The sequence below is a fragment of the Prosopis cineraria genome, unplaced genomic scaffold, assembly GCF_029017545.1.
Source record: "Prosopis cineraria cultivar Desert tree isolate PC_DT_omini unplaced genomic scaffold, ASM2901754v1 PC4, whole genome shotgun sequence".
Lineage (NCBI taxonomy): Eukaryota > Viridiplantae > Streptophyta > Magnoliopsida > Fabales > Fabaceae > Prosopis > Prosopis cineraria.
The window spans coordinates 3199719-3333277 of record NW_026555335.1 but is presented as its reverse complement, the minus strand read 5'-3'; the positions used below and the strand labels follow the sequence as shown (position 1 = coordinate 3333277).

General features: G+C 33.1%; 11 protein-coding genes and 1 pseudogene across 15 annotated transcripts; 8 read left to right on the top strand and 4 right to left on the bottom strand.

The window, feature by feature from the left end:
• Nucleotides 1–3930: 3930 nt before the first annotated feature.
• Nucleotides 3931–4770, top strand: LOC129308351 (sugar transport protein 13-like; the record flags this gene model as incomplete). Its single annotated transcript, XM_054949428.1, has 2 exons — nucleotides 3931–3961; nucleotides 4340–4770. Coding segments are annotated over exons 1-2 (462 nt in total), but the record flags the coding sequence as incomplete, so codon positions are not given.
• Nucleotides 4639–6149, top strand: LOC129310005 (sugar transport protein MST4-like; annotated as a pseudogene).
• Nucleotides 6150–28277: 22128 nt separating this feature from the next.
• On the top strand, nucleotides 28278–32395 carry LOC129307935 (sugar transport protein 13-like). The gene is made up of 5 exons (XM_054948889.1): nucleotides 28278–28501; nucleotides 29015–29340; nucleotides 30782–30906; nucleotides 31004–31295; nucleotides 31409–32395. Exons 1-5 carry the CDS (start codon nucleotides 28369–28371, stop codon nucleotides 32117–32119), a joined length of 1587 nt encoding a protein of 528 aa, XP_054804864.1. The 5' UTR covers nucleotides 28278–28368; the 3' UTR covers nucleotides 32120–32395.
• A 2127-nt stretch (nucleotides 32396–34522) lies between these two features.
• On the top strand, nucleotides 34523–37617 carry LOC129309783 (sugar transport protein 13-like). Its single transcript, XM_054951495.1, has 5 exons — nucleotides 34523–34688; nucleotides 34965–35290; nucleotides 36146–36270; nucleotides 36379–36670; nucleotides 36780–37617. Exons 1-5 carry the CDS (start codon nucleotides 34556–34558, stop codon nucleotides 37482–37484), a joined length of 1581 nt encoding a protein of 526 aa, XP_054807470.1. The 5' UTR covers nucleotides 34523–34555; the 3' UTR covers nucleotides 37485–37617.
• Nucleotides 37618–38645: 1028 nt separating this feature from the next.
• Nucleotides 38646–40587, top strand: LOC129308650 (mavicyanin). Its single transcript, XM_054949914.1, has 2 exons — nucleotides 38646–39001; nucleotides 39865–40587. Exons 1-2 carry the CDS (start codon nucleotides 38824–38826, stop codon nucleotides 40242–40244), a joined length of 558 nt encoding a protein of 185 aa, XP_054805889.1. The 5' UTR covers nucleotides 38646–38823; the 3' UTR covers nucleotides 40245–40587.
• A 1007-nt stretch (nucleotides 40588–41594) lies between these two features.
• On the bottom strand, nucleotides 41595–51704 carry LOC129308649 (chloride channel protein CLC-d-like). The gene is made up of 23 exons (XM_054949912.1): nucleotides 51206–51704; nucleotides 51032–51104; nucleotides 50245–50466; nucleotides 50113–50159; nucleotides 49929–50027; nucleotides 48619–48693; nucleotides 48340–48428; nucleotides 47968–48108; nucleotides 47804–47874; nucleotides 47642–47721; nucleotides 47290–47427; nucleotides 46173–46232; nucleotides 46011–46085; nucleotides 45187–45338; nucleotides 44197–44332; nucleotides 43988–44119; nucleotides 43384–43461; nucleotides 43236–43291; nucleotides 43042–43128; nucleotides 42815–42971; nucleotides 42623–42724; nucleotides 42457–42503; nucleotides 41595–41981 (listed from the first exon to the last, which is right to left on the bottom strand). The coding sequence occupies exons 1-23, from the start codon at nucleotides 51386–51388 to the stop codon at nucleotides 41885–41887; spliced, it is 2397 nt and encodes a 798-aa protein (XP_054805887.1). The 5' UTR covers nucleotides 51389–51704; the 3' UTR covers nucleotides 41595–41884.
• A 5829-nt stretch (nucleotides 51705–57533) lies between these two features.
• On the bottom strand, nucleotides 57534–70444 carry LOC129309047 (long chain acyl-CoA synthetase 6, peroxisomal-like). Its single transcript, XM_054950389.1, has 23 exons — nucleotides 70195–70444; nucleotides 68859–68919; nucleotides 68694–68771; nucleotides 68478–68549; nucleotides 68284–68365; nucleotides 68081–68186; nucleotides 67909–67985; nucleotides 66638–66682; nucleotides 66476–66562; nucleotides 65668–65757; nucleotides 65463–65542; nucleotides 64495–64588; nucleotides 63754–63842; nucleotides 63576–63664; nucleotides 62542–62671; nucleotides 62319–62437; nucleotides 61387–61510; nucleotides 61213–61299; nucleotides 60126–60229; nucleotides 59942–60027; nucleotides 58187–58273; nucleotides 58008–58094; nucleotides 57534–57780 (listed from the first exon to the last, which is right to left on the bottom strand). The coding sequence occupies exons 1-23, from the start codon at nucleotides 70307–70309 to the stop codon at nucleotides 57697–57699; spliced, it is 2073 nt and encodes a 690-aa protein (XP_054806364.1). The 5' UTR covers nucleotides 70310–70444; the 3' UTR covers nucleotides 57534–57696.
• Nucleotides 70445–74202: 3758 nt separating this feature from the next.
• On the bottom strand, nucleotides 74203–80878 carry LOC129308527 (cyclin-T1-4-like). 2 transcript variants are annotated; one of them, XM_054949684.1, is made up of 7 exons: nucleotides 80657–80873; nucleotides 79530–80085; nucleotides 79303–79384; nucleotides 78973–79107; nucleotides 78169–78344; nucleotides 74731–74876; nucleotides 74203–74541 (listed from the first exon to the last, which is right to left on the bottom strand). In XM_054949684.1, the coding sequence occupies exons 2-7, from the start codon at nucleotides 80078–80080 to the stop codon at nucleotides 74510–74512; spliced, it is 1122 nt and encodes a 373-aa protein (XP_054805659.1). In that variant the 5' UTR covers nucleotides 80081–80085; nucleotides 80657–80873; the 3' UTR covers nucleotides 74203–74509. The 2 variants fall into 2 exon arrangements, with proteins under 2 accessions (XP_054805659.1, XP_054805660.1); XM_054949685.1 differs by lacking the exons at nucleotides 74203–74541; nucleotides 74731–74876 and adding an exon at nucleotides 75424–77698 and having other exon boundaries at nucleotides 80657–80878.
• Nucleotides 80879–96450: 15572 nt separating this feature from the next.
• Nucleotides 96451–98244, top strand: LOC129309488 (probable membrane-associated kinase regulator 1). The gene has a single exon (XM_054951086.1). The coding sequence runs from the start codon at nucleotides 96706–96708 to the stop codon at nucleotides 97801–97803; it is 1098 nt and encodes a 365-aa protein (XP_054807061.1). The 5' UTR covers nucleotides 96451–96705; the 3' UTR covers nucleotides 97804–98244.
• A 15207-nt stretch (nucleotides 98245–113451) lies between these two features.
• On the top strand, nucleotides 113452–114441 carry LOC129309475 (uncharacterized). Its single transcript, XM_054951065.1, has one exon. The coding sequence runs from the start codon at nucleotides 113528–113530 to the stop codon at nucleotides 114299–114301; it is 774 nt and encodes a 257-aa protein (XP_054807040.1). The 5' UTR covers nucleotides 113452–113527; the 3' UTR covers nucleotides 114302–114441.
• Nucleotides 114442–114988: 547 nt separating this feature from the next.
• On the bottom strand, nucleotides 114989–119673 carry LOC129309474 (putative leucine-rich repeat receptor-like serine/threonine-protein kinase At2g14440). Of its 2 annotated transcripts, XM_054951063.1 has the most exons (9): nucleotides 119334–119663; nucleotides 118711–119254; nucleotides 117750–118213; nucleotides 117247–117382; nucleotides 117063–117134; nucleotides 116914–116982; nucleotides 116662–116733; nucleotides 115452–115523; nucleotides 114989–115358 (listed from the first exon to the last, which is right to left on the bottom strand). In XM_054951063.1, exons 1-9 carry the CDS (start codon nucleotides 119434–119436, stop codon nucleotides 115319–115321), a joined length of 1572 nt encoding a protein of 523 aa, XP_054807038.1. In that variant the 5' UTR covers nucleotides 119437–119663; the 3' UTR covers nucleotides 114989–115318. The 2 variants fall into 2 exon arrangements, with proteins under 2 accessions (XP_054807038.1, XP_054807039.1); XM_054951064.1 differs by lacking the exons at nucleotides 114989–115358; nucleotides 115452–115523 and adding an exon at nucleotides 115547–116562 and having other exon boundaries at nucleotides 119334–119673.
• A 4634-nt stretch (nucleotides 119674–124307) lies between these two features.
• LOC129308685 (ARM REPEAT PROTEIN INTERACTING WITH ABF2) lies at nucleotides 124308–132594 on the top strand. 3 transcript variants are annotated; one of them, XM_054949991.1, is made up of 19 exons: nucleotides 124310–124925; nucleotides 125093–125250; nucleotides 126123–126295; nucleotides 126380–126500; nucleotides 126583–126657; nucleotides 126772–126866; nucleotides 127074–127149; nucleotides 127493–127600; nucleotides 127903–128031; nucleotides 128155–128223; nucleotides 128409–128468; nucleotides 128587–128710; nucleotides 128783–128922; nucleotides 129812–129875; nucleotides 130004–130083; nucleotides 130393–130457; nucleotides 130558–130675; nucleotides 130769–130893; nucleotides 131874–132594. In XM_054949991.1, the coding sequence occupies exons 1-19, from the start codon at nucleotides 124682–124684 to the stop codon at nucleotides 131881–131883; spliced, it is 2034 nt and encodes a 677-aa protein (XP_054805966.1). In that variant the 5' UTR covers nucleotides 124310–124681; the 3' UTR covers nucleotides 131884–132594. The 3 variants fall into 3 exon arrangements, with proteins under 3 accessions (XP_054805964.1, XP_054805966.1, XP_054805965.1); XM_054949990.1 differs by having other exon boundaries at nucleotides 124315–124925; nucleotides 131733–132594; XM_054949989.1 differs by having other exon boundaries at nucleotides 124308–124925; nucleotides 128587–128922; nucleotides 131733–132594.
• Nucleotides 132595–133559: the final 965 nt, after the last annotated feature.

The window sequence follows — 133559 nt, the reverse complement described above, 5'->3', positions numbered from 1 at the left end:
CTAGGACACTAAATACAACCAAAAAGACACATATATACCATTAATCGGTGTAAGTACCAAAAAAGATTATCCTAGTTGGCAATTTTTCATCATCAATTACATATATAAAATCAAAAGAAAGAAGCATACTATAGGAATCACAAATTCCTATACCTCAATGCTTTTCCCTTATTCTTTTTTTTGGAATTAGTGCTTGTAAAATATAGAATAGAGTAAGTACATTCACTTAGAAAACAACATAACTTTAAATCATCTACATGCAAGTCAAATTAATTAAGGCATACAAATATGCATTTAAAGTTTGTTCAAGCATATAGCTCAATGTCATGTCACATGATATCATCGATGCATAATCAAACACTCAAACACTCCTTATCTTATCCATATATAGCCAAATGAATTTATAGGCTGACAATTTAATAGGATCGAGTTTGTATGAATAGATGAACCCAAACTTACAATCATGAGGAGCTACCTAGCCAAAGGGCTGTAGTTATTATCTCAAACCATAAATTCTCCCATTCTTAAAATCATTAGGGTGTTACAAGTCTTACCATTCACCCAGCAATGGGGAGGTTAAGGGCAAGGATCTAGGCAACCTATGTTCACATATATTTCTAGGCAAGATTTAGGAAGACCCAACCTTAAAACTATGTCACCAAGGCCACACATGATATTGGTTATATTCCACATGGAAATTAAATACTAACTTGTCTTAAAGTAACCTCCTACCCAAAATATGATCATGCAACATCAATTAAATCATTACCATACATACTAATAATCCTTAGCATAATCAAGCTAGCACAAGCATGTATGTATTATCCCAATTTTTCATATCCAATCATTATTTAAGAATATAATAGCATTTCCAAAATCATTTGTCTTAATTGATGCAAAAAGGCCACACTTGTAATTCATTTTTAAAATAATAAATGAGTTTTATTTGAATAGAAAGCAAAGCATATTCTTCATATTTATAATACCATAACTAATCTAACATGCAATAATACGACATAAAATTACCCAAGTTACCTCTAACATTTGAGAACTCAAAGGTTACCTTTGAAAATTTGCTTCTTGAGCATGCAATGAGCTTAAACAATGTGCCACAATATTAATCTACAAGTAATAATGATCATAATCACTAATCAACTACATAATTACCATTTCCAACTCCTAAACTCATACTTTAACAACCAATTCCTAACAACAAATCCAAACTCACATTCAATGAGTTTATTAACTTTATTTAACTCCTATTAGCTTAAGTAACAACTTATGTGTCATCCAACAATGCAAAATCTTACTAAAAGTGGTTAGGGTTCGTCAAAAACTTTAGATCTAAACTCACAACTTCTTAGATCCTCAAAACTAGGTTTGAAATGTTAAAGAACTCCTATTAGTCCCCGTAGAACTAATGAGTTTGGACTCTTAGCCTTAGGTCCAAATATCTTGCTCTTCCAACTCTATAACCCAGCTAAAATTATGTAGAGGGGAGAGGGAGGGATGAGGAAGACATATCTAGGTGAGAACTGATCTTAAATCACCTTCAAAGTGCCCACAAAGTGATGCCCTTGGGTAGAGACTCAACTCCTCTTATCGCCCTCTCGCTATTTCAGTATTTCTCTATTACTTGACAATGTTTCTTTTGTCATATGCAAAACTTTTTTGTTATATGCAAAAAACTTTCATAGGTACACATTAGGTACAGACACATTGTTACTGGAGGGCCTTATGTGACATATTAACATTAAAGGAACTTGTACTTTAGTTCACAATAAATCATCACTGAAAGACTTTGTGTAACATATTGACAGCGAAGGACCTTGTTCTTTTTTTTTTTAACCATTAAGGGCATTTAAGTCATTTATCTACTATGGCCTTTTTGGCAATAGATGTGTTGGTTAGGTGTTTTTGAGCAATTTTTCCTAAAAACTATTGCCTTGGCCTCGAATGATATTAAACATAACCAAATCTTAGTTACAAGTTTACAACTTCATTCTCCATTTACCAAAATTTGGCATTATAGGCTCTATGCACATTTGGGCCCATTCGTTCTTCTTCTTGGATCACCAACCCCTTTAATTCATCATCAGTTCTTGGAATACGAAGGCAACATCAAGCTTGAAGAAAAGGGTGTAAGGGAAGGGCTATGCTATTACCGTGTCTCGTTGATCCACGAGAAGGTCTCTCATTTTCTGGGTGCAGCTATTCCCAGTGATCCCCGGATAGGGTGCATCAACCTTGTGCTTTCCGATATTACGTAATTTTGTTTTTGTTGTTAGTTGCATCGTGCTCGTGGTCTTTTTATTCAAAACAAAACACAGAGAATGATTTTTTTAGGACTTTTCTGTTTTTTTTTTCATTTTTAAGGTAAAAAAAAAAAAAAAAAATTGTTTGGATGAATAACTTAATTTTAATTGTTTTTAAATCTGTTTTATTTTTAAAATAAAAGATAGAAACATATTAAAGCTATTTTTATTTTATTTTTTATTTTTAAAATACATTATATATTAGTTACTGAAAAATATAGTTGCGTTCGTTATATAAATCATTATTATAAGCCATTACTATTAACCTTTGGGAACTATTGCTATCAAGTAACTTCTTAACTTTAAAATTGTTTTTAGATTAATATAATTAAATAGATTTTTTGTTTTTTTTAAAATAATTTAAAGCTTTACTATAAAACAATTTTTAAATAAAAAAAAATGGACACCAAACATTCAGGCCCTTAGAATCAACTATTGTTTCAGTTCATATTAGCGATAGTTTTGAAAGGCAAATTCCGAGAATAGAATGAATGCAGTAGTAACAGTAGCTCATGGGAACTATTATTTTGTTTCAAGATGTTTCTATTCTATTATTTTAAAAATAAAAATGAGAAAATTTTTAAGAATAATTAAATTTAAAATATTTATTCAGATGAATTTTAATTTTTTCAAAAAAAAAAACCAGAAACCAAACAATCTATTGGATCCTTGAGCACACAGCGTATGGCCTCCTCCAAGAATAGGCTAGGTGGCTGATGGGCCTTTGCGACAAGCCCAATCACGAGCTTTTCACAAAATGTTGTTTTCTTTGTTTTTAGAACGTACAAAAAAAAGAATATGTTATTTTTTGTTATAAAAATATCTTATTATTTTTTTTATAGAAATTTTTTAGAATATTTTAAATATAAAGATAAGGACATGTTATATTTTTTAGTTTAATGTTTGAAATAAAATGATAATTTTATGATAAGAATGTTTTTATTATATCACATTGTCATTAATCATTTAAAGAATTACCAGGTATCTAATTTATACTTTATAAAATACTGTGAATTATATATAACAGATAAAGTCATGAAACACGTACGTCTCGACCATTTTCTCAGCTTTTGACAACAAAACCACTGAAGAATATCATTACACACCATTTTATCTTTTTTAACATAACTCTTGATATTTTCAGGGACTCACTTGTAGGTTCACGGAATAGTTTTCTGGACAAAAAATTTCAACTTGCTGCATGAAGCCATTACGGGAACTGATGCCTTATTTATTCTTTAGCAGTTACAACTATTCCATATATTAAATTTGTGAAAGTAGATTCAAGCTTCTGATTAAACACGAGATGTTTAAATTTTATATAGGAGCACTAGTTTTCTGCTGTGTCAATTTTGATTTCACCTTGTTTTATTTGAATCATTGTGCGCGCACGCGCGCACATATCACAGATTCGCAATCCTTAGTTGGATAAAGAGGCGAGAGTTTCTGATATATGGTTGCTTAGCTTATTTGTAATTTGCTCGGTGAGAATAAATGATATATATCCAGATGGACCAAGCTCGCAAGAGAATAAGTCAAATTCATGAAATAAAAACATGAGTCGTCGAAGAAGAAGTGGTTTGTGCTTGCAAAGGATTGAGTTGTTGATCCAAAAATGCGGGATGACAGGGAATTAATTTGCTGCAGTGAGTCAAAGGAAAAACGTCAGCCATTGATTCCCAAAACAAGATTCCATGCATATCTCAACTAATTAAATAAATCCAAACCATATTTTATCATATTTATACACTCCTCACTTAGCTTCTCACTTCCACTTCTTCACTTCGCTCTCCCCGTCGCCGTCGGCGGTTACCATCTCCCAGAACCCGCTCTCCGGGCTTTCTCGCATTTGTTATAACCAGTCTCTGCTGAACCACACGGGCAAAACCGAAAACAACAACCTCGTACAAGCACCATCATTATTTAGTACCTTCCCTTAGCTTGGCAGAAGGGGGGGGAGAGAGCGAGAGCGAGAGAAGAAAGTCTGGACAGAGCACGCATTTGATAATCAATTCCATTCTCAGTGAACACAGTTCAGCAGCAAGTAAAGCAATATGGTGGCCGGGGATTCTCAGGCGCGCCGGGGGGTGAATTTGAGGCAAAGATCACCTCATCGGTGATCATTTCATGCGTGATGGCGGCGACCGGCGGGCTCATGTTCGGTTACGACGTAGGCATATCGGGTGGTGTGACATCGATGCCGAGTTTTCTGAAAAAGTTTTTTCATGCCGTATACGAAAGAACCATCGCAGAAAAGACGGGCCAAAACAGCAACTACTGCAAATACGACAACCAATACCTCCAGCTCTTCACGTCTTCTCTCTACCTTGCGGCCTTGGTGGCCACCATGTTCGCCGGCAGCATCAACCGTAAGGTCGGCCGCAAGCTCACCATGTTTATGGCGGCGTCATCTTCATCGTGGGAGCAGTCATCAACGCTGCCGCCATCAACATCGAAATGCTCATCGTCGGCAGGATCCTTCTTGGGATTGGAGTCGGCTTCGGCAACCAAGCCGTCCCTGTCTTCCTCTCCGAGATCGCACCCACCAGAATTCGGGGAGCCCTCAACATCCTTTTCCAGCTCAACGTCACCATTGGCATTCTCATTGCAAATCTTATCAATTGGTTCACCGCCAAGTATGCCCTGTCTATATTCATGTTACTCACACGCAGAGTGATATAATAAGCCAATCAATCACACACACGTACACATTGATAATGAAGGGAGGGAATTTACGGGTGTTATGATGCAGGATCAAAGGAGGATACGGGTGGAGGATATCGTTGGGCTTGGCGGCAGTACCCGCACTGATGCTAACTCTGGGAGCGATGATGGTGGATGACACACCAAACAGTCTGATAGAGAGGGGAAAGCTGGAAAAAGGGAAGGCGGTGCTGAAAAAAATTCGCGGGGTGGAGAACGTGGATCCGGAGTACAACGAGCTGGTGGAGGCTAGCAATAAAGCTAAACAGATAAAGAACCCCTGGAGCAAACTCTTGAAGCGTAAGAACCGCCCCATGCCGGTCATTTCCCTCTTATTGCAGGTGTTCCAACAGTTCACGGGGATCAACGCCATCATGTTCTACGCACCCGTGCTGTTCAGCACCTTGGGATTCGAGAGCGACGCTTCTCTGTACTCGGCTGTCATCACGGGGTTGGTGAACGTGCTGTGTACCCTAGTGTCTGTGTCCTGGTGGACAAGCTCGGACGTAGAGTGTTACTTCTGGAGGCCTGCGCCCAGATGTTGCTATCTCAGGTGGCCGTGGCCATACTGCTCGGTCTGAAGGTTTCGGATCACTCCGACAAGTTATCAAGTGGGTTGGCCATACTGGTGGTGGTGCTCTTGTGCGCCTTCGTCGGAGCCTTCGCCTGGTCGTGGGGCCCGCTGGGGTGGCTCATTCCCAGCGAGATATTCCCTCTGGAGACCAGGTCAGCCGGGCAGAGCGTCACGGTGTTCGCTAACATGCTCTTCACTTTCATAATAGCGCAGTCCTTCTTATCCATGCTCTGCACCATGAAGTTCGCCATCTTCTTGTTCTTCTCGGCCTGGATCGTGGTCATGACGCTGTTCACCATATTCTTCATCCCGGAGACTAAGAACATACCCATCGAAGAGATGACTGAAAGGGTGTGGAGCCAGCACTGGTTCTGGAAGTCGTATGAGGACGGCGACTGATCCTGCACCAGTCAATAATTACCTTCCTCCTGCTTTCAGATGATAATTAATTAGTTTCTGCTAGGTGTTTTCATGCATAGAGGTTTTATTTGTGATCGACTTTCGTTATGAGTTTACCCGAAATTTAAAAAAAAAAAAACAAAAGGAATCGTTTTGTCGCGTTCTTTTTCTTCGTCACATTTCGCATTTCTGCTCTCCTCTTGCGTGTTTCGCTGTTCATGGAAACCAGACAAGTTTGGTACCTTTCTTTTAGTTTGTTTATTTTGACTCACTGGATAATTCCATTTCATCATGCGAAGTCAAGATATCCAATTCAAATAATGAATGAAAAATATGGTGAATTTAAACCCTAAACCCTAAACTATAGTAATAAATAATAAATAAATGAAACATATAATAAGGTGTCGCGCGAACTTTTTTCTGTGAAGCGTAATAAACAATTTGTAAAAATAATACAATATTTGTTGTTATGTCAAATCTCATCGTCTGGTTGTAGACCCGTAGCGTGTCTAATTGATGTTGTTCCAGAAAATAGTTTAACGTAGAATATGTAACATACGCAATCACCTGTATGTGCATCTCTGACCCTTTAATTTTTTGTTTTCAGCCGCTTATTTGGGAACGTGATTTGTCGTTTGAATTGCTTTTCTCATTGCTTTTGCCTTTTGGCGATTGATGTTCGAAGATGGATGGAGGGGCACCTCATATTCATTGGATGTTTGCCATCCATCGCATTCACTATTGTTAAATTATATGGCGGGATCCATTTATTAATATATCTATGTGTGTATGCATATATAACATCCAAGTGACATTATATTTATTATTATCAACATAGACCAACGACCTTTTATCAATTTATTGAATATATAAATTTTATAATGCTACCAATCTGATCTCTTTAAGCTTATTTAATCTATGTATAGTAAATTGCATCATGGCACTGTTTATCTATGGTTGAATGAACAGTGATGTTCATGTGAAACCCACAATAAAATTGGAAAAATAGGTATGGGATCTACAGTAAAGATGCTTTTAGGTATGAGACTCGTGAAAAAAATAATATGTATGAGATTTTTTTTTTTTTTTGTAAATGTAAGAGACTTATCATTTGTTGCTTGTATTTCATTAACGTATAAAATAATTAATTAAATATAACCTATAAATTTTAAAATAAATTATAAAATAAAATATTTTATTATTTAAGTCAATCAACTTTTTCAGTTTGCTTTTATATATGAGCAAATTTTGATCAATTTTTACAGTTTAAAAAAATAATTAATCATAATAATTATATATATAATTTAAAAATTTGAATTAAAATGTATTTGTGATTACTATTTTATTAAAAATATAAATAGAGAATTTATAATAAAATTATAAATTTAATTTTCACATATTATAAAAATTTAACTCTACAAATTAAATTTAAAATGGGTTATCCGACAATTACTTTAAATAATAGATGTTTCAATCACCATTTAAATAAAAAAATATTTAAATTGTCAACAAAAACATTTGATGTGAGTTTAAAAAAAGAAGCATTGGTTCTATAAATATAGTTGTTGAATGAGTAGATTTAAATCATGTAGCAAATTCAAATTCGAGATAAATCACAATAGTTTTATAGTGATCCAACTATTTAAAAAATTAAATTTTATTTTAAAATATTAAAGTTGCTTTACATTCATTTTTGACATTGATATTGACAATTAATATAGTATTGACGTACATGATATATAAAATATTATATATAAAAAAACTAAATCACTGAATCCAACTAATTTTATATATACAATATAATTTATCACCATGAACAAAATGAATATAGCATTCTAAAAGCACCATAGCCCGTGTGAAAATCTAGTCATATATATTGTAAAGTGCATATCATAGATCGTTCATCTATAATTGGACGAACAGTATTATGGTTTTTTCTTTTTTCTTTTCTTTTATTTTTGTATAATAAGAGTTTACACAAAACTTATAATAAGAATTGAAAAAAATGAGTGTGAAACCTATAGTAAAAAATGCTTGCAAATATAAGACTCATAAAAAAATAATATGTATGAAATCAATTTTTTTTTGGGTAAGTGTAGGAGATTTATTATTTGTTACTTGTATTTTGTATATGGATAAGATAATTAATTGTATATAATATACAAATTTAAATAATAAATTATAAAATGGAATATTTTATTATTTAAATCAATCAATTTATTCCCGTTTGCTTTTATATATAAGTAAATTTTAATCAATTTACATGGTTTAAAAAATTAGTTAATCCTAGTGATAATGTCTGAAACTAAAAAGTTTAGATTAAGACTTGCTTGTGATTAACCTTTTACTTTTTTTTTCTAATTTAGTGATACTATCAGTAATTAAGAAAAGATGTCATAAATCCATTTTGAAAATTATTTTTTTGCTTAGAAAAATAACAACAAACGATATGAAAAAATTTTTATATCTCAAAATCGATGAAATATATAGTAAAATTTGTTCATAAATTATGATAGAACTATAGTTCTTTTGTGAGATACATCAGATTTGGATTTAATAATTAAAATAAATCTTATCACTTAATGAGTGTCACATACAGTATGATAATAATTGTTCAATTTAACTGAATGGTTGTAAGATATTTTCATATAAGACTATCTAATTTTTTTTATCATAAAAGTAGTTGTAAATGATAAATATCAAAACATGTAATAAAAATGTAAATTGAAAACTTATAATAAAATTATTAATTAATGTTCACAAATTATAAAAAGTCAAGTCTACTTAAGAGGCTAAATTATTATTGAAGTAAATTTTATCATTCCTTTTTAAATATGCATTAGGTAATAAATTATAAAGTAGAATGAGTTATAATCTACATTGAGTGATAGTATTTTAACATAATTTTTGTTTATATATATTATAATTTAATTTTTAAATTTTAAATTTTAATAACAAAATGTAAGGGGAATAAATTTTGTTTATAAAATATGTCACCCATGTTTTTAATATATACAAAATGACAAGTTATATAATAAAAATAAGTTGATGAAAAGGTGAACAATTATATAATAAAAAAATGTGTGAATGTAAAAATTATTTTCAGAAAAACTATTTTAAATTGTGCTCAATAATACTCCAATTTGAGTTAGTTAAATAACCATATAAAAAATTGTGTTATTTTCATTTTTTATATGCACAAGGATAAGAAATATTTAAATAAAATAAGTGATCATTTATATTTACAAGCAATAAATTTTTAAATAGAATTTTTTGTTAGATTTTAATTTATGTAAGGTCACATATAAAAAATGTTTATATTTTTTAAAGAAAACATAACTTTGAGTCCCTGCAATAGGGACCTAAAATATAAAAAAAATACAGAGATATAAAGTTATATTTTTTTCTTTTTTTATATGCACATGATGTCATACAATTTAAAAAATATATATAAAATAAGATATATGTTCTAGAATGTTTTTTATTATTATCTGTTTTAAAATTTTAATTTTCATGGATATAACAATTCATAGGTTAAAATAAATTTTTATCTATATTTGATTATCTATGGGATAATAAATTTTATGATAAAACAAATTATTGTTTATTTATATTTTTTAATCACAAATATGCTAAGGAAATAAAAGTATGTAATTAAATTTTATTATTATAGTTATTAATCTATAACTACGTGTACAATTTTATTTCACACTTTCAATAAACTATTATTTTTATAAAATTAAAAAATTAATATTTACTCATAATTTAGCTTCTATTAATTTTTTATGATTTATTTTGATCAAAGAAAATAATTGGGAGGTGAGATTTTAAATTTTAATGACTTCAATTTTAGAAAAATAGAGAATTGTGGTTAGAAATTTTTTAATTACTTTTTTTATTTTTTTACATCTCTCAAATAAAATTTTATAGATATTTATCCATTTTTTAAAAATAAACCCATTAAAATATTATTTTTATTCACCTTAAACAAAATGAGAATTAATATGATGTGCATCATACGACTAATAAAATCTAGTTTAGGATAAAAGAATAAAGGTTAAGAATCATTTTTGTCCCTCAATTATATATAAAAAGTTACAAATGCCCCTAAACTCAATTATGAATTAATTTTGTCCCTTAATTTTGAAGATTCCCCTCTATCAGCACCCTGACATTAAAAATACTTAACATTCGTTATCATCAATGGATCTCACTATTTTTTAATATTTTTTATCAAGTTACGGGTTATTTCTGTCCCTCAACTTTTATTTGAACGGTCATTTTTACTCCTCAACTCAAAATTTTATAATAAAAAAATAATATGAGGCCTACTAATGGTGAGAAAAATGGCAAGATGGTGAGAAGGAAAATCTTTAAAGTTGAGGAATAAAATTGACTCATTATTGAGTTTGGAAATATTTGTGAACTTTTATATATAGTTTAAAAATAAAAATGACCCTTAGCCTGAGAAAATAAGTCTTTAAATTATAGGTTTAACGTTTATGAGGATACGAGACTTTAAACTTATTTTTGCATTCTTTTTAACTTTTAAAAATGGTGTAATCTAATCCCTATTTTTAATAAAAGTTAGTTTTGACCATTAATTAGCCAAAAAATAACAGTAATTGACCTTAAAAGTTATAAAAAGTGACTAATAAAATTTTCTTGGTTTTTTCTGTAATTTTTGAGTCCTTATTTGTATTTTTTGAGTCATTTACTATATTTTTTGGTACTTTTCTATAATTTTTAATATCTTTTTTGATCAAATAACAATCAAAATTAACTTTTATCAATAATAAGAGTCAGATTATACTATTTTTAAAAGTTAAAAGAGAATATTGTACTAGAAATAATTTTGACACCCTAGATATTCTTAAGTTAAAAGTTTAAGGGAGTCAATTTACTATTTTACCCTTTAATTTATCCAAAACACAAGGGTAGTGTTTAGAAATTATAGTATTTTAAATGAAAATACTGGAAAATAATTAGTATAATATCTTGTTGACTGATCCATTTCTCAAATAATTTTTTAGGTTTATGAGTTGTGAAGTTATTTGGCGAAGTTTTACAAATAAGTACTTCTAAGTTCTAACAATCCACTAATAGGATAATTTATCTCGCAAGGTGAGATTTAAGTAATTAATTTGAATTTTTGACAATGCCTATTGTTAAGAATCAATATTAAAAATAAAGACTTACAAGAGATTTCTTTTTTAGTTTACAAGAACATTTTTAAAATATTTTGTACACAAGCACCCTCGTATATATAAGATTGTTTTCATAGGTTGAGGATATGAAGTACTCTTATAATTTTATTTATAAGTCATTTTTAATATATTTTATTGATATCAAGAAAAACTTTAAATCTCATTAAACTTATATAAAAATTTAATAAATTCTTGACTTTACTTTTATTAAATATATATACTTTAATAACATATTTTTTATAACATTTAATAGAGGATAAAAAAATTTATGATAAAAATATAATGATGCAACTTATAAATGAGATTAAAAAAATTTCTCGTTACCCCATAAATAAGACCAAAGGTAGTATGTTATATTAGGGAGAATGACAAATAAGGACCTTGTAAGAATAGTAATGTCAGATTATGACTTTTCAACGCTGGTTTTCCTAAATTTTAATACTCCTTTTATCATCTTTCAGTACTGAAGTTTTTAACTTAGCATTAATATTCTTATAAAGTCCTTACTTGTCATTCTCCCATTATATTACATATAAAATGCTTATAGTTGGGAAAAAATCTAATCACTTGAATGCTTATAGTGATTACTAATTAATTCTTTCTATTAATATTTCTCTTAATAATTTTAATTTTAAAAACATATTTAGACTAGTGTTCACTAAAATTTAAAAACTTTGTAAAATGAATGCAATGTATGTTTTCGCACTTTGCTTAATCTATCATCTAAAGTTTTGAGCTCGTGTTTGCGATTTCTAATTTCACTATGCCTGCAGTATGCAAAGTGGTTGTTGTTTCGGGAATAAACCCTTGTGTTTGCACCCAAATTGTGAATTTAGATGCCTAAACTTAACTTAATTTAATTGACATTAAAATAATTAAAGAAAATATTTATGAAGTCTTAGCCATTAAGTTAAGACTATCCGCACTCCACTCATATCGAGTGGCCATGATAGAGAAAGTGCTTCCTAAATTCAAGAAAACTGACAATCATGAGGCTCGAGCATCAAGTCAGGATCATCTATAAATGGAGAAGCCCTCTCTCAACAATCATCATTACCATCAACAACCTACCAATCTTAGACTTTGCATCTGCTACTTTCTATTTTATTTTTTCTTTTATCATATAGTTTTAGTCTTTATTTTTTTTTGTATGATCGGCATAGCTCGCCTCCTCTTTCTTTAATTAATGTATCTTTGCTTTTTTATATCTACATTAATTTTTTTCACTTCTTATTCTCACATTTGGGTGAACTGTGGTAAGAGAGCATAGGTTCCCCATGTTTGAATAGAAGTCAAGTTCTTCTATCCTTTTGATACCTTGCGTTTTTGACACACTTTGTGACACCACGCCTAATTGTTTTTTACAAACACCTTGTTCATACAGGAGTCAACGTGATGTCATTACATGAACACACATCTCACTGTGCATTATTTAATTTCTAATCAATTGGTAGATAAATGAATTGGCCACTAGAATCCTCCCGGCTCATAGTGACTCAATATTCAATAAAATTAAATTTTCATACCTCAAATGAAAAAAGTTTGACCATGAATAATTATGTCCTTCATGAATTCTATAATGTAGTACCCATAATCATTATTATAAGGTTGGAAAAGGCATTAAAAAATCTCTAAAATGTCATGTAAATTTATGAATCAAATAAATTTATTTTCAATAATTCAATAATTTTTTTAAGTATAAATATACAATGATCTTTGTTAATTGATAACTCTTATATAAGTCTTTATTTTTGAAAAAAGTCGAGCTCTTTGTAACCTTAAAAACCATTTAATGCCGTTACCAAAAATGAGCAAATTAATCAATAATAATTTATGCATGCACGCATGCGTGTGAATATGTAAAATAATTTTTATAAATATAAGTACTTACTTATTTAATAATATCAATATATTAGGTTAATCTGTTGACGTACCTCTAGATAAATGATCTAGATAATAAATTAAAGGTGAAAGAATATCCATAAATTTGATAACAATCAAAATTCAATGTTTTTTAAAAATCTAAACTTTGATTATGTCTTAATAAAATTGAGATAACTAACACATGAAGGAAAAATAATTAATAAATACTTACCACGCATGGTAAAGTATTAAGAATAATATATCTTGTTTAACTTCTACCTTTTCTATGAACATTTCTTTTACATAATTTACTTGTTCAAATTGGCGCAATGTCGACCCATAACTAATATCAAAAGACTAATAAATTAAATGCAAATATATTTTTTTCTCCATGTCTTCAAAAAAATGCACAAATACCTTGATAAAGAGAAAAAAAAATTATATTAGAACCAATTACAACAAGTGATAAAAATGATCAATATCAAAGGAGGTTACGAAACAAGTACTTTATTCACATGTTGATAGCAAAAGCACACGCCCATTCTGGATTAAGTATTTTCATCATGATATTTCTATTAGAACATCCCTAACTATCTTTACAATAGATTTCTTCTTCAAATTCCATTTCAATTGTCTAGCCATTAACAGTAAACTTTGGCAAATGCGATCAAAGAGCTTTATGACAATTAACAATCCTTTTTATTTTTTAAGCTCCATTAGATACACTTTTTTATTTATGCATGGTATTAGATTCATTGAAGATATTATCATGTGCTTCAATTATTTTCTTACTCTTTGATTTTGATTGAATCTAAAAAAAAATTCATATAATTATAATTACCTTGACAAATGACTCGATAAGATATAAAAGCCATGTAACAAAAGTCTCCCCAACATCTTTAACTAATACAATATCAGCATTACAAGGTATTAGTAACTTAACATTATCATTAGAACAAATGTCAAATCCCCTTTCATCCACAAGTTGCAAGCGGACTCCAATAAGACGTTGCAACTACTCAAATTATATAAGAGTCGATGATTTGATGCAACCTGTAATATAACTGTAACATCTTGATTTCTAATTCTGAAACTAATTGTTAATTGATGATAAATTAGTAATTAGTGAGTGATTAGCAGTTTGGGTGACAATTTGGTATTTTAATTATTTGAAATGTTGGATGAGCAGATACGGGCAGAAGGATTGCATTTTAAAGTGAAGCGGATGCACATGGTGAAGATTTTTTTCATTGTGTCACACTCCGTGGCTAGTTTTGCTAATGCCACGGCACACAGCATAAAAAAGTGATTGATAAATATGTGGAAGCTCATTAGTTTCAGAGAGAAAAGGAAAAGAAACACGATGAAGAGAGGAGAAGAGGCCAGATGTCTGCTAGGGCAAGGGTTTTTGGAGTCAAGGGAGACGTTTTCGACCATTATTACAAATAAATGTAATGCATTTAAAGACCATACTTAGTTAAAAAAATTAATATCATTTCATGTTATTGATTTCAAATACATAATATGTAACAACAATGATACTCTATGATATAATTTATTATACAAGAAAATAATTTTGAAAATGCACGTAAATTAATTTCATTAAATGTCTCGCTCGTGCATCGCACAAGGCAGGACATTAGTTGTAATAATTTTAAGAGCACCCTAAAAAACTTTGCTCCACTCAAGGGTTGATATATATATATATATATATTTGGTTTGACTAGCTACGGTTGAAAATTAAAACCTCTAATTTATACTAAATTTGCTATTATAAATGTTTTTAATGGTGAGCATTTATCTTTTTATACTATTTTCCCGTCAGACTCGAGCAAAGAAAGAGTGTAAAATTAAAAAAATGATAATCTTCACATTTTTTAAATCTTCACATGACATCTACAAGTGCATATAGCATTCACTTGATTTGTTGCCCTAGTATTTTCTCACATGGAGGCAGTAAAATGAGTATTAGAAGTGTTCACAAGACGGGACGAGACCAAGACACTCCTGCCTTGTGTTCCGTCCTGAAAAAATGACCAGGACTGAATTTTAGTGTCATGTCCTATCCCGTCCCGAAAGTCATCATATCTCGTTAGGAATCGAGATAGGACCAGGACAAGATCGTGACATCCCACCGTCTCGATAAATCAAACAATGTCACAAAAATATCTAAATAATAACATTCATTAATATTTTAAATCATATAATTTATTAAGTTTAAACTTAAAATAACATAAGTACGTAAATAATAATAATTTAAAGTCAATTATTAAATTACATTAATTACAACTACATATCATAATAGCAATTACAAGTGATCTCTAGGTTATAAGAGCAGCAATAATAGGCAAGTCAAGCACAACATCAAATCATTATTCTTATACGTTAGTTGAGAAATGCTAAACTAATTACTCTTTCAAAAATAAAACAAAAAATACAATTTAAATAAAGGTTATTAAATAGATAAATATAAAAATAAATTGTATTAATATAATTAATATACTATAAAGAAAGATATCGCTATGTTTACTTTATGTTATTAAAATTATCATATAAAAAATTTAATTTTATACAAGAATTGCAAGTATTAAAATTATAATTGATATAATTAATATAAGTATAAATTATATTAATATAATTAATGTATATTTTTAAAATAAAAAAATAAATATAATATTCGGGACGGGACGTCCCAATAGTATTTCCATATCCCGTCCCGTCCCAAACTCCTTTTCTATCTTGTCTCGATTGTTTTCGGGCTGAGATGAGACCCGTTTCGATATGAGTGAAATAATATCGGGCCAATCAAAATAGGCATAAGCTGAATACTCCTAATGCGTATATGAGAAACATTGAACCTAGCGCAGCATATGTTGAAGATAACTGGATTGGCTCCTTACAACAGATTATACATGAGACAATTAAATAAAGTATCTTAGATATCAGCATTTAAAATATATTTAAACAAAAATATTAATGTTCTTCTGTTAAATAAACTCATGAAAGTTAAGATTAATTTAAAAAATTTGATGCGAGAAATGAGAATAGTGTACTTTTTAGTATTTATAATATGTTCAATATAATTATATTTGTTATTTCAAATTCATTATTATCACGTATTTTCAGAAAAATCTTCAGGAAAATTTCTTTCATCAAAATTGTATATAATTATATGTCATATAATTTAAATGTCAGAGAATTAAGCTGTTTAAGTTACTAATCTGAGTATAATAATTGTTATTAAGACATAATATATTAATTGCGCATTATTGTAATGGAACCATGATTGTCTTTAAAATGTAAGTTTGATGTGAAATAAAAAATAATCTTTAATTCAATTGTCCGAATTCTGGAGAAAGGGCAATGGAATTAAACGTGGTAACAATATCCAGCAGGGTTTATGGTGACAATGGAGTCAAGCAGGAAGAAGAAATATGGTAACAATGTCAGTTATTGTAAATTCTGCGAAAAGAAGACTTGACATGGCTGTTAACATCCAGTCTTTCAGTACATCGGCCACCTAGATGGTCACCGTGCCAGTTCTGCCAATTCATTGTTATCACAATGTATTTGAAAAGAAGATCCAAAAAATGAACTAAACCATGGTACAGACAGAAACATGAAGGTGCATATAATAAATACATGCAATTTAGAAGCTCTAATGGCAAACAGTATGCACTGGTATGCATGAAATAAGTGTGATATGATCACATTTAGTCTTCATGAAGAAAAAAAAGATAATGGTAATATTCACGAGGAACGAGACATGATAATTCTAAAAGGGAAGATATGAAATTAAAACATACTTATATCGGTGAGTAAATTAAATATAGTATCATTTGTAAAAATAAAATAATCACCTTTGCGGGGACATAAAAAATATTGTCATGCGTAGAAAATAAGAAATTAAAGGTTTGAGGGAAGATGGTGGGCCGCGCGTGAGTTGTTGTTTGGGTTGTTATTGGGAGGAGTAGGCAATTGGGGATATGGACAAGAGGGGAATTCAATTTCCAAGAATCAAGAGCAGGTGGGGTGCCGGAAATGGAAGCTCCCCTGTGGTTTGTTTGGCCTTATCCAAAATGTCATCCACGTAACTCTGACTTTGGTTTTAATTGAGACTACTCGTACTTTTCTTCTTTCCCCTGAAAATTCGTCGGGTTCCCATTTATAACTATGGCTCCTGAAAACCAAAATCCATGTAGTTGACTTTTTGTATGCCAGTTTTTGACCATATATTGCTTTTTCCTTATTATCATCATCCTGCCTTTAAAGGCATGTCGCCTCGTCCCAATTTCAAAGTTCGCTTCCCCTGTTTTGGGCATCCCGTCAATTTCTATTTCCCTACATCCCGGACTCTTTTTCATCCATATCTCCTCAATGTTGCCATTTATTGTCATCCTTCTCTCTCTTCCCCTGCGTGGTTCAATACTGTACATTCATTCGCACTCATCTGATTTCCCTCCTCAAATTAAATCGCGTCCTCTTCTAGAAGCTATTGCTAATTATATCCAGTCATTGCTCGTTATCCGATTTGTTAATTTGTAAACACTTTATTTACAAATTTAATATGGATAACATTGATACGCAAATAAGTTACTGTGTGTGTGTGTGTGTAATTCGCCAAGAATTAATTTACTGTTCATAAATGCTTGACAATACATCTACTCCTTCCTAGAGAGTTCATCATATAGTAATGGGAAAAAAGAAGACTAATTAAATGTGATATGGATCAGTACATGGTGTTATGCCAAGCTACAAATGTTGACCGATGACCATTGTTATTTCTGAATCCTTTTTAAAAATAACCGTTTGCATTTTAAGTAAAGTGCAATTTCCAGATTTACAGAACTCGCTAGCGGTGTTCCGTAATAGGGGCCTATTTTTTAGGAAAAATATCAATCAAGATCACTAAAGTAAATTTGCAACAAAAAGAACCCAAAAAAAAAAATGAATTATTACTACAAGATCAGGGGACTAAAAAAAAAATATATTGAGCATGAAAGGACCATAATACCCTTGCTTTAAAAATAAAAAGTTACCCTACTGTTATTGTCACCTATGACCGAACCATTGAAAACAAGGTCGCTAGCAGCTGGTTACTTGAGCTCCAACATTGGTGACAATTTTTTGAATAATTGGTAAAAATGGCTAAATAAATTTTGATTCCATAGCCCTTTTACCATTTAAAAAGCTTGGTCGCTGATGAGCCACCGAGGCCATTTAATTGTATATGATAAAAAAGAATATATATAATAGTCAAAGCTTTTAACTCAAGCTTCTACAAGTGTTAGGCCTTCAACAGCAAGTTTTCATTTAGGTTTTAACAATAATTCATTTAAAATTAATAACAATCCATTCAAGCCTTAACAAATTAAAAAAAATGATACGATGAGCTTAACTATACAAATATTAATTTTTCATTAATAAGTATCCACTCAATTTGACAACAATCTATTTGAACTTTAACAAGTTAGAAAATTGACATCACAAATCTAATGGAATGCATTCAACTCGCATAAACAACAAGCCATTTAAATTTTGACAACAATCCATTTATGATTAAGAATAATTCATTTGAACTTTAGCAAGATAGTAAAATTGACAGTACATGTCTAATAGAACAAACCACTTGTTGATCACAAATGACTTGTTCTCAAAACCAGAAGTGCTTGTTGTTTATAAAGAGTGAACGCTTATTCTATTAGACCTGTGTTGTCATTTTTTTTAACTTGTTAAAGCTTAAATGGATTGTTTTAAATTTTAAATGAATTTTTGTCAAAACCTAAATGAATACTTATTGATAAAGGATTAACACTTGCTCAATTAAGCTCATCCTATTAATTTTTTTAATTTATTAAAGTCTGAATAAATTGTTGTTAATGAATGACTAATACCTATAAAAGCTTGAGTTAAAGGCTTGAACTACTACACATATTCCCTTTTTTATATATGTCTAAATGGGCTTGGTGGCCACTAACCTTGTTATGCAATTAACAGGTTTTGGGATCAAACTCCCCTAGCCACTTTTACTGATTATTCAAGAAAATTGTCACCAACATCAAAGCTCGAGCAATCAACTACTCGTGACTTCATTGGTGGCAGGGGCTTTTGCACTAGCAGAGGTTCGATGGCTAGCTTTGGTGATAATAGGGGTAATTCTTTTTTTTTCAAAAGCAAGGTGCTGGATTGCCTTAGTCGTATTGACACTCAATTAAATTAAAATTGACTCAATATAATATAGGTCAACCCTATGTCATTCTTTCAAGGAGCAAGTTAAGGATTATCTTAAATTTTTTAGGTTTTTAAAAACTAATGTAAAAAGATCTAAAACTAAATGCTAGATTTTTATGCTAAAATGCAAGCGAAAAAATGCAATTTATGCCACTAAAATTACCTAAATGGATGTTGATGCTAAAATCTAACAACTAAATTTTATTATGCAATGCATGAATTTTAAATTATGATTGGGGGTTTTGTGACAAGAAAAAATAAAATGTAAAATTAACCAAAAATTTAAAAAAGTTGGATTCAATTTTGGTAAAGGGGACTTATGAAATAGGCATGAAGTTAACTTTTCTAACCCAACTCAATTAGTTATGTCAAAGGGAAACGATAGGAGAGTGTAATTAATAAATTCAATTACTTAAGTAAAATAAAGCGAACCCACAAACACGAAGTCTAACACTTAATTCATTAGAGAACTTATAGTGAACCAAATATTATAACTATAAAATAGGCAAATTAAATCCATTAAAATCAATAATAATTAATTCAAAATAAATCTAAAAAATATATTTAAATTATCTAATTGAACAATTGGATAAATTACCCACTCAATTGAACAATCAAGAGGTAAAAGGAACAATTCAAATTTGCAATAAATAACATAATGACAATTAAATCAACAATAAAAACTCAATTATTAATTTAATCGGCAAAGTAAGTGTATATAAATATAAATTCTAGAAATTCATTAAACACAATCAATTAAATTCAAGATTCTAAAACCTAAAATTAGATTGTATTCAAGCATTACAACTTAAAATTGTTTAAAACTAAATAATCTTAAGTTTTTGAATCAAAAAAATAAATAAATAATCATTCTGTAATGTTCTTCAAATGTAAATTAATGGGAGATGATGATATCCTAATGGCTATTGTAATATGGGTTGGTGGCAAGGGAATGGTGGAGGATGCCGGACGCAGAAAGAAAAGAAGAAAAATTGAGAGAGACCTCCTGATTAGTTGGAGGCGGCGGCTAGTGTGTGTGAGAGGAAGGGTTGGGAGAAAATGATTTAATGGCTAAAAAAAATGGGTAGATGATTTATGAAAAATTTCAATAATTGAATTCAAAAAGAATCAATAAAAAAATAAAAAGAAAATTGTAAATTTTTTGTAATTTTTTTTAGTTGAAAATGCCCATTATGACCTTAATGAATCTTGATAATTTTTTCTTTGTCTTTTAAAATCTTGACTGTTCGATATCTCTTAAAGCTCAAGAATTAATCTTTATTATTGAATTTTATTAATTGTGGTTTCATAGTCTAAAAAGTTAACATGAACCTATTAGTATAAATTATGTCCAAAATGAATTGCATGTCTCATAAGATATTTTTAAATTAATTTTTTTTGACAATTCTAATTTTTCACAAAATGACCAAAAACTCAAATAATATATAATAATTAAAATTAAACTCAGTTAAAGATTAGAAAAATTAAACAATGTTAAAAATTAAAAAAATTAACAATTTAAGCTCAATTTTTCTATAATCAATCCAAAAAAAAATTATTCCTAATAAGCTAAAAATTCAAATAATATTTAATAAATTTAAATTAGCCCAAAATTATTATTGAAATGTATAGAAAATATGAGATAAAATATGTAAACATTATGATTTATCATAAGAGTATTATAGTCATTTCACACTCACACTTGTTTTCATTGTATTCTCTGATCTTACAATGATAATGCAAATTCTTTTGATTTTTTTTTTCCGGCTATAAACTTGCTTTAGTCGTTGTTGGTTGATATTTTTCCTATTCTTTCATGGCATAAAATTTATGAATAGAAATTTGATAATAGAAGAACAAGGTCATCATTTTTGAAAGTGTGTCTGGAAAATATTATTTGAAAGAGGATAATTCTTTAAATAATGTTTAATTTTTTTGAGCAGCTAATCTCACGACTATCAGTTATAGGGATATCTTAAATAATTCAAAAAAGAAGGACAAGGTTTATGAAAAAAATGAACAAGGATAAGGATGCATGGAGATCCATGGAGGGGAATTGTTGAATGGTCGTGGGGAAAAGGCCTGAAATTCAAAATTGGGGGAGAAAATAATTAAAAAGAAAAATGAGCGGTTGCCACATGGGGACTTGGAATCGAGTCTTAAGCAGATCGTGATCGCATCGTTTTAGTGCAAGGCTCACGTGGCAGGGGAAGGTGGGAAACCAATCAGGTTGAGCTCACCTGCCACATCATCCTAGTCTCTTGATCTCCCCTTCTTGCCTCCCCTTCTCGTGGTGACTGACAACAGCCGACAGGTGAGGGCGATGAGCAATTGAGCATGGAGAGGGGCAGAGTTCGCGCGGGAGAGCGCGGCAATCCGAATTTTTTTTAGATAAAACGGGTGTATAATGTCATATGTGATCTGTGTAATTAAAATATTTTAAGTTATTTAAATAAAATTTTATATAATATTATTTCTATCACAAAATATATGTTTAATATTTAATTTATTATTATCATCATTAATATTAAAACTAATTTATATTTAATATTATTTAAATATTATATTTTTATTAGATAGGTTATAAATAACATGATTTTTTTATTGTTTGGTCTAGCTAATCATTACTCAAACACATGTGGGACGGTTCGCATTTTGACTGCTTTCGGTTTTGGTGCTCATCATCTTGAGCATCGCACAGTCTAAATTTTTAATTTAAAAGATTTAAATTTTATAAAATTTATTTTTTAATTTTATTTTATATTTATTATAAAAAATTATAAAATTTTAAGAAATTTATTTTATTATTAATTTGAATAATACATATTTAATCTGAACGATTTAATTTAATATTAATATTTTAAATTTTTATAAATTAATTATTTAAATGTACTACAAACAGAATGAATGTAAAGTGCATCTGGATAATCAATTCATAAAAAATTTAATATTAAATTAAATAATTTAAATTAAATTTATATTACCCAAATTAATAATAAAGTATATTCATTTAAATTTTATATTTTATAATATATAAAAATATAAAATAAAATTGATAAATTTTAACTGTTTAGATTAAAAATCTGAATAATTCTGATTGCTCATCGTGCCACCAAAACCAAACGCCATTTTGATTGCAGTGTTTCTCTTCTTCTTGGGCGTTTAATTTTCTTACGCGCCTTCGTTGCCACTGCCACTTTCGTTGTCTTGACCAGTCAATTCTGCACACCCTTCGCACCTCAAATTCAAAATGTCCTACTACTCTGACTCTGACTACCCCCCAAATGGAATCACAGTCAAACTTCATTATCTCAAGGGAGAATCATACGGAAGATCTGAATAAAATCAATTAATTTAAATTACATTTAAAGTATTAAGTTTTAAAAATTTATAATTTTATCTCTTAATTTTATAATTTTATTATTTTTCCTTCCTTTAAAAATATAAAATATTTTTAATTAAAATTTATCTCTGATAAAATAATTATTTATTTTTTAATTAAATTTATTTTTTTATATTTATTTTTATTAAATATCTTATAATAAATATAAAGTTATTTATTAATATGAATATTTTTGAAAAAAAAAGCAATGATTATACTTTACAAGACTAAAAATATCTTATATTTTTTAACATACAACTTATCAAAAAATATTTTATATTTTTTAACGGAGTGAGTAATAAATTTACAACTTATTTTTAAAATTTTAACATAATATTAATATTTAAGACTTAATTTAAAGTAATTAGTTTCCTTGAAACTTACCTTTCATTTTCGCTTATCTTAACTCAATCTCTCCGCCCCCTTTTTTTTAAAAAAGAAAAAATCGTTTGAAGCTCGAAAACTCCCTGTCACTATCTTTTTTGTTTTCTTTTTCATTGATCTAAAACACCATCACTATAATATATATATATATATATATATATATTCAATTCAGGCCACGCGCTGCTAAAAGTCCAAACAGGTGCTGTGGTTTATGTACGATTTTTTAATAAAAAAATTGCCGAAAATTCGCAACAAAAACTTAAAAGTCAGGATAGTTTCTTATTATAATGACGTGCACGGACGTGCTTTTCAATGGCGAGTTTTTTAAGGGAATCTTTAAAATATAGGATGTCATTGTTATCATTTTTTTCTTCTATGTTTGACATTCATGTGGGATAGTAAAACTTTATAAAAGATATACTTCTCTTGTTTTTTTTATGAATCAATTTTATCAACTTTCTCAATATCAATAAAAAAATAAAATGAATAAAAATATATAAAATTTTAAATATATTCTTATATAATAAATATAAAAATTAATGTTATGTTATTTTTATCTCTCACTGAGGGTAATTTTAAAAAATTTTTGAAATTTATTATCTCAAAAGTCACACCATAAATTATAAATGAAATCAGATAGATTTTTTTAAAATGTGTCTTGTTAGTGAAACTAGAGGGAGTATTTAATATGAATAAAAAAACTCATTTAATTTGTAATAAAATTAATAAATTTTCAGGCTTTTTCTTTATTTTTTTAAAAAATATTGAGATTGACTTGTAAATGAGATCAGGGGCTGTGATCCTGCCTTTTTTTGTCTTCTGTCCTTCACATAGCAATACATCCAGGTCGTGCCAAATTTTAATTATATCCGCGATGATTAATGAATTCAATATACCTTTTTATTTCATCGCGAGGCAAGACAATTTGAAACCTATTGTGTATTGTCAAAGTCTTGGATACTATAGAATTCAATGTTAGCTGTTTTAACGCGCCATTAACAAGTGTACAGTATCAAACTACTTAATCCGTTTTTTTATATATAAAAAAAATTATATCACATAATATAAAAAACTAATTAACTATAATAATTATACCTAAAAATAAAAAAAAACTAGACTAAAATATCATAGATTATCAACACAAGTATGCATTAATAAATTTGTAATAAATATGTAATTTAAAAAATTTATAATAAATGTTCATTGAAATATATGTTTTTGTTTATAAAATAAAAAATGACAATTTCTCTAACAAATAAAAATGAAAAGAGTATGCGCTATATGCTATTCTATCAAGAAGGATAGAAGTATATAACATTTACCATTCCTAGAAATACTCCTCAGCAATGCAAATGCCTCTTGGGTTGTAACTCCATTAACCTTTCTATTTATATTTTGCGTGATTGCAAGGAAGTTTAAAATGTTTGAAAAATATTAATGAATCCTACAAAACTTAATATCTTTTTCTTTTTTGGAGTGCAATAATGGATAATTTGAAATGTTAAAAATGAAGCAAGTAATTCGGTAACAAGAACTCCTAGGTAGAAACTTTTTGTCCAACCATGTTGGAACATGTGAAAAGCCAAATGCAGGAAAATCTAATTTAAAGATGATATACTAGACAGTGACATTGCTTTTCCCCGCATCCAATAGATAATCAACAACTTGAAGCTGTTTTTTTTTTGTTAGAACAACCTGAAGCTTTAATTTAAAATCAACCAAATGAGCAAAAGAGACAATAAATATGAGGCTAAGTGGAGCCGTTTGGAACTTGGTTGAAATAGACTCAACATTGATAGTTTGATTAATCCTAATGGTTCTACTACATGTGGAGATATCATTAAACATGACAAGAGAAATTGGATTAAAGGATTTTGCAAGAATTTTATGCACTAAATCAGTATAGCAGTCAACCTCTTGGGAGTTTGGAAGGTCTCAGTCATTGTTGGAATGAAAAATTATTCAAAATTAATGTTTATTTAGATTATATGGAAGCTTTATCACTTATTGATAATAGCTAGAGTTGTGCAAGAAGCCCAAAATGCCCACATTGGCTCAATGGTTTTTTGCCTTGCCCATGACCGAAAACAATTTCCTAAAAACAAATAGGCATGGTTGGGTTAAGCGCAAACCTCAAGTTGGGTAGGGCTTGGGGTTGAGATGTCCAATTAGTTAGTCATACCTGACCCGATGTTATATATTATTTTTTTAAAAAAATTAAACCGATGTCATTTTGTTCGTTGGAAGTGACAAGCTAAGATAAAACCCTATCTTCTCCTCACTCAAGTTTTGACTCTTCTTTTTAGTGCTCAGCCATCTCGCTTGCCTCTTTTCTCCTCTCCTCTCCTTGCTCAATCTCGCACAGTCGCACCACTACTCACTCATTCACCACTCTGGAGACAGGACTCACTAATGTTGTTCCTCCCTTATTCTTGGCACCTCTCTCTGTCTCCATCTCCTCTTAAGAGTCATCGTTCCTCCCTTCATCTCGGCACCTCTCATCGTCTCCATCTCCCATCGCAAGTGACATCGAGAAATTCTCCCATTCCAATGAATTCATATTGCGATCTTAGCTCCTCACCTCCTTCTTATTATTGGCCGCCTATTAGCTCGTATTTGTCATCATCCAAGAAGGTCTTATGTTGACTGTGTCTACCTTCGGTCCATTGCTCGCCTTCAATCACTATCAAGATTACTTCATCACTTCTTTTTCTTGCATCGAGATTGTGTTGTTCTGATCTTTGATTTAGCAAGCTCTAGTCTTTGATTGCTTTATTAATCATGTTCTCTTACTCTTCAATGCTCTAGCAATCCGAAGATGCACAAAGAACCTAAAAGGGATCAGATTGCTTCAAAAACTAAGCATCAAACCCCATGTTGTAGATCATTGTGATAGTCAATGAATTTGAAAATCTCTTTATATATATATATATATATATATTTTATGTCATTTGTAGGTTTATTGATTTTTTTCATTTCCAATTATTTTGCTGCAATAATTTTTCTTTAGTCTATGATTTATTCAGCTACTTTGAACTCATGATTTTGTTACTAGTAATGGTTTTTTAAGGCCTACTTCAAGCCCAATTTTAATATATTTTGGTCCAATTAAAAACCTGTAAGTAACAAAAAAAAAGATATTGAATTGAACATCTGGCTCGATATGCCAGACCTTACCTGCTCGAACCCTCCATAAAAGGGCATCTTTCTGGTAGGCTCGAGTTTTGGGCAAGTTTTTTTTGCCCAAATACATTTAAGGCAAGGCATTGGGTTAAGGGCCTGCCCTACCTCACACTACCCATGCACAATCCTAATAATAGTTACTATGATAAGCATCCTTTCTACATGATTATGAAGAATATTAAAGATTTCATTATAAGAGATTAAGTAGTTACGTTTGACCATATCTATAGAAAAGCCAATAAATATGTTTATTTGCTAGCCAAAAGGACATTGTGCGATAGTTTTGATATTTTTATATGTGACAACCCACCATCCCTTGCTATAAAAGCCTCATGATTTTAGACATGATTTTAGTCTCTTTATGTATGAAAAAACAAATTAGTAAATTATCATTCTTTTCCCCTACACACACGATTGTCAAATTCAGCTACTGATCGTTAATATTATATAAACATGCATGTTCAAAGCATTTTGGATATTCTATGTGTACGTACGCATTACCATTGTGGAGAGTTTTGTTCCAACATAAAACATCTGTTGACAATAACCACCTCTGAAAATATCAGTTATTCCAGGGCACATAATAAAAATAACGCTGTTAATTGTTTTTTTTTTGAAACTAAAGAAATGACAAAAATTTAATCATCATATATTTTAAGATACAGTCATCCAAATTATCCATACAATTCGATTCAACGCTCTAAATTATATTATATTTTTGGGTCAAAAAATTATATTATTTTTGAAATATTATTTTATTATTCACTACTCTATGATAATAGTATTTTTATGCATTATAGTATAATAGTAAAAAGTAATAACAATATATAATAGTTTAATCTATTTGAGAATCAGACACTTATGTGATGTGGGGGTGAACATATAGGGACTTATAGTCTGGCCTATTTTAGATCCAGTTTAATTTATTTATTAAATAAGCTTAGACTATGTTTATATTTTTAATTAAGCCTATTTAATTAAATAGATCAAGTTTATTTTTTGAAGCCTAGTTTATGAGCCAAGAGGCTGGCCTATTTATACATACATATATACATACAATGTAATATATTACAAACATATCAATTTCATTATTTAATTTTTAATCAATCTATTTTTTATTTCTAGTTATATTTTTAATTATATTGAATTTATATATTAATTTTAAACATTGTTACTTTGTTGTTATATTATATTGTAGTTGGTAAGTCCTTTCAATTATTATATATTATCCTTTCAATTATTATATATTGTAATTGATGAATTAGATTATATATTGTATACTATAATAGTCTTAAAGTATATTTAAGAAAACTAAAATATGTGTCTATTTAAAAAACTTACTTTTTAAGTAGGCTTCAGGTTAGGCCCGACTTTAAGTAGACTCAGGCTTTAGCCGTGAAAAAAATTTTATACAAGCTTCAGATCAAGCTCAAACTTTTAATTTATTATACAAATTTGACCTATTTAATTAAACTTAGCTCGACCTAACCTTATTTTACCCCTACTCACCCCCTTCTGGATTGACAATATATATATATATATATATATATATATAGGACAAGATTGACAATAAATATTAGGTAGAATGATAGTTAGGTTCTAAAACAGTAAATTAATATCAGTTAAATTTTTAACAAATTTTTTTAAAAAACAAGTTGAAAATATTGATCTAAATTGTTATAAATTTAAGAGTTTCAATTATAGTAAGTATTTAAACATTAAATATAATTTTTAAATTAAAATAGAAATTTTTGTTTGCAACTATTGAAATTGATATTTATAATTTATATTTAAAAAATTATTTAAACCTTAATTGATATTAATCACTGTTTTAAAATTTAACTGCCATTCTTATTTAGTGATGGTTACGGACCAAAAAGAGAGAGAGAGAGATATAAAGTAGAGAACGGGGTTTGCCACGTGGGACGATCTCGAGGTGGCTCCCACTTTACGTCGTCCAATTTGCTTTGGCCCTTGCTCGCTTATAAATGCATCCTCCCCTCTCACATAATCCCCATTCTCGTTTCTCATAAAAACTGATCTCCTGTACTTCTCTTCCTTATTTTTCTTTAAACTGCTCTCACAGACTCTTAGATTTCTTGAGCTGAGTGTGGATCTGAAGCAGCCATGGCTGGCGGAGGTATCGTCAGTGGGGGTGGCGGTGGCGATTTCGAAGCCAAGATCACTCCGCTCGTCATTATTTCATGCATCATGGCCGCCACCGGAGGCCTTATGTTTGGATACGACGTCGGCGTGTCAGGTCTTTCTTAAACTCCTTCCTTCCTTCTCTGCAACCTATCACTTCTGTTTCTTTTCCACCAATATGATCACAAATTCCTTTTTTGGGTCCATACGGAGTCCCTTTATTCCTTCCTGTAAAAGCTAACTTTATAGGTTTGTTCGAATATTCATACTTTATATATTATTTTCCTCTTGTTTTGACTGAATTTTTCGAGTTTTTTTAATAAAACCCAGCTGAGAAAGCAAAAAACAAATTTATTTTTCTATCTAATACTTTCCGTTATCAACGTTTTGTGAAGATTTTGGTTAAAAAAGAGTCCAACTCGGTGAAGGTTATTTTGTGAATTTGATATTTTTGACGAAAATATTGGGAAACTCCAACTGCTAAGGCCATCGGGAACTTGTTGAATCGACCCCCCAAAAAAAGCACCCGAACAGAGAGAACTGAATAAAATTACAATCGCAGCCATGGCCTAAATATTTTATTTCTTGTAAACTAATGTATGTTATTTGTCATCCTGGAATGGACCAGGTGGAGTGACGTCGATGAAGCCATTCCTGAAGAAATTCTTTCCGGTAGTATACAAACGGACGGTGGAGGAGGAAGGGCTGGACAGTAATTACTGCAAGTACGACAACCAAGGGTTGCAATTGTTCACGTCGTCTCTGTACCTGGCGGGTTTGACAGCGACCTTCTTTGCTTCCTACACGACCAGAAAGTTGGGAAGGAGGCTAACCATGTTGATTGCCGGCCTCTTCTTCATCGTCGGAACCGTCTTCAATGCCGCCGCTCAAAACCTTGCCATGCTCATCGTCGGCAGACTCCTACTCGGTTGCGGCGTTGGTTTCGCTAACCAGGTCCGTCCCCCATTAAACATATATTCAGTCCTATCTTGTGAGAAGATTAATTTTATTTTGGCGTACTTCACTGTTTTTAATTTATGTTCATTTTTATTAAATATTAATTTTTTGTCTTGAGAGACGAGTAAAAATTTATTAAATTTTAAAATAAAATTAATAAAATATAAGATTTTTCTCGGTTATGCTAAATCATGCCAAAAGTGGGAAGTGATTAATAGATAGGGCAGGAGGGAATCCCTTTATATTTAATTACCATATTACCCTCCTCGATTCAAGAACTCCATTTTAACAGGAGAAGAATAAATTAATGTACAACGAAGAAACTGGCGCTGTTTTACCATAGCTCATCACATCCATTTTGTCAATTATAATTATAATTCCATATTTGTTTAGCATGTAGGAAAGAAGACTTGGAAAATAGAACGTTTTAGTATTTTTTTTCCCCTTAAAAAATTTGGGGCTCTAATAGTAGATCAACGTGGAAAACAAAGGTGATGCTAAAACTGAAATGATTTGATTTGAGGTCGTTGTTGGTGTCCAAAGTGTGGGATAATATATGGGGGCGTCATTTTCACGGATCCAAAGACGTAAAGAAGATTGCAGTTTTGGGTTGGTGGACATGACTCGGGGGAGCATGCATAGTCATGGGCGACGTTTCTGACCTGCCCAAACAAAAAGCCAAAAGGCTTCGCAATAAAAAATAATTTAAAATTGATTATAATGATAGAAAAAGGCTGGAGGGGCAGACACGGTTTCCCGGAGATGCAGCTACAAAAGAGAAACGGGGAGCGTGCGTTGTGCCTTTCTCTGGAGCGGCATCGTCATGGTGGGGACAAATGCCCCGCAATAATGTTGATATTGCATTCCGCTAACTCCACTAGGCCGTCGAGAGGACTTTTGTGGCCATTTTTATCTGCTTTCTCTGGTACACCTCAGTTCATTACGCCTCTTGGCCTTCACCACGTTCTCCCACCTGACGTTGTTGAACCTGAGGGGGACCTCTTTTGTCTTGCGTTTTATATTTATTAGCTTCTTTGTGTGAGCGTCATTTTTATTTAATGAAAATCGGACAATCTTTTGATTGTGTGCTCAATTTCTTCTGATCTTGCAAAATTAATTTCTGCCTAACTGTGACGTATTACATGACCCTGATTCTACAATACTCTAGTCATAGATTGGTTGCACCTTTCAGCATATTCTTTAAATAAAAATTCCGAAATCAAGTTGAAATTAAGTTCCTCGGTTAGCCAATTATAGGTACACAGGTTTTTAAATGATTTAACAATTAATTAATTGACTTTGTGATAGGATGAATTTGACTTAGGAAGGTGTGAATAGGATTAAAAAAAATATCAAGTTCACATTATTAGTGGAATCATGCATGGACCTACCTACTGCAGACTGTTCCGGCTAATCACTCACTCTAATTTGAAATCAGGCTGTTCCGGTTTTCCTCTCGGAGATCGCACCGACGAGAATACGTGGAGGATTGAATATCCTGTTCCAGCTCAATGTCACCATCGGCATTCTCTTCGCTAGCCTTGTCAACTACGGCACCAACAAGTAAGTCCTCCTTGTTCGCTCATGTTAGTTGAAATTGCCTATTTTCTTACGCCAGTTTGATTGAACACTAATGCTGACCTCCGTTGTGCAACGGCAGAATCAAAGGCGGATGGGGTTGGAGGCTATCTCTGGGGCTGGCTGGCATCCCGGCCGGACTCCTAACCGTAGGAGCTCTCTTGGTGGTCGACACTCCGAACAGTCTCATCGAGCGAGGTCGATTGGATGAAGGCAAAGCCGTGCTTAAAAAGATAAGGGGCACCGACAACGTCGAACCTGAGTTCTTAGAACTGGTCGAGGCGAGCCGTATTGCCCAGGAGGTGAAGCACCCTTTCAGGAATCTTCTCAAGCGCCGCAATCGTCCCCAGCTGGTCATTGCCATCGCCTTGCAGGTCTCTGCCTTTTTTAATATTTCCCCGCTCTTTGTTGCTTTGTTTTGCAATTGCTTGCCGTTCGATTCTTCTCCATCCATTTTCTTACATTTGGATGCTCAAATTAAACACAGATCTTCCAGCAATTCACCGGTATAAACGCCATCATGTTCTACGCCCCAGTGCTGTTCAACACATTGGGATTTAAAAACGATGCTTCCCTCTACTCTGCCGCGATCACTGGGGCTGTTAACGTCCTCTCCACTATTGTTTCCATCTACTCGGTGGACAAAGTTGGGCGTCGCATGCTCCTCCTGGAAGCCGGTGTCCAGATGTTCTTGTCCCAGGTGGTGATTTCTATTATCCTAGGAATCAAAGTGAAGGACCACTCGGATGACCTCTCGAAAGGGTTTGCGATCCTTGTCGTTGTTATGGTGTGCACTTTTGTGTCTTCCTTCGCTTGGTCCTGGGGGCCTCTTGGGTGGCTCATCCCCAGCGAGACGTTCCCACTGGAGACCCGATCGGCGGGGCAGAGTGTGACTGTTTGTGTCAACTTGCTCTTCACCTTCGTCATCGCGCAGGCGTTCCTCTCCATGCTGTGTCACTTCAAGTTCGGGATCTTCCTGTTCTTCTCTGGTTGGGTCTTGATCATGTCCTGCTTCGTCCTCTTCTTGCTCCCGGAGACCAAGAACATCCCGATTGAAGAAATGACAGAGAGAGTGTGGAAGCAGCACTGGTTCTGGAAGAGGTTCATGGAAGATGATTATGGTGATGTCGTGGATGGTAAAGCAGCCAATGGTAAAAATGGGCGAGTTAATGGATTTAATCCCTCTTCCCAATTGTAAATAAGAATATCGCCATAAAATTGGGTTTGCCATACCAGTAATTCAGGCTCCCCCTCCCCCTCCCCCTCCCCCTCTCCCTCCATCCCTCCCTCTGAATATAGTAAATGCCCGAACATAGTATCATCACGCGCATGAATTAACCATCTTTCCCAAAGCAGTTAATATATTTCAGAATTTTGTGACCCCCTTGGGTTTCCCTTCTTCTTCTTTTCTTCTTTGTATTATGAGAGATGATGTTATTCAAATCAGATATTTCAATTTTTCTCATGGTTGAAACAGGTGCTGTAATTTGGATTGCAAATTAGTTGCTGGAACACCCCCCCTCTTTTATCTTCTTTTCCTTTAATTTCTTTCTCATGTTTTCTCGTCAGAGTACAGTCTCTCTTCAAACGAGGGAGTTGTGATTACCAGGGAACGAATAATAAGTCTTAAAAAAATAATTAATATTTGTTGGAAGCAAAATTAAATAATAGCGGGTGGAATATAAAGCATGACCATGGCATTCCTTCTAAAGCAGCAGGGGCAAAAAACTTCCCTCGTTTTTCCCCCCCTTTTCAGGTGGAATCCACTGCACGTCAGCACCTTAAAAAAACCAAATATAATGCCAATCGATATTTGGTGACAATGGATATACGAACCAATCATTCATTGCATGAATTACAAGTAATAACTCTGTTTTTTTCGGCCAAAGAATCATCTTCATTGATTTTTCAAATAAACTGCAAGTAATCAAGAAATGTAATCTCATCAATCGATATATTACTGCGATTAAGAAGAAAAAAATCACACATTTTGATGCTGATATTAAATGCAAACAACTTCCTCTATTCATAATAAATTCTCTCGCCCACCTTTGCCTAGTGGATATTATACCAAATTCTTCAACCCGCGCGAGGCTTAAAATTTGAAACAAATGTTGATTGAGTGGAAGTGATTAAAACTATTTGAGGCCCAAGGATTCATCTTACGGAAAGTATCTGATATAAAATAAAATGGATACATCAAAGAAAAAAAAAAAAATTACACGCCATGTGGTCCTATTCTCTTTGTGCATGGCTGTCTCAAATTCATAAATTGTTGGAATGCATACATCTGCATCTATGTCTATATTATATTATATTTAAAGAAATACTTTGAATATTGGAGCATTAAGTCTTGATCATATAAGATACATGCATTAGTTTTTTCCATGTAAGATTTTTTTTCAAATTAAACATGAGATCTGATGATTCGATGAACCGAATCATTGAAAATATCAACAATCGTAGTCCATTACATAATTACCATTTACCGTGAGTGTCATGGGTTGCATCAGGGCCGAGTATCCGATGCCAGGCCAGACCCAACTGTCTCTGATTCGATTTATTGCCAAGTCAGTCTATGCTGATTGGACCATTAAAAATTGTGAAAAATTATAAAATTTTTATATTATATCCTAAAATAATTTTTTAAAATAATAACCCAGTATGTTCAGCGCTTTCCTTGCTCAAACTCAATTAATGCTGTTAACAAAAAAAAAAAAACAAAAACAAAAGAATTCTCATCTCGATGGAATTGGGTTGGCAATAGTGTCAACCGTGCCAAAGCGAACCAGGCTCAACCCAATTTGATGCCATTCTTTTTTACTTTAACAAGGACTTATGTTGACAGACAAAAAAAAAAAAAGGACTTGTGTGGTTTTAACTTTTTTAATTAGTAAGATAAAAATTTACAAGTATTTAAAATAAAAAATATAATACATATATATTTTTATTCATGTTTTAAAATTTTCTTTTAAACCATAAAAACATTACAAATAAGTTTAGATAACTGCATTTTTTTTTCCGAATAGAATATTTCTGTTTAAATTACTAACTAATTTTTATTTTATTTCTGTTTTACCTTTTTTTATTTCTGTTTAAATTTTAGATAGCATTTTCTTTATCTTATGTTAAACTTTATAATACTAGCTAGTATTTATCAATTCTTACGGTCTTGTATCATATTTTATCATACAAAAAATATATAACTGTGACTTGATTTAATTTTCAAATGTTTTAAGATAGTTATCCAAAGTCCTTGCAACTAATGGATTAGAAATTTAAATTTAAATTTAAATATTTACGTATATCTTGATTTTTTTTAAAATTTTAAAACACGAAGTGTTTGACTCGATCAATTAATAGTTTTTTTTTTTAACAGGATAGTATAAATTAGACAATTACTTCAATCTCCCGGTAAGAAAAGATAATTGCTGTAATCTATTAGATAATTATGGATAGTCCTTACCATTGAAGGGTGTAAAACATTACCAGTTTGATGGTGCCTTATAAACACGCCCTCCCCACCCATTGCTCTTCACTCGCAGTATTGCATTGCTTCTCTTTCTCCCCCTCTGCACACTACCCTCATTGACTTGTAGATTCTTTCGGAGCTGTGTGTCCGAAGAAAGCATCCATGGCTGGCGGAGGTTTCGTTAGAGGGGGCGCCGCCGGCGATTTCGAAGCCAAGATCACTCCGCTCGTCATTATTTCATGCATAATGGCCGCAACTGGAGGCCTTATGTTTGGATACGACGTCGGCGTTTCTGGTCTCTACTTTCTCTCTTCAACTCTACCTTTCCTATTCACTACCCTATTGATTCTCTCTCCTTTCACGCTGAACACAAGACTGATTACCTTTCATTCCTGCGGATGCTAGCTAATCGTTATTATACAAATTTAAAACAGAAAAAACCTTTTACATTCATCTTTATTCTTTCCATTAAAAATAAAACCTCTCTTAGGGTTTACTCATCATATCATATTCCCGTCCGTTCTTCGCTTGTAAACTAATGTATGTTATTTGTTATGATGGAATGGATCAGGTGGAGTGACGTCGATGCCTCCGTTCTTGAAGAAATTCTTTCCGGTAGTATACAGACGGACCGTGGAGGAGAAAGGGCTGGACAGTAATTACTGCAAGTACGACAACCAAGGGCTGCAATTGTTCACGTCGTCTCTGTACCTGGCGGGTTTGACAGCGACCTTCTTCGCTTCCTACACGACCAGAAAGTTGGGAAGGAGGCTAACCATGTTGATCGCCGGCCTCTTCTTCATCGCCGGAACTGTCTTCAATGCCGCCGCTCAAAACCTAGCCATGCTCATCGTCGGCAGACTCCTACTCGGTTGCGGCGTTGGTTTCGCTAACCAGGTCCAACTATCCAGCATATATCTTTCCTTCTTTCTTTTTTACAACTATATCTCGAGTTGCATAGAGCCCAAAAAATCTATATATTGCTGCTGATGATAACTATTTTATCCTGATAATAATATTAATATAAACAAATATTAACATCTATCTGAGTTGTTTACCACAAAAAAAAAAAAAATCGGGTTAGCCTTAGACTTACGTGTCTTATGCCAAAAGAAAGTCTTAGACTTCCTGGACCACCTAAAAGTGTTTTTTTTTTTTTGGGTGTCATCTATGACCTAAACCATCCATTAATCAATGTTTCTGTGCCCATTATAGTATTCATTTTACCCGAAAAAAATTTGACGTCGACAAACTTGATAGGGATCTCTTCTGATCTGTGTTTTTTTCGGTTTAATTATGTGAAGTTGTGAGCGCACAATATTATGGTAATCGGATTTTTTTCTTGAAACCCAAAAAGAGCAAACTGAACTCAATGATTTTCGGACCTTTTTAAAAAACAAGGTTTCTTTGGAAATTAATGTCATTGCCTCGTTGGCCTAATGTCAAACAATGACGCCTGGCATGACCTATATATTCGTTCAATTTAAGTATGGCAGACTATTCTATGTATTCTTCAGTCTCAGATTGTACCTCTTGATTCTTTAATTATGTTGCTTCAGGTCTAAGTTAACAAGAGGCACGAAGACACAGAATGTTCTTAAATTGTTTAACAATTATCTAATTGGCTAGTAGTGGGGGGAGCGGGGCTCTGACTAAGATATATCAAGTTCCCATTAGTGGAGCAATATTTTAAACCTACTGAAACAGGCGGCTAACTCATATTGTTGCAATGTTGCGTGAATTTGAATGCAGGCTGTGCCGGTTTTCCTTTCTGAGATCGCACCTACAAGAATACGTGGAGGATTGAATATACTGTTCCAGCTCAATGTCACTATTGGCATTCTCTTCGCTAATCTTGTCAATTATGGCACCAACAAGTAAATCACCTCCTCTTGTTTACTTCACTAGTTGAAATTTCCTTTAAAAAAAAAAAAAAACGCCAGATTGATTGAATACTGATGCTGACATCGATTGTGCAACGACAGAATCAAAGGAGGATGGGGTTGGAGGCTATCTCTGGGGTTGGCTGGCATCCCAGCGGGACTCCTAACCTTAGGGGCTCTTTTGGTGGTCGACACTCCCAACAGTCTCATCGAGCGTGGTCACCTGGAAGAAGGCAAAGCTGTTCTTAAAAAGATAAGAGGCACCGAAAACGTCGAACCTGAGTTCCTAGAACTGGTTGAGGCAAGCCGTATCGCTCAGGAGGTGAAGCACCCTTTCAGGAATCTTCTCAAGCGCAGCAATCGTCCCCAACTGGTCATTGCCATCGCCTTGCAGGTCTGTGCCTTTTTTAAACTTTTCCCCCTTGGTGCTCTGCTTTTCTGAAGCTTGCTGCTCAATTTCTTTTGTTCATTGTCTTACACTTGAATGCTCAAATTATATACAGGTCTTCCAGCAATTCACCGGCATAAACGCAATCATGTTCTACGCTCCAGTGCTGTTCGACACGTTGGGATTTAAAAATGACGCTTCCCTCTACTCTGCTGTTATCACCGGGGCTGTTAATGTCCTCTCCACTATAGTATCCGTCTATTCAGTGGACAAAGTTGGACGGCGTGTGCTCTTACTGGAAGCTGGTGTTCAGATGCTTTTGTCTCAAGTGGTGATTGCTGTGATCCTAGGAATCAAAGTGACGGACCGCTCTGATGACCTTTCAAAAGGGCTGGCTGTCTTAGTGGTGGTTATGGTGTGCACTTTTGTATCTTCCTTCGCTTGGTCCTGGGGGCCTCTTGGGTGGCTCATCCCCAGCGAGACGTTCCCTCTGGAGACTCGCTCGGCGGGGCAGAGTGTGACTGTTTGTGTCAACTTGTTCTTCACCTTTGTCATTGCACAGGCTTTCCTTTCAATGCTGTGTCACTTCAAGTTCGGGATCTTCCTGTTCTTCTCTGGATGGGTCTTGATCATGACCTTCTTCGTCCTTTTCTTGCTCCCCGAGACCAAGAATGTTCCCATTGAAGAGATGTCGCAGAGAGTATGGAAACAGCATTGGTTCTGGAAGAGGTTTATGGAAGATGGTGATGATGTGGATGACAAAGCAGCCAAAGGAAAAGATGGGCATACCATAAGATTTGATCCCGCTTCTCAATTGTAAAAAGTATTGTCGTTGAACAATGAACACAGTACTAGTAATTTAGCCTCAGGCATTAGTTTAAATGATTTAAATACGTTGAACAGAGTGTTATCGTTCGCATGGATTAAACTGTTTCAGAAGGCAATATAATATATTTCAGATGATTTTCTTCTGTTTTATTTTGTCTTTTCTTCTTTGTATTCCGTGATATAATGTTATTCCAATAGATATTCCAACATTCACTCATGGGTGAACATAGGTTTATGGCTCGGATTACAAATTATCTGCAAACCAAATTGCCTTCTTATACCACCTTCCCACCGCACTGGTAGTCGCCTAGTATGTGTGAAGCAACCAACAATCTGGCATAACAGCATATAACATTATCTGCTTTTTGTTAGCTATCACTGTTCAGGCATATAATTTGTGCGTAATTTAATGGGTTTCTATTTCTAAGCTTTCTGTCCATTTATTTGCTTATAAGACAGATTTTTTTTTTTTGGTGGTTAAACTTGACGGCAATATCTTTAACCACTTGCACGCAATATCTTTAGACTGAAGTTAGTTGGGTTTAGGCCAAATTTCTGAGTTGTTTCAGCTCTCAAGACTCTTTGAAAATTGATGGCACACCTTAAATGAGGACAGACATAAAATCGAACAAACCTTTATTGGATTGATTTGATACGCGTATGCTTCATGGCGGTATTTAATTGTAGTTTTGAAGTAGAGGTTGAATGTAGCACTTAAGTGTTGTGCACTTGTGCTTAATGCTTGTGTTTCATGTAACCTCCAAATGGGAACAGCCTACGGTGGTTGTCCATAATGATGAAGCTCACCATTACATTACAATTTCCCATAGTAAATAGCAAAGATGAAGTGCAGTAGCAGCACGCACAACCACGCCACGTTCCTAACATTCTTTCCTTCCAAGTCTCACAATTCACCAGAATAGCATACTTTGGTACCGAATTACATCACGCAACTAATATATCTAATCTAATTATCAATACAAATTTGACTGAAGATTAAGTTCAACTTCACGCAAGTCCTCTCCCTTAATTTTATTTAACAGAAAGGTTGAACTTGGTCGTTTATCTCATTCATGTGATTGTAATTTTATATAGAAGATCAAGGACCCACAGAACCCATCCAATCTGCCGATGCAATGAGAACAAGGGACCCACATGTTCTCTGTTCTTACTAGGAAAAGGGGCCAAACGATTTAACTTTTCCTACCTCAACCTTCAAAAGCTATATAAAACTCCCTAGAGGAAATAAAAGCCCACACATATCCCACAACTGAGTTGAATGAGCTGAAGAAGACAGAGAAATAAGTAAATCAGAGCTTAGAGGTACAGAGATGGGTATGGTGGAGAGAGGTGTGGTTGCTTTGTTGATGGTGGTGGCTATGGCGGCTCTGGAGGTGTCATATGGTGCAGTCTACAAGGTCGGGGACTCCGCTGGTTGGACCACCATTGGCAATATAAACTACAAGAAATGGTCTGCTACCAAGAACTTCCAAGTTGGTGACACTATCAGTAAGTACTCACTCTCATTCCATTTCTACATTACAATTTTGTCTTTAGTTTATCATAGATGAGATCAAAGTTTCCCACAGTCCAACAAGAATATCAATCACACCACTATTTTACAATTCTAAATCTTAGTTTCTAAGAATAAGAATGCCCTGTTTTGTGGAGAAAAATTGATTAGCTGCTACACTCTGTTTGAAGTTCCCTTCCTGTTTTACGAGAAGGAAGCTTCTGGAGTAAATTTCTCTGTTAAGCAAGCAAAACAAGTCTGGTTTAAATTATAATCCTTCTTGTTATTAGAAAATATGTGCCAAGGGCCCTACGCGAGTTTAATTACACTTTCTCCCCAAAAGTTTTTGTTCTTTTAGAACCAACATGATGATATGATAGCGTTCACTCGCGTGACCTACCCACTTTCATTGGCATTCATTCATTTTCCCAGAACTGTCTTTAGTGCAGCTGCTCTTTCTGGGTGGGAAGAAACTTATCAACATGCAATGAGAATGTCTCACAAACATTATATCCCGCCAAATCATTTTAGATACATCCCATTTTAATTAATAAATAATTAACTTGAATTAATGAAAAATTATGACTAAAGAGCATACTAATCCATATTTAATTTTATCATTTTCAATATTTTACATTCTGAATCCACTCAACACCCTACGATATTTCATAAATATATATAATGCCCCAGAATAACCAAAGAGCATAATCTCTGAAATATTGAATCAGAAAAACTTGCATCTCTCTTCCTCCCCCTCACTTATTTCGCAGTAATATTTAACTCCATTATACATGAACATGGATCATTAATGAGAGCAAAAAGACGTGTAATTAATGTCGTGGCTATATGTCATCATCAGTTTTCGAATACAACTCGCAATTCCATAATGTGATGAGAGTGACGCATGAGATGTACAAGTCATGCAATGCTTCGTCACCGTTGGCGACCTTCAGCACAGGGAAGGATTCCATAGTGATACAGAATCACGGCCACCACTTCTTCTTCTGTGGCGTCCCTGGTCACTGCCAAGCTGGTCAGAAGGTTGACATCAACGTCCCCAAGGTCTCTGCAACTTCAGAAGCTCCCACTCCTTCGGCTTTGGCCTCTCCCACAGTTTCAGTTCCAAACAACGAGCCAGCACCTTCTCCTAATCAAGCTGCTTCAATAATGGTGTTTGCTTTCAAGGAACGTTTTGCGTTTCTGGGCTTGTCCATTGCATTGCTCTTTGCTTGTCCTTAAATATTGCCATCTTTCTTGATGGGTATGCTCAATGAGCATGTGCTTTTGTAACCAGTTAGTCATGCTTAATAAAAATCCATTGAGAATGAGTGTTTTAGATGATAAAATGTATCATTAAGTTCATTGTAATTTGTTGGAAATGGTCAGGCAAAGCTTCTCCAAAGGGTCAATGTCTGGATCATTTGCCGAGATCATTAGGGGCATGTTTGTAAACCTTTTTGCTTAACAAGATTATGGGCATGCACATGAAGGTCATTATCCATAGAAAAAACAGGTGTATATATATAGATATATATGAAAGAGAAGGTTTTCAATCTGAAATAAAATGAAGAGTCATTATATATTTCTCTACGCTATAATTTCATCCTTCCAACTTGAGTCAATCATCTTGCCTGTGTCAATACCCAATATATGTCAGATATATTCAAATAAAGAAAATAAAAGGCATGATGGATGATGCAGAGTTTTTTTGCCTGTAAAAAGAGGGGAATAAGAAATAAATTGGTGGATAAACTTTGATATAGAAACATAAAATCCTTACAAAACAAAAAAGCACGATGATAAGTTCATAGATTCTCTCCCATCGGCCTCCATAAGTAATGAGGTAGCAAAAAGGCTCGTAATATTACTTGTTTAAAATTGGACTTGGAAATTTTGGGTGAAAAAAGGAAATATAATTTTGAAATGCGTAGATTCTCCCTTGTCACAGTAAAAATCTAGAAAGGCAAAATGAGAAAGGAGACACTTTTTTTCTTTTTTGATACAATAGGAAACAAATTTTATAAGATCTAATTATATACAAGTCAAGCCTATTTTATGAATGAACCAATAAGACAAAGCTAAATGCCTATGTGGCATGAACTCACTCTCTTTCCACTTACTGAAGTTGATGAATATGGTCGAGAAATTGAATGAAATTATCTAAAACTTGGGACATTTGAATTTTCGTTGGCTTCCTGCGACTTTATATTTTTAAGATTCTGCAAAAAATCCACAACAGAGGCCGCAGTCCCTTATACTATATTTTATTTTTAACAGAAATGAACAATGCGTGACGTGATATGCTAGTAAAAGCTAGTACAAGAGTAGGTTTTCTAATTTATATCGCTGAAATAGACCGGGGAAAAAAAATGAAAACCAGTTAGTTAAGCATGTAAACATTCATTTCGCCTCTATTCTAAGTCGATTTTCATAATACCTGCATCCCTTCCAAAGCCACCTATACAATGCAAACAAGCATCTAATGAAAAAGAATTTAATGATGTAACAAAATTTGAACAAGGATATACGAACCCATCAATCATCATAATGTAACTTTGAGCTTGCCACTAATTTAAGAAAATGTAAATCTCAACAATAAATACGCCACCATGATTGAAAAGAATTCACACATTCCCATTCCAATGCTAAATGCTGGTTACCTCATCTTATCCATAATCTATTAACAAATTCCTAAACCACTTTTGCCTAGTGAATTAATATACAAAATTATAGGGCATTGTTTGCAATCCCTCCCCTAAAAAGTAATCCAGACCAACCATGGGGGCCTCTATCATATTTAAACATGAATTTAAAAAAATATAATGAAGAATGAACTTGAAATAAAATTGAATGTAGAAAGGCCTAATCTACAGGCTGCACTAGCCAGAAATTTGATCCTGAACCAGTAGGCCATTTAACAAAGGCCGCTCAGCATCTGCATTCCTGGTCATCAATTTTTTATCACGATTCTGCATTCTGTAATGGAAAAAAAAAATCGTAAACAGAATATTCAAAAGTCAATTTATTGCAACTAGATACCCACTAAAGGATTTAATGATAATCCCGTCTTAGAAGAGAGAATTGCAGCAAATACACTGGGAATTCACAATGACACAAGCCACAGTCATTAAAAGCCTACCCGGTCCTATTCAACCAATACACATTTCCTATTTAGGCTCTAACGCGCTATTTTGGAAAGAAAATCATTGTTCATTAGGTAACTGAACCTTGGAGAAAAGACAGGTTCCAATGGAGCACAAAACTTGACAGAAAATTACATGACCCTACAAAATATCAGAGCAACAATTGCAAAGAGGCGCCAAAACATAATTCCATGGCATGGCAATCCACAACCACCAAAAACTGAAATTGCGTTAGAATCGTTGCTTAGCATAATTACTTGAATTCACTTTCACTAAAATAGATGTAACATAAGTGAAGCATCAGAGACCTTACTCTAGTTGATTGGAGCTCTACCGCATTCACAGTTTCAGCGTCCTGGTCAAACATTAATTACATAGTAAGAAAATATTAAATATTCTGCAGTTCCAACAAACTTAAAATTCAATAGCCGCTATGGCAAAAAATAAAAAATCAACAGCCGCTGAGAAGATTACCTCAATCAACAAGTCTTTTCTGGTTATCAAGCCAAGTACACGAGATGGACGTGGAACAACAAATAAATGCCTCAACCCTAATTGGCGGAAAAGATTGTAAACCTGCAACATCAGCAAAATATAATAATTATTTGACATAAAAGGATAATGTAAATGAAAGAGTTTTCAAGGAAAGGATGAAAAAAAATACACCTTTGTCAACGACATATCTTCAGGCACAATGTATGGCGATGGATTCAAAAAAGGGGCAAGATCTATGTACATTTCCAAGTCATCTGAACTTAAAAATATATCATCTATAGATATTCCCTTACTAGAAACAGGCTTTGCAAATTCGCCAAAGTCATGCCTGGAAGTTCAAAAAAGCCATGAGAATAGAGAAGAAAAGGACAAATCTAAAAAGCTCCATGAAGCTTTACCTTATTGGCCTTGCTTCACCTCTGGGATCAGAGGGTAAAGGACTATACTGGAAATCAACTTTTGTTTGCAGAATTACCAATAAATGACTGCACAAAGAGACAGATTACGGAAACTTAAGGTTTCCAGCAATGCAAGCTTTTGCCTACAAAACCAAATAAATAAAGACAGATGCAGGATAATGAAACATCCTCACCTTCGAAGTACTAATCCAATAACAAGTGGTTCTCCACTTCTTGTGTGATCAATAACCTGCGCATAGTAAATATTGAAAAATTTAGAAAATGGAAGGCATTAAATTATTAAATGAAAAAACATAGATCATATATGAGCTAGAAACATACAGGAAAACCATTGTGTTTGTTGCTCCGAAGAATAGAAACTACATCTGCAACCTTAACAACACGGGGGAAGGAGACCACCTGCAATGTACAGTCGATATTACAATCTGTTGCCAAAAAAAAAAAAAGCAAGTGTGCGGAGCATATTCCAATTAGGGGGGGAGGTCGTATTTCATAAATGTTGGGCATTCAATAATATAATTTAATTGTTACATGAAGATAGGTGGCATTTTGTTGAGCAGCACCTTTTCTTGATGTGACAGCACAGTGACAGCTGTTGAAAGTAATGCATACAGAAGAGGCCAAACAAAAAACTTTTCTTTCTCCCTCTTTACACTCCCATGACCCCAAAACTAAAACAATACACATATCTCAGTTTTCCTTGATAATAACCCCCTCCTGTAACTTTACAAGCTGGTGATGTTTGAATGATATGGAATGGACCCATATTTCAATTAGGCATTCAAATTGTGGTGGTCCAAAAATATTTTCCATGTTCTAAATGGTTTCATGGTCGGCAACACTAACAGCCAAAAAACTTTGACTAGTTGACATTTAACACCAGCTAACAATAAATTAGCAATTTCTTAATAGAAATTATAATCACCATTCCACTGCCACATGCCTCCCTTGCTGTCATGTTCCGCATCACATATTTGGGCCTTGGTTCCAGTAATGGAATACCCCTCAGTCGTGCCTGCTCTTCATAGAGACCCTCATTAAAAGCATCACCAACAGCCTGTAGTGTCACAAATTTAATGTATTCAAAATGACATTCTGAACTTTTGGTCATGAAGTAAATTTTCACGCACATACCTTTGATATAAGAAGAACAAGCATGATAAGGGGTAAAAGTTTTAAGTTATTTGTGATTTCAACCATAATGACACATAGAGACACTGTCATCCGCATTGAACCTCCAAGAAAAGATGCAGCTCCCAGCAGAGCATACCTGGGGACAAGTATCACATGTACATTTCAGGGATGATAAAAGGTTTAGTAATGGAGCACATCATTCTAATAAGTAGAGGTATCAACAACCAAAGGTTATTTGCATTTTTCACATAAAAAGTATAAATAGCAGAAGTACAAGGGAAATATTTTTGACAGGTAACATTCTGCTTGTTTAAACATCAACTGACACTAAATCCAAGACATCCAGAACATACAATCATAAGAAAAGTCATCCCAATGGTTTCCTGAAACCTCCATGCTTCTATTTCTCCTCATAAAAGAGCATAAACCTCAAAGCATAGGCTAGTTCATACTAGAGATGCTTGAATGGTCAACTGCAGCACCAATTTTTTTTCCCATTAGCAACACTGACTAGCATAAAAACAATTTCTTAGCTACTGAGGTCTCTTGTTAAAATATCTCCCCAACTCCTCCAGGGCTGTTTTGCATAAGGACATAAAATTCTTAGCAAGAGGCCCTTGATTTGTTGAACTGTCAAGCACTGTTACAAAGATTAGGAATACAAAATAGCCATTTTCTTAAAAACCCTCTCATGTGGTGCTGCGCAGTCAAACACATCTCGTGTGCTTTGGTAGGAGAATTGATAGCAAAGAACTCTAAGCATTTCCGTGAAGTTTTCTCCAGAATTTCGTTCAGAACAGAGTTCAGAATAGGAGAATAAAGCCTCTTCCAAACCGAACTCAGAAAGCATGATAATACAGAGGATTCATCGGATTCATCAGTTGATTAACAATGGATTCTATGAACAAACCTACATGCCTGTATATGTATGATGGAAAAAGATATAGTTAATCATGATTTCAAAGAATAGCAAATAAGAAATACACTCACGTTCCCTCTTCAATGTTGAGCTTTCTGTAATATCTTACAACAAACATGCCAACTAGACGCCCATATGTTGAACCTATCATGATTCCAGGAACAAACTGACCAGCAGGAACAGCAGTACCAAATGTCACCACAGCTAAAGTATAAAACATAACCTGCCACATGATGGAGAAAATGATCAAAATAGGGGGAAAATGAAGAGTCAAAACTCACAAGTTCTTACTCCCTATATCATACAAAAACATAAAGATAAAGCATCTATTGGAAGTCTTGGTCAGAAACTTGGTCGACAAGGCCTGCATATTTATTCATGTCTTGCAAGATAACATGCTCCCTTGAAAAATGAAACAAAATTGCTCCATTCGTGATATTAGTATCATCAGAAAGTGCAGTCAGGCAATTTAGAAAAATATAACTCCAACTATACTTAATTTTTTTGTCTTGATTTCAACCTTCTTCCCTCCCCCTCAAGCCCTCCACCCCCAACGCAACATTTTTATCTTCTTTGTGGACAAATATGTTCCAAGCAAGATGGGAAACATAAGTTTAGTTAGTTAATGCATTTATTTATATATTGCAATTTGCAAATAAAAGGGAAGGGTTGTGAGTAGTGGAACATATATTATATCATTTGAAGCTTCCAACTTACAAACTAAGGGCAAAATTTGAGAGTTGATATCTATATTCTAGCCAAATATTTACCTAAAACTCAGACATGACTCCAATGAGAGTAACTACCACAAAACAGTTTAATTTAACTACAATATGAAGAAACATTAAAGGTGAAAAATCCAATGTACAAAAAATTCAAGTAAAGCATGCAGTACCAAAAAGGTTAATAAGCTTTGGGCACTGAACTCATGTATCGTTTTTGCGCTGAACAAGTTCCTTATGGCATCATCCTGAAACAATAGAAAAGTAAATCAACATATTAAAGGAACTATAAATGAATAATAAGTAACAAAGGTCTCTAGATATTCATTTCAAACCTGCGTATTAAAGAAAATAGTAGCAAGATCATTGTATTCCTTTTCTTTGCCACAAAAGAACTGCAACAAGAACAAAATATAACTGAATACACAAGGACCAATTAAATTCAAATGAAATATAACCAAACAACTCCTATTGATACCCTTTCCATCTCAAATTATTAGACACTTTTGGGGGAGATTCGATGTTATAAAATAGTAGATACTTTGACAAAAATAAAGTTTTCACTAATGATGCTTTTCCAATATTACCTTTTTCCATTATATTCGCTCTTTAATATTTTTTCATAAATGGAGTATTAAATAAAAGGCATTTTTGGAAGCTTATATTTTTTTTTTGAAAAAATGAAGTTGTAAAGTGTATTCAATGACCTTTACTGGTATATGTGATTATGTCTAAAAATGTCTTATAATTGGGAACGGAGGGAGTATTATTTACACCATTGTTATTTACTAATTTTTAGTATATAATTTATTTTTCATCTTCAAATTGGGAGTGAATGCTGCTATTTTTTTATCATCATGCTTTTTCATTATTTGATTTTCTTTCTTGTTGATTCTTCCCCTCCTTCCTAAGTGGGAAAGTGAGGAGATCGTGCACTGGCTCTAAGATATTCCTTTTCCATTTTGCTGCTCCAAGTAAAGAAGCTGAATTCATTATTGGAGTATCCTCAGGCAACTAGCCTGAGCATGCTCTCTAACATCACATACAATATTTGGTTGAAGGTTGTTGCAAAGAGAAGAATTAGATAAAGAGAACAGAGAATATTTTCTAATATAGGATATGAACAACTTGAAATGCAAATTGGCTTTCAGGAAAAAATGCTTGTATGCTTCAAACTGAAGGGCTTTCACATAAGTGGGTGTTCCAAGAGATAAAGCCTAACACTATATCTAATGGTTTAAGAATTTAGGATAGTTGGTTTCTTATGACTATGAATAACAAGTATACCATTTAATTCTTACATTTTACATCATCTTAGTTTAAAGTACGTAATCAAAACTCATCATAAACACAAGTTTAGAAAGGAAACTTACTATTAAAAAAACCAAGCACATCATAAAATTATATAGAACCAATCAAAACAATCAAGCGAAGGGATCCAACTGGTCTTACATTGACATAATTCCCATACATTCCAGGAGGCCGAGGACAATCAGGATCAGATTCAGGGCAAGGACTACATTTTCTGAGAAGCGGTAAGCAAAATGAAATAACTGATGTTAACACTGAGACAAGGCATGCTTCAACAATCTGTACATAAGAAAAATGTAAGGGGAAAAAGGTAAGAAATCAATTGTGAGAGAAACTGTGCTACTTGTAGAATAAATAATAACATATTAAAATAACCACTTTCATTCCCTTTACTTCTTTTTCTCCCTCTTTTTCTCTCTCTTCCTTTTATTTTATCCATATTGAAGAAGGGGCAGATGGCAACATTACAATCAATCAGAATTTAACAGTATACCTTGACACGGATCCCCTTTTTGTGCAGATAATTTCTGCGCCAAGAGGTAATATAAAGAGTAAGCTGGTTAAACAAGGCTCCTGCAGATCATTGGCACTGGGTAAATCAACCAACTGAAGTTCAATATAAGATTCAGCACAAAATCAAGGCATACAAAATTACCTAGCAAACCTCCAATAACCCCAATAATAGCCATTGGTAATAACTCCACAAAGGAATAATCCTCTTGACCACTAGAAAAATAAAATCAGTCAAGGGTGTAAAGAAAAAGGCAAAATCTTAAATACTGAATTGACAGTAAAGAAGGACAAAGCATAGATCTTAACTCTGATACATCCCATATTATGAATCCACCTGAGCCAAAATGTCCACACCTCTCATTCTTACACCACCCCATTGCAGTACGCACCACAACAGCCACAATAGCAGATGTGAAGAAGACCCGCCACATCAGTTGACTCCTCCACCTACAAGAGCACAAGAAACCAACTAATGCACAAAATGACCAATAAAATTCTAACACATGCAAATGCATATATTAACTCAATATCTTCTTCCAAAGAGAAAATATTTGTACAAACACGACCTATGAAGTATGCATAAATCCACAAATGTTAAATATGTAATAATACAGATACACTATCTCTACAGAACATGCTCTCAGAAAATACAGTTGTGCGAACATATTAAATCCCTACCAAGATGTAACCTCTTCCAATGCAAACAATACACCACCAACTGGAGCTCTAAATGCAGCTGCAACTCCAGCTGCACACCCACAGGTTACCTTTTCAAAAATTTAAAAAATGGAAATGAGAACTTTCTTTGTCCTTGTCCTTGTCCTTTTTTAAGAGATTGGAGCAGGATTAATAAAGAGTGCTCAAAAGAGGTAAAACATAGAACCCAAAAAATGTGCATTCTGTGCTTTACTCGGTTATTATTGCTGATGTATAGACTAAAAGGAACAAGAAAGTTACAAGATCACGGCGGTCTCGATCACTTTTGAATACTTGAAACCACCTTGAACTTAGATGATATTTGGTGGATCCACCCTGCTCAAGACATGACATCAAAAGATGATTTCAATTGGTTGCATGTAGGCAAAAATGTACATACATATCATTGGAAGTTCATCTTCACAAGTTACAAGTCCTTCATGATGATGGATAAAGGATTTTAATACAGCAGCTCACATCAGAGTGTGGATGCTTTATCGAAATATCTACATGCAAACAGCACAGACCTCAGTACCCCAATTTTTTAGTGTGTTTTTACTAAAATTGACGATAAATGCAGCCATGGGCCATGACAGTACAGCCATGCACCCTGACTGCTCAAGAGACAATAGAATGAAACTGGTATAGTTGCATTCCGGTGTAACAAGAGACTAAAAGTGGAAGTAGACAATACAGTTCATATGCATCTTATGAGCAACCAAGAAGGGAAGAAAGGAAGCCAAAAACACAAACGGAAAATTCACAATATTTGATTATCTGAAATTATTGTATTGAGTAATATTTATTCTTATTAGCTTATTCTTATAGGCTTATAGCTACAATTGAATAGCTTTGATTAACTGATTTTTTTTTAAAAAAATGACATATATACTCCATCTAACATTTAGCTTCAAAAACCAAATACAACATGCAAGAAATTTCTATTTTGAACGGATAGTTTATAGGTATATAGTTATATATTTATTCAATTTTGTTCACTTCTCTTTTGATAATAAAACAATGAATATTAGCCAGATACCAAAAATTCAAAGCCAAATTACTATAAACTCATTTATAAGCATTTTAGGAATTCTGGACAAACCCTACCTTGTTATAGACGCTAAAAAGAGTTGACACTTAGTTCTTGAGTGAGGATAAAAGTAGATATATGAATGATGTCACTTAAGACAAAATACAAAAGAGACAGTAACAATGAATAATTTTCACTTTTGTCAAAATTTATGAAGTTTCATTAATTATATAAAAATCATGTCTCCATAAATCTGTTCTCTTTTCAATACTTCCATATTTTCTCTCCTGTTTTAGAGGGTGCATTAGTTTACTAACAATTAACAGCACCACAAAACAACAAAAAATCATGCTCCAATCATTCAGGGATTGAAAAAATATATGCAACATATCATGTGTTCAATAGCTGAATACCCAACCTTTGATGTATGATGGATACTAACATCACTGGACTCCTTAACCCACTCAAGCCAGTAGGATGAAAAAAAGAAAGGTTAAAAATTAAGATAACAAAAATACAACACTTAGTTGTATATGCTTACTTGTCCAAGTAAAGAAGCAATACATGCACCAATATGAACAAGAGGACCTTCTTTACCCAAAGCAAGGCCACCTCCCACTGAACCAACGCTACCAAAAATCTGTAAAAGCAAGAAGAAACTAGAAATTAAGAGACAGGCACAAAATACTAACTGAAAAAAGAAAGGACATTACAATCCATCAAACCTTTCCAATCAAGGTTCTGAAAAGAAGGATGCCATGAACATCAATTCCTGCACATAAATCACAATCGGTTCTCATTACATACGAGACTTGTTGAAACTGAATGATCACATGTCCAGAAACACTTGAGCTTACCATTCAAGTAACCCTTGATTTCAGGAATACCCGATCCAGCTGCCGCTGGTGCAAATTGTGTGACAATATATACAGAGGAATAGACCAAAACCAAGTTGATGAGGACATATACAATGAAACCAGCCACATATGATTTTTGAATTATATTAAATGTCAACGAGTACTTCCAGCCAGCAAAGTTCTCAACAGAAATATTAATGAAAACAGCAGCAAGTCCAGTACCTGCCAGAAACCAGAGAAAAATGTAATGTGATGAAAAATGATTAAGTTATGAAAGAGCTCATCTTTAGTATAAAAAAAGTATGAAGTGCAATTTTGAGCGAAGCTTTTCATGCAGACTACTTTTTCCTGCAATGAAGAACTGACATATATTAATTGCTAGTTTCAAGCATAGCCCTTCCTATTTGTGTGTCACCAATTGAGGAAGAGTAATGAATTTAAAAAATACTTGACACGTAACATTAACGGAATAAACGTATCAATCATCAAATGATCAAGTGCTGAGAAGTAATTCAGCCTCCAATTCATTTTCACGTTCTTGTTGAGTTCAGCAGCCGAACGGCTACCAAAAATGATACAGATCCAAAAATCTCAAGGATGTGGGAAGTAAAGAATTACACTTTATATGCATCACTATTATGAAAAAAATGTACAGGACTTTGACGGGAAATTTTCAAAGACAAATGGTTATCCTTAATCAGAATTAATGCAGATAAAAGTGAAACGAAATGTGCGTTGAAATTCAAACGACGTTCGCATGTAAGTGGAATGAAAATCAGGAAGGTACCGATGCCGATTAGCAAAGCAAAGAACCATTTCACCACCAGTAAGTAGCTCACGTATAGCTTCCCTCTTTGCGCCTAAAAATCTCAAAGCCAAGCTCAAAATCGTTAAATTAAGCCCCCAAATAAAAAATAATACATCCGATAAATCTAAGCATAATTTATAACCAAGGGAAAACCTGTTCTTCTCGGTAAGCACAATTCTCTATGACTTCGTAGTCAAGACTCTCAACCCCGCTTCCATCGCTCTTCTTCAAGAGGCTAACGGCATCATCGAGGTACTGCAAATCTTCCGAGTTCGGAATCCGCGACCAAACAAGCTTCGCCGTTTCGATGCCGTTTTGAAAATGATTAGACAACATCGTCAAAAATTGAACTCTTAACACCCCTAGAACCCCAAATCCCGCATCACAGAGTTCCAAGTTCCAGATATGGCACAAAATTGGAGATTCAATATCGTGTAACCATATATCACGTAGATCAACTATTGCTTCCAAATTCTCACAGTAATTGGAATTTTCATCCACAAAAAGAAGGGGAGAATTAACAAAATCAGCTGAGTGCGTAGAATCGCAAGCGGCTGTGTCTCTCCTTTTTCTAATTTCGTCGTTTCGACGTTTCCCCTTGTGGTGTTTTGTTACTGTCAATTCCAGGTTCCTGAACGAGCAGCAAGGAGACAGAGTGCTGGGAAGGAAACGAGAGAAGATAGAAAATTGGGGTTAAGCACTTGAAAAGAGAAATAATTTCAAAAATGATTTCGATCAAAACTAAGATACATTTATGAAGAATCATTAATTATTAATTTTTTTATTATATTTATTAATTTATTAATATTATTTATCAATTATATTTATTTCTTAAGTAATCAATAATATTAATTGTTTATTTATTAATTTTATTTATTAATTTATTAATATTAATTATAAATTATAAAACTTATTAATAATTCACAATTAATATTAATAAATTACAAGATCTATCAAGAATTTGTTATAGATATTGATATATTAATCAGTAAATTTAATAATTTAATAATTAATATTGCTGCTTATAATTAAAAAATTAATGCTGTAAGTTTTATATAATTATTAACATGCTAACTCACGTAATCTGTAACTTAAATTTATAAATTAATAAATAAAATAAAAAATTAATAATTAATGATTTTGCATGTGAAGGGTGTTTTAATTTTTTTATAGTCAAAATTTTTTTAATCTTTTCTCTTAAATAAAAATAAAATTATAAAATATTTTAAGCTCACTTAAAATTAAATATTTTTTTCAAGTCTTTAATTAAAATTTTTTTTAAAAAATTTGTTTAGGGTAATGCCTTCAAACGGCGAGACTACGACAAGACTTTCAAGTTTGCAAACCCACCTTGATGTCAAAGATAGCTAGTATTTACGATCAATGGCCAGATATTCTTCTGCGTTATAAATAGACATTTTTTCACAAGAAATTACGACATGCCAATGCAAGGAATCGTAACTTCTGGGTTTTTCTGATGTCGACTTACCGCCGAGTCTAGTTACGCAAAGAATAACATTTACAAGTTTTTAGAGCTTAATAACTTATGAAGCTTCCCTTCTTAATCACCACCCTCTATATATGCTCCACTACTTAATGACCTATAATGATCCTAAATTTTTAAATAAATAATTCTCTTAATTAATATTTTATTTAAATCAATTTTATAGGAAAGGGTGGTGGTTTATTATAACTTATTCTAATATCCTATTTGAAGGACCAAAGTTCAAATTCTCTTAAGTATTAGGTTAATTTTATTTTTTTAATAATGATAAAATTACAAAAGTACTCTTGTCTTTTGTATTATAAAAGGAAAAAAGTTGGGGGTCTTTCTTATAATTTTCGCAATTAGTCTCGATTCAGATTTTTTTCCCTCTTCTTATGCGAAGAACAGAGCACTATAAGCATCATATTTTTTTCCTTCTCTCCACCGACAATGAGCTCCTTTGAGTCCTTCACTATCGACTTGCTCCCTCCAAGTCGTCGGTCTGCTTCTTCCTTTATTGTTGTCATTCCGCAACTGGAAGTGGTGAGGCTTGGTTTATTTTCTCCTCTCCTCCCCTATTTTGGCTGTCGCACAAGTTCAGCGGTGCATGTGGGAATTTGAATTGTCGAAGATGAGAAATCCTTGCCTTTCCTCTGTCCTTCATGTCTCCTCCTCTGTTTGTGCTTCTACTGAGGTCGCCGCCATTTTGGTGGCTGTGGGGTGCATCAGTTTCTTTCTCTCCTCTTTCTCCCTCGATCTAGCTTTGCTCGTTTCTCTTTTGGGTTTCCGTTCATACATATGGCAATATATTATTGACTTGCAAAATTTTCTTTCTTCTCCCTTATTTATGTTGTTTATTGGTGTTGGAAGGAATTTCAGTTTTCTCATTCTTCCTCTGCTACGTTTTAGTGTTGATTGCTTTTGTGTTGTGTGTTGAAATTATGAGTTGATTATTGCTTCTTTTTTTTTTTTAGTTGCTGTGCATGATGTATGGGAGAAATTAATAAGATTGAGCAAGCTAGAATTTAAACATAGAGAGCATGTTTGATAGATAATTTCACTAAAATTGTTACGATTACTTGAGGAAGATGAGAATGGGTTGAATTTTAATCGAGCTTAAATTGATTCTTGAAAGAAAATTTGATTGGAAAAGCAGGATGGATTTAAGTATGAATATTTGGGGACTTGTTGGGAAAGGGGTTGAAGGTTAAAAAGTTTAGTTGAATGAATTGGAAACTAATGCACACGGTTGTTTGTTAAAAGGTCCAATAAAAAATCAAATCTCACTTAAATTATTAATTATGGCTAAGTATCATAGAGAAACTATGATAGAAATTATGATGTTGGGAAAATTTTAAATTATTTAAATTGATATTGGTGGTATTGATGTTGGAAGGGAGTCTATTAAATTTGTAAAAAGCCTTTTAAAACCTTATTATTATATTTCATAAGGTATTTAGAAGAACATAAATTTGAAGGATTATATTTTCAAATTTGGAGAACCCTCAAGTGAGTGAATAACGTCCCAATAGTTCATTATCAAACTTGTTTTATTAAAAATATTGGTTGACCATACTATATGTTACATCCTCTTTTTATAGAAACCTCTTGATTCCTTAAAATTAAATGGTAAATTATTTTTAATTTAGTCTTACTTAATAGTTTATTATTTTAATTTTATTGTCGATGGTTGAATTTGAAGATGTTTTCTACATAAATGAATTTTTAGAAATATTTGAAATTATTTTCTTCAAAGGAATCTCTAAAGGCAATGGCTATGTTGACCTTTATGTGAGAGAAATTATGTTGATTTTATATCCACGCATGTTTGATTTGAAATGTAAGATTTAATCAAAACACTAATTGCTAATAACAACTTCTATTAGTTCTTGACATGCTATGGTACATCCAACTAACAGGGTGCATTGGAAGTGCTAGCCTCGTGTGTTAGCCAACACACATGGAATGGAGGATATAGTTTCGTGGATATAATCCACGCTTGTTATTCATGAGCTTTGTGCTCGCGTCTGTTTTGCGTGGCTTCTTGCCACGCCGGATATGTTATTTACCCTATAGACTATGTGTCCATGCTTGTTAATTGTTTTGATCTAGTCCTGCTAAAGAAAGAGTTTTGATGCTTATTTTCTTTAAGTTCGATTTTAAAAAAAATAAATGATTATTATTTTTATGGTGTATGGATTTTGTATTGAAAAACATAAGTTCCAAGGCGTTTAAGCATATGAGGAAACAAAAGGTGGAACTTGAATTTCTAATAATTTTAATTTAATTCATATCTTCATACTTTACACATTTACATAGTTGTTAGTCCTTGTATTTACGAAGATACGTTTATATTATCACAATTGATTATTTTAATAAGTTTATAATTGACTTGTTGATTTTACTTTCTATTATTTATTTCAATTGTAAATTGAGACGTTATTCACTGAAAATATTTTTGGTCTCAAATAACATAGTTGGTGATATACCTTCTGCTGACCTTTGATGGGGCTCGTTGCTGAATTAAGTAAAGGATCATTTGAGGACATCTTTTTTTTTATGTAAATGTTTAATTATATGTTATATTTTGAAATTTATGATTAGATGCTCCATGTCAATTGTAGATAGGATCATGACCTGTGACATATTTATCTATCTGTTGTGAAGGAGTAGAACTCCGCATTCTTGACTTGGATTGTATATTACCATTGTAAAGATTTCAAGAGATCTTATTTACAAGAAAGGTTTTGTTAAAATTTTTACAAAAAGATTTAAAAATCTTATGTGCATATGAAAAATATTATAATGACTTCATATCCTATTTTAAATGAATTAAAATATTATATTAAAGTTTCTTTGATTAAGGTTTAAGGGATATATGTTTGTGCATATATCCTGTGTCGATCGTATCCAAATTTTGAGGCGTGACATGACCATTTTTTTGATATTACTCTAGTTTGGATTTGGAGTAGTATCAAAAAATGAAGATTTAGAAATCTAGTTAGGAGTATATTTTAATTTAGCATTCAAGTAAAAAAAACAAGTTAAAATATTTTATAGACATATCTCATTTTATAGTCAGTGCTAGAAGATTTAGAAGTCTCTAATTTTAATTGTTTATTAATTGTTTGACAATCTGATAACTACTAAAGCTAAAAAAATTGAATGCTTTTGTGTTATTTAAAGCACCTTTAATTCTGAGATCTAAAATTTTAGAATGAATACTGGTTTATAAATTAGAGTTTGCAAAATGAAGTTGAACAAAAGTTAATTTAAGTTGTCTTTAACCGTGAATCCGTTGCACTAAATTAATCACGTGACAGCTTCTGAAAATTAAATAGACTCATTTGGCAAAATGAATAAAGGCACATAACAACAAAAACAAGAAAAATATACTCAAACAACACAACATAATATAAAGAAAAGAAGGGACTCAAAAGCTCAAGAGTCAAGCACCAAGCATATTGTACACCCCAAAATATTTAGGCATGGGTCTCAACTGAACATTGGCAACCATTAACTCTAGTTAAATCACCAATTTTAGAAAATCAAAACCCATAAAACCTCAATTACTAAAGGTTGGCAGGATAAAAGCCTTCAAGGAAAAATAATTCCAATAAAAAATGCTAATACCACATTAACTTAGGCACGGGGCAAATCAATTGTTTTTTTTTTTTTTAACTATAATTGCCCCGCATTGGCCTATTATTGTGCATGCGGACCCACATATGCTTCAAGTTTATTTACTAGTTCACTGTCACCACATATATATTTGGAGTTCTCTTCAAGTGAACAACATAAAACTTTTCCTTTTAACATATCCACGCAAAATTTCAACATACAAAAAGTCCATAGCCATTAAAGTCCCACAATGATTGTAAGACCTTTTAAATTTATTGTAATGAAGTTAGTATCAAATTAGTTGCTATTATTGTATGATTTTCTTCCTATCGACTTGCTAAAACAAGTTTAAGATTATTAGAACACCATAAATCTGATTAACAGCAAGAAGCATAACTTCATAAATTGAAAAAATCATTTTCATTTTGAAATTTTATATAACTGAAGGGTAAAATTAGATTTTAGACAACCATGTGCAAATTATTGAAATGACAATAATTCATACATTCTACTTTGTGCGCACACATTCCATTCTCAGTGGAATTCAGTTTTAATGGGTAGAAAGCATTGTGTTTAAGATATTGCCCGCTGGGCATTCCGTGATGTGGGTTGACTTGAATATGCCAACACTCACCCAGCCTACAGAAAGATTTTGAGGATAATCTTTTCACCACGTCATTCATAATTTAGAAGAAAAAGAAAAAGGATTTGAAACTTAAAAAAGAATCTTCATATCATCACACTCTAAAAACTATTGATGCCCCACAGATCAAAGAAACTCTAATAATTAGACTTGATAACACAAGTCAACCCCATTGTAGATCGAGCTACAATCGGCCTGTTCCGGGTGAGTTAGGAAAATACATTAAAACTAAGGCTATATCTACGTTATATATAGTGGTAACAAAATTAAGATTTCTTTTTCATATTTGATGGCATGTACGTCAAGACTCCTATAAAAAAATTGTCACTTAAAGGTTAGATTTATTTTTCATTTGCCTCAATTTCTTCCACCATCCTTACTTATTGCATTTTCATTTTCAAGTACTACACATTAACCAAATATTTCATAAAGTTGAAATAAAGTGATGATTTCACATAGCTTTTATTGCAATAAACAATCTCGTATTCACTATTGTCAAATAATTAAAATTTGAATGGGGTTAAGCTCTAATCAGGGAAATCTCTTTCAATGTAATTTATTTTCCCAATTGCAAATTTAAAACTTAAAAAAATGTCGAATAACCAGTCACTTATCCCAACTTTCGTTATTGACGATTTTGAATGGTTAGTTGAGTAGTTATGTGATCAAACAAATAACACATAATGATGATTCTTGATAGAAATTAATCAAATAATCGAGGCCTTGCCAAATGAAATCTGAATTCCTTCTATTGTTAAAAAAAGAAAAAACACTTTCAAAGAACTGTCATCGAGAGAATCAATATGATAACAGGATTCCAGCATTATTTTTGTGAGACAATACAATAACGTACAACAATCAGTTACGTAATGCTCCTGCTCCAAGATGGGGCCGTTACAACGATGAATCTCTGGAGAGTTCACTATACATATTAGATATTGCTTCTGAAAAGTGTTCTTTCGCTTGAGGCCTCTTAATCTGAAAGGATGAATGCACACATTTATTCATATACATATACACATATATTTTCATATTCTCCAGAGGATCTAATTTACAAAAGAATCCCAAATCAATTATGAATCAACAAAATAAGCATGTTATATTAATACCTGCTAGTGTCTATTAACAATTAATTTGGATTACCACGATTGAAGATCCCTTTATTGAAAACTCCTATCAAGTCTTGCAGATACTAAACAATATACCTTGAATGTTGGAGTCAACAAGCCGTTTTCCATAGTAAATGGTTCCGGTGTCAAACTGATAGCTTTAACATATTCGAAACCTCTAAGCTGAAGGGCATTAAGCAGTTGAAGATATTTAGATATTAAATACTGAGATTTATAAAAGGGATAACCACAACTGCATGATTTTATAAACTTGCCTGAGCTTCTCTTCCTGCAGCATCCATCTCAGCCAAGACAGCAGCCCTTGCTCTTGGATCATTGCAAAGTTGCGCCAAATCATTATACTGCATCCATGCCCACGAATAAGGGAATAAGCACCCAGTTGAGAGTTGCGACTGCTCATTTAATCAGAACTTGCAATCTCAGCAAAATAAAACTAAAGGATACCACCTACCTGGAAGTTTGATGAAACTAGAAGGTTTTTCTCCCTTGTAATTAAAATTAAACAGACCTACCTTGTTTTAAGATTTGGCATAAAATATATTCCTTGACCTTGTATCTTAAGTCTTAACACAGACCGTCTCCTATTTTCATTTAACTTCGGGGTCTATAATGCAATACAGTACTCTAAACGAAACTCCCGGAACAACCAAGTTGGAAATGTAAATTCAATCCAAGGCAGTGTTTGGTTGAGGTTTTTCAGGGGAGGGGAGGGGGGTAAGGTAGTTTGGTTGCGGAAGTTGGAGGGGAGGGAAGACAAATTTTATTTTCTCTCTCTGCACTCCGAAATTGGGGGATTTTTGTTTGGAGGCGAGGGATATAACTTTTTTGCTTTCCAAAACTGCCCCTCACTGAAAATTGTTATTTGTTCTGATATTTTATTTTTCATAATGAAAAAATTATCAAGGGTGCAAGAATATATTTATTCTTCTAAAATAGAATTGATTTTTATATAATATGAAAATAAAATGTTTGTATTGTTGTAGTAAAAAAAAATTCTAATGAGATAATATGTTAAAACTTATCAAATCATCTTTCAAAAACATATTAAAAAAATTATCATATACAACCATATAAGTGAGGTAAGAGAATTTTGGGATAAAAATTTAAAAAAAAATCATAATATAAAAAACTTCCATTCTAAAAGAGAAAATAACAGTGAGGGTTGAAATAATATAAGGGCCTGTTTGTCAATTCATAATTAGCCCCCTCCCTTTCCCTCTTGAATCTAACAAGAATACCTACGCTCCCCTCCCTTTCATCCCAACTAAACAAGAGGTCACTAATAAAACCTTTCCCCACCCCTCCATTGAACGAAACAACATCTAGAAACGAGCAAGGACACACAAAAGTTCTACATTCACTTGGCTAAATAATTTCTCACCAATAAGTCTTCACAGAATCCAATGTAATTCCAAATCATGCTTTTTTCCAAACAAGGTTTTGAGTTGATTGGCTAAAAACTGTCTGATTAAAAAACGACACATCCCTTTTGAACAATTCAGATAATAAAATGCTCTGAAGCTTCTGTTTTAGTAGAATATCAACAAGACACACACACAGATATGAGCAAAGCAAGGGCCGGGCAGCTTCACCCTCGAGGAGAGGAAACCCAAAAAGGGGGAAAAAAAGGAAACAAAAGGGGCAAAAAGCCTTTAACCTAATAAAAGCAGCAGCTGAAAATTCAGATCTGGAGGGTATAAATTCCTGATTTTATGCATGACATTACAACATCTTTGCTTTATTTTCGAACACAAAACTAAGGCTTAGGTTTGCAAAATTCAAAATCCTTAGAAATTCATTAAAGGATCCTTCAACCTTATAAAAGCAAGTTCTCGATTTAAATTGTGCTGGGTTCCCTAAACAACTATGACAGTCGACTCGTACATAAGCCAATGGCACAGTTAAGAGGCAAGATTATAACTTTTCTTTCTTGGCAGATATGATAACAGCACTGAGCAAACATGTATGAGAATTGAACAGATTTTTTAAGGGAAAAATAGTTAAATTACCACAATGCCTTCAGAATTAGCCCACGCTTTTAAGGAATCAGGATCCACGGAGACAATAGCAACCAAAGAAGAATTTAAGCTATCACCTACGAAAGGAAAATTATGCATTAGCAACTAGGAGAGGGAAGAGGAGATAGAAGAGCACAAGTGCACATATCAAAATTGTAAAACCTTAATTGCTTACCATATACAAAGCATTGTGCCACAAATTTGCACTTGACATACACGTTTTCAATCTTCTCCGGAGCAATGTACTCTCCTTGTGCCAACTTAAAGATATTCTTTTTCCTATATTGGAAATACAAAGCTTTTGTTCATATGCTTGATAAATGCAATTATAATTGTGATAGCCATGCTGAGAAGATCTGCAATATTCACAAATACTGGGAAACAGAACCAGGAATAATACAGACACCAACTCTAGAAGAAATCACACATATGAAATGATTGAAATCTGCATTTGGTAGTCAAGTTTGCTACAGTAAAGCACAGCATGTATATTGGAGGATGATGAAAAAAATTAAATTAAATATTCTCCTTTCACCCACTTATCATATTTTGCACAAGTAATGGTTAACAATGATAACAAACCTTATCCTGCTAAATAATGTCAGTTATATGAATCACACAATGCTATTGGAGTCTATCAACAACCGATTTATCAGATATATCATTCACCAAAAGATCATGTTTGATAACTTTCTTAAGCTCCATCAACATCTTTCTAGGGCTAAATACCATTTAAACAAACTTTTCTCACTGCATCCTTTAGCGGCCTTTTTGCACATATCACCACCTTAATCAATTTTCTACTATTTTCTCTTCAATAGATGCCACAGAAACTTTTCCTCATACATTATTATGGATCTTGTCTTTTCTTGTATGACCTCCTATCCATAGTGTAACCAAGAAACAGATCCTATAAATTAGTGAATCTAAAATCAAGCTATTGTGTATTTGTTCAAAAAAAATAAAAATCAAGCTATTGTGTAATCAAGGGAAAGAAAGTAAAATGAGTTTGATTTTTTTTTTCCCAGACCAATTTATGAAGATAATCTGTAAGCTAGAGGTATTATTCAACTTTTATGTCGTTAAAAATAGCACCCATCAAACAAAGCAATGACCGATAACAATTTTGCTTGAGTCATTTAAGTCGACTCAATGAACACAGCATGCTCGCAGCCACAGGATTAAGGAGGGAGCTAGCATTTATAAATGATAATTTTAAGTATCCATGTTTTATTTTAAAATACAGTCCATAGTTTTCTCACCTATCAATAATTTTGAGACGACCACCAGGTAACCACATCCCAATATCTCCAGTATGGAGCCATCCATCTATGTCAATCACCTCTCTCCTGCTCAATTGATTCAATACTCAGGTAATTTTAAAAGAACGAGCTAAAATTAGCTTAGAAGAACCACAGAAAAAGCAAGCTGATTACGTTTGAGCTTCATCATTGTAATAACCCAGGAAGACAATGGGACCCCTGACACAAATTTCACCACGGGGATTGGGCCAATCTTCAGATGTATAGCTCATTTCTGGAACATCAACAAGTTTTATCTCTGAAACAGGGAAGAAAAATTGTTAGCAACGGACACAAAAATACACTACTAAAACAAACCGGATAGGACCTAACTTTAAAATCCTTTAAATTACATGCGAAACAATGAATAAGTGTTTAAACATTTTCATTTTTGGTTAGATGACAAAGATTATTATCAACTTTAGCCAAAAAATTTCCTTTAAAAAGTAAAAACAAGGATGCACTAAGTGGATAATCTAAGTACAAGACTATCATAAGCAAAACTTCAGCAACAACCAATTAGTATTCACACTAAAGGCTCATTAATTTAGTTGATGCATAAATACTTGAACCAGGAATTGAAATAACACTTATTCTCACCCACTAGAATAAGCCAATATAATCTTTTATCAGAAACTGACAAGATCGCCAGTGTTTTTATTCCTGATCAACCCAGTGAAAGAGATTAGAAAAAAATAATAGTAATCCACTTTTGTTTCATTCTTATCCCTATTATTCAAATAAACACTCTCTCCCCAATCTACACTTGTAATTCTACTGAAACAATCTCCTTTGTTCATTTCACATACATAGCCAAGATATAAATTAATAACGACTACAAGATCAATAAAATACTGTAGTTCTAAAACTCAAAAGAAAAAATCAAAGGAGAGATGAAAACCTCTTTAGACCACTTATGGTGGAATTTTACAACTCGGAAGAAGGAAGAAAGGAGAGAAGTAATTAAAGTTTAATCTTTTCATGATCAAGTTAGTTGCAACAAAGCATTATCTCATATCATCGGTCCAGAGTCATTTATGAATCTGAAACTCACATCAATTACTCACCACATGCCGCATTAGGAGAGCCAACATGCCCAGAAAGCTTGTCACCCTCATCCATACAGCTTATTACACAAGTAGTCTCGGTCATTCCATACCCTTCAGAAACTCGACCACCAAAGCAACTGTTGAGTAGTTGTAAGTTGTAACACATGAATGGACCAGGACAATAGTTTTTGTTAAAAAAATAAAATCCTCTTTAGCAATTAATACACCAATATAAGCTTACATCTTCAAAAAATCCATTATATCAGGCGATAAAGGTGAAGCGCCTGACACCATCAAGCGAACTCGTCCTCCAAGTTTTTCCTTAATCTTATTGAAAACTAATCTATCCCACATGGGAGATGGGTTCTTTCCTGAAATAATGAAAAATATGGGAGTTATGCGGTTTTGTTTCTATGTGAAACCAAAGTGCACAAAGACAGCACTATGCTACCAGCATTATGATAGTTGAATCCCTGCCCCATGTCCCATTTACAGACAAGCCACTTTATCGCAGATGAGAGTCAGGTTCTTAGAGGAATGCTATTTTACCTTATCATCTACCAAGGTAATTTGATAAGTTTTATGCTACAGACACCAGAGCCTGACTCAAACAACCAACCTCTTAATTTGTCATCATTGTGGATGTTTTAAAAGCAATCTTCTGAGAAAAATATACGTCTTCCAGACAGAATGTAGGAAAGTAGAAAATTATGAATTTAAGTTTATGTTATGACTTGTTAAGATTCAGGGTTTTTAAGTCTTTTGACCTTCCAATTGCCCTTTGCAAAGGTAAATGCAATCAAATTCATTCTGATTTGCCCAATATGATAGTCTTTCTTCCTCTCAGTATTTTGTATCATCACTTGTTTCCGTGATAACTGAGAGCTATTAAATCAGTTGCACAGGCTTAGTCTTGCACTAGGCCTTAAAAATTAAATGGCATTTCAACTATTTTCCCTGATGAAATTTGGGTTCAATCGTTTAAGATGATCATATTATAAAATCTGCAATTCTTATCTAGTCAACACCCACTCCCTTAAAATATATATAAAAAAACAAAAGCCATAAAAATGGCAATTGGCCCATCAACAGCACAAGATGTAACTATTTATGAGGAGGGAGTTTAAATACAATATTGACAACGCACAACACCTGTCAAAGTATCAACAGGATCAATCTGAAGCACACGAGGAATCAAATAGCATAGCAAATATGTTGGCAAGATATATGAATGTCATGGCATGCAATGTGTAAGTCATAGTGAAAGCACTTTACCGTGCAATATTGCTTGCTTTTTAGCATTGTAAGCAGCATTAAAAAGCCTCTCCCTCAGACCACCAGACGTTTTGGCAGCACTGAGAATGCTGCAAAAGAAGACCATTCAATTATTTGACACAACAAGGAACAAGCCCATCAAATGCTAATTCTGAAAAGCATAGAATTATCATTGTACCCAGCATATATTCTATTGTAAAGCCGAGGAACGCTGCAAAAGATAGTAGGTCTTAGGACAGCAAGATCATCCATCAATTTCATATTGTCCTGCATATAAACGTTTCAAACAAGCATGTCAAGCTTACCAGAAATTAACACGTCATAATGTGAAAACAAAGCTAATTATTCAAAGATCACATAAAAAGTCAAGATAAGGCATGGACTGTACAAGTAATCAACAAGTATTGAACAGTAAAATAAGTTAGACAATTACATTAATTTATTTCACATTACATAGATAGTTATTATTCAGAAGAATTTTGCAAGCTTGATTCCATTCACAATTTGCAGAAATAAATAAGAACGTGCAAAATCCATAGAAAATAATAGAAATAGAAGTCCCACGTACACGATCTTTTCAAAGAATAGAGTGTCATTTCAAAGAATGCAAAGTGGCAAGATATTAAAATGTGGCCAGTACAAAAGTCCGTCATCCTGCCCGTTTAAATTTTTGTACGTAAGTATTTGATGATTATTACATGGGTTCCTTGTGCTACATTAAATTATCAGATAATTCAGTATTTCTAGCTTCTATATAAACTAAGCAGTTGTAAGCACCAAATCCATGATATAAAAATAAAATCAGCAAATAAAATGAACTAATAATATACTAATTTGGAGATAGCATGATCTTATTTGTAACAAATTAAGCCTAAAAAGTGAAAGGAAGAAAGAAGCTTAAATGATCCATTATACTCACTCCCTGATAGAATCCAACTGCAATTCCAAAATGTACTGTCATGACCTGGTTTGCTCTTTCATAAATATGTGCTAATGGAAGATAGGATATATAACTGAAAATGAAAAAAAGCTCATGTAAACACTGAAGAGTGAGTTTGTGGTTCTTGGAATTCGTATAATTGATCTGAAGAAAGGAAATCCATGTGTATAGAGGGTTGGCTACAGAAAACAACCACACACTCCAGCCAGAGACAAAAAAAAAAAAAAATCAGGGTCTTTTTTTTTGTGGGGGGGGGGACTACGAATATAAAAGGAAAAAAGGTGACAACATTTGTACAGCAAATGCAAATTCAGTAACTATGAGAGCATATTTTGAAGATAGTTTTACTAAAGATAGCAGCCACTTGGGACTGAGTTGGAAAGTATGGCAACTCAGTGACAAAGATGCCATCTTTTCCTTAACAAAATGTCAGCCAAACTCACATGTTTAATGCTGCCATGATACACAGGTTTTTTTGCATTGCTAATAGTTCAAATAATTCATGGCAACAAAAATGTAATCAGTGTCCTTCTGCAGGTGTGCCACGCATTAAGACAAAGCTTTTGATGATGTTTGGCCATCTTGGGCTTTTATATTGAAAGCCAATCCCCAGCCAAATTGTTTGAAAACATGTCAAGCTTTATGTAGCTCTAATACCATGAAGAACTTCAAAGCTATTGAATCTCTAACTTCATATTATTCAAAGGCAACATATATATATATTGACAGTTGGCGACAAAAAAGAGCCGCTCATTCCAAACAAACAAAGACCAGAAAATCAGAAAAATGGAAGGAGCAATAAAGATGAATAAAACAGCAAATAGTCAGTAACTAGAGATATGAGGAATTAAGGAGCATAAATTGTGGGATTCCAATGAAGAACAATACAAATAATAAGCTACTAAAGCAAAAAGTGGCAACAACTTTAGACATAAAAAAGGACTCACACATCAGAAGGATAGAATTTTTCATTTAAAGTGGCTCCAGCAACACTTGCAATAAAGTTTCCATGGGTCAACACAGCTCCCTGGCCAGAATTTATTCGGCAAAAATATCAAGAGATGTTTATAACTGCTATATGAAAAGAAAGCAATATGGGAGAATAGATACCATTTTCAACAATCAGCTATAATTTTGAAGGAACTTACACACCTTTGGGGTTCCAGTTGTACCACTTGTATAACAGATGGTTGCAACATCATCAGGTTTTGGTGGGTGAAAAGGCATATGATTGCTGCTTCCCTAGATAAAAACAGCAGAAATAAATGCAGCAGATCAAATCAATCACAGACCATTTTTATGAAGCTTTAAAACCAATGTGCTACAATATATGCATGTTCTTATCATTTCAAAACCATTTTTATTCCAACTTACCACAATTTAAAATAAAAAATAATAACTGAAAAAATAGAGATTATGTTTAAACAGTTTAATAGGCATTGAAAAAGAAAAGGAAATGTATGTGCAGAGACAATTCTTAAAAGCGATACTTCAAAAAGTAGTCAAGACAGAATGCAATACGTGAGGATTTTATATGCAAGCAGGAGCCATCATGTTACATATATCTGCCTAAATGAAAAAGATGGACTAATGATATACTACATTTGCATACTTAGAGCATGACAGAAGCAGAAATAACAGTTGACCTTTGGAGCAAAGAATAATTTAGATGCAGAAGATTATTTGGGTACGATTTATGTCAACAGTCAACTACATAGTTCTTTTCAGACAAATTGAGTAAATATGCATGATCTTATATTTTCTCTTTGGGAATTTCTAGTATACATTATGGAACTACGGCAAAAGAGAGAGAGAGAGAGGGAGAGGAAACAGAGAATTAGAGGGTAGAACTTAAGTAACATTTCCTCGCTAAATCAAGGGAGGCATAAAGTAAAATATGAACACACTATATAATACTTCAGAAGATCAACAATCTTCAACAGCAGCAGAAAATAAGTACCAGATTAAGTAGTTTTGAATAAGTCATGATCTCAACTCCAGCTGAGGATGGAAGAGACGGAATTTGGTCATCTATACCTCCAACTACCTGTACAAGAACTATAACTTAGCAAATAATTACATTATGCATTAAGATTTAATGGCACCAGGCATAAATACATACCACTATTAGACGTACAGTTGGAATATCTGACAAGTAGCTTAACAGCTGCAAGCTCAAGCAACAAGATAAATAAATTTCACAGAAGAAAAGTCAAATTCATAAACAATATGAAAAATAGTGGAGAATAACATCTGAAGTATCTTCTTTTTCATCTCAGTACAACCAGTTAATTGGTGCTAAGCACGTTCTAAATAACAAAATTCTTCCCCTGCTCACTAAAAAAAGTGTAATTGTCCTCAAAATATAATCAATGCTTTTTGTATAATGTGGTGACCAAGCATAATATGAAATCATGAACCTTTAACCGCAACTCTCAATTTATTATCAGCCATACATGATGCTAATGTGTCCCAAGCCAGTAACACAGCAGAAAACAATAAATAAGACAGCAACAGCAATAAATATGAGAGGAAAATGCTGAGGTTTTTATATCAATAAGCTGAATGAACTGAATCAAAGTTACAAGGATACTCTCATATTCTGGCCAAAACCCTATTTCCTCTCAAAGATCAAAATAATACCAGCAACACAGATTACAAGCTTCAAAAAAGAGTCCCACTCCCACTAGCATTCGAGAGGCCAGTCTCTCCTCACAATTCCATTACCAAAGACGTAATCCCCCCAAGCAAAAGACTACTAATGCCTTCAGCATGGCTTACAGACAGCCCATACTACCCAAAAGATCATAATCATGACAAAAGATCACAAATTACTGTTACTTACAACTAGGGACCAAAGGATAAGCCTCTAGACTAGTTAAAGTATTTCCACTAGAGTTATTCTTCCCTTTTGACTTCCTCTTATATGTCTTAGGAAAATAACGGGCTCTATCCAATTCCTAGGGCAGCAGGAATTTTGGATTAAAATTCTGTAGTAACTTGTAAGTAGTAACCATTCTACAGACTTTTCCTGAAAATGCTCCCAACCAATTTCTTGTTTTTCTTAACATATCCAAATGATTTCTGTTAAAGTTAAACTATCATGTTAAACAGAAGTTAAGAAAATTGGAGAGAGAACTCCATCAAATGATATTCCTCTGCCTTTCAGGTCTCAACTTTGTGTAACTCACTCTACGTTGGGAGGTTTAGGACCTCTTCTGCAGCACACAAGATGCAGCCATGCAATAAATCTTACTATTTTACAGGCATAGTCACCATTTCTGAGTTTTTTTTACTAGACAAGATGCTTGGATTAATAAGGTTCTTGCAGCGTAAGAAAGTAGCATATCATATCAAGCAATAACCGAAGTTGACATAGTGACATATACTTACTGAATTTAGTGTTTGAGGCACACAAAATATAACTTGTACAGTAGCATGATTAACTATATACTTCACAGCATCAGGACCTACAGAAAAAAAAATGCCTTACTGTTAAATTTAACAGACAAAACGAAGCAACTATGAAGTAGAACCGTTCCCTATTAAATGAAGAGCAACTAACCAAGCGTGTCATATAATGGTATTGAAATATACGAATATGCAGAGCAAGCATGATCAACAATAAGCCACTCAGGTCTGTTAATAAAATATAGCCCAATGCAGGAACCCTGTACGAGAACATACAGTTAATTACATGAAGTTAAATGACAGATCATGAATAGTAAAAATCATTAATCAATCGTAGAACTATATCTTAGTAGTCACCTTTGGGATTCCATGATTAACCAAACCAGAACCTATTGCCGACCGGGCAGTACCTGCTTCTCCATAAGTCATCCATTTGTACCTTAACAGCACATGATAAATAAAAAATGATGAGAACTTTGTAAAAGTAAGCTCGAATAGAAAAGGCAAGAAAGGACCAGATAGCCTCAGGGGCTAATCATTGAGCTGCTTACTCCCCAACAGTTCCATCAACTCGATTCCGAGTTCCCAAATATCTGTAATCTCGAAAAGTTTCAACTGAGTGCCTGTGATGCCGGAGTCAAGAAAAATATTTATCAACTTCCAAGGCAACACAAATGAACTCATATGAGTATTGCTCAATGAAATTACTAGTCAAACTTTTAGAAACTGATACTAGAATTTTGCAGAGAAAAATCAGTAGTGCTCACTCAAAATTATCATGCAGTGTACCAATTTCAGGATGATCAGGAAACCTGCTCACCAGCTTCAACGGTGAACGGGCAGATCTGAAACAATAATTATGAATCATATCTTAGCAAGGGAGTTAAAATGGCATATAAAAAGTAATATAAAGAAAATTGGGAGAAGCACACCTGTACACGTTCCATTTTCCTGTCTGTAGCTTCTCTGGTAGTACAACACTGTATCCTTGCTCTGCTCAGAAGAAAACATCAGAACTAGGAACAACAATATCGACAAATCATTATTACCAAAAGAAATATCAACCAATCATGAAGATGAAACGATTAAATAAAAAATGGACTGAAAATTGTACTAGGTGCAAGGTGAGCCCTCCAAAATAACAAGATTTAGAAAATAAACAGTTTTGGATAGTGTGAACATTGGTGTTTGCAGAACCAGGCGGTCTTCCCCTTATAAAGTTATATTTCTTTCTATGAACAAACTAAAGGATGTGCTACCAAACAATACACAAATGACATTCCAACGTAAAATCTTGCTTCCTTTAACTGTATTAAAAAAATGCACTAGGGTCTGAATAAAATGTCAAGACAAATAGAACAAAAACCATATGCAATGCCTTGTACAATAATAGATTCTTTTGATGCGATGTTTTGATACTAGAAGTCCAAATTCATCATGTACAAGAAATAATTCCAGAATTCATAAATTCAACAAATTACATTAATTTATTTCATACAGATTCCTCTGACGAGAGAATAAGAAGCTCTTACAGTTTCTTTTTTTCTTTTTTTGGGGTATACGAAGCTCTGACAGTTTTGTTCAAACAAAACCATACTGATAGGACCTTCTCCAAACCTTTAAAACATCATAGCACTACCCAATACTGATAGCTTTTTTCAGTTGAAAACGTTTCTTCATTATATTCAGTTCCGAGAACGAGTTAATAAAGAAACGTTGACTCTTGTCAGTCACAAGAAACAGCATCCTCCTATCAGTGGAGTTTGGATCATATTTAAAAGGCAAAATACAACGTTTCATATCCAGAAAGTGGATAAACATAGCAGTGCCATTCCATCACTTCAGAATTCAGATGTTTTTCCTGCCTAAAGCAGATCCCCGGAATGTTGGAATTTCGCATCGAAGGGATGTGATGCAGTCAAGAAGAAAAGAAAAAAGAGCGCCCAACCAGTCAGGATTCATCAATGAGATATATATAAGCCCACTTTGTTAAGTTCGACAAGCTGAACATCCATCACTTTAGCATAAAGTCAGTGACCCACCAATGAACTTACAACGATATCACCACAAACTAAAGCACTGAATGACGACAAGGGATATTCATCTATAAAGAACGGCGCATGATAGGATGTTCCACTAAGACGAAGATTAAAAAGTGGACCTACTTTTCAACACAGTAACACAATAATCCAATTTCCAAATGAGCTCCTCTTGTGCAAAATCAAGCAGAGATAGCAACATAAACATAGAACAGACAGAAAAAAGTACCGAGGACGAACTCGCCGGCGGTTAGATGGGGTCGGAGCTGGGAAAGAGAATCAGATTTGGAGAGAAGGTGGCCTTGAATAGCTTTGAGACGACGTTGAGCAGGCGAAGAATCCATGGGCGACAGAACAACTCAAAGGTGGGAACCAAAGAAAGAAAGCCAAGTGAAATCGCGTTTTCCTGATATAGGGGACGATTGAATATTCAAAAGGAAAGGAAAATGATTGAGACGGGGACGAGAAGGAAAAAAGACTACGTGGCTCACAAAACAAGGAAAGCAACTATACGGTTGTATTTATTATCATCTTATTGTTAAAATCATGCATTAATTTTATCCGAGATACATGCAGATGAAGTAAACAGAAATCATGAAGAGTAAATCCTGAAGAAACTGATTCATTTATCGAATTTCATGCAGTGTAATGGGCCCAGATCTATTTCTTTCTCCAATTTTTACATATTCATGGAATCATAGTGGTGACAGGTCCTTATCCTTAGATTAAGAGTATTCAACTTATACCCAACTTGATTTCATTTCAATCACATTCAAACAAGTCTTGTCATAATTTAAAAACAATCAGGACGAAATAAGAAAAGAGTTCAGGATAGGACGAGACACAAAATTACTATCGATCTCATCCCAAATATTATATATATATATATATATATAATTTTTTTATTTTAAAAATATACATTAAATATATTAATTATATTAATATAATTTGTACTTATATTAATTATATCAATTACAATTTCAATACACACAATTCTTATTTAAAATTAAAATTTTTTATATTAATAATTTTAATGACACAGAGTAAATAGGGCGATATCTTTCTTTATAATATATAAATTATATTAATACAATTTATTATTATATTTCTCTATTTAATAACGTTTATTTATATCATATTTCTTACTTTATTTTTGAAAAAATAATTAGCTTAACACATATAATTAAAGTAGAAGAACAATGATTTGATGTCATACTTAGCTTGTCTGTTGTTGCTATTCTTATAGCTTATAAATTACTTGTAATTGCTATCATAATGTGTTATACATTTATAGTTGTAATTTATGTAATTCAATAATTGACTTTAAATTGTTGTGGTCATATACTATTGTTGTTTAAATTTTAAACTTAATAAATTATATGATTTAAAATTAAAAAAATTAACCATTTAGTCTTTGTAATTTTGACTCAATTATAACTCAGTCTCTGAATTTTGACTCATTATAACTCAATTTCTAAAATTTTAACTCACTTGTAAATCAGTTCATGAATTTTGCCTCTTACACTTTAGTCCCTGAAATTTCATCTTCTTAAATATCAAGCCTTATATTTAAAAAAATAAAATTAAAAAAATTAAAAATATTTTAAAATTTATTACTAATATCTTAAATTACTAAACCACTTTAATATTTATAAATTTAAAATTTTAAAATATTTTTAATTTTTAAAATTTTATTTTTTTAAATATAGGGAACAATATTTAAGAGATTGAAACTTTGAGGATTAAATTACAAGAGTTAAAGTTCATAGATTGATTTACAATCAAGTCAAAATTTCATGGACTGAGTTATAATGAGTCAAAATTTAAAAATTGAGTTACAATTGGGTCAAAACTATAATGAACAAATAATTAATTTTTTATTTAAAATTTTATTAAATATTATTATTCAAATTTTTTTTAATACTATTCAACTTATCAAAATGGTGGGACGTTCCAACCCCCAATCCAATCTTAATTTTTAATGGGACGGGAAAAAATTTTGAGAGATTCTATCCCATCTCACAAGCACCCCTGAATGACAATGAGGCAATGTATTTTTTTTTGTTGTTTTTCAACCTTTTTCAACTCACTCCAAAAAAAAAAAAAAAATCAAAATATCCTGCGTGTAGTTTTATAAAACTCGTGCAACATTTACAAGCACCATCACTAATATATATTTAATTTAATCGACAAACAGAAGCAACCATCAATGTGTGTAACATTATAATAATTTGAATTGATACGATATATTATATAATATTTATAATTAAATATATGAATAACATGCAGTTTTTCCTGGCAAAAAGAGGATTGCGTGTATTTTATAAAATTTTGTGTACGTGGTGCAAAAGTAGTTCCTCAAGCAAATTACGGAAGATCCGGAGGTGAAATATCTGCCCGTCACTGTCAGTGCCGGCCCTCTACCAGAATGCATATTCTAATTCTAAATTCTCCTTTTCGGACAAAAAAAAAATCTAAATTCTTCCACAGCCTAATCTAAAATTGACCCTTTATTTAAAGTAATTTTCAAAATTAAAAAAATGATCCTAAAAATGAGCAGATCAGGACTCAGAAAGAAAGGATTAAGGTGGCTCCACCAACGAACCAACAGTTCTTTGATATTATTGTGTAATTGGATTATCCTGAGAAAGAATGTGGGGCGCTTCATCTTATGTTTTTATATCTTTCTCGTTCCAAAGATATTTTCTAAATATCTGGCGGGAAGATAATATAAAATTTTCCATCATTAAAAGAAAGAAAGTTATTTAAAAAAAAAAAAAAGGCTTTTAGCAGGGGCAGCCTTTTCACGTGAAGTGAACGTAACCTTGTTGTGTTGACCCCACAAGTAACCATCTTTGAATTGAAACAGACAAATGCTTGGCCGAAAAAACAAGAACAGAAGGCTACATAAAAATGATCCAATGCATATCTTCTTTTCCAATTATCCCAACGGCACCAGGCGCCAGAAAAATCTCCATCAACCTTTTTCTTCCATTCAATTTTTTTTTTTTTTGCCAGTAGCATTATTTCTTTTTCACGAGCTTTGTCTTGCATAGTTGCGTGCTATTTTCGGCTCTACTTTTACGTACTCATTATAAGGCTAGTTTTCTTCTGGGCCAATCTTATCGGAATAGTTTAATGAGCACAGTTTCATTTTAATCTTTTATGTTAAACTTTCGGTAAAATTATTTCATCAATTTAGGATATCATGGCCTTTTTTTCACAAATTAATCTCTCAGACGACTAAATACACCACGACAAACATTGGAACGAGTTTAAAATTTATAGCTTAACAATAACATAAATTGCTATAAATTTATAGCAGTGTTATCTATTTTTGTATTTTCCTCTTACTTTATACTACATATAATTTTTTTAAAATATATGGTTTTTCATGATAAGAAGAAATTGAACTATAAGCAAATACTTTTTTATAATAATATTGCTTTCTTTAATTATATTTTAACCATAATTCGTTAAAGAATGCATTTTCAAACTTTTATTCCCACATTATTTATTGCATGGAAAATGAAATTTTTATGCTAAATTTTAAAAAGTTTGCCATTCTAATATTTATTCAACTTTTAATTCGTACTTCTTATAAGTACATATTAAAAAGGCATTTTAATCAATCAACACACATGCACAATAAAATCCATATAGCAAACCGCACTATCAGAGAACATATATGATTGAATGGAATAACACCGTTATTGTGGCGAAGCGAAATGAAAACAATCCATGTAAGACATCATTATGAAAGAAATCGATAGATTCTTGTAATATTCTCATAACGAAAAAAAGAAAAAGATAGCTTAGCTCAAACAAATACTTCATACTAAGAACATGATTTACTCCAACATAAAAAGAAAAAATTATTAGGCAGACTTAATACACCATGTTATTTGTAGTCAAATCACTAATAACATAACACGCCCAATCCACTCAAGAATTTTTCTATGAAAAGATAACACTGCTGAACATTCAATATTTACTTATACTCTATCTGCCTCTATATATAAAATATTTTTAAAATCTTATTTCACCCCTATATAAAAAGGGTCAACAATATTTTTTAGTAACTAAACAATTTTACCTTAAAAAAATAGATTATTAATTGTGTATTTTTCCCACTGCCACCATGACATTAATTGTAACATTATTAAAGGCAAGACTAAAAAATCATTGTAATTTATGTAATTTCAACTAAATAACAAATTTTTATTAGTTAGGTGAATTTGGTTAAAAACAATTTATATATATAAAGATGGAGGAGTATATCCTATCAGGCAAAGAACGATCTACCCTTGGACCAAGCATCATCTAATGAAGCAAGCAATCCCTGGAGCTTGCGAGATCAACAGGATTCACAGATAAGTTGAAACTTGAAAGCACCATCGAGTTGAGATATATTGGTCACTCTTTATTTAAAACCTCCAAACTATCCTTGCCACTATTAAAACGACACGCCCCAATCATGTTCGACTTGTACATCCAACTACAACCTAAATAAGGCTCATCGCATGTCTCATTTTTCACACACACTAGAAGAGCTCCATTAATTGCTGTGTCACATCTGCACAAAGGAAGAATCACTATTAACCAACCATAATTATTAATTACATATATAGCGAGAGAAAGATTAAAAGAAAGCTGTCACATGTGCATCAAAGAAATTCATTTATCCAGTGCCAATGTACAATACTTCAGAACAGAATAAATCCAACAATGCAGCTGGAAAGCAAATAGCAAGTTATGGGAGTACCTTGAAGAATGGATGGCGTTGTCTCAAACTCCTGCCATATGTTCCGACATGCAGAAAGATCCATGTTCAAAAACTTGGCAGCAAGATGTGCCGCTCCAGCAGCAATATGATGTGGTTTAAACTGTAGCCATAACGAACTACGAAGCCTGCAAAACAACAATTTTCAGTTTCAGAAGATCATAGAAGATACGCTACTGCCACTAGCATAATAGCATTCGTCATCACAAGTGAGCTACATGTATATAGGTCAAACTAACCATTTGGTGCAACACTAACAGAAGCAGATTCTTGTACAACTTAAGCATATATTCCAACCATGACAGAGATCATGTCAGCAACTAAGACGAACAGTTACATAAACTAAACAATAAAAAACAGAATTGAGCATTCATGCCAAGTGGTAAACACATATTAACGTTTCCTTACCAACTAGAAAGGCAGCAACTCAGGAAGAATAATAATCCAAGAATCTCTGCAGGAGGCTGATAGTACCAAACTATAGCATTATGTTACACTCATCTACAGAATTTATCAGACTTCCTGGGCCAACTGTGCTGTTGGGGCGTTTAACTCCAGATATATATGCAATTAAAATGAGAAAGTATGTAGGGAGACCCGCACATTGCAAACAATTGAATCTTTCAAAGTTAATGCCAATGCCACATCTTCTGCTCAACATTTTTGACCTGGACAGGCTTGCTAACATGCATATCGGAATTCTCATAACAGATGCATCTAATTCCAAATTACAGAATAATATCCAGATAGTGGATAAATGCTGAAACTTTGGGCATCATTACATGATACCCAGCATTAAATATATTAAGTTTTGGATTATCCTTGCCCAAAAGAACAATCAATATACAATAGTAGTAAGTTTGTTGATGAGTGCTGGACACAACAGTTTGCTTCTAAATGGCCAGGAGCTTCATTGATGTGGACAAGAGAGACATTATGCAAAACATAAGTTTGCCTGTACAAAACTGGCACAGATTTTAACCCCCCCCCCCAAAAAAAAAAAAAAAAAAAAAACCCCACCGTCCTTTTGGTGAAGACAAACACTCCAACTTTCTCCTGTGAGCAAGTGTATTTTTGTAGCTTGCAAGAAGGTACCTAGACTGCACTGCACTAAAGGCCCACCCTTTCTTTTTTCTCTCTTCTTTGAGGGACCAGAGAGGTCTAGATAAGAACAAAAGACAACAATCTTCTTCTAAAGAGTACGAGACAAAGATGGACTGGATTATAAGTTTAACAGCACTCAGTGCAGAACAATGTGAACCAAGATCAAAATTATTATCATTATCATATAATCCAAAAGGGGAAAGAAAAAGTTATCCCTTTCTCAACCCCTTGACGAACCAAAGACTCCAATTCATGTATACATTTGCATAGTTTACTCACAACAATGAAAGCTTTCTTTTATAAATGATCTACCCAAGTTAAAAATCCTTTTACTCAGGTAATCAAGATGCTATAGAAGATGAAAACAATGTAAAGCAATGAGACAACAAATATGACAAGAAAATTTCAAATAAGCGTCACAAATTTACAGCAAACTAACAGGCACTCTACTGTTGCATGACAACAGCACTGCCATATACCCAGGTTTTCAAAATCTCATGTTTCAAGTGTCAAATACACACTGGGCAACGTGCTTGTGATAACAAGACAAATAAAAACCTTATTTCGGTTCATAAAGTACGTATCAACATATGTCTAATATATCTATAGGTATATATTCCATATTGGTCCAAAAAACTTTGTTCTGCTGCTAAATTTTTGGGCATAGATATATACCAATGACAATAAATTCAAAGTTGAAGAAGCATGAGATACAAATTCAATAATGTGACTGAATGGACAGACTTCGAGTTACAATTTTAAGTCATTAAATAACTAACCTGATCTTGATACCCAAAATGAGAAGTGAAGGAATACAAAATGAAGAGAGAGAAAATGATTTTGAGGATGATAAGTCGCCCTAACATCCTTTCAAGAATAATAAATATGAACAAAAACTGTTTAATGATGATTACAAGGACAAAATAGACATTGCAAATAAACAAAAGAAAGGGAATCCCTTTCACACAGGATTACCAAAAGTGTGCATTAACAGCACATTGATACGATGGAAAAAAGGTTAAAACTAGAACCAAATTGAAGCCCTCAGATGCTAACATCTAGAATAAGAACCCAAGAACCATCTTAAAAACAACTATACCACTCCACTCACATTGTGAAATATTCCCCCAAAAAAAAATTCTGTAGAACCCCACCCAGAAACAATTTTCTTTTGGATCAATTAAGTAAATTGGACCCAGTTGAAACACTCCCATGCCTGGCTATGATATTGTTTCAGGACTAAAGAGTCAATTTGTCTCCAAATTCAACTACGATATTCTTAAATATATATTTGTTAAAATTTTATTAAATCATGAAAATAGAAGACCCATCAATGAACTCGTGGCCAAGCAGCATATAACCCATCCTTGGTGATATCCCACTGTTAGCTCAACTGCTCAAGCACTTGCTTGCCCTATGTAATTAAAAAAAAAATAATAATAATAATAACAACAACAAAAAAGGACCCACTATGCTTCCAAATTTCAGAAAAGTTTATTCCCTTGTGTTGATTTTTAACTTTTAGATCACTCATTCAGCCCATTCCCAGCATGGTTCAGAGTTCATGACCTTCTTTGCACCCTTGTTATAAAATGAGCAACGGTGAGCCATATGACAAAAGGTCACCAGCATAAAAGCTTGGCCTAGATGGTAAATCTGGGTTGGGTGTCTTGTGCCAATTTTGGGCAACCCAAAAAAAAGTCGATGGGGCATTTTCAGGGTAAAGCAATCCACTAGACATCAGCAGTTCAACTTCAGACGTAAAAACAAAAGATTCCATGAGGAGCATATCAATCCGCCAGCTAAGATTTATCAAACAGGCCAGCATGCTAATCTTGTGAAGACCCTGCAATTGTATGCATGCCAAAATAATCAATATCCCATGACAGAATAACTACAGAGAGCTTGTGCTCTAAAGAAAAATACTGTGAGAATCAACACTATCTTGAACCAAAAATAGGATGGGAGACACAAAGGTATCTTCCTCAGCCACTATATCTCCAGACCTCAAGAACATGACTTTGCTTGGATCTAACACCCAATGTCCCATATCCTCTTTCCTAGACTAAGGTTTCCAGTCCAATCATTGTGTTAGATAATGAAAGCAAGGCAAACCAAAAAGGGACCTGAAGAGTCACAACAGGTCAGAACATGTCAAAGGCATGTAATGGAAAGAAGATTGAAGGTAGGTATCAGACCAAATTCGGCAGGAGCCAACTCGTCCTCAAAATGAATAAATGGGACAACCAAACATCAGTGTTTGAAATACAGGATGCATAGCTTTAATTAACTAAGATATAGAGAATGATAACTCACCCTTCACTAACCAAATTTAATGCCAGATTCACCAAGACAGCATGTGATAAACCTAACTTGTTAAGAACAGATGTAAGAGGAGCAAATGGATGCTGTACATTAAGCTCAAAGTTAAGAGTAGTCAATATCAACTGCTCAGCCTGAAGCACTCGTTCACGATACTGTTCAAACCAGTCCTGTAAACAACTCAACTCATGTCAATGAATACGAAAAAACATTTGATATAATTGACAATATCAGGCCCCCAACAAAACAGTTTTTTAAAGATAATGTTAGTAAGCCTCCAATAACAAATTACTCCCTCCGTCCCAAATTATAAGACACTTTTAAACAAAATCTTACATACCAACAAATCTCATTAACTACACTTGACAACCTTATATGCTCAAAACAAAAATATAAACTTCCAAAAATACCCATCATTTAATATATTGAAAAGAGAAGGGATAAAAATTAATTATAGAAAAAGAAAGAGTAATATTGAAATTGGTGCATTTAATAAAATCTTAATCTACCCAAAGTGTTTTATATTTTAAGACAAAGAAACTTCTTCAAAAGTGTCATATAATTTAGGAGAAGGGAGTAACTTGCAAGTAGTGCAAATATTTAAGTTTTCATTGAACACATAATATTGTCACTAGCTATCAAGACCTAAGCCATTTACAGTAATAATCCATGAACAAGAGCAACAAGAGCAACTGCAGGATATCAACCAAATATATAGACATATTGACAAACTGCATCTTTAGGCAATAGTTGTCTTCCACCTGCAAATATAGTGTAAAACGAAGTAATAATACTCACAACAGGAAGCCGATAGGACAGCAAAGTAAAATCTTGCTTGTGAAGGATTTCACTGGAGACCCGCAATACATTATTCAATGGGCGCGGTGTTTCCTCAGACTTTGCGGCCAGAAAAAGAGAAGCAGTAGCAATCAACTGCCGGAGAGGAAAGTCAACACTAATAAAAACCCTGCTTGAGTACACAGGCAAAACTTGAAATAACAACTATCCTAATAGCACAAACCACTATACCATTGACAACAGGTATATATTAAAGTTTCAGTACTGGAACATTTCTGAGCAAGACACTTCAAGCAATCACTCAGAGCTAGAGAGAAATTAAAAACTCACAAATCTGTCATGGCAAGCATGTGACCTTCGAACAAAAAATCTGTGGCACAGGACCATAGCTGTTCCAACAGTAGCTTGCGGCCTGCAGAAAAATAGGACATGGTTTTATTCACAAATACCAAGATCATGAACACCATTTTTTTTTTTAAGAGCACAAAATGCAACGGAAACTTTAACCTAAGGATGAGAAAGGGTCAATAATAGAGAATTTCAGATATAGATCTTACAATTCAAGCCGCATTCCAAGATTCTGAAGAAAAGCACAGTAAGAGTAACGCAAGTGTGTCTCGTGAAGTACATCAATACCATCTTTTCTTGATGGAGAACATCTATCAATCTCATCCCTTGACATAAAGATGGGTTCATCATCTTCAAACCTAGAGATATCACGCTTGCAGCAAGCTGATGTAGAGGTATCAGCATTATATCTCATAAGAGGAAGTCGAAAACTATGTGCTGAAGGGGCATTATCATGGGTAGGGGGTGGAAGACAGTATCTCCAGCTTTCATCCCAAGTAGAAACTGAATATTTTCTTCTTTTCAAAGATGATGGGACAGCATCATACTTCATATAGTTAGCATGATCCACGTTGTAAAACTTGGAGCTGCCATCATGCTCCCCAAATTTTGCCGTGGAGTCATTGTCACAATTCTTATGAAAATAATTGTGCCTGCTTCTTTTCCTATTAGTTCTGTTATAGTTATTTCCATCAAATGTGGACCAATAACCACCATGAAACGTACGTCCTTCCCGCTGAAAATTTTGCGCAAAAGACATTATCCCTGCAGAATCATACATGAGTCACCGAAATTAGACATGAAGTTACAACCTCACCACAAAAGCCACGAGAATGACAATCATAATACACACACACACAAACATATACCAATTATCAATGTTGATTAAGTTCTCTTGAATTATTTTTGCATGCCACGATAAGCCATCATCCGTTAACGCTAATCCTAATTTCACCCTTAGCCATCCATCAACTCAGAAGAACGTCTGAGAGGGTTAAGCTCTGGCTATAGCGAACTCGATTCCTTATTCGCACAATTTGTGATGGCTGATACAATAAATTTTTAATCTGAGGACATTTTGTGGACAGGTGATATAATTCAAGGAATATTAACATCAACTCATAAAAGTTCCAGACCTGAGAACCCTGTATCAGTCGTCCCCCAAGTAAAAAGCCATTACAACAAAACAATTTCTATATCAACCACGACATCTACAGCCACTAGACCAAAAAAAGAAAAAAGTATGGTCTTTCAAGCTGGAAGTTTCATCATGCAGATCTCGTCATACGTAAAAATTGCAATTAAGCAAAGGTCGTTAGAGATATTGATGGATAACCTGAGTAGCAGCGAAGCCGATCTGATGAGAGGAGATCAAAGCTGGAGATTGGGATTAGGATGGCAATTAGGGTTTTGAAGGAAAGATGGAGAATAGTACTCTCAGCCTGTAAAGAGGACAAAAACGGCAAAGGGTTTGTCAGGCAAAGTCGTGAAGATTATCCAAAACGGCAAAGAATCGCCCACATACAAAGTTCCTTCCTGGCTGCGTTCGGTGAGATTGGTCCTTTGTAAGGTAAGCCAAGCCGAGCCACGTTCTCACCCGATTTTTCTACATTTACTCTTCAACCTCTTTTTTAACTTTTTTTGTTTAATTTAAAATTTAAAATCATCTTACATTTTGTAAACTCCGTTGAATTTACTATTCTATGTACAGTAAAAGAACTGTTCTTTCTACGGGAATTATTTAGTATTTTATTATACATTTTATAATTATAACATAAAAATCCACAATTATATAATAATATAATTTTCCGCGCTGATTATGAAATGCCAACTCAAGTTTCATTTTATAAGATATTTTTAAAAGAGATTTACTATATTAAATTATAAAATATTTTAATAAAAATAAAATTTTATTAATGATATTTTATTAATATTATTTTTATTATATTCTCTCTTTAATTTTATTTCAATGCAAATTCAAAAAATTTTAGAGCCAAACAAATAAAAAATAAATTTTTCTTTAATCCTCTGCATAGCAGGAAATCTTCTAGTTTATTGTTAAATAATAGTGGTTGATTATTCACCATTAAAGTCTCAATCCTAAATCCATTCTTGTGAGGTTAAATTTAATTAAAATATTTAAATCAATTTTAAATGGGGTTATTAATGAAAAATACTACTTTAACATTTTTAATTGTACATTTCATCAGTCAGGGTGATTTATATTTAAAAAATATAAGGTATTTTTAACTGAATCTCGCCCCAATAAAGTAGTTACCTACTTTCAAATTAATCTTATCTTTTCATATTTATCCCTATTAAATACCTTATAATAAATATAAAGTCATTCATTAATATGGCTATTTTGAAAAAAAAAGTCAAAAATTACACCTTAAAAGACTAAAAATGTCTTATATTTTTTAACATTTAACTATCATATGGCTGTTTGGATAATATTATTTAAATTGTTAATGATTTTATATTTTAAAATAAACATCGATATCCCTAATCATTTGATCAAAAGTAAAAATGAAAGTAAAAGCCTTAAAAAGAAAAAAAGTGCAAGTAAATACTATTATACTATGTGTGGATGCCGATAAAAATTTGTTGATCTCCTCCAAAGGAAGATGTTTTGCACCTAAGGGTGTAAATATTTTATGTTGGGGTGAATTCTAATTTTTAAAGGTTTTTTAAAATATGGCAAATTAATCTACTAGTCCATAAACTATCATCTTTTTTTCTTTTTTCTTTTTGGCTATTGAACTATTCATTAATTAAAACCTGGAACTTCACATAAGCTTATTCAATTATAGGCTGGATAGCTTTGTAAATTCAAAATGATTTAGTCTACTTTGTAAAAGTCACAATATGCACAACAGTAGTTGATACCAACCCTTATTTGTGTTAGAAAAAGAAAATTTACAATGATCCAGTCCTTAGTATCTTGTAAGCTTGTTAATAAGCTGTTGTTTTCTTGTTAAGGTTTGATGGAAACTTTATTATATCTCATACTTATGAGAGCAGAATGTATTGCATCTTACCAAGAAATATACTTAGGAACCAATTGCATTTGAAGGACCATTCTAAATAAAATATTCATAAAACAATATAACCAAATGATTGAATTGCCCCTCCTCTATGAGACGATTTCCGAGGTAAGAAGTGAGTTATGACTTGGACCCTTCATCTCTTCACGTGTGGCTAAGTGTGATTACCACTGTATGACTCTTCCCTCAAAGGACTTTGACTGTGTTATACGACTATGTATTCATGTATGTTGAGGATAGAGTTAGGAATAAGGGCCAGGCCTGAAAACCCTATTTAAATAAGAGTTCGAGCTTTGAAAATTTTTTTTTAAAGTAACCGGGCTTGAGGGCTTGGCCCTGATATGCCCTGTAAAAAGGACTCGGGCCTGGACAAGCCCTCCAAGCTTGGTTAATTTTTTTAAAGTAATATAAAATAATAATGTAAAAGGAAAATATGATTTTTTTATTCAGTCCAAACTTGCCAAGTGCCAGACTGCCAGTAAAGCATGTTTCACACTCTCACTCGATCAGTTGGTCCAAAGTCCAAATTAAATTATCTCAGCCGCGTGCCTCACAGGTCACAGCCTCACTCGGTGTCTCGGTTAGTCTCAGTCCTCAATCCTCACACACACAATGACACAGACACAGGCACACAGCTCTCACAGTTTCACTCGCCAGTCGCCACTCAGTCTCAGCCTCGCACAATGAACCCTAAGACTCCTCACGCTATTGCCTCACACAACACAGCTCTCAGCTCGAAGCTTCTCCCTCAGCCTTAAGCCGATGCTGGATCCCTTGTCCTCGCCCTCACTCCTCTGCCTCACAGAGTCACAATCTGCTCGGATTTCCTTCTCTCCTTCTTCTCCATCACAACTCGTCGGCCATCACAGCTCCCTTAATTGTCAGAATCTCTGTCTCCTTCTTTTTCGTCTTGCTCGTCTCCTTCCTCTCGTCCATACTGTGCTCTCCTTCACTCCTTCAGACCTTCACACCTCACGTCTCTGGCTCTCTGCATTCTGGACATGAATTAGCCAGTAAAATTTTTGAGAGCTTAAGTGATTGGGGCATTGAAAAGAAAATTTTTACAATTACTTTAGATAATGCATCTGCAAATGATTGTATGGCTGAGATCTTAAAAGAGAGATTGATTTTGTAAAATAATTTGATTTGTGATGGGGAATTCTTTCATGTGAGGTGTTGTGCGTATATCTTGAACTTGATAGTTCAAGAAGGTTTGGAAGTGACAAATGTTGCAATAAATAAAATCCGAGACAACATTAAATATGTTAATATGTTTGAGTCCAAGATGAAAATTTTCAAGCAATGTGTTGAGCAAGTTGGTAGTATTAACACCTCAATGGGATTGCGATTAGATATGCCTACTAGATGGAATTCCACTTGTGACATGCTTGAAAGTGGAATTAGATACAAAAGAGCTTTTGTTTGCATGTCTTGTCGTGACACTAATTTTAAGCATTCCTTATCAAATGAAGAGTAGAGGAGAGCAGAGGAAATGTGCATTTTTTTACAACCATTTGCAATGATTACTATTTTGATTTCTGGCTCATCTTATCCAACTTCCAATATGTATTTTGGACAAATAGTAAAAGTTGAGATTTTATTGAATGATGACATTAGCAATCGTGATCCTGTGATTTCTAGTATGGCAACAAGAACGAAGGATAAATTTGACAAGTATTGGAGTGATTATAGTGTGATCCTTTCAATTGAAAGTGTTTTTAATCCACGAGTAAAGCTTGAAGCAATCAAGTATTCTTTCTCTTTGATTGATCCTATGGATTACTACATGAAAGTTAATAATATCAAACAAAAGTTGTATTATATCTTTGATAAATATAAAGAGATGGGTGGATCTTCCATTAATGTCACATCAAGTTCAACTTTAATACAAAGTTAACTAAGCTCAAGCACAAGTGGAAGAATGGTAGAGAAGAAGAAGGAACTAATCATGTCTTGGATTCAACTTTATGGTGTAAGTTATTATTTATCTAATGCACATTATCTCATTACTATTAGTTTATAATCCCTTATTTGATACTTTTTGTTTTTTTAAACATAGGATTTTCTTAATTTCAAGAGTAAGGATGTTTCTTCCATTGGAAAATTTGAACTGGATTATTATCTGGAAGAATGATGGTCACTAATTTCCAGAGTTGGACATGTTGCATTGGTGGAAGACTAATCAACAACGATTTCCCAATCTTTCAAAAATGGCATGTGATATTTTAAGTATTTTGATCACTACGATAGCTAGTGAATCGGCTTTTAATATCGGTTCCCATGTTCTAACAAGGTATCGTTCTAGCCTCCTTTCAGATAATGTGCAAGCATTGATTTGTACTCGAAATTGATTACATGGTTTTGTTCCACCATTAGGTGGTAATTTTTGTTTTGTGAAATGTTGTCTTGTGATATATGTGATTGTGTATGTTTAATAATAACACAATTTTGTTCATTTTTATTGTAGGTGAGGAAGAAGTGGTTGAAGAGTATATTGATATTGAAGCCCCTCCGCCTTCAACAAGTGGACCTACTTCTGAGAGTTTTAATGTTTTATTTGTAGATGATGAGGATGAGGAGGATTTATGTTTTGATTGATGAATATGTATTGTTTGGATTTTTAAATGTGTTGTTTAATTTTTAAAAAGATTGTAAGGACTTTAATTGTTTTTAATTTCAAAAAATTTTAATTGATTTTTGATTTTTGATTTTATTTTTATTTTTTAAATCAGGGCTTTCGGGCCTGGCCCTAAGCCCTAAACATAAGGGCTGGGCTTCAGAAAAGGGGTTGAAAATGAAGAATAGGGCTTAAGGGCCCCTTAAGCGTCGGACCTGCCCATTTTCCCAGCTCTAGTTGAAGGTGATTTACGGCGAGGGAGAGGCAACTTCAAGCAATGTGAGAGGCGATTTCTAACAAATATTTCTTCTCTTCTTCTATAAGATTTGCTTCCTCCAATATTTCCTATTCGTCCAAAAGCTAGACAAATATCCCAAAGCTTGAACCTTTTAGCTTATCTAAGTTTGAAAGGATTATCAAGGAGCCTCAATTGATTCAAAAATCTAAAATAGAGCTTGTAGGTATTTTTCTTAAAATTTCTTATTGTTACAGGTTCATGTGCTTCGATTTGTCTAAACATAAACCTTTCTTCTCTTTTTATAGGGATTGACTTTCGCTTAAGTGCTTTCCTTTCTTGTTTTGTTAGTTAATGGTTGCCTTTTGAATGTGTTAATTAAGTTGAGAAATAATAGAAGTTACCATATAAATCTAGAGTTATAAATCCGCAAGTATGATTCAAAGGTTCAAACTTATCCATCCCAGAACTATATTTTCTAACTAGGGGCTTCTTTAAATGCCAAAATGTAGTGCTGAACTAAACTTTCTGAATTAATTTTGTACTGCACATTTGAATTGTCAAATAATAAGTAAAAAACGGTGGGAAATTAATTTGTAAATCCTAAATGTTGAACACTAAAAGCAATTAGCATCCAAAAATTTGATGAAGAAATTTATGCCCTTCATAATTTTAGAACAAAATTTTAATGTATTTATCTTTTAACTTGTGTTTTTGTTTTGGTTGGCTCAATCACATTTTAGACTAAATGTCGACCACATCTTGTTTGGTTCCTAAGGAAAGTGGGTTGCATTCTTTAAATAATTGAAAAAGCCACCAAAAGATGCATATTTGCTATGCCAATTCATTGGTATATACTCAACTATATGTATGTAACTCTCTATAATTTAAAGTGCATTGTCTCTCTCTTTATGGGTATGCAATATTCACCATTCTGAGGATTCATACAAAGAATGTCCAATACTTGTGATCCAAATCGAAATAGAGCAGTGAAGGTGAGTATAATATCACACGTTGTAAGTTTTTTATTTCATTTTTCTTTTTATTAGGTTCTTGTATACCTTATTGATGATTATGTTTCTAATTTTTTTCTAGCATATTCATTTATCCCTTTTTATTTTGAGATCATTATCTTATTATTCTGTGTCATCATCATTTTTGTTAGTATTTAATCATTATACACTCACATTTGTAATTGATGTAAAAACCTTTTGAATGAGGTTTAACGGCTAAATAAAATTATGATAATGCAGAATTTTTGCTAAGTACATTGTAAGAACCAATAATAAGAGAACGTACAAATGGTCATGGCATGTTCTAAAATCTGCTAACTTATGAATTAAAGGTAGTACTTATTATATAATAGTTATTATACATTTGTCATTTTGGTGCCAAAAATGAAAATAATATAAGTGTAATTCAAGATTTATAAGAGCTTGGCCATTATGTAATTTGTTAAAGATTGAGTTTGGTTATTATATGATCATTTGTGTAAATACAACAAGGAAGGCAGGGATGATTGCTGAAATCTTAGCAACTATTATTACTTTCCTTTATTAATTTCTTAGTTTTCTGATAATCTCATAAAAGATTAAACAAAAGTGGTTGTAACATTGTATGTGATGGATTTGACAAAGGTCAATTGTATGTGATAGTAGACACAACGTATGGTAGTTTTTGTGTTGATGAGATTTTCATGTAATTGTTTATAATTATTATGAAATCTAGAGTTGTTGTCATGAGCATGCACAATGTATTGACTCAGATAGCAAACTTGGCTTTTGTTAATCATTTCATTTTAGATAAACATCTTATACCTAAATGTAACATGGCATGAATGATTTAATTGTGATGGCTACTAATTTTATTTCAGGCATAATATTTTAGATACAATAAAGCATAAGGTTTTATTTAAAGAAGAGAAAAAATAAGTTTAAGTTAAGAAGTTCTTATAAATTCAACTCATACATATCATAAATCAAGTGGCTACAAGAAAATGTTGATCAAGGGATTCCCTTGAAAGATTGAATGAAATTGTAATTGTATTTTAAAGTGTATTTATGACTATCCTTCCTTTTTTATATAGTGTAGGATGTAATTTAATATAAGCATGAAGTTGTTCTTAAACCCCTACGGCATTTTTTATATAGGGTACCATATAGTGTTTATTTATCATTTTAATGGAATTAATAGTTTTCATTGAAATTATTGTTGTTCACTCTCACTCTTTGTAATATCCTGAAAAGTTAACCTCTTGTTAATTGAATTAATTAAGGATAATTCAGTGAGAATTAGTGTGGTGTATGGACAAAGAGGACTAACTAGTGTTTTGGATTGTGTTTTTAGTCCTAAATGCGAGTCCAAAGAAGGATTGGGTCACCTATACTCTAAAATGGGAGAAAAATCAAGGAAAGTGGCCTTATGCCACATGCCGTGACATGCGAGTCACAGAAATGTAAAGAAATTTTTTTGTACCACATGCCACGACACATGGGGACATGCATCATAGCTCATGGATGAAATCTGACGGTAATAAGTCATGAAATCAAATAAAAAAATAGAGAGAGAAAAGAGGTTTGAGTGAGAAGACGTAGGAGAATGACAAAGACTCTATTAGGGCTTGAAGATTCAAAGATTTGAGTGTATTTTGGAGCTTTCAATAAATTGAGGTAAGTTTTTCAAGCCCTAATCTTCCTCCATTTTCCTCTTTTTAACATATTGGAGAGTTAGGGCTTAATGTAGAAGTGATTTTTGAACATTTGAGATTATGGGTCCTAACCTATCAACTTGAATGGAGTTAATAGAAGTTATTTGAGTTGTCTAAACTTAGTAGTAATAATTTTTAGTGTCCTTGAGCTTGAGTTTCTCATTATGGATGAAAATGGTAATTATTTTAGTTAAGAGGAAGGTTGGATCCTACTAATAGTTTTTAATAGATTTATTAATGATAGTTGTAGCTAGAGGAAGTAGATAAAACCAATGGATAAATCTAAATACTAGAAATAAGAACTTTAGGCAGTTTGATATTAAAATTATATTAATAGTGATTTTTGGGATTGTCAGATGTTGAAATCAATATTACTCAAATTCATATAAGTTAATTATAGTTTAAGGGGGCTAAAATACCCATTGGTTAGTAGTAAACTCAAGAGATTGATATTATGTAGTAGTTAAGGTGTTGGAATAGGAAGTTTAGAGATTGTAAATAGTGATATTGATGATTGCAAACTTGGCTAATTGTAGATTAATCAACCCTAGCACTAATTTGAGCTTGAGATCAAGCTTTAGAAGCAGTTATCAAGAAGTAAACATTTGACCATTCAAAGATTTAAAATAATTGAAGGAATCTATTTTGTGTGTTAATTGATTTAAATTCCTAAGTAACATGTTTTATAAAGTACAGTTGAAGCCATGATGGTTTTATAAATCATGATATGATGATAAATTAGAAGACATCACATGTTATGTCATGATAATAAGAACCTTATAATGATTAATTTATAACGATGATTTTGATATGAGAATGAGAAAATGCATAATGATATATGTGTATAGAGGAATGTGAATATGTGAAAGTATATGTTGATACATTGATGTGGATTGTATATCATGCTCACATGTTATAGCTTGATGAATATCCATAAATGAGCTTGCTATTATGAATTATAAACATGTGGATATGTGAGTATGAGTGAATACATGATCGTATTGGCGGGAGTTCGCCTAGGGTAGAAAGTAGAGATAAAATCCACATGGTATTGACTGCTTATTGTTAGAATCAAGAGCTAACCCTTATCGTTAGAATCGAGAAGTAGCCACTGTCTCACTATTTGTCGAGGGACTTAAAATTATCTATCTCCACCAATTTGCTAAGGAGACTAGCTTAGATTTATGATACTTTAAGGATTCAGGAATGAGGGAAACTATGGTCTAAGAGTGAGGGTAGAGACCTTGGCTAGGTTGCTTCTCACAATTAGTGAACTTGATTAGTCTATTTATATGGATGGAGTCCTATTTGACTAATAGACCATAATTTTAATCGAAAGGTATGAGGAGGATATAAGGTTAGTTGGATTATGCATATTATCCAATTTGCCACATGGTTATTAAATTTATAGCAAGTCATGATATATGAGTTGGCCAATGTCATATGGTTATTATTATTGTGGCAATGTGCAATGAATATTTGGTTTGGCTATTATCACATGATTGTTAGTATTGTGGCAATGTGCTTTGTAATTTGAAATGTAAAAAAAATGAGATTATGATAAGTAATACAAAATGACATATGTTACTTATGAAATTATATGATATGTGATTGTATGCCTTATACATGATTTGTTTAAAAAAATGTCAATTAATATGCAATTGCACAGGGTAAATGAACCTTGGTTACTAAATGGTTGTACCCACCCCTCTCTCTTAACATTTTACAAACTCTAATTCGACATGAAAAGGGAAAAGCAGCTAAGGCATATGACCATTTGTTCCCATAATAGGCCTCCCCTTAGTTTATTTATGTGTAATGCAATATTGTTATTGCCAACTAGGATTTCAAGTTTTGAGTTCATGCATTCACTTGTATCAAATACTTGTTGAACTTATATTTGAATTTTGAGCCCTTAACATCATGTAATGTGAAATGATGATGTTGATAGGGCAACATTATTGGTACAAGTAAGGTATGAGAGATGGGTATGAATATGAATAAATGAAAAAGAATTTACTATGACATATATGCTATCCTAGACCTCCCCTTCTATTTTTGATATTTAAGGGGTTAAGGAGTGAAACTTTAATATTGAGGTGTATATGTGCATGTGGTGTGTTGTACAGGTAATTATAAGTCCTTTAAGTATAATCTGGGTATTAGGAATATCTTTTGGTACATGTGTAAGGTTTTTGATAACCTTGATTTGCGAAAAGTGAGAAAAGTTGTGAAAATGCCTTTAGGTGTCTAACTTTTTAGTGTGATTTAATATGAAAGTAAAACTCATGTCATTAGCTAGATTATATAAAAATATTTCAAGATCACCTCAGTCGGACATCGGATGAAGAAATGTGGCACGTCAAAAATTGCCTTAGATTGTTGTCAAATGATAGCAAAATTGCTGTATAGTACATGTAACACGCCGCAGAGCATGACACAAAAAGTAGGAAGCTGTAGCACATGTCTGCAAGCCATGGCATACTGCTTTTTTTTCAGTCTTTAATATTTTTCAACTAATTTCAAATCCTTTCACTCCTCTGAGATATCACATGCTTTCAAAACATTATTTTACTTTGATTGAATGTTTAATAAAAGATTTTGATTTATTTCAAAACCATGAAAGCTTTGAATCTTATTTTTATAAGATTTAAACTTGATAATCCTTATTGAGGTTAGACCCTTTATTACCTTAAATTTTAGTAATCAATGATCTTTTTGTAGGCAGAGCTTACACTCTTTACATTTACTTTTTTTTAGGACAATTCAATTGTCCTTCATGTTACATTGTTGAATTTAAGATTAACATAATTTGCTATACAATGTATAATACTTAAAAAGAGAGAACTTATTGTGAGTATTCCCTTATTTATTTTTTGTACAGGGTAAAGTCTAGTTTAACATGGGTATGATGTGGTTCTTACCCCCATAATATATTTTTTGATTTAGGGTGCCTTATGGTCTTTGTTTATCATTTGCTTTGTACTTGGCACAATGACAGATCTAAACTAATGGAATTATTTTTATTTCTTTCAAATTTTTTATGTTTATAGTCCCTTAATCCATTAAAAATTCAATTGTCCTTTATATAAAATTACATGTAAATCAAATGTAGGGAGAGCCCCCACTATCAATACCTGTATAATTACATGAAAACAATAACTAATTACATGTAAACCAATATGAGAAAAAATTCACAAATGTGCTTAAGGAATAATTTATATATAATCTCTAGTAGATTACATGTTAATCAATCACACAGAGAGGATGTCCCTTTTAGTGCATCGGATTTACATGTAAACTACTATTGATTATATGTAAATTGATACAGGAAATATTTGTGAGCATACCTAAGGAATAATTTACATCTAATCTCTAACAACTTGCATGTAAATTAAACACACAGGAAGGACACCCCTATTGTTGGATTGGGAGGCATAGCGAAAAATTAAAATTTGGATCCTGATCGCGATCGTAGACTGATCGAACTCATTTAAGTCAAAGTGAATAGAAGAAGTACTTTTTGTTTTCATACTTTTCACATGTTTTCTTCAAGTATTTGGAGGCGCTAACAATAGAGATCTTCTTACTTTGTCAATATCCACATAAATAGCTTTCCAACATGAACAACGTGTTAGCACGCTCCATATCTAATGTCCGTCTGTCCTTTAATCAGAAAATCCTTTTATTTTCTAGAGTATTTTTTTTAGCTCTCAAAGTTTTGTCGTCAAGAGACTCACACTCAAGAAAATCATCCCTTTTATCTATATTATATATATTAGTGTTTTTGTAGCTAACAAAATTAAATTTAATTTATGATCTCATAAATTAAATCTATAATATCATATCTAATTTAAATTTATCTCATAATTTTAAATTATAGAACTGATATGATATCTTTTTATATCACGTTAGTTATTAAATTTAATTTATCATATAAAACTAAATTTAGAACTAACACAGTAATATAATACAACATAATAATATAATATAACATATATATCAAATATATATTATATTATATATATACACGAATATATATATTTTGAAAATATATATATTATACTATATTTTGAATTTTATATATCATATACATATAAATACACAAATATTTATAAGATAAATATTCAAATGCACACACACACATACACACACATAACCGTATACTCCCTAAGGATTGATAATCAGTTACAAGTGACCTCTAATAAAATATCACGACTACCCAATTCATATAAGGGTCGATAATCCAATATAACCTATCATATAATCGAATCATGTCCCTTTTGTCACACGATATTTTAGTCAAGTGTGAGATATGAAATTATCATTCTCCTTTATCTGACCATTACCTTCTCAATCTTTGAGTTAAGTGACTATAGCAAAGAAAAAGATCTTTCTATTATAGTATGGCCATATATTTTTTCAATCTTACTCATTGAGGGGCCCAGTAATATCTCTCAATTAATGTGAGAGACAAATTATATCTTAACTACTCATATTTCTCTTTATAAATATCACTAAACTTAATCACAGGCTTTATGACGACATGATTAAAGGTAACTTTTGACTAGATCAAAATTCAGTAGTCATCATACAGGAATCCATGATGATCTTAGGCTAAAAGGCTTAGTGACATGGTTACATATGAGATAAGCTTATAACTTGTACCATACAACTTTCTCATAACAGATCGATCCAGTACCTTGTGCCCTTTCAAGTGCCTATGACTTTAATTCATATATCTATAATTAATTAAAGTTATATTAGTCTTATATCATCTATGATCCCTCATGGATGACCAACTAAAGACATTTAGGACAATCATTATAACTTGTCCAATGATACAGTTATCATAGTAAACATGCAATTAATATGATAACAAAAGAGAAGTTCATTAAATAACAATGCTCATAATACAATGATTAGCCCTAGTTTCAATACATGTTAATGTCTCAAATTTACATGTAAACTACCATTGATTACATATAAATCAATATGAGAAAAAAATTGTGACATGCCCGAAAAATAATTTACATGTAATTTTTAGTGGGTTACATGTAAATCAAACACACAGAGAGCATGCCTTGTGAGTGGCCTAAAATTATATAAAAACAGCCACTATTTACATGTATATCTATAGGTCAAGAAACTTGCAAGCATGACTAAAGAATAATTTACATGTAATTTTAGCGAATTACATGTAAATTAATCACACAAAGAGAATTATATAAAAATGACTACAGATTATATGTAAATCTAGTTGCTATAACACAAGCTATAACTCTTGCGCCCTAAGCCATAATACATTCATCCTAAGCATCTCTCTTGCATCGAAGCCAAAACCCTTGTACCTCAAACTAGAAGCATTGTACCCAAGCCATAACCCTTGCACCTTAAGCCAAAAGTATTGTACCCAAGCCAAATCCCTTGCATCTAAGTCATACTCTTTGCATATTAAGCCATAACCCTTGTACCTCAAGCCAAAAGCCTTACACCCAAGCTAAAAGCTTTGTACCCAAGTCATAACCCTTGCATTTCAAGCAAGAAGCCTTATACCCATGTCAACCCCTTACACCCAAGTCATACCATTTGCACCCTAAACCATAGTCCTTGCATCTAAAGTTAGAAGTCTTACACCCAAATCATACCCCTTACACTTTAAGCTTTTGCCTTACATATAAGCCAAAACCCTTTCACCCTCTAGTTATTGAGTTTACATGTAATCCTTGGTGATTACATGTAATCATTGATGATGACATGTAATCAAAGGGTGTTGATTTTTTCCAACGACACTTCACCTATCGACTGGAGCTCTGGCAGGCATATCATCACATTTCAAAAGAAGGGTCGGAGCTTTAATGACTAGATTTTGTGCCTATTTGAAAAAAAATAATTAACACAAAGGGGCATTTTGGTTATTTGTTCAAATTATTTAATGAATAAAATATTAACCTTCATCCTTCAAGTACATTTGATCCTTGGGACCAATTTTCCTTTTAACTAAGTCCTTTTGACCAATTTTCCCTTTTTTATTTATTACTAACATATATAAGAGACAATCATATTCGAGACACTGTCTGGCACTGAACGTGTATACCTTTCTTGATGAGTATTTGAATATTAATTTATAATGTTATGAAAACATAACCCCCTTCATTAGACCTAACCCTAGTATTAAGGAAAATCGAACCATGGTGAGAGATGATCCACTAGTGTCACACTTGTGATCACGGACTGGCTTAGAATAAGTAAGCAGATCGTCCAAAAAGAAGCTATTGGGCCTGGTTTTATTACCTTCAAATGATTTAGCACTAACTAATTTATTGTGGGCGAGACAAGATTGGCCCATTTAATATTTCAGATCTTGTTCTTAACGAGGTGAATTGCATTTTAGTTTTACAACTTGTAACCAAAAATGCATTTCACAACAAATAAATGTTAATTCAATTAATAAGAATTTGGCTTATAATCATAAACTCCTAAACCTAAATCACCTAGATTTTTTATTATTAAAAAAAAAAAATGCATTTTACAACCTCAGCATTCAGCAATAGCAATATAGCATAGCGCACTGTTATCTTTCTCTAGAAGTACTCAAGCACAAAGCGATGAAATATGATCGTTGACTATTGTGAAACTTAATGAAGCATCACCTTTTTGTATGGTGAACCACAAATCGTGTTTACGAGGTCGTTAATCTATGGGTTCTTACTTGGAATTGTTGGCCAACAATTGAAAAGTTGAAACAGGATTCCTCGTATTCCCCAAGCCAGGACGGTGCGTTGTACCACTTAGGATCTAAAATCCTGCGCACGTACTATGCTGTTTTTGTTTGTACACTTGTGATTTTCATGAAACCGTGGTTTTGAATTGAATTATACAACCCCGCTACAGCTGTCAATTCTCTTGCCCGTGGTCCTCCTTTATCCAAAATTCTATGCTTTCATTATAGCTTCTCATCAAAGTGTGTAGCACAAAATGTAGTTTAATAATAGCCCAATCTTTCAATTTTTGTAAAAAGGATCTTCATGTATTATTATAAAAAATAATTAAAAACGAACCACATTATTTATGGCTTAGCTACCCATGCTACTTGTTATAAATTTCAACAAACTACATAACTAATATGATACAGTGATATACGAGTTCCTTGTCACCTTTGTATATTTTTCAAAGTCGGATGGATTTTCTCCTGCCTGATAAACACAGACAAGTTAAATTTAATAGTTTCAATTGCTGTTGAATTTACCTTTAAACCTAATAAAGTGTTTTATTTTTTGAAACAAAGCATTGAATGGCTAATTATATGTAGGATTTTATTACTGTCTTTAAAGAATTCGAGGCAACGAACTATCCATAATAACTTGATGAATTTGAAGTGAAGATATTTTATAGTATTTTCGATGATCAAGAGTAATGTTTTATTAGGATTTTATTCAAAAAGCGGGATTGAGATGAAATTCCAAGGACATAAAAATATCTAGAGTCTTTGCTATGAGTTAATTGATAGTAAATATAAAGGGTTTAGGGCGTGTTTGGTTTTCGACATAGAAGGGGAGGAGAGCCAATAATAAATTATTTGGTTTGATTGGACAGGAGAGGAGGAGGTGAATTTCAATGACCTCCTGTTTGATTCAAGCAGGGAGAAGAAAAGTCAATATTAAGTTAATAATTATACTCTTATTAAAATTATTTTTTATTTTTGGTTTTGATTGATTATTTAAAAAATATTATAATTTATTAACTTCTAATTATTTTGGGAATACCAGTACTTTGATCACGTTCCAATATTTTCTCCAGCACGTTCTTCCCCTCCATACGAGAGTGCAACACTGCGGGGAAGCTGGGGAAGGCGTCCTTGGGGAGGTCAAGGTATAAAATGTGAGTCATAAATGCAAACCAGAAAAAAGGAAAAAAGAAAGCAAGAAAGAAAAATTTGAGCGGGCCGACTGATGGAGCATGGACCTGAAGAGAGAGAGAGAGAGAGAGAGAGAGAGAGAGAGAGAAGAAAGAAAGAAGAGATTAGCGAAGGCCATGGGTTGGCTTATATTAATGTTAATAATAACATAACATAGCTTGCAAAATAAACATCCGATTAAAATAGGCACAAGAAATGGGACGGATCCTGCGGTGAAAGCATAAGATCCATTTGGTTCAGATCCATATCGTCTGACACCGAAACTGAGTACAGTTTAGAGAGAGAGAAGCAGCAGAAAAGGGCAAGGTGTAAATAGGTCAGTGAATGCAATGCCAGGGAATCGATGTTCGCTAATCATTAATAAAATCTATACAATCTATTCACACATAGATGATTCACTGGCCTTTTGCTGACCCCTATCATAATTGGTGTCTTTCTCCGGACGGATGCGTGATGGCAGTGTCGCCACTTATTACTACACAACACTCTCTTTATTCATTGTGACGTGAATGGTCTCTTTCTCTCTTATTTATTAGTCTAAAAGCGACACCTAGCAGCTCATCCCGTAAAGTTGGCCTCCTTCATCATCTCCTCCATCCTCCTCCTTTCACGTTTAAGCCACGTGACACATGATCCCTTGAGATCCAGTACACTCTCTCCCATCATGTTTACACACTTTCCAAAATTCATATTTGTAAACTCCCCTGCGTTTTCAAGTTTACATACAAGTTCTTTGTGCTATCATTACAAATCAATTAGGATGCGGCGGAACCGAAGCGTGCGGATGACGCGCCACCAAGGAGCGTTTGCAAATGGTTTTTTCTCTATGGAATCCTTGATTATTGCTTTAACCCATTATAAATGGCAGCCCATGTATCCCATCGCAAAGTTTTGTTCTCAACACAACAGCACACTCTCTGCAACATGCAGCGCACCAAAAAAACAGGGATGGGTAGGAGAACAGGGAAAGACTCCAAATCTTACACGCTTCCTTCCTCGCCTTCCCATTCATTCTCTTCTTCTTCTTCTTCCGACTTCGAGTTCAGCATCTCCATTTCCCCTCGAAAATCCTCTGCTGCCCTCTGTCCCGCCGATGAGCTCTTCTACAAGGGCCAGCTCCTGCCTCTCCACCTCTCCCCCCGCATCTCCATGGTCCGTACCCTTCTCCTCTCCTCCTCCAGCACCTCTTCCTCCTCCACCGACACCACCGCTACCAATGGCGGCGCCCGTGACTCCACCGGCAGCTCCGCTGACTCGCAGTCTTCCTTCATCTCCGACCTGGCTATTTTCCCCGACTGCGACTCTTCCCGCCCCAGTTCAGTAACAGAGGATGACGAGTTCAAGCGTCTTCATAACCCCTCCTCTTCCGTTAATCAACAGAGCCATGTCAAGAGGTCCAAGTACTTCTCTTTATCAAGATTCTCCTCTGTTTTCCGCAAAGACTCCGGTAAGAGCCGTGACCCGGATTCCGTGTCCGGCTCGTCGGTGAAGCGGATGAGCGCGACGGCGAGAGAGGTCATAAGGAAGTATTTGAAAAAGGTGAAACCACTGTACGAGAAGTTGTCCCAGAAGCAGCAGCAGCAGCAGCAGAGGACGGCGCTGTCGTCAGTGTTGGCCAAAACAGAGAGATCGGAGAAGGAAACAGAGGTCGGAGGGAAAACAGGGGGTGTTGGCGTCCTTGCTCATTCTTTCTCAGGGAATCTGAGATACCCCCGAAGGAAACGCTGCGTTTCTAGCTGTCCTTCGTCGATGAGGTCGTCGCCGAGCCACTCCGGTGTGCTGTCTCGAAGTGGGTGGCCGGGCAGTGGGGCAGGCAGGGCTGCTGGGGGAGGCGGAGCAATGTATTGTGGAGACGCGTCTTCCATGGAAGAGTTGCAGAACGCGATCCAAGGTGCAATCGCGCATTGCAAGAACTCTTTGATTGATCAGAACAAGGCAATGGTCAGCAACGAGATCTAATCCAATAAGCCAAAATGGTTTTCGTGATCTCTTTCTCTGTTGTCAGTCTTTCACGATCTCATTAACATTAACAGATTAAAAAAAAAATTGGCCTTTTTTTTTTTACTTGTCCTTTTTTCCTCTCTGTTTTCTCTGTGAGAAACTTGACATAAAAGCGAGGCTAAAAGCTGCATGTGACTGTACTATCAGTAAATTTTCCGATCTGTAACGATAAGTTGGCAGCATCCTGTCAAAACAAATTATAGGGGGAAATGATTCGCAAGCGTTTAGAACAAATAAGATGAGATAGTTAGCAGTTGATTGGTTCTGGATTGCAGCTGATTGGGTTATAATCCAATAGAATGGGATGTGTAAAATTGTATATAGAATGCATGTGCGTGAGATGGGAGGGAATTACATGGGACGTGTTCGGCAATGGGATAAGGCGGTGTTGTATTTAAATGTGCATTTATTGCGTTGGAGCAGCAGATGGGAAGGTTCCATTGAGGATTTAGATTCAATGACTACAAATTTAACTCAATAATTCAGATTAATTAAATTATTTATTAATTTTAAGTATAGCATAAATTTTAAATTATTAATTTAAATTTTAATAATTTAAATAGTATAGATATTAAGTGTCTATATTAAGTATAATCACCGAACCGAATCTAAATGTACTTTCATTAAAATGCAAATGCTAGCTCAGCTTTGATTTGAGTTTGAATTCTGCCCATATTGTTCTCCTTGCGTTAAATCCCAGTGGAACTAATCGAACTAATGATTTAATAAGAGGTTTTGAGTACTTTTTTTTTTTTGGGCCACAACGGTCTTTGCAGTGTGCCTTTAAATTTACATGCATTGCACCCGTGCATGGCCAGATAGCTAGTTATGGCTATGCTTAGATTCTGTTCAGTACTGAAAAAATAAAACCTTATGTTACAGGGTGGGGGACAAAAAAACCTTCGCGCATTGCAATTTGCAATCCAAACACAACTTATTGCAGTAATTTGTAGCGTTAATCTACGAAAATAGTTATCTGGAAATTGATACAAGACATGGAATTGAACGAGGTGTCAAGAGATTAGCAGGGAGTAAGCCAGGCAGTTACAATGAATTTGGGATTTTAGAAAAATGGGTTTGGGCCACCGAACATCGAAAGATATCTTGTGGTTTCAATCTAAGTAATTCTTCTTCAGCCAAATTATGTACTTGTATTAAAAAAATTAATTAAAGTATGCATAAGCTAACTTAAATGCCTAAAATACCATACTCGACATTGTTTCATACTTTCATCCGTCACGCTAACATTTCTTTTATTCCTTTAGTATGCACCTTTACATTTGGCATGGCATGGAGTGAGGTGTTTTAGGATATGCTTATGCCTAACCAAGTGAAGTGAATTTAAATAAAACAAAGCGTCTCAACTCCATCTGGCTTTATTGAATTTTCTACAACAGTTCAGCATGAAAGAATTGAATTTCCTCCTCTTCGTTTAAACTATTCAAATCTCTCATCTTCGAGAAAAGCTTTTGGTTTAGGCACTTTTCCTATAATATGTGTGAATTGCTGATCAATAAATCAGATAGATGTCGATGTTTTGTGGTCAAAGTTTCCTTTTGGATAAATAGTTATAGAGAAGGCATTAATCAAGGGAGCGTAGCAGGAGAGCTAACTGCTTATTACAAAATCATGAGCTGGGAAAGCCCAAATTGCAGATGCTTCTCTTACAACCTTGTATTATTCATGTTGTACTCCCATGAGCTTCATTCAATTCACAAGCTAATTAATTAATAAGCATAAGAAATTGCTAACCTATTATCATAATTGAAATTGATAATTCAGGCTAGTTTAAATAAGCAATTTATTTTGGGGCTTATTTTGGATGCCAGAATAAATTCGGACTAAGCTCTAATTCTATTTTTTTTATTGATAAAATAAATTTAAAATAAGATAAAAATTAAAAATTTAATTTTCTTAAGATAAAAATTAAAATTGGCTAATAAAATAAAATAAAATAATATTAATAATTTGGACATTAAAGTGAGCCCAAAAACCCAAAATGCTAGGGCCAGGGTATGAATTTTTTTTATAAATGATCTGAATTGAATCATGTCTATCCAAATTACCAATATAGTTGTGATTAATTTGGCATTAATAACTAGTCTCCATTTACAGTTTGCTGGTAAAAAAGGAATCATTCATGAACTCCCTTCGTTACAAAATGTAAGGCATTTTTAATCGAATTTTTAAAAAAAGTGATTACCTCCTTTCAAACTAACATTGTCTTCTTATATTTACTCCTATTAAATACTCTATAATAATATAAAGTCACTATCAATAGGGACACTTTTAAAAAAAAATAATAATTACACCTCAAAAGACTAAAAGTGCCTTACAATTTTTTAATATCTAATTTTTCAAAAAATATTTTACATTTTTTAATGGAAGGAGTATAGTTTATGACTCATCAATCATTAACAATGAGACTTCCTGTAGTTTTATACTTAATATTAAGAAATTGAATTTTCCAATAAGCTGTGAGCAAATTATTATTATTTTAAATCTGAGTTTACATGGTTTTTTATTCATGTTCAGAATATATTTTTATTTTTAAAATAATTGTATAATCAAAAGTATATTATAAGAATAAGAAAATTAAAACATAGCTGAGTAAAAATAAGACGAGGTACATAAAGTATTATAAACTTTAGAAAACACACACAATCAGTATTTTTAATTTTTAAATCATCAGGACATACACCAGACTATATATATATATATATATGAGTTATATATATCATAATGACCGTATAATTTTGAAATATTTGTATGAGTATCTAATTATTTTGAAAAAAAATTAAAATGAAACGCAATCAACACAACCACATTCATTGTCGTGCAGGAGTAACACCAAGTAATGATGCCACGTGACGGGATGATATGACCAGATTATTGACTAATGAGGCATGTTGTCGATGCTTGCTTGTTCTATTTAAAAATATAAAATATTTTTTAAAAATTAAATATTTAAAAATATAAAATATTTTTAATTTTTTAAAATATAATTATTATTTTTTAAAAAAATATTTCTATTAATAATAATTTTATATTTATTATAAGGTATTTAATAGGATAAATATAAAAAAATAAAATTAGTTAAAAAATAATTAATTATTTTATTAAAAGGTGAGATTTAATTAAAAATATTTTATATTTTTTGAATGGAGGGAGTATGACACACCAAATTCAAAATTGTATTATAGTGGCGAGAAACTGTTGCCATGCCGAGATGTGAATAATAATAATAATAATAATAATAATAATAATAATAATAATTAATATTATTATAACTCATGCACCATGAGATTATTCGACAATGGTTATACTCAACAAACAGTAAGGATTAAAGCATACGAGAGAGGCCACGTGGGTGTAGCGCAGAAAATAGTGGTTAGGTCACTTAAGTATTATTTTAGAGTTCAATTTTTAAATCAAAAAACATTTTTTAAAAGATGACAATCCGTTAAATAATATTTAGATTTTTAAAAAAATTAGTTCCATTACTATCAATTGTGAGGATATCTTAAATAATTGAAAAAAGCATCAGAGCGAGCATGTTAAAATTATATTTATATTTTTAGGAGTTGATATGCATGAATTTCAATAAAGTTTTCCTTTTATAATATTTTTTATTATTTTATAATTTTTTAAAACATTTGAAATATTTTTTCCTTTCTTTTAAAGGCAATTTTCACTGAAATTCACATATCTCAACTTTAAAGGATTCAAATTCAATTTTTTTCCCATGTAAACAGAATTAAGAATTCATCAAGCAGTGGATAAAGATTGATATTTCAGCAATAGAAATAAATCCAAGCTCAAGCTATATGATTTCAAAAATAAATTAACGATGAGTGGATGAAGAGTGAGGAGCAGTCAGTTGAAAAGTTGAGAGCCAAAGACGATTAAGAAATGTTTGGAATTATGTCGTTGACAAGACAATAATTAGAAAAAGGATGAGAGTAAATCTGGTATAGTTTGGTTGGAGAGTGTACAACTTCTTTGACTGGTCCGTAGAACGTGACAAAGACAGAACAAAGAAGAGATTCAAATAATGTGAAGCTGTCAAAGTTGAGAGCATTCATTTTTGCGTGGTGTTGCCCTCTGAACACAAAATGAGGAAGGATCGTGATTCGTGGATGGTGAATAATCACGAGCACGCACTTATACTTGCGAAATAAAACACGCAACTAATAGCACGCCTTATCTATCATCATCATCAGCCCCCATCAAATCCAATCACATCTCCCTCTCTTGCCTATAAACCCTGGCCAATCAACGCTCCACCTCGCCACTGTTTCTTTTCTTTCTTTCCTTTTTCGCCCCCATATATATATATATATATATAGCGATTTTGACGTATCCTGTGCCCAATAATGTACTGACATGTATCTTTTTTAAGGAAAAAATTCGAGGTATCGGTATCGAATATGTGACATGTGATATAATATGAATACGGTATATATATGATCATAGATATGCACCCATTTACACCACCTCAATTATATATAATCTACCTCACCAACAGGCAACAGCTGGAGGACGTCTTGCATGATAAATGTATGCACCAGTCAATGTAGTATTTTGCTACTTGATAATATATTTTACCCAAAAAAAAACAAAGACTTGATACTATAGGGATTAATGTTAAAAACATATAGGTGAGTGTAAGGAATGATCTAAAAAAACATATAAAATCATATATGATGATGTGCGGTGATTGGTCTCCATTCTCACTTTTGGTTACTTGAAAGATTATTGTAAAAAATATATTTTCTACAAACGATTATTTAATCAATATAAAAAATTAATTTTTTACATCTTTTTTTTACTACCTTTGATAACGAATATAAAAATTTTAAAATAATCATTGTTAAAAATTTTTCTTGTGATAATGACACCCAAAATAAGTGTATTGTAAAAAATCAAATAATTACAAAATGGCCACAAATTAAAATTAAAAAAAAAAAGAATTGGCTGGTGGCATGTGAGAGGTTTTTTATCATATTTTATCATGTTCCATTTATATGTCATTTTAATGAAATAAAAAAAAAGTTAAAACTCAAAACTTTGTTAATAAGAACCAGCTTGGTTTCTATTTTTACAATTTATTTTTCTATAATATAAGTGTTTTGGATTCAATTGTTTTTAAATCTGTAAAAGCAAAAAATGGAGAAAAAACGCAAACAAGCCTTAAATTTTTAACTTTATTCTTATTAAATATATATATTTTAATAATATGTATTCCTTTCTTCATCTTTAAGTATAAGTAAATTTTAACCAACCATGTAGTTTAAGAGAGAGTTAGTTAGCTGATAAAAAAATGAATGTTATTTAGTCTTAATAATTATGTTTAAAATTGAAATTTTGGTGCTAAAATACCCTCATAATTAATCCTTGATTTAATGATACTGTCATTTGACAGAGGAGAATTTAGGAAATATGTCATAAATACTTCATAAAAATTGTTAATTTGCTAATAAAAATACAAGGAACCATGTGAAAGTTTTGCTTATATTAAAAGACAAAAGGAATACCCTCTCTCACTAACATTTAATTAAGGATAAAAGAAAAATTATACTCTCTATGTTAAAAAATATAAGACATTTTTTGAAGGGTTGAATGTTAAATGTAAGTATTTTTAGTCCTTTAAAGTGTAATCATTGCCTTTTTTAAAAAATTTTTATTGAATGAATTACTTTATATTTATTTTAGGGTGAAACACCCTATTAAATAAGGATAAATATAAAAAGATAGAGTTAATTTGAAGATCAGTAACTACTCTATTGGATGTGAGATTCGATTAAAAATATTTTATATTTTTTTAATAAAGGGATTAATAAAAATGACAAGCTTTATAGATATGATAAAAAAATGGGTTAAAGACTATTTTTTTTCTAAACTTTTTTGTCGGGAAGCAATGGGTATGGGTGAAGCAACATCCCCCCTAAATATTTTTTTTTAAAAGAAAAATCAACCTTTTGTCAAAGATCAGTTGTCATCTCCATTATCCATTGATGTAAAACAATTGTAGGGCCTACGCACAATAATAATAAGGTATTTTGACCTATTTTATTGCTATTTCACTGCTAAAATCAAGTCTGTTCTTATCACTTTCATTGCCATTTTTAACCTCATTAGCCCACAGTAAATGGTTAAAACACCCTATTCAATCTTTAATGGAAGGGTTATTTTGCTCCTATAAAAAAAAATTGTTTGGGAAAAATATTGACCCACATTTCAATACAGAGTGTCCAATGCTCTTAAAATATCTCACTTTACTTTATAAGTAAGAATAAATGGAGTATTGTATGAGAATTTTGGAGAAGTCAACATTTCCATCAATAGCTAGTGCATTTTTTATGGCTTCAAGTGTATTTTTGCCTTTCAATTATTTGCTTAAGAGCGTTTGATATCCTACACTTACATGTGATACAATTTTTTCATTGAACATTTGAAAATGGTACATGCACCCTAGTATTAAAAAAAAGAATCAAGATTTAATTTTATCACTATATTTATTTTTTAGAAGTATTGGGCACCTTATATTCTTAAATGAGATAATTTTACCTTTGAACTATTTTTTCAAGGAGTAAAAAACCCGTTCCGTTAATAAACCATTAATTTATCCATTTTTTGTTGATATGGCATGTGTGTAAGGCCCACACATAGTAACATGTAAGACTTTAACTATGTCCTTTAGTGTTAATTTGCCCCTAAATTCTTTTTTTAAAAATATTAGGTACCTTAAAATCTTTTTCTAGGAGTGTTGGGCACCTCAATTCTTGTTAAAATAAAATTTAATAAATATTTTTAAAATATTAAGTATTTTAATATTTAATAATTTAAATATTATTATTTTAAAAATTACATCACCCAATTTAATATTTTAATATTTTACAATTTGTATTAAAAATAAAAGAAATGAACCTTTAAATTAATGAAGGAATTTTTTCTCCCGATCTCTCCATTTTTTTCTTGTTACGTAACTTTTTTTTATAGCACATTAATGAAATAAGTAATATCTTTTAAATAAATATTTTTTCTTATTTTTTTGGTTCTAATTGTCATATTTTTAATTTTACTCCTAACAATAAAAAGTATAAAAATATTAAATTTGGATAGTACAATATTTTAAAAAAAGATCGTTAGTTGATTAAAAAATTTAAAAAAATTGACCAATATTAAATAATATAAGTAAGTTCTGACACACATAAAAAACATAACAATTTGGATATTGTCTTGAAAAGAAGATTGAATATCAGTATATAAAAAAGAAGTCATATATAAATTTATAAAATGCTAGTTTGAGTTATTAATTTTTTGAAAATAATTTATAAATTTTAAATGAATATTTACAAACAATAATATTTAAATTATTAAATATGAATATTTAATATTTTAACAATATTTATTAAATTTTATTTTAATAAAATTAAAGGTACTCAGTGCTCATAGAAAAGGAGTTTAAGGTGCTCAACATTCTTCAAAAAAAGTTCAGGACCAAATTATCATAAAAAAATATTGTTAAAGTCTTACAAATCATTCTAACCCATAAGACATCGTATGAAAATTTTGATATTTTTATTTTTGAGAACCCGTCCTCTAATTGTATAGGTCTCATAATTTCAAATATGATTAGACCTTGGTCCCTTTTGCACGGTTTCTCTATCACCTTGTATTAAAAAAAGAGCCTTACATATCATTGTATGTGGGCCTTCACGCACATGTCACGTTAGCAAAAAATGCAAAGATTAACAGTTCATTAATAGAGAGATTTTTTTTCCTTAAAAAAATAATTTAAGAGTAAAATTACCCTACTCAAGAGTATAGGATGTCTAACATTTTTAAAAAATAAATATAGAGGCAAAATTGAATCTTAACTCTTAAAAAAATTAACTTTGATGATTTATTGATTGAAAAATTACAAAAAAAGACTTCAAAAAATATAATACAAAAAATGACCTATAAAATTATACATAAATATCCTATAGAAATAATATAAATTAAGTCCCCTAAGTTTCATATAAATAATAGGATACAATATTATTTAATACCTATGTAAAAAGCCAAAATATGATTTTGATGAATCATTATAATACGTATTTGGTTGATATTAACATTTTTATAAGGTATTTATTTTAAATTAATGAGTTATTTTTTTAATTTTTATATCTTTTTCTTTAATTTTTTAGTCAACTAACGGTTAAGGCTTATTTTTTAAAAGTGAGATGTCAAAGTTGTAGAAAAAAATTACACTATATGTAAGTTGAGAGTACTAAATGTTAGCTTTGAATGAATAGTTAAAGACAAAAGGGCGCTTTAACCTTAACCTTAATCTTAATCAATGAATCTATGCAAAATATTATGAGTCATGAAGTTTTTCTCAAGTTTTAGCCAAAATTTGCGTGGGGTTAAATGATGATGATCATGATGTGGACTTGACTTCTCTTCCTTCCTCTCCATTTCTCATCTTAATCTTTTGAACTATTTTTAAATGGCTAGGATTTAATATTTAGTAAAATTATTATAAAAATGTGAAATGTGTGAAAAATAAATAAACAAGTTTAAAATGAAACTAGTTTATTTTTTAATAAAAAATACAACTAATTTCATTTAAATTATAATTCACGATTTAGGATTATAATTAGAAAATAAAAAAAATTTATGAAACCTCAATTATTTAAAACTGAATCCAAAAGTTGAGTTGAAAAGTGGAGGTAGGAGAAGTAGAGAGAAGTCGAGTTTATAATTATATATAACATACATGTATGATATAACTTTTTTGAATAAGTCCTTGAATTCATTTTAGATGTGAGCAAAACTCAAATTAGAGAATGATATATTTGCTAGTTGGTTTCATTACCACAAAGTTGCTCCAAAATTGGCTTGATTCCAAGATGTAGAATCTATGTTAAATTACTCCTTTTGTTTTTATTTATAGGAGAATCTAGCACTTTTAACTTATTATTGTATGTAAACAAAATCACATTTTTTAATAAACATTTTTTACAAACTTTTTAAATTATTTTTCATAATTTTATTAGTCATAATTATAAGGGATAATTAATTAAGGATATTGTAGTTTAATTTTTTATTTTCATACATAATTAATATAATTAATTAATTTTTTTAAATTATATGATATAATTTTTTTTTTTACAAATAAAAATCAAAGCAGGACTATTATGACTTGGGTCAAAAAGAAGTTGAAGTGAAAAGAAGCAGAGACAGGCCACGTGCCATTTGCCACACATGTATAGCTAACTCCCTATATAATTGAATATAATGCGTTCTCAGCCTTGGATCTTTCCTTTTCGTATCTGACACATCATCATATCTAAATACGTACGTCCACCTTGCATCTGTATCATCGCCCGATGCTGCTCCTTCTCCTTATCAAAGTCCCCCTCGTCCTCTTTCATTTGGCTTTTGCCACCTCGAGCACCCCTCACTTAGCTTTATCCTATTTCTGAATCCATATGAATCAGCTTTGTTTTGGTCAATTATACATTGCTTGATTACTTTTAATTAGGCACCGAAAACTCAGCCTTGTCAAATCTGGTCTGCGCGCGATAAGTAATTTCATTGACCAGAGTATTAGTAACGATCTTGAAAGAATATGCAAATGTTAATTACATCGTTATCCAGTCCTATAACATTCTCACAATTCACATTATATTATACATCGGTTACTTTAAATCAAATCAACCCATAACCTGTCTGAAGTAGGAAAGAATAATTTCACAAATTATTGCTTATTTGTTAGATGCTTAGTGGATGATTAACATCGATTCTACTTTAACTCTGCTGACACATATGCTCCTCTGTTAGCTTTTATGGGATATGGAATCATACCTGGATGAGCATTGGGAGTACGGCAAGTACAATATTGGATTCAAGGGATTTGTATGAGAAATGATGTGATGTTTAAATTAAGGACAGGTAGTTACGTTGGAGTTTGGAGTTGTCTCTCCAAATGTCGAATCAATTATTTTCCCATTTCACCCTTATTCGTTATGGGGCTTGATTATCATCTTCATCTTACGTCACACATTGATCGTATAATTGTTTAATATAACCTGTTCGGAGAGAAGAATCCTCATTGAAGGAACGAAGAGGCCATCCCAAAATTTACTGAGATTTTTTTGTTGCCATAACAAAAAAGAGAAAATACATCAGAAAATAAAATTTGAAGGGCAGTGCGGGGTACACTAGAATTGGCTCCATATTTACTGCTCAATTCCCTATACCAAACTGAGGTAAAGGGTCGAATTACACCCAAACACACACATATACATTTCGTGAAATTTGGATCAAATTGGAGTAATTAAGAGCGGATCATATATGATTTTATCACATTTTCACGGCTATTTTAAATACTGTGAATGTGAATGTGAATGAAGAATTATTAATGCAGAAAGAAGCAAAGTTAAAGTAAAAGAAAATACATATAATGATATAAATATAAAGACTCATAAACCTAAAATTTTAAAGTGTGCTGAGTTAATTCTCTAATGCTATGTTTGGATATATATATATATATATATATAGCTTAATTTAAATTTAAATTTGAGTTAAATTTATTATTTGAGTAATTAAAAATACATGAAATTCAAATTCTACCTCAATGAATAAACCAATTAAAAAAACTTAAAGTCTTTACGACGTATGATTCCACAGCCAAAATATACTTCATTATAGCTTATTATTATTTTTAGTGAGTACCAATTCATTCGCCAAGCTAGATATCTGATCCATTTATAAATATATGGAATTTTATTCAAAAAAGATAAAGCAGAACTCTGATATCTTTTTATTTTGAAATTCGAAAAAACCATTTCGTGTTTGTGTGTGTGTGTGTAACAAGTAATTAAAAAGTTATAATATTGCTGATTCCCTTTGCATATAGACACGCACATTTTTGGCCTCATTGTGGCCTCTTTCACAATGGAATATAGTGTGGGAATAGAATATTCTTGAATGTCAAGTACCATCGCCAAATATCGCTTCCATGATAAAATGGCCCCTCCCTAGATTCTCTTTGTTCCCATTTGCTCAATATATATGTGATCTCGAATAACTTGTCCATAAATAAATTGTCAAATTATTTAATTGTCGTCTGAAATATATATTACATGATAACCTATTATCCTATTTGGTATTGAGTGGGACTAATGATCAGAATCAGAACAAAAATAAGTTTAATTTGAAAAAGGAGATTTTCCAAAAACATACTCCTAATCATATAGTTAGAATGTGTGCTACTAATTAATTTTCAGTACCAAATGAATCTGAGCAAGACAAATAGGAGACATTAATTATTATCAAATTAGAACCTATTGCAAAATCATTACACACACAAAAATTACCTGTTCAGCACAATTTTAATAGAATCAATGAATTCTTTTATTGAGCAGAAATCAATAGTTCTGAAAAGTAATCTGATCAAAAGATTTCACTAAACAGCAATTGCATATTTATTATCATCATTAATGTCCCAGAGAACATAAGGTTTTTATACAAGGAAGTACTTTTCAAGCCATCGGCATTGATCATCAGCATATCAAAGAGCTCAAGCATCAACATCAAAGAAGATTCGGTAACTAACTCACAAATCTCTCCCACCTTTATCAGCTGATTAAGTTTAATAACTTGAGAAATCTAATGGATTTATTAGTATTTATCGTTTTTCTTAATTCATTACATGGTTGAAATCATGATCTCTCCTTGAAACTAGATGCAAACGCGCGTGCGTCTCCGAAGTATGCTATCATAGCTAGATTCTTGGAGAAGTCATAGACCACACGGACATTGTGTTCAACTTCTTCTTGTTGCAGCCCAAAAAATCCTTCATAGTAATAATTTTAGGTTGATGTTAATTAACTAACACGGCAGAAAGTTTATTAATTAATTCTTGGCACATCCCTTGGGGTTCTCAAACATTTAACTTATAAAACTTAATTTGCTTTAGAAATGAACCATCCTCGATCATGTAATTAAGCTGTAAGCACAGGTACATATATATAGTAATATTTTCTTTTCCCCTGCGATCAGTGACACCCTGATACGCACACAATTGAGTTTCAAGCTTGGAAAGAATTTGTAAGTTGAAAAGCATTCATTGTTCTGTCGAAGTTAGTGCAGCTTAGCCGCATTAGATTATGTTGTTCTAATATTTGCCACTATTTGTTTTCTTTTTAGGATGATATCTCATTGATCCTCATAAGAGTTATTATTATTAATTCGATCCCTTTTTCAAACAATAAAAAATCAATTAAATATTTATACATTGACCATCGAAGTATCAGATAAAAAATCAATCAAGTGATAAATGTGTAATCCTAGCCAGAATGGAATTGTTCTATACTTTTATTGTTTTAGAAAATGTGAAGGCATGCATGTAGTTGATCGGACTACTCCTTTTTATTTATTTATTTATTTATACTGAAAAAGAGTTTGATTCTTGAACGCTATCTCCACCTTCACCCCATTCTCATTAGCGAGCCAGATATCAACTTGCTTATTTCAGCACTTTTTTGTTTCTTTTGCTCGGCCTTTTCTTTTCCTTCGCTTTTTCCTGTGAAAGATGGATAGGACAAATTAAAACTGCTTACATTTTTATACTTAGATATATAGCACAATCTTTTAGAAAGTAAGGTTCTCTGTAAAATTCTAAATCAAACGCATGCAAGTAAACAATATAATATCAGTTGGTACAAATTTCATATAATCAACATAATCAATATCGATATTAATTAAATGTAAGAATTATATAAGTTGCATTATTCAAAATCAATGAATAGTGTGTCCACGTCAAATTCTGTGCAAGGAGGGTATCTAGTTAACGTTATGAATTACAATAATATTAAAGTGGTAAAAAATTAACCACGATAATAGCTGACAAGCTTTAAAAAATAAAAAAGGAAATTTAAAATCATGCAATATGAAGATGATTAAACCCAGCTTGTACTATTCCTTGACAACATCAAAACTCATTTTTTTAAGAACACTAACCTGGTCATAGTCAAAGCACATTGCTGTCTCCTTCTCCTTTCATCTCAGAACAGCTGTATGCTGTGATTGGCATGAATCTTATATAATAAAATACAGAGAGTCGACGGCCCCTTCCGCCAAGGACAGTTCAGCCTCCTTGGTGTCTTTCCCTGTTACCACTAGCAGGTCCTTCCTCTTAAAATGTGCACAGTCCAACGGTTGAACTTCATCATGCAAATTCCAAAGCCACCAAAAGGACCAAAAAAAAAAATTGTGGTCCCTCCATTCCCTTAAAGCAACACATGTGGTTATCTTCACAATTTCCGTTAAAATCAATGAACGGATGAATAAATGGGAAGGTAGTGTACAGTACTACAGTTCCTGTCACATTACTCTTTTAACTATTGTCTGTAACAGAGTAAGTTGGGTATGGTACAGCAAGGTTTCAATTATTCAAGGGACCTACTTGAGTGATTCCATTGGTCAACATGCTTCACAAAGCCATAATCTTTAAACTTGATTCCCACACTTTCCCTTTCCTCCTTGGTGTTTCTGCATGCCTTAAGAATGAGAGAAAAGCCTTTTGCTGTGGTGGGGAAAAGCTCATTTCCTTGTGATAGTTACTTGAGGAACATGTACACTGTCAAAGAAGAAACCAGTGTGAAACATGGACTTTGATTAACTGGAAACGGAGACTGATAATTTGATGGAGGCTTAAGTTGTAAGAGATGATTAAATCTCATATTCAATAGTATGGAATGCTTTTTTAAATATTTGAAAGCATAATTTTTCTAGCTTAATAATTAGCTTTTGAGGAAGGGTTTCTTATTCCATTTAAGTACCTATCATTCTTCAAAGGAGAAAAGAATATTAGAGGATTTAATTACATAACCTTCTCCCTTATATTGAAGCCACATAAAGATCTTTTTTTATAATAAATTCAAAAATCAACAAATAATAGCAAGAATAAGAAAAATATTTAGAGGATCCTTTTTTACACTACTCTTTTTCCCCCATAGCAAGATTATTGATGACCTTTCTACTTATAATTTTTTTTTTAAATTTTTATCCCTACCCTAACCTTTTTTTATAGGAAAGAGAGACACATTCACTCACACAAAAATGTGTTATTGTTAGGTTTGAACCCATAACCTCTCCTGAAAAAGAGAGGTGACGTTGCCACTAAGACAATTAACCATCCATACTTATAGTCTAACCTAAACTTTTGAACAAAATAATATTTGTCCAGACTATAGTGCATTTATAATTAAGTGGTCAAAAGTTTTACGCCTCGTCATTCTTGTTCTCGACAAGCAGCACATTATAATTGGCCAAAGGATCAATCTTGATAAAACCGTGAACATGATTAGATTTTATAGATTTTGACAAAAGTCTTTGCTTTTTGTAGAGACCTGTATGGTTAGGCTTGTAAACTAATCACCCATCACATGCTCAAGCTTTTGTTTTCATCAGGCTACGGGCTTTCAGCATTGTTGTCCACTTCAATTATAGTCCAGGGGAGGACCACAGTATTCCCAAGGATAATGTGCTTCTAATTATATAAAATAAAAGCAAACGATGAGCAGTGTAATAATTGAAAGATTTACCCCACTGTTCATTATCTGTCAGGAATTAATTAGAGCTGCCCAAATCTTAATATAAAAGCTTTTCAAGAGTTTGGCATGATAACAACTTGTTTGCTTTTATCTTAGGACAAAAAACCCATCTGCATATTGAAAAAATAACACACTACATCAGCTTTGATCAACTCATTTAAAGGGCAGCCTGGTCATTTCATGGTGATCTAGTAAATCCTTTACCTAGCTGTCAGATGCCAAGAAACTACTCTCATGTGGCCACATGCCAGGGACAACTCCCATGTTGTAATCCCCTGCATGCAGGGTGGGGTCAAATTAACAATCCCATCCTTCTTTGACTAAGCAGTTTAATATATATCTTCTTAAGTAATCTAATGCCCTTATGTCTTTTCTGTGTGCACTCTTCTGTAAATTCAGAGACACACTACAAAATTTCTGAGCTATTTGATTGAACAGTGTCCATATGCATTCACTTGAGCTGCAAGAGTTTGTCACATATACCAGCAAATGAAGAGAAGTGAAACTGTTTTCTTTATGAAGAACACTTAATACCTCTACATAAATTTTATTCATATTTGTTGAAGCCCTCAACAAGTCAATCCCAAGACAAATTGTACAGGAGTCAGTTCATTTTTTATTTTCCCCTTCATACTTAATGGAGTCCGATGTTCTTAATAAATGTTTAACCATACTAAAGAGTGAAGTGCAGGAACTGAGGTAATTGGCAATGGGATCCATGAAATTTGAAACATTTTTCTCCTTTCCCTGCTTTTGATGGCAGATGGAAAGAGAAATGGAAAATAGGAAACAAAAGCATGCAGAAGCACAACATGGGGCTTAGTTCAGAATTGCATGCAAAGACTGGCCAAGGAAAAAGCTCTTGTCTTTTACTTCCCAAGGTGTCCATGTGCTGTCCCTATATTCTAAAAAGAACCATAGATCACTTGTTTCGGGTTTGCCAGACCACTAGAATTTTATAATCTCACCGTCCAAAGAGTTACTAAAGGATAGAGTAAAATTAAACGAGTCATTAAAGCTCCCCGCTTCTCTGCTTTATAAATCTACAAATCTCATGAATATAAGCCTAAATGCTCCAGAGCTGCCTCCTGCCCCAAGTCCACAACCTGAGTTTCACCTCTCTACCTCAAAACACAGAAAAAATGGTCTCTCTTGAACCTCTTCAGGAAACCCCCAAATCTATTGATGCTCCTTCCAGCCCTCGAATCTCTTTCTCAGCAGAGTTCCTAGATGAAAAGAACTTCATCTCCATTAGTCCACGCTCCGAGGATGAGAAAGATCAAGAGAAGCAACGTGAAAGAGCAAGGAGTGCAGAATTTGAGTTCCTCTCAAGCAATGCTAGTAACAATACCATGACGTCTGCTGATAAGCTTTTCTTTGAAGGAAAGCTCCTTCCTTTTTGGCAGATGCAGCACTTAGAGAAACTGAGCAAGATCAGTCTGAAAGCCAAAGACGGAGAAGAAGGGGAAGAGGAAAACAAGGAGGAAAGTAGAGTGAATTGGTTTGTTGATGATGACCCATCTCCAAGGCCACCAAAGTGCACAGTTTTGTGGAAAGAGTTGTTGAGGTTGAAAAAGCAACGTGCTTCCTCTTTATCACCCTCTTCTTCCTCCTCGTCTTCTTCTTCTTCTTCCAGTTCCTTTGCTGATATTGCTGCAAAAGAAGAAGCAAAAGGAGCAAGGAATGGAGAGAAGCATACGAAGAGGATAAAAAAGGGATTAGAGAGGACAAGATCAGCTACTATTAGAATTAGACCGATGATTAACGTGCCAATTTGCACTCAGGTGAAAAGCAGTGCCTTGCCGCCTCTGTTTCCACCTAAGAAGGGAAGATTAGAGAGGTGAAGATAAGAAACGTGGTGGAACTCAGGTTTAGTTTGATCTTCAGAATTCTCAAATAAGTTTATTTCGCTCATTTCTTTTATTTATTCCTACAAATTATGCTTTCATGATAGTTTAGTGTTGATTGAGGTGGATCTGTGACATTAGAGTGTAAATTCTGACTTCTACAATCTTTGGATCAAGGCCAAGGGAAGAAAAAATATTGGATGGTGCATCACCTTTGTATCAATATTCAATAGGGGCATTTTTTTGGCTGTCCGGATGGCATGTCAAAAGTAGCAACTAGCAAGGCATGGTCACATGCTATTTGCAGATTTGAGAGTCCCACAAGGGAATCTTTCAAGTTTCAACCAGATGTCCAGATATCTCATCAAAGGACATGATAATAATGAGCATTAAAATTTTGCTAAAGAGAAAGCAATGAATGCCTAACGCCTAAAGTAAGAATTTAGACTAGGATTAAGAGAAAGCTGAATTCTTAATTGCTTAATTTAATCGTTTACTAACATGCGGTCATGAGCGATGGCAGTGAAATTAAAATTTGCCTCTGCATTACATAGGGTACACACTGATCGAGAATTACAATAAAAACTTCCTGCGCTTGTTCGATTGAGCAGTAGTTCAAGAAACAAATAGCAGTGCAAGATCTTTAAAAAATCGAGGCCTAGGAAGGAAGAATAACATCGATCGTACAAATAATACAATGAATGCACTAAAATCATAATGTAACACAAATGCCAAAAGGGTCGACATGTAGTCATGTACAAAACTTCCCAGAAAAAAGAAGAAGAATATGGCCTATGCATGAATGAGAAGGCTGATATGAATTTCAATGCTCAATTTTCTCTCTCTCTCTTTCTTTGGTTTTTGTCCCCGCCTGAGACTTTCAATACTCAGTTGAACGGTGGACAAAGGAGAACATTCAGCAACATTTAGAATGATAACAAAGCTTCACATAGGGGAGAAAGGGTTTATATACGAATGAATATTACAATCAAAATTTTCTCGTTAAAAGGTTGCTCAAGCTGCTGGAAGTGATGAGAATCTATTTCCAGAAGTCCTGTGGACAAGAATAGAACACTCAGTTCAGCAAAGCAGAAACTTCAAAAAAACAAAAAAACGGCTGAATGAATAACCGGAAATCCTTTCTCACCTGAGGTCGACTCCAGGTTTTCCAATGAGGTTTCTTGGAACTTGACCAGTTAAATTGTTGTTTTGTAAAAATCTGCAACAGAATCCAATCAAATGATTCAATGAAGATCGAAACTGATGTGCGCAGCAATAAATTCAAGCCAAGGTTAAAGATAAAAGATCTCATTGCTTTTGTTTAGTTTTTTTATTCTAAAACCAATTGTCATAGTCCAAGAACTCCAGGATCTTAATTGATCAAGGTTTAATCTTAAATATAACCAGTATATTTCAAGTCCAGGAATTTGTATTCTCTTTATTATCTTTTTTGGATTAGTACATCAATTTGAGGTTATTAGTAGTGCAGGAAATTATACCTGACTTTGACTCCCCTGAACACATTGCATATTTTAATTCCCGTGATTTCAAATATAGAGAAATCTATTAAGCAAAGGTACATAATTAATAAATTCAACGATTGCAGTTTACTTCTTGAGTAATAAAGAGGAAAAAGTATTCTTTTTCTTATGTGAGGATGATAGAGAGAGTGAGGAACACAAATCATATAAAATGGAATGCATGAAAGTAACAACTGTACTATCAAGTTTCTTCTCTCTCCAATGCTCCACTAAACCACAAGTACTTTCCATAACCTTCCCCATCTGAGGCAAGGTTTGACTTTGATTCACCATGCTGGCCAGACATCGGAAAAGCCTAGAAAAGGTCATAATTATAAAAGGATGATACTTAAGGCTCAGGTTTCTAAGTTTCATTTTTCTAGACCAATGCACTAATTGCTATTTCTAGCATACCTTCGAAGCATTTTTTTTTTTTTTAAATTTCCAAAGTATCACCAATTTTTTGTCATCTCTCATATCAAATTTAAGAAAGGAACAAGATAGTCACAAACTCCAACCAAGCTCCCAGTGTTTCTGACATTATAAAATTCTGTAACACTAAATAAGTTTCCATGGTTCCTCTTCATAAAGATGAAGAAACAAGGAAAGAAACTTGATAAGTCTCATTCAGTGTGAAAATGCCTCTCTAGGCTAATATCTATCTACTAATCGTTCAAGGTCCTATACTCTTATCTCCTGTGGTCCCTGCTACATTGTGTTGCAATCTTGCAGTCTTGCCTTCATACTCGCAAGGGGAAGGACCAAGTTTAACACATTGAAAAGAGAAAAAGCAAGTGGCTTGTATTCTTTGAAACATCCCAGTTAAGTGGAACTTACATTTCATGCAAGCTGCTGATGTTCCCTAGGGACAAGGGAATCTCTCCACTGAATTGATTGTCTTCCAAGTGCCTTAAGATAATATACAGTATGGTTAAATGCGAAAAACCAAGTACTGACTTAACAAATGCGGCAAGGTTCTCTCAAATGACATAATTGCACAAATAATGATGGAAATTGATTATAAGCTGAAAAACAAATCGTCTTATCAGATTTTCTTAAAGGGAAAGAAGAAAACTACAAACAACTTACAATGTTTCTAAGAAGTTTAGTGAACTCAGATCAGGAATATGTCCTGACAAATTGTTATTCCCCAGCCAGCTGCAAGGAAGCAATTTAATAATCAGCATGAAGTAACAGCTAATTTTAATGAGCTCATATGCTTAACCTAAAAGACCTACATGTTGGTCAAAGCCGTCATATTGACAATGTCAGGCGACAAAGATCCTGAAAGACCCAGACCTGTCATATTTCTATAAATAACAGAACAACATTAGTAAGGTAGTCATGTAAACAGAGCAACAGTAACGAGAGAGGATAAACTGTTATACGCATGTAGCTGTTACAAGTAGAGACTGAGCTTACAAAGTCACTACACGAATCCGACGGCCTTCAGAGCAAGTGATGCCAGTCCATGAGTATTGGCGAGGCATACAAGGATCACCAACCCAATCAAGTGGAGGGTTCTGGAAACTATCTTTTACCCGTTTCAAAGCAATAACTGCCAAGAGAAAGTTCCACTTTCAAAAATCATATGTGATTATGATTAGCGCACAAGCATACTGCTACAATGTAACATGTTACAAAAGTTGAGATGTGAATTACATTATAACCAGTCAGCTGCACCTTACAAACAGCTAATTTGAAATTTGCAACATTGATTTGATTATCATCACTTGAATTAGCACGAGAGAACATCTTTAGGTAAAAATAGTTAAGTAGCGTTGGCAGCTGGCATGGGAGAAATGCTTCTCATTCCCGTGCTTAATACACTCTCACAATGTCTGGTTTACTGGAAATCTTGTGTACTGCCTTTAAAATATTTTAAAACTAGCCTTAATTTATGAAAGAAGGCATCAGAGGCTTACCATCACGTGTCAAAGTTCTTCCTCCTAATGGCACCACATCAAAAATTTCACCAGCATTGATCACAGGACCCAGGGAAGAACTAGCAGTACGGGTCAATGTTATTGTCGTAGGACCAGAAAGAGGCCACTGTCTGGCAAAGACAACAACACCATCTGACGTCACATTCAAATCATGGTAATAACCGATCCCATTTACGCTTATGTTAAAAATCCTTGAACCCCCAAGTGAAGATTCCTCATTATTTGCAAAGTATAGAGAAATGTAGAATTTTGAACTCTGAAGTGATTCTGGAGGCCATTTCAACTCCAACGATTCCAACTGATCAGATCCCAACTGTGTCTCAAATATTTTCAAAGGCGGAAGATTCCAAAAACCAGAAACAGAAATATTGCTGCTGCCTGCTTGAGCGAAATTACTCTCTCCAAAAGGCTCCCAAAATCGGTCAAAACTATCATCAGGGTATCTGTTGAACCCGCAGAGTGGACATTAGAAGGGAGAAAAAGTGGAAAGAACTTTGCAGAAATACAAGTTTGAAATTCAATAAAAATGTCGCTCACCCAATTTACAGCTGGTGATAACTTGATTATAAACTTATGATTTCTAAGCTGAAAATTTATTCCAGAATTTCTTTCGGTACCTTGTTATCTATTGCCCTTTCATTCACTTTGACTACAGTTTATATCAAGCATGATCGTAGTTTTCAACCAACCTATTGAAGGGGGAGAAAATCCTTGGCAGAGACCACTTCATTTTCAGAACCATTGAATGATTGCAAAGAAACTTTGTGCGTTTAGGTTAAGATAGCAGTTTGAATGGAGACCAGGCAGAATAACGACTTGAAATGCAGTAAACTCAAGTCACAAGGAAAAAATAAAATCAAATGAGCATAATTTGATAAAGGCAATTGAGTTTCATTACTCATTGCATTGAAAAAAGAGCAAGAATACATCTCGTACTTACCGAATGGTAGGTCCAGAGTAGCCAAAACTGTGTCTTGCAACCAAATTGAGCCGAAAGTTGTTAAAATCGGTGGCATTGTAAAGTGAATCACTCAAAGTCACCAGCTCTAAAGCCGATATAAAGGGGTCGGAATCCGTGTAAGTATTTGACCCAATGCATACGCTCATGGTTTTCCCCTGAGCCGAGAAAACACCTTCGTAGAAGGTGAAATTCCCATTTGCATAGTCCTCTGTGGTGTTAACGACGCTCCAGAAAGTCCCATCCACGATCTGATCAAATGCGGGTGGGGAAGGATGCTTGTGGCCGTTGACCCCTCCATAGAAATACGTCGTCCGCACCATGTATCGTTTTCCAGGAAACACGAGAAAATTGTAGCAATGTTTCTTGACTCGAAGGGGGAAGGATCGAACGGAGGACAAAGCAGGATAGGGAAGAGAGGTGGTCACGTTCTTGGGCGTCCCGGTTGATATAAACCCCCCATCCGGCAGCCACACGAGACCGGCGATGTTGGACGACGATGGCGCACCACAATCAATCAGGAAACCTGCGAATCACATGAATGTTTAAGGAACCGTTCGTACAACACTGAACAAGAACAAAAAGAACTAGTCTTGTGATCACACCTTGGAGGGGTGTCAGTGAGGAAGCGAAGGAGGAGAACAAGAAGAAGGGCAGGAAGAGAAGAAGGTAGCGAAAACGCATGATTAAATGATTTAGGTTTAGCATGAAACAGAGTAAGTGCAAGTGGGCAGTATAGTAGTGCTGTATTTTGTTATAGAAATGGTCTTCTGGGTTTGAAGTTAGAAGAGATGTGGGTGAGTCATGCAATGAATGAATAGTGGGGAGAGGAAGGAGGCAGGAGACCACGGAGTTGGCGGAAGGAGTTAGAAAAGAATAGACTTTGACTAGGCGACGCGGGAAAAAAAAAAAATCCGCGACGGCCAGGCCTGTCAGATTCTGAGAAACGGCAAGCGACTTTTGGTTGGCCGCAAAAGCTGGTGATTAGTGCATATGGCATTTATAAGGATCGGGTCTCAAATCTCAATTAATTAAGGCCCACTATTGTTGTTTTAGCCTTTTATAGCTTTTACTTAAAAAAAATTAATTTTTTAATCTTTTAATTTTTAACACATTTATAATTTAATCTTTTAATTATGACTTAATGTAATTCAAGAATCAAAAATAAAGTGCAAGTAAAATATAGGAATTAAAAGTTATATTTTTTTTATACACTGGATGCATAATTTGCAAAAATTATATTTCTATGTCATGCAATATTATTAGTATATTATGTCCAAAAAAAATCTTTCATAAGGAAATTTAGCAGAAGGCTTCTAGGCTATAATTCTTAAAATTACTATATTGAAGTTATTTTATTTCATTATGGTTGGAAAAAAATTAGATAGAATTCTTAAAATATATAAATAGTGAACATAATATCCAATATATCGTCTATCTTCCTGTATTTTCAGGTTCTGAAATTCAATACGCAACCACTAGTCCACTGAAGCCAATTAATATTTCAGTAATAAATTTATTCATAAATCATAACAGAATTTTATATCCTATAATTTCCCGTTTGCAAAAATGTCACTCAACTACTTAGATTATTTATACTAACAAAAAATCATGCACGAGCCATCAATTGAAAATCCATTAATTTTTAATTCATTTATAATTTAATCCTTATTTTTAAATTTTTTAAAAAAATTTATCAAATAAAAAAAATAAAAAAATGCTCATGTATTGTTCTAAAATACTTTTTTTATTCTTTAATATGAGATCTAAATTAATATAAAAAAAAGAATTAATAAAAGTTAAAGGACTGAATTATAAGTAAATTAAAAATTGAGAGACTGAATCATAGACGAGTTATAATTGATGGATTAAGTTATAGCGAATCATAATTGAGAGATTGAATTATAAGTAAATTAAAAATTGATGAATTAAAAGATTTTTTTTTCCCCTAAGACTCGACAGTTGGAAGTTGGAAGCCAGGGCCTCGCGGAAAACCAAAATGACTTTGGAGTTGTAGCAATGATTTCCTTCTTTCCTCCTCTTCTTTTTTTAATTTTGCCGAACAGAGTTAAAATACACGCATTCTCTAGTCACTAATCACCAGGGACCGCAAGTCCACTAGGGACGACGGTTATGCGAATGAAATGGTAACTATAAATTGCACTAAAGAATGATAATGATCACTTACGAGACCTAGAGAAGGTACGTTGCGTAATGGGTACGATAAAATATCATAAAAAATGAAATTTTGTCGTCCCTTCGTACTTAAATTGGTAGGCCATTTCATTTTCGTACGAATAGTATATGATATATTTTTTTTAGTAACTTTTAAAGATGAGTGGCACCCTCCCATCTCTGCTCCTTCTCCATTGAATGAACTAGGAAAAGCAGAGATGGGAGAAGTTGCCATTCATCTTGCAGTAGCTTTGAGTGGTTTAAGGGGGGTATTTTCAAAAACTTACCCAACACAAACATACTAACCTACTTTGCTCGGGTGGTTGCATTATTTTGGATCTCTAGTCTTCTTTAGATTGTTCTAAAAGCTTTTAAAATATTCTAATCTTGCAAAATTTTTGACTTTGTCACAAAAGGAAGTAAATAATATGCCTCTGAAAAACATAACATGATATATTATTGAAAATTCAAACAAACCGCTTGAGAGCTATAAATTATACTGAGAGTAAATATGTTGAATTTAATTTTTAGAGCAATGCAGACCCATTAAAAGGAGAGCAGGTGAGACTTGTAACACCCTCAAAAATACAAACCAATTTTTCACAAATTATTAAAATCATTATCATGGTAGAAAATTTTCTTACCATGATACATCCAAAACAATATACCACAGGTCTTGAAATATCTCAAAAAAAAGCAATTAAAACCATGAGGGACAGTCAGGATCCTCATGGCATGATATTTAAATTAGGTCATGAATCAAGAGAGACAAATATAATCCTCTTGGTCAAATAAATACTTTTAATAAAAAGGATTAGAGTTTACATGTTTCACAAAGAAGATATGTCCTAAGTTGGCACAAGATACATTGTATAATCCAAAATAAGAGGTAACGTAAAAGATGGTGTTTCATACACCATAGTTACACCTCTAGTGCTTTCTCGGCCGGACTCGCTCCTGTAAAAATATTAACCACGGGGAATGAGACTTAAAAGTCCCAGTAACCAGAAATTAATATGTAATGATGCATGCGGATGTAACTAATCATGCGATTGCTAAGTGGGCACACAAAACATTTAACCGAACAATACTTTCAAACAAATCGAACAAGTATTTAATTTGCATGACTGCACCTTATATCCTCCTTTCGCCATGCTCGGACGCCAAATCACCCGGCCAAAGGTGAGTTGGACCAAGCGACACGTCACTCATTGGGTCCAATGAGGGCTTACCACGTGGTAATAATTAACCGAACAGAAATTCCCACTAACACCATACATTAAAATACCCTGACAAGTCATGCATCATTCAAATATCCAAACAGGAATATATCCGAACAATAATATCTCATCATGATAAACAAAAATAAATTTTTAACCCACTTGGCAATAATTTCAAACAAGTATATACAGTATTTATTTTCAATATTTCATAATTTTTTCAAACAACAAAACAACACATAACCATTCACAAACACACCCATCACAACACATTAATAATGGTTACCTTGTGTCTTGAATAACAAGTTTCCCTTCACAACTCCTTTTTCACCACTATCTTTGTCAATATAATCTACATAATTATTTCACAATACTATATATTAATTTTACATTAAAATAAATAACTCTAATTTAAATAGTTAGAAAGTCTTAGATCTATAATCCATATTAACACTAATTTAAGATTTATGCCTCATTTAACTTCCCAAATTCTTTTCTAAAATTCTCGTACCCTAATAAACTATTTTTTTTATCCTCAAATCACTTCTAGTATCACAATTTCATCCTTCTATATTCTAAAAATTCGTCCAAAAATAAATTAAATTTTAAAATTATCCTAAAGCCTCAAATCACCTTTCTATAACCTCAAAAATACCTATTCATACTTAAATAAATATTTAATAATTATAAATTTATCCCTACATCTCAGATTCCACATAAATTCAACCATATAGATCTAAATTTTAACTCAAAAATTCTTAAACATGAGTTTCAACCTCAAGAAAATATTCTATAATATTTACTATATCCCTAAGAGTTTTAACCTATATTTTTAATCCATCATATCATCAGATTAACTATCCTATAGAAAAATCCTAATCAAAATATTTACTCTATCCTACAAAATAATCATATCACTAGAAAACTAATATTATTTAGAAAATAACTATAAAATTAATTTTGTAATTAAATAAATTTTTAAATGCTAATCTAAATAGGAAAGTTAGAACATACCTGAAGAAAAAGAAAATAATCCCCCCTTGCGAGAAAACGCTGAGCAACGTGAGAGGAAGAGAGAAAAATAATATAAAAATGGGATTGTGAGTCCCAAAATTATATTAAAAAAACTATAGGTTTGAATTTAATTATTCAAACCTTTGGGCCAAAAGTTGCAATTTCCTCTAAATTGCATCTTAGCCTCTCATGCTTCCTAATGCACACACCCCCTCCTTTTTATAGCACCTCTTCTCTTTCCTCATCTAACCAATGTGGGACTTAGAAACAACAACCTTCCACCCCCCTTTTTTGTTCCTTCTACCTTCTCTTTTTTTTTAACACACACATAAAAAAAATTATTTATGTATTATATCTTAACTAAATATTGCTTATGTGGTTTTAAATTTAAATTTTTAAATTCATAATTAAATACCTAATCATAATATTATTTCTAAATAACCTCAAATAATATAAATTTCTATTATTATCATTTTTTTCTCAAAATCTAAATTTCACAATTTTTTTATTATATAAAAATCAGGATGTTACAAGATTCGCCGTGAAACTTCCTCCTCATTCCATCTATTTTTTTCCATTGGATTCTCATGTTGTTTTTTTTTTTTAACTGTGTCGGCGGGCTCCGTACATGTTTACCAATTAAGGAGTGATCCTTGTCGTTTAAGCGGACAGTGCCATAAGAAAGGTCATGCTCATCATCATCATCATCATTATTATTTTTTGGACCAAGATGGTTTAGCATCTCCGTGTTCTTTAGGTCCACTAACTTCATTTTGAGCTAGAGCGCTCGTTTATCTTCAAGCCTGTTTAAGCCTAAGGTGCGATTAAAGGATATCAACTTTAAGTCCGGCGCTCATGTTAAATGTACTCAGCCTGTTTTCCCAACTAGATTAAAACCTAGATCTGGCAAATGGCAATTCAATGAAGCTTATTTTTAATCATTATGAATATTTCCGAGTTAGCATCATTTCAAAAAACGGTTATGATCAAATGATGTTAAGCTTTGCGCATTAAGAGAATTCACTTGCATCCTAAAAAAAATTGATCTCTTAAAGATGACCCCGTCTTAATTGAGGTTGGCCAGGAAAATATTTAGAGTTCATGCAACTTTTAAATGAACAATTACTGTAGGTGCCGCTGTGCGGTCATGTGTAGGCTTCGATTTTTCTGGTGGGTCCAGTTTATGAGCCGCAAACCAACAAGCGCAGGTTAGCAAGGGACTTCTTTTCATCCTCGAACATGATCTGAAGAACAGAGAACAGAATAGTGCGTGATGTTCACCTTCAGAACCGAAAGCGATGATACCGCCATTTTTTTTTTTCTTTTGGAGGCCTCATCCCCCCGGCAAACTTGAATGAAAAAGGAAAAAAAGGGGTTTGAAAGGCTGAATGGCTGATTCATCTTAGTATTGTCCTGAAATCCCCAAAATACCCCGCCGATCTGCCATCTATTCAAATCTCAAATTTCGTATCGGATCAGCCTTTGTCTCTCTCTAAATCCATTTCCAGCACACACAGTCTCTGCGAGAGACCCCTCTCCTTTTTATGGAGCTTCATAAGCGCCAAGATCAGGGCCTCCCCGAGAGGAAGGGCCAGAAACGGAAACTGGAGGAAGATTTCGAAGACGAGCGAGAGATCTCGGCGCCTCCTACCGGTGACGCTCGAGACGCCCTCCTCGCGGAGGTCACAGCGCAGGTTGAGATCCTCGACTCCAATTTTTCATGGCGTGAAGCCGATCGAGCCGCTGCTAAGCGTGCGACTCATGTTCTCGCCGAGCTTGCTAAGAATGGTGAGTAAGTTCCCCTCGGAGCTTGCTCTCAGATCTCGTCTCGTCTTCCCTTGCATTTTATGTTTTTATTCCAGTTTCATGAATTACGATGCTCTTCATTTTCTCTGTATCTTTTGCATGCGTGTGGGCTTGACTAACGGCTTGAGATTGATGTTTGGTGTTTGAAGAGGAAGTTGTGAACGTGATTGTTGAAGGAGGCGCGATTCCGTCTTTGGTTAAGCATCTTCAAGCGCCGCCTTCGAGTGAAGGCGATCGTGGTCAAAAGCCATTCGAGCACGAGGTCGAGAAAGGGAGTGCTTTCGCTCTGGGACTTCTTGCTGTAAAGGTAACTTCTGTGTTTTCAACTATGGTTCAAGAATTTACGAGGAAACAATAGCACGTTGTACCTTGTAGCTTTTACTTATTTCACCTATAACTGTGCAAGTTTTCAAATATGTGGTGATGACACTGAAAACTGAGGTTATGGTGTTACTTCGATGATAACGTCTATCATATTTCATGTGTTACCTTCTTGAGGTTTAACGTATTTTATTTTTGAATCCGTATAAAATTTTACAAACGCAATTACGTGGAGTGTTGCGAATAATCTTTATCACCTCCACACATCCACAAGACAATTTCACATGTTTCGAGGAGAACTGTTTGTATCATCAGCAGCCATTAGTTACGGTTCTGTTTGGTTTTTATTCTACCATTACTCCCTAACTTTTGAGAGAAGGGATAAATATCTTAGGAAAGAAAGTGCGGTGGAATTAAGTACTAGATGACGTTAGAAGTTTTGATGCAAAGTGAAAACCAAGGCTTTATATAGCTAGATCATTCAGATGGCTTTATTGTGAATATCCTTATTTCATCATAATGCTCGTAGTTTCTCCTTTTTCACCGATTCTTGAGCTCATTAACTGATGAACTTATAGGAATCATATAAGATGTTTCACGAACAGTTTTATTGCACTGTTGCAGTTACTGTTAAGTTTTGAAAATCCATTTTTATATCTTCTGTTGACTTAGCAATAGGGAAATATAGACCTAGTTATAGGAATAAATACTATGTTATAGTAAGGATGCTATTTTCTTTTTTGTCATAGCATGTCCATATGTGTTACGAGTACAAGCTTGTCATTTTTAACCGTACTTTGTACAATGCATGTACATGATTGCTAATATTGCTTTTTCATTTGAAATTTCTTCAAACAGCCAGAACATCAACAACTAATTGTTGACAACGGTGCCTTAAAACATCTTGTTGATCTGTTAAAGAGACATAAGAATTTCTCTACTTCCCGTGCTGTGAATAGTGTCATTCGAAGGGCTGCAGATGCAATCACCAATCTTGCTCATGAGAACAGCAACATTAAAAGCCGTGTCAGGTTATCTTTTTTCATGAGTATGTTACATTGAATTTATAATTTGGAATGATTTTGTGCTTATTTATATCTGGATTCCATATCTAGGATGGAAGGTGGAATTCCACCGCTTGTTGAATTGCTTCAATTTACTGATACAAAGGTGCAAAGAGCAGCTGCTGGCGCACTGCGAACTCTCGCTTTTAAAAATGATGAAAATAAAAATCAGGTAACTGGCGCCTGCCCTTAAGGTTGCATGTTTGAAATTCATGTAAAGTACTATGAAATGACATGATACCATGACTTGACAGATTGTTGATTGCAATGCTCTTCCAACTCTAATTTTAATGCTCCGTTCTGAAGATGCTGCTATTCATTATGAAGCGGTATGGCTTTTGCAACTTATTTTTATTGTGCTTTAGAATAGATTAGTATTGTTCTCACTCAGTTGTTGCTTATCTTATACTTTCTGCGTGTAATGTTTCTGTATTCTATTACAGGTTGGTGTAATAGGAAATCTTGTACACTCTTCACCTAATATAAAGAAAGATGTTCTTCTTGCTGGGGCTTTACAACCTGTTATTGGATTACTTAGGTATGCATTTAGTTTTGGATTTGACAAATTTGCAATATTGTTTCCTCTGAGCCCCTCACCCCAAAATCTTCCATATTAATATATAGTAAATCATTAAAGATCCTTTTCTACTGGTAATAATGTCAATGCAATGTATTTCTCTAAAGTGTATTCTTATTATTAATTTTTTAAGAATGTTTTTTAATTTAGAATTTTTTAATGTTACAGCTCCTGCTGCTCCGAGAGCCAAAGGGAAGCTGCCTTGTTACTTGGACAGTTTGCAGCAACTGATTCAGATTGTAAGGTAGGCAAACAATTTACTTTGCTAACCCAATCTTTCTGGTTTGTACTGAAGCAGGATGCGGGATATGTAGATGGGGAAAGATCCCTTACCTTTATAACTTTTATTTTGTTTGCCTCGATGATGGTAGTAGCAAATAAAAATAAATGACTGGTAGAATTTGTTTTATGGCTTTGATTTTTAATTACGGGACTATATCTTACTAGTCATGTTAAATAGAGATAGAGATACTTTTGTCCTAGAATATTGATTAGGGCCAGGATAAATTTAAAAGTCCTGTGACAATGATAAAATACTAATTCACCCTGCTCCCACTCATATAATTTGTTTTACTTGGTTTTTGTAGGTTCACATTGTTCAGAGAGGTGCTGTCCGACCTCTGATAGAGATGCTTCAGTCTCCTGATGTACAACTCAGAGAAATGTCTGCCTTTGCTTTGGGGAGACTCGCACAGGTTATCTTTTCCCCCTTCTCCTTTCCAACTTGCAGTTCTTGTGTAAGTTGATTAGGTAAAGTTGCAACAATATGTTGCTATTGAGAATAGCTTTTAAATAATATATGTTTGGGAAATTTCATAATCTAGTCTTTCCATCTATAATTATTGTATACAGTGATCATAGTTAAAGGGCAGAATTTGTTTTAGTAATCTAATTAATGATTTTTCCGCACAGTGCTGTGTACTTTTTCCCTTTTTTTGTTGGCTCGAGTTATTTTGAGCGTGACTTCCTTTGGCTTGAAATAATTACTTTGACCCAGGACACCCATAACCAAGCTGGTATAGCACACAATGGTGGCTTAGTGCCATTACTCAAGCTCCTTGACTCAAAAAATGGGTCTTTGCAGCATAATGCTGCTTTTGCTCTTTATGGCCTTGCAGATAATGAGGTATGGTTTGAGTAAGGTTTATTTTTAAAATTGAAATATTCTTTTTTTAAGTTGGTTTGATTCACCTTGTCAAGCAACAATGTTAATTAATTGTGCTTTATTGTTATTTCTTTTGTCCAATAGGATAATGTGTCTGATTTCATTAGGGTAGGTGGTGTTCAGAGACTCCAGGATGGAGAGTTTATTGTTCAAGTAAGCGTGCTCGTTTAATTGTAGACATTAGCTTTGGTTTCTGGCATAGTTTCTTCTGCCCTTTCTTGCTTTTGTGAAGGAATAGAGTTTGCCCAGATTGCATGTTTCTATTTGTATATTTGTATTTGTAAAAATCGGGAAATAGTGTCCTACCCTGGACATGTTTTGATTGTCTTCTATTGCAGGCAACAAAAGATTGTGTCGCAAAGACGTTGAAAAGATTAGAGGAGAAGATTCATGGCCGTGTAAGCTGATTGTCACATGATATGCGTATCTTACTTTATGGAGTAATTATAATTAATTCCTCGACTTTGCTGCTACTTGATCAATTTTTAAGATTTGCAATTTTCCCCCTTCATGTAGGTCCTGAACCATTTGTTATATCTTATGCGAGTTTCAGAGAAGGCTATCCAAAGACGAGTTGCTTTGGCTCTTGCTCATCTTTGTTCTGCAGTTGATCAGAGAACCATTTTCATTGATAACAATGGTATACGTTATTCCTGCATAAAATTAATTTTATGGCCGTTCTATTTTACTCACTGTTTATGTGTTCTTGTAGGTTTGGAATTTCTTATTGGGCTTCTTGGCTCTGCTAGTCCTAAGCAGCAACTTGATGGTGCTGTTGCTTTATGGAAGTTGGCCAACAAAGCCACGACTCTATCACCAATAGATGCTGCCCCTCCTTCCCCAACGCCCCAGGTTAGATTATATCTAGTTGGACTGACCTTTGTTGTTCTCTCACCACTGTGTAATAAAGCAAGTCTTGTGATATGGTCCAAACAGGCTACTTGTGTAACATCCCAATTTAAATTTTAATAGTTAATTTGGGTTAATAGAAATTTAAAAAAAAAATAATATTTAGAGGTAAGAAAATTAGTAAGAGATGATTATTAAATCTAACTTAGGATATAATTCTAAAAAAAAAATTTAAAAAAATAATAAAAAATAATAAAAAAATATTATTAAATTATTATTATAATAAAAAAAGGGGGAAAACGTATTAAAAAAAAAAAATTTGGTGTGTTACAACTTGTACCTTGATGTTGTTTGTTCACAAAGTTCAGAATCTTCCTTTTAAATGAGAATTTATATAATTTCATACCCTCCATTTGATTTTCTCCTATGTTGACAGTAACTTAATGCAACCAAAAGACTAGAATTTGAAAGCTGTGGACTGTTAGACTGTTTGCTTGCTTATTCGTGGGTTCTAGTATTAGATTACCAGTTATTTATAAATTTTTACTTTGTTTTTCACCTGGCGGCTTATATGGTATTAGTCGGCCAATGACAGCCTTTTATCATGTTTGCAAGCATTGGTGTGCGATGTCATGATGCCCTCTAGGCTGAAAGTTGATGTGAATGTCTCATTGAAGATTCGTACTTACAAACACATGCTCCGTATAGTTTATTACTAAATACTAATCCTATATCCGTTGATAATCAACGTTTATTTCCTTTATATGCCTGCCACTTGCATGATAATAATTGCATAGCTCCCACCTGCATGAGCTCGCCAATCTAGAATGTTACAAAGTAAAGTGTTTCATGAAGCGGGAATTTCTATGATGATACGCTATATTTCTTGCAGGTTTATTTGGGAGAGCAGTATGTGAACAATGCTACATTGTCTGACGTAACATTTTTGGTTGAAGGTTGGTACTTTTCAGAATCATTGTTTCTTGGCTATGTTATCGAGAAATATCAAGTTATTCGAAGTTTGTTGGTTGGAGCTCCGGTTTGCATGTGTAGTTATCTGGGAAATCTTCATTAATCAATGCAGGGAAACGATTTTATGCTCACAGAATCTGCCTACTTGCATCTTCAGATGCTTTTCGTGCTATGTTTGACGGTGGTTATAGGGTGAGTATCATAACTCCTCATCCCCACAAACCAGAAGTGAAAAGTGATACCATTGCAAACTCCTCTTTTTTTATTAATGAAATGGAGCTAGCCAGAAATAGCCGTTTACCCTTATGATTGCAGCGTTTGTTCTTTTTCAACATCTCATGAATCTAGTTATTCAAGTCTTGACTGGAAAATTGGTTGGTGAATTTGGATTTAATTGATATGAACCAAAGCTTGTTTTTTAAATTGATGTAAAAAATGATGTCATAGATGGATGTTTGTTGATACACACCTTAAACCTATACGAAATGTGTTATCTCACAGGAGAAGGATGCAAGAGACATAGAGATTCCAAACATTAGGTGGGAAGTCTTTGAGTTGATGATGAGGTCTGAAATTCTGCACTTATGTTTGATTAAATTTGTTCTATGGAATCTTTTAATGATTTCAAACCACTAATATGTTTTAACTCGCATAATTTTTGTCTAGATTTATATATACTGGATCAGTTGATGTTACTCTTGATATTGCCCAAGATCTCCTCAGAGCAGCTGATCAATATCTCTTAGAAGGACTTAAGAGACTTTGTGAGTACACGATAGCACAGGTGAACTGAGAAAATCAATTGATAGGCTTACCAAAAATCCCAATATGCTGTAATGATAGATTTGCATATTCCTTATGTTAAATTTTGTCTCAGGATATATCACTGGAGAATGTTTCTAGCATGTATGAACTCTCAGAAGCCTTCAATGCAATGTCATTGAGGCACACATGCATCCTTTTTATCATGGAGCACTTTGATAAATTGAGTGCGAGACCAGGGTATAGCTATTCTCTTCAACCTTGTCTTTTCTTCTCTGATATTTCCTTACCAGTGGAATGCTGTTATAGATTTTAATCACAGGCCATTAACTTCATAATCATTATCATACATATTTATGAAGAAATATCTAGAGCAAGCTGAAAGTTCTGGGGCTAATTGCATGTACTTCATTACTGTTTACCATCTTTATGTTCCTGGTATGTTTGATTGGATGATTCAGTGGTATTACTTAGACATTAATGTTTTATAAAAAGCCTGAATCATGGTTATTCAGCCTATTAAATCCAGCAACTAGCGTGTAATGGTTCTTTGGGATCATGGAGAACTCACAGACTGCTTTGTGAGGTTAGGCATGTCTTTTGGGCGTGGGCAAGTCATGTTTTCTTGTTGTATTTTGCTGTATTGAGATGGGAATGAAGCCTTTATAATATATAGCTATGAAAATGTGAAGAGTTATTAACTCTTTTTTCTACCTCTTGTGGAAGGGCGTGACAGTTGTAAACAAGTTCAAAATTCTCTGTTCTACAAATATTAAGTTCTTTTATCTTTCCGCTTTGGGGTCACTTATTAACTCTGCTTGCTTGCAAGTTGTTTCGAAAATGGTAGACATGGATCACTAACTCAATTACAGACGGGTCTTGATAGTAGATCCAATCTTTGATTTGAATAAGCTTGTTTATTCCAATTCAGCAGGTTGGATGGCACCATAGTTGTGTAGAACTCCGTTACTGATAAATACTTAAATGATGAGGATCGATGAATGTTTAAAGCCCATATCTGTTATTGAATCAAGTATTTATTTCAGCTGCTTAAATTTTTATATGCCAAATGGTTGCAGGCACTCTTGTCTGGTTCAACGTATAATACCAGAGATCCGCAATTATTTTGCTAAAGCGCTCACAAAAGCTAACTCCCGTGACATCCGGCTGTAGTATGTGGCCATTCGAATTCTTGACATCTAATCTGTTGTGATGTACAGAACATGGTAGATGTACTTCTTGTTGAACGGGGGAAGGGGGTCGCCTTTATTGAGAATAGCAAGCTGGAAGAAATATCTGACGAGTTATGCGTGTTGCTCTGATGCAGCGTAAGTCCCTTCTGTCTGTAACTTGATTGTGCAGTTGATAAATGACCTTCACGAACAATGATTTTTCTCTGCTGCGATATTGTGATGGTTGTATGATTGGGCAGTTCTATAGGGGATTACGTTGCTGGGTTTGTGCTGATAGGTTTGGTGTTTCTCCAGGCATGTATATGTATATATGACAATTACGTAGTTGTCAGAGAGAGAATTATTTTGGTAGGTCATTTATACCAGCCCATTAGATCCTGTCCCTTGATTTGGAAATTTGTTTTGTTAGTGTGCAGCTACTAATACGTCACTTAGATAGAAACCGCTCAAGTAATGCTGTCAAGAAACATCGTTACGTAAAGCCAGAGTTCGGGTTATTCCCCCCCCCCCCTTTTGTTTTTTTTGGAAGAGGATAATTTAACTTCTATTCCTGCATAAAAGAGATACAGGGCAGAACCATTTGTGTCTTCTGGCGGCCCTGATAAAATAACATACAGAGCAGGGCCCCATGTTTAGTCGTGTACGGGATTATTTGCAGTGCTTACTGCTGCCTTTCCATCACTCCACATTTGAATTGGAAGTTGAAATTTAAGCTTGAGCTCTTTGAGCACCCTTCTCTTCTCGGCTATATTCCCTCGCACATGCCAAGTGCCATCGCTCTGTATTCTGCTCTGCCTTGCGAATTTACAGGTTGTTTCTTGCTTATATATGTCACAAGATTGCCTCGTAGGTAAGCGAAATACCTTGTAGATGTTCTATCATCCAAGAAATTATAGAGCAATGTAGCACATGACTTTTCATGAGAGGTACAATGGTGTCCTTTTCTAATAGACAATCAAAATTAAATTAACTATTGTTAAAAACGAGTAACATCAGATCATTCCAAAAAATTGAATGTTATGTTATTAAAAAATTTTTTTAAAGTATTTTACTCGAGGGATCGAAATATAATTTTATATTCAGCCAAAAGGAACCGTATAATTTAAAAAATTTGTGGGGAGAATTATATGGAAGTTTCACACAATACATTTAAATACTAAACTAGAAAGTCCGTCAACAATCTAGCAACGGAAAATGATACATGCAGTTGTCATTACCTTATAGTGTTTAATTGTGACGTGGGATTTTAAAGTAACTCTTTTAAAATTTAAATTCTTTAAAGTTGGGATTGGTGAATTTATGTAAAGTTTTTCTTTTTCAGTATTTTCACTCATTTTATTGAGAGGTATTTTGTTTAATTAATTGAGAGTTAAATTAATTTATAGTAAGTCTCGTGTTAAGGTCTTAGACAGTCGTGTTAAATAAATGTCAAATGTATTGAAACACCTGTGAAGATATGATTAATAATAATCGTGTTAAATTTGCATTATGCTTTCATTTTTAATTTTGGCAGAATATCTTTTTACTCGTTTATAAGTATTGTAGATATTTATTTGAGATATTTTTTGAATATTTGTAAGGATCTTTCATCATTTGAAGGGTAAGCATAACGTAAGAAAAAAAAATTTAAAATAACTTAGTTTTATATACTTGTGACATGTTACTTTATGCAGATTTAAATTTAAATAAAAATTTATTCTATTTTAAAATTTT

Coding starts and splice junctions, on each gene's coding strand:
- LOC129307935 (XM_054948889.1), top strand. CDS start 28,369: ATGGCTGGCGGAGGTATCGTCAGTGGGGGTGGCGGTGGCGATTTCGAA. Junction 28,502..29,014: donor ATACGACGTCGGCGTGTCAG/GTCTTTCTTAAA, acceptor GGAATGGACCAG/GTGGAGTGACGTCGATGAAG. Junction 31,296..31,408: donor TCATTGCCATCGCCTTGCAG/GTCTCTGCCTTT, acceptor AATTAAACACAG/ATCTTCCAGCAATTCACCGG.
- LOC129309783 (XM_054951495.1), top strand. CDS start 34,556: ATGGCTGGCGGAGGTTTCGTTAGAGGGGGCGCCGCCGGCGATTTCGAA. Junction 34,689..34,964: donor ATACGACGTCGGCGTTTCTG/GTCTCTACTTTC, acceptor GGAATGGATCAG/GTGGAGTGACGTCGATGCCT. Junction 35,291..36,145: donor GCGTTGGTTTCGCTAACCAG/GTCCAACTATCC, acceptor ATTTGAATGCAG/GCTGTGCCGGTTTTCCTTTC.
- LOC129308650 (XM_054949914.1), top strand. CDS start 38,824: ATGGGTATGGTGGAGAGAGGTGTGGTTGCTTTGTTGATGGTGGTGGCT. Junction 39,002..39,864: donor CCAAGTTGGTGACACTATCA/GTAAGTACTCAC, acceptor TGTCATCATCAG/TTTTCGAATACAACTCGCAA.
- LOC129308649 (XM_054949912.1), bottom strand. CDS start 51,388: ATGTTGTCTAATCATTTTCAAAACGGCATCGAAACGGCGAAGCTTGTT. Junction 51,105..51,205: donor GTGCTTACCGAGAAGAACAG/GTTTTCCCTTGG, acceptor TGAGATTTTTAG/GCGCAAAGAGGGAAGCTATA. Junction 42,504..42,622: donor GAAAAGACTTGTTGATTGAG/GTAATCTTCTCA, acceptor ATGTTTGACCAG/GACGCTGAAACTGTGAATGC.
- LOC129309047 (XM_054950389.1), bottom strand. CDS start 70,309: ATGGATTCTTCGCCTGCTCAACGTCGTCTCAAAGCTATTCAAGGCCAC. Junction 63,665..63,753: donor TACAATAGAATATATGCTGG/GTACAATGATAA, acceptor CTTCTTTTGCAG/CATTCTCAGTGCTGCCAAAA. Junction 58,274..59,941: donor CTAATTCTGAAGGCATTGTG/GTAATTTAACTA, acceptor GCATGGATGCAG/TATAATGATTTGGCGCAACT.
- LOC129308527 (XM_054949684.1), bottom strand. CDS start 80,080: ATGTCTTTTGCGCAAAATTTTCAGCGGGAAGGACGTACGTTTCATGGT. Junction 74,877..78,168: donor TTAAATTTGGTTAGTGAAGG/GTGAGTTATCAT, acceptor GTTGTTTTGCAG/GCTTCGTAGTTCGTTATGGC. Junction 74,542..74,730: donor AACGCCATCCATTCTTCAAG/GTACTCCCATAA, acceptor TCCTTTGTGCAG/ATGTGACACAGCAATTAATG.
- LOC129309488 (XM_054951086.1), top strand. CDS start 96,706: ATGGCAGCCCATGTATCCCATCGCAAAGTTTTGTTCTCAACACAACAG.
- LOC129309475 (XM_054951065.1), top strand. CDS start 113,528: ATGCTCCAGAGCTGCCTCCTGCCCCAAGTCCACAACCTGAGTTTCACC.
- LOC129309474 (XM_054951063.1), bottom strand. CDS start 119,436: ATGCTAAACCTAAATCATTTAATCATGCGTTTTCGCTACCTTCTTCTC. Junction 118,214..118,710: donor TACTCTGGACCTACCATTCG/GTAAGTACGAGA, acceptor CGGGTTCAACAG/ATACCCTGATGATAGTTTTG. Junction 116,983..117,062: donor ATGACGGCTTTGACCAACAT/GTAGGTCTTTTA, acceptor GCTTCCTTGCAG/CTGGCTGGGGAATAACAATT.
- LOC129308685 (XM_054949989.1), top strand. CDS start 124,682: ATGGAGCTTCATAAGCGCCAAGATCAGGGCCTCCCCGAGAGGAAGGGC. Junction 129,876..130,003: donor CGTAACATTTTTGGTTGAAG/GTTGGTACTTTT, acceptor TAATCAATGCAG/GGAAACGATTTTATGCTCAC. Junction 130,894..131,732: donor AAATTGAGTGCGAGACCAGG/GTATAGCTATTC, acceptor AAATGGTTGCAG/GCACTCTTGTCTGGTTCAAC.